This window comes from Rhinoderma darwinii, chromosome 3 (assembly GCF_050947455.1).
Source record: "Rhinoderma darwinii isolate aRhiDar2 chromosome 3, aRhiDar2.hap1, whole genome shotgun sequence".
Classification (NCBI taxonomy): Eukaryota; Metazoa; Chordata; class Amphibia; order Anura; family Rhinodermatidae; genus Rhinoderma; species Rhinoderma darwinii.
In genome coordinates this window covers 116715342-116836414 of record NC_134689.1, presented here as the reverse complement: position 1 = coordinate 116836414, position 121073 = coordinate 116715342, and the positions used below count along the sequence as shown (strand labels likewise).

The window sequence follows — 121073 nt, the reverse complement described above, 5'->3', positions numbered from 1 at the left end:
GTGTGCAACTCCACTTACTCCTGGGATAAAATAAGAAATCGACTATTGCTAGGGCATACACCGTTTTTGCATGTTATGGTTACCTCTGTCCTTTGTCCCTTTCTGGGACAACATACCCATGCTGCTGGCAGCAAGTACTGGATTGTAATGCAGCACCCTCTTTATTATTATTTGACATGTAATTCCTTATAAATGGAACAGTTTAAAATGGAATGATGCATCCCCCAGAAATGGCAAATGCTCTGCAGCTGCTCCAATTTGTGAACTACAAAGCACCAAGTACTTTATATGTTATTAAATTGAATGATTGCAGCTAAATAGGACTTATTAAATATGTAAAAGATATACATGGTAGATGCAGTAGTACAACGAAAGGAAAAAGGAATCTATCATGTCACATAAAGGTACATAGGAGCATAGAGCAGCTTTAAAGAGCATCTCTCATGCTGGAGGACCAGGCATGTCCATAGATTATATGGACAGCCCATTCATTTCAATTGGCACTGTGTAATGCTTAATTTCTCCTGTGGTGGCACTGCTACACTTGCTTACATGTTCCTATAGATCTTACAGATATTCGCAAGGAGTCCCAGAAGCAGGACTCTTTGTGATGAGTTCATCGTAGGGGAACTTTCTGACCAAAGTATTGTCTACAATGTACTTTTATCTCCAAATCATATTACCTTTGGCTGTTCAGAGGAATAACCTCCATATTGTTTTGGAATTTTCACCTAGATAAAACGCTCTTTACATGAGATTATTTTATACTATATATATTAACATCTCTATAATTGTGGGATTTCTAAAATACTGCCAGTTTAGGACAATATAAGTGTGGATTATTCTTATACTGGAAATGTGCACACTATTCTGTAGTTTCCTGTATATAACTTTACCTGTAAAGTTACTTGAAATATTGTATTATTTCAACAGACCTTGTAATCTGGGAAATTGTTTTAAAAAAGAATAAATGTCGATCGACAAAAAAAGACAATGTGATTTGCTTCTATGTTATTATTAATTTAGTTTATTAGCTTGGAATTCCACAGACATTTTATGAACACATAGGTTGTATTCCCTGAATATGGCAGAAATGTCCACGATGGGGAAAACCCCTTTTAGGACCTGCAGGTCCTGGATCCTGCTGCCCCAAGACAAAGCTTCATTTAGCCATTAGAGAGATAATAAATCTTCTTTCTTCTCTAACCTTATATCAAGCACGGAGCACCATAATGGTATGTGCACACAACCTATTTTCAGACGTAATTCAGGCGTTTTACGCCTCAAATTACGCCTGAAAAGACGGCTCCATTACGTCTGCAAACATCTGCCCATCAATGGGTTTTACGATGTTCTGTTCAGACGAGGTGTAATTTTACGCGTCTCTGTCAAAAGACGGCGCGTAAAAATACGCCCGTGTCAAAGAAGTGCAGGAGACTTCTTGGGACGTTTTTGGAGCCGTTTTTCATTGACTCCATTGAAAACCAGGTTCAATTGCGTCCGTAATGGACACCGCGAAAAACGCAGGTACTTGCAAAAATGTCTGAAATTCAGGAGCTGTTTTCGCCTGAAAACAGCTCCGTAATTTCAGACGTATTTTGCGTTTGCGTGTGAACATACCCTAACAGTCTGTGAGCGATAAGATCCTATTTACATTACATTATAGCTTGTGCAGGGTTAAGGGGGTTTTACACTGGGCAAATGATCGTTCATCTGCTGATCGTATAGTTTTAAAAAAGTAAAATATTATCTTTGTCGGCGGCGCGACCCTCGGGCCGGCACAGGCACCGGACACAGATGGTGAATTTGACTGAGACACTAGACTACGTACTGGAAGTAAACACAATTACTGGATACAGGAAACAGGATATGGGAAAACAGGATACAGCTAAGGACCCATTTGCAGGACAGACACGGGTAGACACAACATTGCTCAGGCACTGAATGAATGGGCACGGTTCCTTACATAGTTCCTGGTATGCTGGGAACGGTTGGGGAGATTTTCCAGATGCACACGCTGGCCTTTTAAGAGAGGGAGCGAGCGAGCGCACGCACCCTATGGGCATCAGCAACAGAGGACGGCAATGCACCTCTGCGTCTTAGAGGGTTGAGATGCAAGGAGGAGTTCAGAGGTCACGGCCATTACAGATAGTCAATATATTTGTTTTTGACCAGGGGGAGGAACACTAACTTTTAGGCACTATGATATGAGACTTGAAGTCTAAGCAGGCCATGCTCAGGAAAGTCTGACAGTGCAGAGGGAATCCAACCCACCCCCACCTGCTTGTCCCTATTTTATAGGAGTGCACTCACCATAGCCACTGGGAGTGGTAAATTGGAGCATACACTCCAAGAGGACAAGCCTAGAACACTCTACAAACCCAACTAGAAAGTTGACACCATCGTTCAGTCAGAGAGACATGTGTAGAAAACACTTTAAGGGTATGTTCACACGTAGTCAACCAAAACGTCTGAAAATCCAGAGCTGTTTTCAAGGGAAAACAGACCCTGCTTTTCAGACGTTTTTTACCAACTCGCATTTTTACCAACTCATTTTTTTACCAACTCGTTTTTGGAGCTGTTTTCATTGGAGTCTATGAGAAAACAGCTCCAAAAACGTCTGAAAGAAGTGTCCTGCACTTCTTTTGACGAGGCTGTATTTTTACGAGTCGTCGTTTGACAGCTGTCAAACGACGACGCGTAAATAACAGGTCGTCTGCACAGTACGTCGGCAAACCCATTCAAATGAATGGGCAGATGTTTGCCGACGTATTGTAGCCATATTTTCAGACGTAAAACGAGGCATAATACGCCTCGTATACGTCTGAAATTTGGCCGTGTGAACATACCCTCACCTGAATAACCTCAACCACAAGAAAATGTTAGTTATCAACAGGTATATCGTTTATTCTCTCTTTTATAAAGCTACAACCACAGATTGCAAAGTTGTTTTATATACACGACTGTATTTTAGGTTGGGCAAAATATGTCTTCATTGTGTGAAGGGACTCAGTGTGTAAAGAGATATTCTCCCCTAGAAACATTTTTCTATGGGCAAATACCTTCGTACATAAAGTCTGATGGAGCATGGGACAATTTTCTCTGTATGCGCTCGTATGAAATTGGAGACATACAGAGATACAGCAGAAGGCTCATGCACCTCTATAGCCACCCTATTATGGCTCCATACAAGACCGAGCCATAATACGGTCGTGTGCATGAGTCCTAAGGGTATGTTCACACGTAGAGTCAAAAACGTCTCAAAATACGGAGCTGTTTTCAAGGGAAAACAGCCCCTGATTTTCAGACGTTTTTTGAGCAACTCGTGTTTTTCACGGACGTTTTTGGAGCTGTTTTCATTGGAGTCTATGAGAAAACGGCTTCAAAAACGTCCCAAGAAGTGTCCTGCACTTATATTGACGAGGCTGTAATTTTACGCAACGTCTTTTGACAGCGACGCGTAAAATGACAGGTCGTCGGCACAGTACATTGTAAAGCCCATTGAAAGCAATGGACAGATGTTTGCCGACGTATTGGAGCCGTTTTTTCAGACGTAATTCGAGGCGTAAAACGCCTCCATTACGTCTGAAAATAGATCGTGTGAACCCAGCCTTACATGTAAACATTCCCCCTTGCCTCGACCTTTTGCATAATACATGGTTTTTCTCTCCCTGCAATTTGACTATCTTGTTGTGTTAATTTTGTTTTCTATTTGGCTCCACTTCCATATAGGATTAAATAGACCGGATGATCTGTTAGCATTTATATCTCAATATCTAGATCAAGGATTACACAACCCGTGGCTAGCGCGGCCGTTGTATGAAGATTGCTGGGACGGCCTCACTTGCAATACTGCTATGAACATAGTCCCACCCACTGGTGACACTTCTTCCTGCCCTCAGCATGAGTGGGCATTACTCAATACTTGGAGCAAGGGGGTACTGGAGAAGCCAGTAGGTGCCGGAGAAGGTACAGCTGGAAGTCTTAACTGTGGGCCACATTACCACAGGTTCAGCCTGCAGCATCAGAACTGTTGTGCAGCGTTCTCTGCAGCAATGTCCACCTAATTAAGGGGGGATATGTTACGGATTTTATCCTCTTATTTATTAGTTGTACATGTCGGAGAAACATGGTAGAAATATTTACCACCACCAGACTCTCTTTGCAGCCAGCTGTAGTTAGGGAGTCTCAATGTGTTTCTATGGAGGCTTCAGACTTCAGGAATTCGTATTGACCACCATCTAAGGGTATGTTCACACGGCTTATTTTCAGCCGTTTTTCGGGCCGTAAACGCCTGAAAAATCGAAAGCGGAACGCCTCCAAACATCTGCCCATTGATTTCAATGGGAAAAACTGCATTCTGTTCAGACGGGCCGTTTTTTTACGCGGCTGTTTTGAAAAACGGCCGCGAAAAAGAAGTGCATGTCACTTCTTGAGACGTTTCTCATAGACTGTATAGAAAACGCGACTTTGAATAAAAAACTTTTAAAAACCGCTCTGTATTTTCAGACGCTTTTATTTTATGTGTGCACATACCCTAAGCCCCTCTGTCACTGTGGTCTGTTGTCCAGAAGTGCAGGCATTATCTATATGTTCCAGCGGCCTGCTACTGGCATTATAGGGGCCACATAGTTGGAGACTCTAGGTCCAGAAGCGTCTTTCAAGCGGGTCCAGATAAGTTTTATGGCATATGAAACAGATTTCAATTAGAACAATTAACCATTTACAGACAGACTCATTCATATTGGTCTAATTGGAAAGGAATTTAGTAAAATTTAATTAAAGCATATGTAATAAACGAATAGGTACTGCAATACCTGACGCAATCAAGAAAACTGAGTACAACGGCTGCAATCACAAGTACCAGTCACTGTATACACATACAAGTCGCCCAAAAAAAAAACAACACACTAAGAGCACCTGCAGCGGTTCGATAATACGAACATGGTACTCGCCGGAATGTGAATGGCACTGGTGGCGGAGGACCTGGGCTTGCACACACGTTTTGTAGCTAGCAGTCAACACCGTGTTACTGGTAACGTAAAAAATCCAGAGGGAAAGAAGAATAGAGGAGGCACTTGCAGTGAGGGATTGCTCCAGGCCAGTGGCATCTCACATGGTCACATAACAGCTTGTGACGTCACATACAATGTAAGGAGAGGGATTGGACAAGACTCTTATGCATTTTAAATTCTTAACGGCCTTCTACCGCAAGCCTGCTAGCTTTCACTTGCCACTCCTCCTGCCTCCGTTTTCACACTGCAAAGACTGATCACTTGGATCAGTGTCGATGCTGCAGCGATCACAGAACTTTAATATCTAGCTAGTTCTCTCTTTAGATACACAGTTTTGAGTTCCATTAGGGTAAGATTTTCTAATTATTTCAGCCATACAAGTACAGGTCTGATGTAATTCAAGTCACCACTAACTCGACCCCATATTGAGACGGTCAGCACTGATTGGATAGTATCAGTCTGGGTAGTGACACACCCCCAACTGGTAACACTTGTCAATTTATTCATAAATGTCTAGGAGGAATAACAGAGGACCGACACAAAGCAGGTTGTTTTTTTTTTTAAGAACAAATGCTTTATAATTGTTATTTAATGGGGAATATAATTATTTACTAAAACAGACATCAGTAGAGGTGACAGGTCCTCTAACGGTGGAGGCAGTAATGCATGGGCGACTTTGTAGAGGGGGCTTACCATGGATGTATTTGTGAGAAGATGGTTGAATTAAACCTTTGAGGTTGTGAATGCAGCCTTATACTGGTGTTGATACTTTGCTAGATGGTATTATTTTTGGTAGCTTTATTACTACGGTTTACTTAAACATATGCATTTTATATGCAAAGTATTTCCTTTAAACGTCCTTTTGTCTTTATTATTAAGCTCTTTCTTTTGATTGCACTAATATTTGATCCTCTTAAAGAGGCTGTCACCAGATTCTCAAATCCCTATCTCCTATTGCATGTGATCGGCGCTGCAATGTAGATAACAGTAACGTTTTGTTTTTTTTTTAAAACGTTCATTTTTGGCAATGTTATGAGCTATTTTATGTATATATATATATATATGCAAATGAGGTTTGAAATGGACAACTGGGCGTGTATTGTTTTTAACTGGGCGTGTTTACGTGTATGACGCTGACCAATAAGTGACCAGTCAGCATCATACACTCCTCTACATTGATTTACACAGTAGCGATGTGCAGCCACATACACAGAGATTAACGTTAATCAAGTGTCCTGATAATGAATACACATGAAATCCAGCCTGGACGTCATGTGTATTCAGAATCCTGACACTTCTGAATCTTTTCTTTGAGATTTCTAGCACGGGAAACGAAATCTCGCGAGATTTCGGAGATAAACGAGATTTCATTTCCCTTGCTGGAAATCTCACAGAAAAGATTCAGAAGTGTCAGGCTGGGTTCACACGACCTATTTTCAGACGTAAACGAGGCGTATTATGCCTCGTTTTACGTCTGAAAATAGGGCTACAATACGTTGGCAAACATCTGCCCATTCATTTGAATGGGTTTGCCGACGTACTGTGCAGACGACCTGTAATTTACGCGTTGTTGTTTGACAGCTGTCAAACGACGATGCGTAAATTGACTGCCTCGGCAAAGAAGTGCAGGGCACTTCTTTGCCACGTAATTTGAGCTATTCTTCATTGAACTCAATGAAGCACAGCTCAAGATTTACGAGCGTCTCAGACGGCTTGTAAATTACGAGGAGCATTTACGTGTGAAACGAGGCAGCTGTTAACAGTCTGTCTTTTCACACGTAAATGCCTCTCATCGTGTGAACATACCCTCAGGATTCTGAATACACATGACGTCCAGGCTGGATTTCATGTGTATTCATTATCAGGACACTTGATTAACGTTAATCTCTGTGTATGTGGCTGCTCATCGCTGCTGTGTAAATCAATGTAGAGGAGTGTATGATGCTGACTGGTCACTGATTGGTCAGCATCATCACGCAAACACGCCCAGTTAAAAACAATACACGCCCAGTTGTCCATTTTAAACCTAATTTGCATATATATATATATATATATATATATAAAAAATAGCTCATAACTTGGCCAAAAATTAACTTTTTAAAAAAACAAAACGTTACTGTTATCTACATTGCAGCGCCGATCACATGCAATAGGAGATAGGGATTTGAGAATCTGGTGACAGAGCCTCTTTAAAGAGCAGAATCACATATTACTTGTAGTGGACTGTGTCCTAGGTGTACAGCATTAAAACAGTGTTTGCAAGTTATGCAGTCTTGGCATGCACAAGGTTCTGTCTCCTGGTTGCTCTTTGATCAGCTCAAATCCTTTATATGTGCAGTGTTTGCCACAGCTACGTACTCCACGGACTTTCATAAGCTGCTTCTTCAAGTCTAGGCCAGGGCTCCGCTGTCTCTTGAGGCTTTATCCATTACGGCTTAAGATTTGCCTACTGAGAAAAAGCCACTTCTCCTGGGCGTGAGTGACCCTTTACTCCAGGAGTCCTCAAAAGGCAAGTGTTATGATGCATACTTTAGCAACTGCTTGTTGAATCAAAAGAAAACAAACCAAGATCCCACACCAGATGGTATCACTATCCATCCTCAAGCTCTCTGCTGGAGGTGCAAGGGTCAGGGCACCATGCTACATGTCTGGTGGGACTATGACCTCCTTTATCCCTTCTAGTTCATGGCTTATAGCATGTCGACTGGGTGATCAGCTGACCATATTCCTGCCTTTTTTTTTTTTTTTAACTCTGTTTTGGAATTTGAGTATTCATGACTTGATTCATCACAGGATTAGTATTAGGCTGGGTTCACACGACCTATTTTCAGACGTAATGGAGGCATTTTACGCCTCAAATTACGTCTGAAAAAACGGCTCCAATACGTCGGCAAACATCTGCCCATTACTTGCAATGGGTCTTACGATGTTCTGTGCCGACGACCTGTCATTTTACGCATCGCTGTCAAGACGGCTCGTAAAATTACAGCCTCGTCAAAAGAAGTGCAGGACACTTCTTGGGACGTTTTTGGAGGCGTTTTCTCATAGACTCCAATGAAAAACGCCACGAAAAACGCGAGTTGCTCAAAAAACGCCTGAAAATCAGGGGCTGTTTTCCCTTGAAAACCGCTCCGTATTTTCAGACGTTTTTTGATAAGCGTGTGAACATACTCTTAGTCTGCACTCACATCTGCGTCAGGGCTCCGTTCCAACAGAGCTTTCCATCGGGACGGAGCCCTGACTGACACAAACTGAAACCATAGGTTTCCATTCCCATCACCATTGATTTCAATGGTGACTGCTCCGGTGCCAATAGTTTGTTAGTCTCCGTTGTGCAAGGGTTCTGTCGGAATCAATTGCGTAGTCAACTACGGTATTGATTCAGTCAAGACGACGGAACCCATGCACAACGGAGACAAACGGAAACTATTGGCACCGGATCCATCACCATTGAAATCAATGGTGATGGAAACGGAAACCTATGGTTTCCGGTTGTGTCAGACAAGGCTCAGTTCAGACGGAACGGAGCCCTGAGACAGATGTGAACGCAGCCCGATACTGGTGTTGATAGTTTGCAAGATGGTATTATTTTTCGTAGTTTTATTACTACAGTGTACAGGACTTTGCTTTTTTGCATTTGAAAATGTTAATAAAAACAAGAAACATAAAGCACTCAAGACACAGATTTAGTGGTTAAACTTTTACCATCCACGGTTTAGTTTTATTCGTAGGCTGAACACAACTGCTATTTACAGTACATGAATGTAGAGATTCTACAGTTTATTTTGTAATGTAAACAAGAAACTCCTTATCCAGAGGAATACAATTTGAGTAAAAGAAGCCAGACCAGAAAGTATTTACACAATTAAAATATATCTTATACTCACTGGATAATAAACTGAGCAATTTTGGTTAAATTATTATCTACGAAACTATAGGATCTGACAATGTAAAAATACAATAAAACATTCTTTTCTTTATAAGGTAGACCGTTAAATCACACACACAAAAAAAAAAGGAAATGACAAAGCAATGTATACCATTCTGAGGGTAAATGTATGGTACATAAATAAAAAGATACAAACTAAATTTAAAAGTGAAATATAAAAAGAAAAAACCTCTACCATGAATTAAACAAACAAATCATTCATACAGATTAACCATTAACTCAATAATTAGCAGTGTTCTTTATAAAAAAAAATAGATTTATCCTTTAATTATAAATAACCCAGTTGATGTGGTGCGGCTAAAATCCATACACCTTCCTAGCGCAATGTGTTAAATTATATACAATATATCCATCATCCTCATGTTATTTTCTTAGTAGTAATGCCCCACGCACCATGATCTAGATTTTTGGTTTCTAGATTCCAAGCTTGGGAGCATATCTACCCAACATAATGCACCAAACCAAATTTTCCTAACATGGTCCAATAGACCGCGGTGATTGAAAAGCTAAACAAGGTGCCTCCAAAAAGAAAAAAAAAACGCAAGGTCATACCAACATCAAGGAGTTTAAAACGCAGCAAAAGTGGACGGATTGTTCCTCTATACTATTGCTTAGGATGAATAAGATACAAGATAAAAGGCAAGGTCTTATTGCACACTTGTGAGACAATAGGGCAAACAAAGCAAGAAACGGGAAATTACATATTCTGAAAAAAAAAAAACGTCTTAAAATAAACCGGCTTAGAAAAAAAAAAGGAAGAGAGGAACAAAAGATTAAACGGGAAGCAACGGTTCCGTTAGAATTACCATTGATTTCAATGGTAATTCTTTTGTTTCAGTGGCTTGGTTTGTCGTCGTTCGCTAGGTTTCGGTTTTTCTTTTACGGAAATAAAAGTGCAATCTGCAGAACCTTTGTTTCCATGATAAAAAACGGAAACCTAGCGAACGGAGACAAACAAAACTAAAACAAAAGAATTACCATTGAAATCAATGTAATTCTAATGGAACCGTTGCTTTCCGTTTAATCTGCAGATCCTCTCTTCCTCTGACGTATACTAACAGTAGTGTGAAAGAAGCCGAATACATCATGCTCTTGAAGATACAACAAAGCTAACTACATTCTATGTGCCCACATTGTTATGGCTTCTCCAGGTAACTTTTAATCCATCATACATGACTATATATTGACATGAAATAAGGGACCATTATTTATGATTATGTAGATAGACAACCTCTTCCAATCAAAACAATAGGTCTGTCTATATGTATATGAACATACAGTAGGCCTTATTTAATGAAGCCATGTTGTCTATACTCCAAGTATGATGGATATTTAGAACCGTCAGGGCTATCCTATAAGAATAAAGTTGTTTTTTCAATTCAACCAAAACGTTACCCATTGTGTTACCCTGGGATTTTTTTTTTATATGGAGGGCACTTTTAATTTCTGATGTTCAATCATGTTTCACCTTAAAGATCTCCAAAATTTGTAATACATTGAGGACTTATGGACAATTGATGAAATATCTAGTTTAAAACCATGAAATAGTGCCAAATCTGAACACTGGTAGTCAACAAATGAAACATGTCTAAGGTATTTAATGGGAGAGGGCAAGGCCTAAAGTGGGCAGCACGAATATCTAATGTTTAAGGTGCCGAGAACTAAACCGCTCTAATCATCAAAATATTTTCCAGTTTAGGTTTATGGCACAAAATGGGTCAACATGCCTGTTCTATTTTCTGTTAATTTCCAAAGCATACTATATGAACACTAGTATACTGTGGGTTGGTGGTTGATAGTGGTTGGGCAATTAGGCAGTGCCCAAGAATGCAGCACCTGAGGGGGCCCACCTTTCTTTCCTACAAAAAAGGGCTCAGCAATGGTTCACCATTGGATGCTGTTAGAGTATCACTTTTTAGTTCGGATGAAAGCTTTCGGAATTTAGCTAGTTGATCGGCTTAGGATGTCCCATTAAGTGATGTCACTATGAATGGTGCCGTGACATCACTAGTCCCAGGCCAGTCTAAGTTTGCCCATCATATTAATGTGCAGACATACCCTTTCAGAGTAAATACATCTGGGTTATACTCTATGAAAGACCAGAAAAGCAGGCTTTTATGTTCGTAATACTTAATTGAAGATAATTATGACCCATTAGGAGGGCACATTTTCATAAAGTATGGTCAAATATATTCTGCAAAATTTTTTAAACTTTTGAATTCATAGTTAAACAAAAATCCATGAATTACAACCCATCCCAATTCAATAAAAGAATGGCTATAAACTGTACAACCAAATTAAATAACTTTTAGTACATCCCATAAATGAATGAATTTTAAAAAATACATTTGTTACTACCGTATAAAATCCTTGCCACTGTTAATCACAGGCCACAATCTACCTTGAAGTACATTCATAGGTGTTAAGTGCACACCATGTAAATAAACAACGAAAATCCAACATGGTCTATTAACATAGATACTATTGGTGGACCCGCAATGAGACTACCTGTGCGTGTATGCTTTGCATAAGTGCTGGACAATAAGCTTGCTAAATAATATCTAAAGGCCTCATGGAAATAAATTCTTAAATTCCTCAGATTTAAAACACCAAGATACGACTAAATAGTCACGAAAGCTTCTGCCATCATGTCCTCGGTCAGGATGAGGGCCAGATGAAGCTGGTCAGTAAAAGGAAGCACTACCGGACTTTAGAAACAGGAGATTCACCAGCCATGTATAGGCTACAATGAGTCACCCACCTGCCACTGAAACAGCTGCTAGAAAGCGGAATTATTGATCTTTAATCCTCGCACAATTTTATCCCCAATGCAACATATGTGCTTTGTGTAAACTGTAGGCGTCTATTTAGAGAATATTCCACATACTGTTCTCAAAACTATCAGCACAGCACAGGACATAACTATTCACCCTAAGGGCAACATCATATTCGTATATATTTATATATATATTTATATTGTATTCTACAGTACACTATATAGCAATCACATGTAAACATCATTGTTGTATGGGAATACTATGACAGATAAAAGGCAGATCTACAATAAGGTGTTTGCCAAAGAGGTATGTTTCATCCTGGGGTTCGCGGGAGCTGCTGGAAACTTTGGCAAAACATAAAAAAATAAGACCGGAGGAACCTACCGGTAACTATTTAAAGAAGTAAGGCTATGTCTCCTAAACTACACATAATGGCTTAATCCTACATTCTATGCTACCCTGGTAAACATATACAAAACGGATTCAGCAGTCCCAGTTCTCAAGTGTAGATGGTGCTATTTCCAAAACTCCCGTCATTGGAAAAAATGGCTTTTCTACGAAGCTAAAATGTCAACCAAGATACATTTCGGTCTCAGTCAGGATATGGCGGGCATTATTCCAGCTGTGTATTGCTGTCAGTCACGTGATGATATCATGAATTCAATGCATAAGGTGAGAAGGGGGTTAACCTCCTTGGCAATCTTTGGAAACAAGTCATACTGTACTGACAGGAAACATTATCTATTGTACATACATCAGGATATAGGGAAATGACACAGAACCCTACATGGGAGATACTGGATTTATGGTTACATCTAGGACACCTGAACTGCAAAGTCAATTTCTGCATGCATGTCAGTCGTTCCAATTTGCCATCGTGCAAACTAGTACCATATGTGGAGGACAAGCGCTGACCACATATAGAAACGGCATTCTCTCTACAGGTTTGGCAGACGGATGCCAAGTGTTCTCTCTTCAAGACCAACTCTGATAAAGGAATGTAAACGTAACATCAACAAGTATTAGGTTCATTCCTTAATACGCTGCATCTTTTTGTGCGAGTTCAAAACTGGCTTTGAAATAATACAAAAGGGAGAAGGTTAAGTTTAGGGAAAGAAAAAAAAGTTAGAAATGCAGGAAGAAAAACCCAAGCAGGACAACGGTGTCTCAAACTGTGCCATCCAGTGCCCTTACTATACCATGACACTTATAGACTTGCTATCAGTTTCAAGATCATCTACATAGTTTTCAATGCCCCGATCTTCCAGATTTACAGTTCATGCCCAGTGATAATGATTCTTAATGTACAAGGATTAAATTGGATCTTTTGCAAACACCTCACTAGAGTGCATAGTTTAAAATGAAGCAAACAACAATATGAAATACAGTACATGTGAACCATAAATACATTATTTTTTCTTTAAGAATATACATCTTTCTATTAAAAGTAGTTTTGTAATCCAGACGCTATTCACAAAAGACTTTTTGTGGTGATTTGTTTTACACACTACAGACAAAAATGTTATGAAGTACACGACTGCAACCACAAGGGGGAGAGGAAAGGAAGTTATGTTTACAGACGCACCCGAAAAAAGCAAGGATACTCATGTGGCAGTGAGACAGCAACACCATGGGAAGATCACATACAGAAGCAGCTTTGTTCAATGTAAACATCAATTCAAAAGGATAAAGTCTTTTGTATCTGTATTCCACTTTGTTTCGAAAACGTAAACATATAGGAAGTGCCTTGACTGAGGTATTGAGGTACTCCTCTATAATAAGGCTGTCATCGATGCAGACTTCTCTGTGCCTCTTTCAGCAAGCTGTCAAAATCCATAGATTCGTACTTGCTCTTCATCCCGGCCAAAGACGGCTCCACTGCATTTGAATCTGATAAGAAAAAAAACAAGTTACATCCGCGCGTCAACTGTGTGAAATATTTTTTTTTAAAGGTCACTTTATTAAGACCTCATGGCAAAACAATGGTACAGATACAAAATCCTGAGCATTGCACATAGGAAGCAATACAATAGCCAGGGCCGGCCTTAGGGATGTGCGACCTGTGCCATTGCACATCACTCCAGCAGATGAAGGGGGAGCTGCGCTCGCGCCCCTCCCCTGCTTGTTTCAGAAGCACCCGGGTCTGACGACTTAGTAGCTGCCTTTCCGACGAGGCACTCCTCTCAGTGGCCTCACTGCCGCTTTAGCAGCCATAATGTCTGCTAGCTGTGACACCGGCCGCTGCTACAGCGGTAGCAACGCCACATTCAATAGTGTCTGCAGCTTAGGATGCAGATACTATTGAACACTATAGCAGAGCAGGGAGGTATCTCCCTGCTCTATCTACGAGCACAACTGTAGATCCCTGAATGGGGCAGCGCCACCCAAAAGGGGGCGGTGTGTCGGGCGCCACCCAAAAGGGGGCGGTGTGTCGGGCGCCACCCAAAAGGGGGCGGTGTGTCGGGCGCCACCCAAAAGGGGGCGGTGTGTCGGGCGCCACCCAAAAGGGGGCGGTGTGTCGGGCGCCACCCAAAAGGGGGCGGTGTGTCGGGCGCCACCCAAAAGGGGGCTGTGTGTCGGGCGCCACCCAAAAGGGGGCTGTGTGTCGGGCGCCACCCAAAAGGGGGCGGTGTGTCGGGCGCCACCCAAAAGGGGGCGGTGTGTCGGGCGCCACCCAAAAGGGGGCGGTGTGTCGGGCGCCACCCAAAAGGGGGCGGTGTGTCGGGCGCCACCCAAAAGGGGGCGGTGTGTCGGGCGCCACCCAAAAGGGGGCTGTGTGTCGGGCGCCACCCAAAAGGGGGCTGTGTGTCGGGCGCCACCCAAAAGGGGGCTGTGTGTCGGGCGCCACCCAAAAGGGGGCTGTGTGTCGGGCGCCACCCAAAAGGGGGCTGTGTGTCGGGCGCCACCCAAAAGGGGGCTGTGTGTCGGGCGCCACCCAAAAGGGGGCTGTGTGTCGGGCGCCACCCAAAAGGGGGCTGTGTGTCGGGCGCCACCCAAAAGGGGGCTGTGTGTCGGGCGCCACCCAAAAGGGGGCGGTGTGTCGGGCGCCACCCAAAAGGGGGCGGTGTGAAGGCGCCACCCAAAAGGGGGCTGTGTGGGGCGCCACCCAAAAGGGGGCTGTGTGGGGCGCCACCCAAAAGGGGGCTGTGTGGGGCGCCACCCAAAAGGGGGCTGTGTGGGGCGCCACCCAAAAGGGGGCTGTGTGGGGCGCCACCCAAAAGGGGGCTGTGTGGGGCGCCACCCAAAAGGGGGCTGTGTGGGGCGCCACCCAAAAGGGGGCTGTGTGGGGCACCACCCAAAAGGGGGCTGTGTGGGGCACCACCCAAAAGGGGGCTGTGTGGGGCACCACCCAAAAGGGGGCTGTGTGGGGCACCACCCAAAAGGGGGCTGTGTGGGGCACTACCCAAAAGGGGGCTGAGTGGGGCACTACCCAAAAGGGGGCTGAGTGGGGCACTACCCAAAAGGGGGCTGTGTGGGGCATTACCTAAAAGGGGGCTGTGTGGGGCACTACCTAAAAGGGGGCTCTGTGCAGCGCTCGTTTCGAGTGCTTTTTTGAATTAGCTTCAACGGCTTAAAAAAAAATCCGCAAAAAAGAAAAAAAGTCAAATAACGTCAATTAAACATCTTCAAGGAATTTTGAGGCAGAATTTTTTTCTGCCTTACGAAAAAATACTCTGTGTGACCATACCCAGAGAGTGTAGTGCTTGTTTTCAGCTGTTTTCTATCTTTCTCTAAACAACTTTGCTAGGGGTGCCCTGGGGAATTTTTTTTTTTTCCCAGGGGTGCCTCGAGTCTGAAAAGGTTGGGAAACTCTGTACTAGGCTACAGGATCACGCCAGCCTACGCAAGGATCCCGTCAGCTGCGTTGTGGAGCAACGTTGTAGATCTCTCATGATGTTACTACTATTTTAAGCTAAAAAATAAAAACAGACGATACTCCTGCATTGGAAACATCCAAAGGTTACTACCCTGTCAGCATGGATTACTATTGTAGCAAAGCCACATAATACTAGCTCAAAATATATAAACTATGTGGCTTTGCTACAATAGTTGAACTTTATGTGAATGTAACTTACTATTGATACCCTTATCTAGCTTTCACCTACCTGGTTAACCTGGAATCTTCAGGAATATATTGGCTGGTCTGGCCCACATTTTAAAAGATTTAATATTAAAATGGTCCTTTAAAGGGGTTGTCCGAGATACCAACATTTTTTCAAAAACTGTGTCATACATTACCCCTTATACAGACAACCTAAATAAAGCATTATTTTAAAAAAAAATTCTACTTAGCACATTTCTTCTTTGAATTCAGCACGGCTTGTTTACATGCAGTTCAGCTCTGGTTTGTTGATCTTTCCTTGTTATGAAACTTTTTTCCCGTGCACGCTCATTGCAGGCTGCAATGAGCGTGCACGTACCTTCCAAGAGTTCACGTGAGCTGTCCCTGCTCCTCCCACTGACCTCCTTCACTGCACTTGTCTCCTTGCTGACATTCTTGAAGGATGGTGACCGTTCTCCCCCCATTATGTTTTCACATTGATGTTTTCTTTCTCTTTTCAGGTCTATAAACCTCTTCGTGTCTCCCTCACCCTCGTCCACCCTCACCCTCGTCCACCCTCACCCTCGTCCACCCTCACCCTCGTCCACCCTCTTCTATCTCAGATTTACCTCTCCCTGCACGTTGATTTTTGCGTAGTTTTTCCCGCAGTTTTTTGTGCGCTGTTTGCGTTTTTGTTTGCCGCTTTGTTCGGGGCGTTTTTCGCTTCGTTTATCTTGGCGTTTTTTGCTTGTTTGTTTGCGTCTTTTTTTGCGATGTTTTTTGCTGTGTTTTCCATTGCGTTTATCGTAGCCTTTTTCACGTCGTTTATCATTTCTTTTTTTGCGTCGTTGTTTGCGCCTATTTTTGCTGCGTTTTTCGTTGCGTCTTTCGTGGCGTTTTCCCAGTTGATTTTCGCTGCGTTCTTTGCCTCTGTTTGCGGCTTTTTTCGCGGCTTTTTCCGCAATGTTTTTCGCAGCTTTTTCCGTTGCGTTTATCGTAGCCTTTTTTGCGTCGTTTTTCGCGTCTTTTTTTTGCGGTTTTTTTCTGCGTTTTTCATTGCGTCTTTCGTGTCGTTTTCCCTGTCGTTTTTCGTGGCGTTCTTTGCCTCTTTGTTTGGGGCTTTTTTCACAACTTTATTTGCGATGTTTTTCGCGGCATTTATCGTAGCCTTTTCTGCGTTTTTTTTTTGCCTCTGTTTATTGCGGCGTTGTTTGTGGCTTTTTTTGCTGCGTTTTTTGCATCGTTTTCCGTGGCGTTTTTCGCCCGCGGCAATTGAGCGCCGCGGGCATAAAACAACGTGAAATACGCTTTCTCTGCCTCCCATTGAAGTCAATGGGAGGTCAGAGGCGTAAACGCCCGAAGATGGAGCATGTCGCTTCATTTTCCCGCAAGGCAGTTTTAATGCTCGATTTTAATGCTTGTTACAACAAATTGCAGCATAAATCACGCACCAAACACGCTTGTACGCATGCATCTACTTGAGTGTAGGTGCATGATAACGCACCAATAGAGGACATGCAGTATGTTTCACGCAGCGGACTCTCGCTGCGTGAAAACGGCCCCATTGAAATAAATGGGTCGCGTGTGCTGTGCGTGGTTTCGACGTGGTGTGAATGGGGCCTTATGCGCGATTTACACTAGCGTGAATCAAGTCTGTGTGCTGTGCTTTGAAAAAACGCACAACACACGCGACCCATTTATTTCAATGGGGCCGTTGACACATGTGTGACTTTTCACGCAGCGAGAGTCCGCTGCGTGAAACATACTGCATGTCCTCTATTGGTGCGTTATCCTGCACCTACACTCACATTGAAGTCAATGCATGCGTGAAAACCACAAACAGCACACACGTGTTTGGTGCGTGATTTACACAGCAATTTGTTGTAAAAAAGAAGAAAAAAATGGGCTGGCTTTGTGAGTGCGTGAATAACACATGACAATCGAAAAGCACACTGATGCATAAGGGCGGATTTAAACGAGCGTGTGCGTTTTGCGCACACAAATACGGTGGCGTTTTGCGTGCGCAAAATGCACGTGTCATGTTCATACGGATGCGCGGCTGCGGTTTTCGCGCAGCCGCCATCATTATGACACTCTGGATGTTTGTAGCACGTGGTGCTTTTCTGTTTACATTCATTATTTTACTGCTGTTGCGCGAATCACGCTCGTCCCACGGAAGTGCTTCCATGGGATGCGCCTGATTTTCACGCACCTATTGACTTCAATGGGTGCGTGATGCTCGAAAAACACAGAAATATAGAACATGTCGCGAGTTTACGCAGCGGACTCACGCTGCGTAAAACTCACGGACTGTCTGCACTGCCCCATAGACTTGCATAGGTCTGTGCGACCCGCGTGAATACCACGCGGGTTGCACGGACGTATAGCACGTTCGTGTTAATCCGCCCTAACGCAAACACACGGATGGGATTGACGCAAGTTTTTCACGCGCGGAAAATACACACGCTAGTGTGCATGAAGCCTTACTAATGGACGCTGTTAGACAGTGGCCATTAATAATGAACTAATAATAAATTTTTAAATAAATGAGAAGGACATAGAAAAAATATTGTAATAAAATAACACACACAACACTGGTTAACGATTTTATTACAAATAAAAAAGGTGTCATTGAAGTAGTCCTTGAACTGTAAAAAACACATAACTAAGAAAAAAAAAAAAAGAGGGATGCTTAGATACACTGCTCATGTGTGATACTGTTAGACCATGTATCAAAGCCTACCGCAAGGTAGCCTTAGATACATTACCCAAGCAGACTGTGTCACACATGGGCCATGTATCTAAGAATGCCACATGTTAGGCTTAGATACAGGGCCCCAAAACACTAATCTTAGGGTATGTTCACACGGCAGCGTCCATAACGGCCGAAATTACGGGGCTGTTTTCAGGAGAAAACAGCCCTGTCATTTCAGCCGTAACGGCATGTGCAGGCGCTTGAACGCCGCGTCCATTATGGACGTAACTGTAGCTGGTTTTCCATGTAGTCCATGGAAAACGGCTCCATTTACGTCTGAAGAAGTGACATGGCACTTCTTTGGCGCGGTCGTCTATTTACGCGCTGTCTTTTGACAGCGACGCGTAAATATACGCCTCGTGTGAACAGACAAACGTCAGCCCATTGCTTTCAATGGGCAGATGTTTGCCAACGATTTCAAGCCGTAATTTCGGACGTAATTCGGGGGGTTAATACGCCCGAATTACGTCCGTAAATAGGCCGTGTGAACATACCCTTATACAGGAATAAAAAGAATGTCATCTGGGGTCCTGTATCTAAGCCTACATTGTGTTAGGCTTAGATACAGGCTCCATGTGTGACACTGTTTGTTAGACCCTGTATCTAAGCCTAACAATGTAGGCTTAGATACAGGACCCCAGAAGATCTTATCTAGTTCAGGACGGGGCACCGTTTAGCCATTTTTAGCACGTGTTAGTTAAATGGCTATAACTTTTTTATTTGTTGTGCTAACGACGTTATTTTTGCTGCGTTTTTTCCGTAGACAATGCAGGTTTCATTTTTTATCGTTTTTATCCACACCTTTTTTGCCATTTTAGAATTTTCATTCAAAAAGTTTGAAAATAATAGTAAAAAAATAAGCTTTTTTACATTTCAGCTATTTATTTTTTTTGGTAATAACATAGTTTTACCCTAAAATAGACCTTTTATTTGTGATCGTCATTGTCTACCGTAAATGTTTATATATTACATATCTATATTAGGGTAATTGGGTCAGCGCTAGCGTTACAACAATGATTGACAGGGGGAACGGTATTTTTTGGGGTGGGTATTTTATTTGTATTTATTATTTTTTTTTTTTTTGCACTTTACTTTATTATTTTTTTATTACTATGGTCTGTCCCTCAAAGGTCAAAGAAGACCTTTGGGGAACTTTATATATTTTTTTTCTTTTTTTTTACACCATCTTTTCCCCTGTAACTGGAGCTGCACAGCAGACCCAGTTACAGGGGAAATCAGCCCTCTCATAGTGACGATTGTCACTAATAGGGCTGTGCTGGGTCTGATTAGACCCAGCAGCAGTCTGCCACTAACGGTACCCGGTGATCATGTGACCAGTCACATGATCACCGGGAGGAATAGAGACAGCGCCGCTGCTGCTGTCTCTATTCCTATACACAGCGTTCATTGAACGCTGTGTAAAAAGACATCGGAGAAGACAGAAGCAGCGAAAGCTGCTTCTATCTTCTTCTCCGGGTCCCCGGCAGTCACTGACAGCCGGAGACCCGACATTCCCGCAGGTGCCGTCCCTCTTCACTTTTTTCACTGTGAACACGCATAGGCGCGCTCACAGTGAAAAAAAGCTGCATAGGCTGGGCGGGCACCCGCAGAAACGACACGTCTCCAGTGACGTGTCGTGTCCCATCCGAGGTCTCGCTGGGGCGAGACCATGTGATCGGGACACGACACGACGGTGGAGGAGGAAGAAAACGTGACGTCAGAAGACAGGTGATCGGAAGAAAAGAGCTGCCAGAACGGAGAACAGAAGCAAGATTGCACAGGTAAGTATATTAGGGAATAGTTAATGTGTGTATTGTGTGTTTAACTTTTAAATAAAAATATATCTCGGACAACCCCTTTAAGCATTCTTTTACAGGCAGATTTTTCAATTGCTCAGATTCACTCTGGTCTTGACTACTATAACCCATTACTAATCTGTCTTCCACTCACTCAAGTCTCCCCTCTCCAATCTATCCTCAATTCAGCAGCCAGGCTTATCTTTCTGACCAACCCCTACACCAACGCATCTACCCTCTGCTGGTCACTGCACTGGTTGCCCACACCCTTCAGAATCAAATCCAAACTTAACTCTCACCCTCAAAGCACACACAGTGCTGCACCTCCTTACATCTCCTCCCTTATTTCTGTTCACCCCTCTACTAGCACTCTACGTTCTGCTAACGACTTTAGAACATCCGCCATAATCCGAACCGCCCACTCCCGTCTCCAAGATTTTTCACGTGCTGCACCAGTCCTCTGGAATGCGCTACCCTGTACAATCCAATAATTTCCCAACATCCACAGGTTTGATTGTGCCCTGAAAACACATTTTTAGTGAGGCTTCTAACATTCCCTAATCTAACTTTTCCCGGGACCCCCCTTTTACATTAATCATGAGAACTTGACCCCCTCACTCAGTAGTATCCCCCACACTCCCTGCACTGTGCTGATGCTAGGAGCCCGGCTGCCTGCACTGTGTTTGGTCCGGGAAATACTGCCGACATACAGTCCGTATATCACAGACCGAACATGCTCATGTGAATCCGGCCTTACCGTGCCTATAAAAAGATCCTATAGAGATCTTAACTTAGTAGAATTCACCGGGAGTCCGGGCATTGCTGCGGCAGTACCGATGCTAAAATGCAGCTGTATCACAGGGACTGGAAAGGTGGATAGTATCATGCAGATAGAAAACCCAATCCAAAAAGTTTTACCCCCAAACATGATTATTACCTAGATCAGTGTATTTGGTCCAAAAATAATGCCGGAGACCTCCGTAGCTCACGCGAAATGAGGGCTCGTTCCTTTTTCTCAGGGCAGGGCCCTTCTTTAATGACAATGCAGCATCCTCATGATACCGATAAGAGATCAAGCCATATTTATCTCCCCTGGAAAACGAGACCGGAAAGAATAAACCTCAAGAATGTTGCAAATGATGATCACCTTGAAGTATGTATATTTGATGGGGTGAGGACTGCTCTTCCACAGTCATTATAAAAAGCTTGTACCTGTTTCTACTGAGAATGAGACATTCAGTGATCTCTCCAAAAATGTCAAACCGCCTCTTCAGCTCATTAGCGCTAATGCTGTTGGAAAGGTTTCTAATGCAGATGAGACGCCCTTCATCCTGTACATAGAAGACAACACAAGTCACGATGGAAGTTCGTATGAATTAAGAATGTGAAGCTTCAGTGTTACAAGGTGCTACTTTAAAAACATATGCGGGATAAGATGTTCAGTGCAGAAATCGAATTTCCTTTGACCGCCCTCCTGGTGGCATCAGCAGAACACCGGCACCATTGATAATGTAAACATACCCTGTATTTTGGTGATGGTGCCTGTAGCGGTCTGCAATCGTGGAAGCGCCCATAGACCTCTAGGGCATGTTCTATATTGTGCGGATCATTTTTACATTTACACATGTGTGAACATAGAGAAAGGTGTCCGTGGCCAAGAGAAATTAACGGGTCCACAATTTCTTCCGTAATCACGGATGAAAACTACTGTCGTGCGCATGAGGCCGTACATTCTCGGAAGACATTTATAAAACCATTCCTCTGAATGTGCAAATATTTCCTGTATTACTACAAGCAAGCGTCAGATATTTTCCATCCGTTTAGAAGAAGCTCTTATCTGAGCACACCAGATTCTAGGTACTTAATATGATCAGCATCCCAAAATGACAAATCCTATATAAATCTGCTGAATTATAAAACATTCATTAAGAATGTGAAGAGGCTGCTCCACTCACCCTTTATTGAATTTCCAATATACTTAGCTAGTAGCTGTGTCATTTTAAAAGGACATCATGGTCCATTTTATTCTCAGCAGTAGTGCAGCTATGGGCGTGATGTAAGAAGTTAGTGTTTTATTCCTCTATGGCGGATTAATCTCAAATTCTGCAACCTAAAAGATATTTAACTACAGTTCATGAAGTAGGGGGTAGGGGGGGTTAATCTAAGTGAAAAATAAGAATCAGTATCATAATATTACATTCAAAACCTACTGTTATGTAGAAACAAAAAAGACCGCAGTCTCATTTTAGGCATGTTTTCAATACACTTCTGTTTCTTGACTACACCACTCCCCCCCCCCCATTTACTCGTTCAAATCTTACAGCAGGGAAGCAATGTTCCCTCTGAGGCAGCAAAAATAGGAAGTGGGGAGGAATCCTCCAGCTCACCTGACACAATGGGACGTGTCACTGGTAGCGCCCGGTATCCTCGTGTCGGTACACGGTAGGAAGCAGCGAAAAAAAGGAGTGGTAGGATCCAGCGCTAGGTAGAGTAAAAAGGAAGCAATTTCCAAGTTTAATGGTCAAAGTTCGATAAAATCCAATGCTGTGAAGTCCTGGTGTGAAGAAAGCAAGAGGGAGATGTCCTCAGAGCCTACGCGTTTCGGACGGCTTCGGCGTCCTTAGACTTGGCTGTGATGCCAAGTCTAAGGACGCCGAAGCCGTCCGAAACGCGTAGGCTCTGAGGACATCTCCCTCTTGCTTTCTTCACACCAGGACTTCACAGCATTGGATTTTATCGAACTTTGACCATTAAACTTGGAAATTGCTTCCTTTTTACTCTACCTAGCGCTGGATCCTACCACTCCTTTTTTTTCGCTGCTTCCCTCTGAGGCCCCATGCACACAAAAACGTATTTTTGCAGCCGAAATTGACCCGCAAATTACGGCGCCATTCATTTCAATGGGCCCATGCACACAACCGTGGTTTCCACGGTCCGTGCATGGCCCTGGAGCCTGGACCGCAAAAAGAACTGGCATGTCTTATTACGGCTGTGTTTTGCGGTCCAGGCTCATAGACATTAATGCACGCGGCCATGTGTACGGCACACGATTTGCGGGCGGCCCGCGTGTGACACTTTGTGGCCGTCCGACCCGAAAATCACGGAGATGCACATGGCTACGGTCGTGCGCATGAGGCCTAAGTCTTGGCAGCTCTTGAGTGGGGTAGTTAGGGAGAAGGGCAAGTCTCCATCAATGGTGGGTGATCTGATGACCAAAAGTAATACCCCCAGTGAACGCTAATAAAGCGACTAAATAAGAGAAGAAAACTTATTTTAAATTACTTTTTTAAATACTATATTACAAGTCCAGCAGTAAAATAGACCGTTATAAACACCAATTATAGGCATCAACGAAAGAATCCTTCAATACACCAATGCCCCTATAGAAAGCGCCAAACAGACCCCCTGTAGATAGCGAGGCCCACACGCGCCCCCGTAGATAGTGACGCCCACACGTGGCCCCCGACGCAGAGTAGAGGCAGAGCCCAGTGGCGCCCCCTACATGCTGGGAGGGTGCAGCGCCCTGTGCGCTCGCACACCCCTAAAGCCGCCCCTGCCTGCAGCCTATAGTATTCCTGAGCACGCACATACAAGTGAAGGTGGCTGTCGCTAGCACCAGAGCCCCCTCCGGTGCTAGCGACGCCACTGCATCTGCCCACTGCCCGTGACAACTTTAAAGTTTAGTGAGCGGGCGGATCATGGAAGGTGCGCGGCCGCGTACCTTATAGGGAACACTGCAGGGAAGTTGATCCGTACATAGGAGTAGTGCTGCAAGCATAGAGACAGATTAAATCCCCCAGTGATGGAAGTGGATGGCCAATTATTAGATTTTAAGGGGATTGTGTAGAGGAATGGAGGACTGGTGCTCCTGGTAAAGAAAATGTACTGACAACTGATTGATTCTGAAATGGAGACTGATGCAGCAGATCTTATTTTGAAAGGTGTTTTTTTTTTTCCCCCTCAATAGATTTAATCTATTAGAAATGCAGGTTACCAGGAATTAGTGACACAAATAAGATAAGTGTAAAAGATAAAAATGGATTGATCTTTAAAGGACGACGTATAATAGTGCCTACATCACTCATAGGCGCTATTTATAGGAAAACATCAGAATGGATAAGGGGAAATACAAGGCATGTTACATTTTCCCCTCATTTCTGATGACAGTTGCCATTGGTTGACATCAATGTCATGAATGGCTTTCAGTTCACTGAGGACTTAATGGCGAAAAGGATGATATAGAAAAGTATGTGCGCACATGGCCTTGGAGGTGTGAATGACAGGGAAAATGCAACACAGAGGGGCTGCAGAGCAGACATACATTTGCCGGACGGGGAGGATTCGTCAATATAGGACCACTGCATCAACGTACTATAAAGACAGCTGAGATTTATGGTAAAGTTGCTTTTTAGTGGCCTAAAGCAAGGACAACCTCCTTTTCTAATATAGCCCCTTTCTCCCAGAGATAGGATAATTATAGGGGGTCCAGCCACTAAAAACACCAGCAATCCGCTATCATTGCCAGAGAACCTGCTCACGCCAGCACACTTCCTCTGCGAACTGCGGCATTGCACAGCGCTAATCCATATGAATGGGAGACCAAGAAGTCCACTACACTGAGAGCCGCTCTTTGCAGAAGCGCTCTTCTCTAGTTGGTCGGTAGGTTATCATGAGCACATCATCTAATAGGGCATATGGGGAGTCTAGGGGCAGACCATTTCTTTAAGGGTCAGACTGGAACTAAAGTTTGGGCATAAAAAAACATGCATTGATGACCAAGGGCTGTTTTTACACTGATCGGCCAACCGACTCACACGCAGAATAATGTGCCTAGCCCACCTGGAATCTGTCTGACTCAGAGTACCAGTCCAGGAAAGGCCATTGTAAGAGGATTTTATAGGACTTCTACTTATGGCAGAGTTTGAACAATTAACTACAGAGAGTTTTATGGGAAGGACCTCTGACATCGCATAATAAAGTAATCAGAGATTCCGTATATATTCTGTTAATGTTATGGCAATTAGCATCAATATTATAAAAAAAATAAGACATAAAACAGACAACTTCGCCGACATTGCATGTATAATAAAACCTTGACAGAATACCAAACTTAAAGAGGTTCTGTCACCAGATTATAAGTGCCCTATCTCCCACATAATCTGATTGGCGCTGTAATGTAGATAACAGCAGTGGTTTTTATTTTGAAAAACGATCATTTTTGAGCAAGTTATGAGCTAGTTTAGATTTATGCTAATGAGTTTCTCAATGGACAACAGGGCGTGTTTTTACTTTTTACCAACTGGGTATTGTACAGAGGAGTGTACGAGGCTGACCAATCAGTGACCAATCAGTGTCATACACTTCTCATTGTTCCAGCCCAGCATGATCCACAGCACAGTGAGATTGTGCAGTGAATGAAGTAAACACGCCCAGTTGCTAAAAACACAATACACGCCCAGTTGGAAATGAGAAAACACGCCCAGATGTCCATTAGAAAGGCTCATTTGCATAAATATAAAATTGCTCATAACTTAGCCAAAAATTATCGTTTTTCAAGAAAAAAAAAACACGTTACCGTTATCTACATTGCAACGCCGAGCACATGCAATAGGAGATAGGGATTTGATAATCTGGTGACACAGCCTCTTTAACCCCTACCCGCACCAGGACGTAACTGTCCGTCGTTGCGGGAGGTTACTTCCCGCACGAGGACGTATAGGTCGAGTTTTTCCCGGTGCACACTGTCGGCGACAGTGTGCACCGGGAACCGGGAGGTCAGCTGTCGCCGACAGCTGACACTCCCCTCTTGCCGGCCAGCGGTCCTTTGCCGCTGATTTTGGCGAATTAACCCCTTAAATTCGGCGATCGGGTGCAATCGCCGAATTTTACGGGTTTCTAGCATATCGGCAGACCCCCGTCCGAAATCACGGGGTCTGCCGATAGTTAGTATGGCAAACGGAAACCAAAGAATGGCTTCCGGGTCTCCCATGGACGGAAGCCCATCAGGACCAACCTTCGGCTGGTCCTGATAGGCTTCCTGTCAGAGTGACAGAAAGTCACTGTGCCGTTCCCGATGCACACTGTCGGCGACAGTGTGCATCGGGAACTTGGAGATCAGCTGTCCCCGACAGCTGACACTCTCCAGTGTTGCCGATCAGCGGCTCATCGCCGCTGATTTCGGCAATTAACCCGTTACATGCGGGGCTCGATTGCGATCTCCGCATGTAGCGGGTTTGTAGCGCATCAGCAGCCCCCATGCAATCGTGGGGGCTTCTGATGCTTGTGATGGCACCCGGGGGCCAGACAACGGCCCCCAGGTCTGCCATGTATGTCAGCCTATGAGGATCAGCCTCTGCTGATCCTCGTAGACCAACTGTCAGAGTGACTATGACGTCACACTGACAGTTGGAATACATTACACTACCTAGGTAGTGTAATGTATTCTAGCAGCGATCAGAGCTGCAGGTCAAAAATATAAAGTGTAAAAAGTAAAAAAAAGTTTATAAAAATGTTTTATAAAAGTGTAAAAATAAAAGGTTTTGTTTTCCTATAAGTCATTTATTATAGGGAAAAAATGAAAACGTTAAAAAAAAAGTACACATATTTGGTATCACCGCGTTCGTAACGGCCCAAACTATGAAACTATAATGTAAATTTTTCCGCACGGTGAACGCCGCAAACAAAATAAACGGAAAACTGTCAGCATCGCTATTTTTTGGTCACCACCCCTCCCAAGATATAGAATAAAAAGTGATCAAAAAGTCGCATTTACCCCAAAATGGTACCAATAAAAACTACAACCCGTCCCGCAAAAAACAAGACCTCCCACAGCTTTTTTTGACGAAAAAATAAAAAAGTTACGGCTCAGAATAGCGTGTCCCAGAAAATAAATTATTTTATAGAAACTTAATTTTATTGTGCAAACGCTGCAAAACGTAAAAAAAACTATACACATATGGTATCGGCGTAATCGTACCGACCGGCAGAATAAATTAAAACGTAATTTATTGCGCACGGTGAACGCTGTAATAAATAAAGAATTTAAAGCGTCAAAATCGCTGTTTTTTGGTCACCTTAGCTCTAAAAAAGATCCTGAGGGGCCAAAATGCTCACTATACCCCTAGAAAAATTCCTTGAGGGGTGTAGATTCCAAAATACGGTGACTTTTGGGGGGTTTCCCCTGTTTTGGTCCCTCCGGGGAATTGCAAACCCGACATGGCACTGAAAACCAATCCAGCAAAATCTGCGCTCCAAAATCCAAAAGGCGCTCCGTCCCTCCTGAGCCCTGCTGTGGGTCCAAACATCAGTTTACGACCACATATGGGGTATTGCCGTAATCGGGAGAAATTGCTTTACAAATGTTGGGGTGCTTTTTCTCCTTTATTCCTTGTAAAAATGAAAAAATTCTATGTTTCCACAGAAAAATAGGTGATTTTCTTCTTCACAGACTAATTCCACTAAATTCTGCAAAAAAACTGTGGGGTCAAAATGCTAACTATACCCCTAGAAAAATGCCTTGAGGGGTGTAGTTTCCAAAATGGGGTCACTTTTTGGGGGTTTCGACTGTTTAGGTACCACAAGACCTCTTAAAACCTGACATGGTGCCTAAAATATATTCTAAAAAAAGGAGGCCCCAAAATCCACCAGGTGCTCCTTTGCTTCGAAGGCCGGTGTTTCAGTCCATTAGGACACTAGGGCCACATGTTGGATATTTCTAAAATCTGCAGAAGCTGGGCAATAAATATTGAGTTGCGTTTCCCTGGTAAAACCTTCTGTTACAGTTTTTTTTTTTTTATTACAAATGAATTTCGGCAAAAAAAATGAAATTTGTAAATTTCACCTCTACTTTGCCTTAATTCCTGTGAAACGCCTAAAGGGTTAAAATATTTTCTGAATGTGGTTTTGAATACCTTGAGGAGTGCAGTTTTCAAAATGGGTTTATTTATGGGGACTTTCTAATATATAAGGCCCTCAAAGCCACTTCAGAACTGAACTGGTCCCTAAAAAAAATAGCCTTTTGAAATTTTATTGAAAATATGAGAAATTGCTGCTAAAGTTCTAAGCCTTGTAACATCCTAGAAAAATAAAAAGTACGTGAAAAAAAATGATGCAAATATAAAGTAGACATATTGTGGATGTTAACTAGTAACTATTTTGTGTGGTATCACAAGCAAATACATTTAAATTTAGAAAAATGCTAATTTTTCACAAGTAAATATTGAATTTATCGACCACATTTTTTCACTAACATAAAGTACAATATGTCACGAGAAAACAGTCTCAGAATCACTTGGATAGGTAAAAGCGTTCCGGAGTTATTACCACATAAAGTGACATGCCAGATTTGAAAAAATCGGCTGTGTCCTGAAGGCCAAAACAGGCTGTGTCCTAAAGGGGTTAAGATGTGAAAATGATTGCAAGTGGTCTTCCTGATGACAATGCAATTTTCTGTTTTAGTCAACGGCTACAAAAACCGTGTTTTCTCAGCAGATATCCTAGAGCTACAGCTCTTAATGCACTTGTGTAATTGAATCTAAAATTATTATATACACAGTAGACCTCCTAAATTAAAATTGTTCTGAGAAAAAAAATAAAAAAGTCCTCTCTCTAGCACCCAATTAAAATCCAGGTATCATTTTTCCAGTTCAGTGTGGAAAACTAAAGCAGAACTCTGGTGCTGGGAGAATTTAGATGCATATATGACTCAGTGGGGGAGATTTATTTATGCAATTACTTAAAGTAGATCTGTCAGATTTTTATGATGGCCTGTCTGAGGACAGTTTAAAAGTTGTGTCAGACACGCTGATTTCAGTGGTCTGTCACTTATATTTTAATGTCAGGAGTTTCAGAGAATTTACATTGCTTGAAATCTGGAGTCCAAGTACATTCACACTCCCCCTGCCCTTCAGCCGCTAATTAAACTGCATAGAGAGAAACGTGTCAACGAGTGGCTGGAGGGAGCATGATCATCATGAATATACTTGGACTCAAGCTTGCAGCGCTAGAAGTTCTCTGAAACTACTGAACATTAACATGTAGATGACAGACCGCTGAAATCAGAGCGTCTGTCACTACCTTCTACAGTCCTCAGACAGGGCCGATAAAAATCTGACCGATCCGCTTTAAGTTTTCTGGTAACTGCATTGAAGAAATGGCTCCTGGAACAAACAATTATCAGTGCTGGCAAAAGGGTGGCATCATTTTATCAACTTTTCACAATTTTTCTAAAGAGAAAATTGGTAGGGAACTAGAATAAATAAAAGCCTGGCATGTTCAGTAGCACAAGCCAGAAAAAATTCCTTCTCCACGATCTGTATATATTCCACGCACTCGGTACTTGCATACGGTTCTCCGTTTCCACAAAAATCCTTTCCACCTAGACAAGATAAGGAACTCTACTGTACTGATGTTACATAATCCTTAGCTATAGATATTGAATACTGTATGAAACTATCTTCATGAAATGTAAATGGTTTGCCTTCATAAATCCCTGCATGTCCTTCTTGGAGATTTTTATCTATATATATCTATCTATATCTCACACAAGAAAATGGTACAGTACACTGTGAACCCGAATGCCACCTAAGACGCTAAATATAAATAAATATGCATCACTGCTAAATCTACTTACAATTGGGAGGTTCTTAGCACATTTTGATCAAATTGTGTGAGCCCACCTGCCACAACAAGGCAACCTCTATCTATCTCTAGATATAGATACTATATATTTTTTTTCATTCGGAAAACAGATACAAAATCTATCTCTATAGAGAGATCTATATATCGCTCTCTAGTTTACCGTTGGCCCAATTGCTGCCATGTGACCAGATGTATGGAGAAGCTGCTGTGTCAGGACGGTTCACTGACCCCACAAGCATTTCTCTTGCTTACCTAGAAGATTATATTCCCAGGGCCTTTATTACAGCCTGCCTTGTACACACCACCTTTGGAACGTAAAAGCATTTGCAGCATACACGTTAGTCAGCAGGTTTGGTGTAACTCCGGGGAATCACATGCTTTCTATAGCAGATAGATAAGTATGAAAAGTGAGAGGCCACACATTCAATGCAGGTGTACTTCATTGGCTGCGCATTTGAGCTAGTAGAAGTGATCTATTTTAAGATCCTATACAATGTTTAAAGAGTGTGCATTTCGCCTTGCTTTGATGCATTAAAACGAAGGCAGATTGTTGTAAGAGAGTTCGATACGAATGTGTAAAATGCTTCACTACTCACAATTGCCTTCTGCCTCCTCCTTTGGATTTGCCTCTGGCTCAAGTTTCCAGTCTGTCTCTGTTCATTGCTTTCACACCTGCTTAAACACAGATACAAGAAACATGTGAATAAAAATCAGTAATGTTATATGTATATATTCATACATTCACTTCCTATTGTCAGCACCCATAGAGAAGCCATAAGGCATATTATGCAAAAAAATAAATGTCACAGAAATGAATAATTTAAAGGCATAACTCATGCTATTGCAGAAAACCCCTGGGCCATCTCATCTACTGTGACCAGGTACTAGGCATCAGTCCCAGCTGGAAAACCTTACAATATGGCAGACTAAAATATTATTGCAAGCCAAGCATTGTTCATTAAAAAAATAAAAAATTGTCTCTATGGTGAGCAGAAGTTAGAAAGCGGATGCCACCTGGCACGTATTGCATCTGCCACTTTCACCAAGAGGTTTCTCAATTCATCATTTTAAGAAAAAATAGGCGTATAAAATATTAAAAATAATCTAAAGCAGAAATGTAAATTTTCCCAAACACATTCTATACAGTGCTTCTTGGCTTAATTCAATTAAAAGTGGTTTTCCCCAATTTTCTCCTTTTGGAGAGTTGTATATAAAGAAGTAGCTGAACAAAACCTGTGTCCTGCTCAATACAATTGTATGGAAAACACAGAAAAGTAATAATGTTCAGCAATAATATAATAATGCTCAGCAAATTCCCCCCCAAAAAAAAAAAAAAAAAAAAAAAGTTACGTTTCTCATAGTAACCAAATTAGAGCAGTCCGTTTCTAAAAGGCAAAATAGCAGCAGCATTATTTGTCGTCTCCATGACTTTGCACCAGGTAACTACTTTCATTACATAGTTCACTAGGGTCTAAAAGACAAGTAAAGGAGTGTCGGGTGACCGCTATCGCTCCATTACACCCTACAAACATGCACGCTCACTGCAGTGTGCATGTTGGACCAATAGGGAAGAGAGATAAGCCGCTGCCAGACTTGACGGTCGCTTATCTCCTGGCAGAACAAAGGATGGAGTGACGTCTAACATCAGTGGAGAGTGAGAATGGTTCCATACACATTAGAGAAGTCTGTGTTTCTCTACTATTGTGAACAAGTGTACCTGTGTGTCCTCTTGCTGTCGGATGAGCTGATAATTCGAGCAGTGGTCGGACTTGAACGATAGCTCTGTAGCTTGGACTGGGGACTCCTTCTAGAACAGGACTTTGTTCTAACCGGTAGCAAGCAGGCCTCATCTGGAGAGCTGCAGTCACTGTCACTGTCCTCAAAAACAGAGTCATACTCAGGGTTAATACATCTACCATCATCCTCTTTAAGAGTATTATCTGGAAAACCAAAATGCTTAGTGAGACTCGCTCGAATCTCATGGTCTTTTAACACTTTGCTGTCTTGTGCCAAAGACCCTTCAGTGGTTTTCTCCCCTTTTCTCTGCCGTATTGAAGGTACCGGCTGCTTCTTTTTCTTTTCACCATAGTTTGGTAGGCCCAGAGGTTTCAGTATTTTTCTCTGGAATAGTGTGTCTGATTTATTAACCTGGCAATAATCATGGTCTCCGAAAGACCGGGAAAATGGCCTTTTAATTCCGAATGGTGGTGCGTTTGCTGGAACGGACTCCGTCCGACTCAAATGTGCATACAGTTCAGTCCTCTCTGGTTGCTTCTTTGACTGCTTCCTATTTGCAGACAGACGTACTTCAGCAGCCTCTTCTTTGAGAGACAAGGTAATGAGAGCACCTTTATTTACAGATTCTGGACTGATCTCTGGTTTGTACAGGTACTCCTCTGCAGGCTTGTATGGTGGAGTAGTGGGTGGGGTTAGCCCTTTAAAAAGAAAAGCTAACATTACTACGGTTACATTACAAACAGTGTATAGTTTATGGAATACATTCATTTGTTTTTATGCATTCAAAATACGGTCTAACACAAAATATGGTATTAAACTGTACTTTTCCCCTTTTGAGGTCCTTTCACATTTGTCTTTAGTCCATGTCCCATTTTGGGACTATAGACAGATAAATGGTGGTCTATAGCTTAAAGGGTATGTCTCATTAGGGATTATGGTTTCTATTTCTGCTCAAACCTCTTTGGCACTGCGTAGAGATTTCGCTTACTAAAAATCGGACAACATTTGGAATAAATCTTTGTGGTCCAAGATCAGACTTATTTGATATACAGTATCACACATTAATCTTTACTAATTTCTCTCTTTAAGGCTTCGTTCACATCTGCGCTAGGGCTCCGTTCTGACGTTCAGTCGGAGCTTTCCGTCGGAATGGAGCCCTGACAGACGCAAACAAAACAATCGTTTTGTCAAAATTAATACCGTAGTCGACTACGCTATTGATTCTGTCAAAACGACAGGACCCTTGCACAACGTAGACAAACGGAAACCATTGGCACCGGATCCGTCACCATTGAAATCAATGGTGATGGAAACTGAAACCTATGGTTTCCGTTTGTGTCTGTCAGGGCTCCATTCCGATGGAAAGCTCAGAAGGAACGTCGGAACGGAGCCCTAGCGCACATTTTTTTTAATTCAGCAGCGTAAAAATATGCCTCACATGAACTACTAAGTGTATTTTCTATTGAAATCGAAGGGTAACAGTTGCTAACATTCTGTGAAACAGCCTAAAAAGGTGGATGCACACACTAATAAATAATTCATAATAAAGGTATACATATATAACCAATACACTCAGTACCTGCAGTCCCACACAACTCAACAGTAAGTCCTTGCTCAAAAGTCCTCTTTTCAAATGCAGAGCTGCTGCAAAATAACATAGCAGAGGTAAACCATTTTCAGTACATTAAATATTCCGTTTTGCCCAACTGATTAGTTGAGGTAACTCTTAAAAGGTTTTACAACATGTACACATACCATTTTTTTTTTTTTTTTTTTAAGAGGAGTCATTTATCTATAAAGTAACACACGCATGTACGATGACAAACATTAAAAGCCCAGAAAACCACTAGTATCAAAATAAATCTGAATTAAAAGAAAGAAGTACAAAAGGCGGTGATCGTATTGAAAGTGTCTGATAAATACAACCTAATCTGTAACAGCGTAGTGAAGGGGAAGGGACTTCATTTAAAGAGGCTCTGTCACCAGATTTTGCAACCCCTATCTGCTATTGCAGCAGATCGGCGCTGCAATGTAGATTACAGTAACGTTTTTATTTCATTTTTTAAAAACGAGCATTTTTGGCCAAGTTATGACCATTTTTATATTTATGCAAATGAGGCTTTCTAAAGTCCAACTGGGCGTGTTTAAAGTAAAAGTCCAAGTGGGCGTGTATTGTGTGTGTACATCGGGGCGTTTTTACTACTATTACTAGCTGGGCGTTCTGATGAGAAGTATCATCCACTTCTCTTCAGAACGCCCAGCTTCTGGCAGTGCAGACACACAGCGTGTTCTCGAGAGATCACGCTGTGACGTCACTCACAGGTCCTGCATCGTGTCAGACGAGCGAGGACACATCGGCACCAGAGGCTACAGTTGATTCTGCAGCAGCATCAGCGTTTGCAGGTAAGTAGCTACATCGACTTACCTGCTAACGCCTATGCTGCTGCAGAATCATCTGTAGCCTCTGGTGTCGATGTGTCCTCGCTCGTCCGACACGATGCAGGACCTGGGGCAGGAAGTGAGTGACGACACAGCGTGATCTCTCGAGAACACGCTGTGTCTTTGCACTGCCAGAAGCTGGGCGTTCTGAAGAGAAGTGGCTGATACTTCTCGTCAGAACGCCCAGCTAGTAAAAGAAGTAAACACGCCCCGATGTAACGAACACAATACACGCCCAGTTGTACTTTAACTTTAAACACGCCCAGTTGTACTTTAGAAAGCCTCATTTACATAAATATAAAAATGGTCATAACTTGGCCAAAAATGCTCGTTTAAAAAAAAACAAAAAAAAACGTTACTCTTATCTACATTGCAGCGCCGATCTGCTGCAATAGGAGATAGGGGTTGCAAAATCTGGTGACAGAGCCTCTTTAAAGAGGCTCTGTCTCCACATTATAATGCCCACTTGGTCAAAAGCTAAAAAACGCCCAGTTGTCTATTAAGAAACTAATTAGCATAAATCTAAAATAGGTCATAACTTGCTAAAAAAAAAATGAGTTTTTCTAAATAAAAACCACTGCTGTTATCTACATTACAGCGCCAATCATATTATAAGGAGATAGGGCACTTACAATCTGGTGAAAGAGCCTCTGAGATTTGCAAGATCACTCCCTTTCCACAAGGTGGCAGTATGAAGCACAGTGCATGTACAATGTAGAATCATATATGGAATTCATACAGTTGCCTTGCTTCAGCAACAGACATCTGTGAATCGGCCGAGATAGATGTTCTGCATATTCATTTCTTATAGACTTCCTAACCAACTGCATGTCATTAAACCACGTGTTACCCACAAAAGGGAATGCAAAATGAGAAGGATACAATGGCATTTAGGCAGAGAACTGTTGATAATTCATATTCTAGGAGTATAAAAAAAAAGTTCTTACGTTTCAGTCAAAGACAATGGAGAGTATCCCGTATTTCCTGAAAGCATAAAAAGTAAAAATTCGATAAATATTAGAAAACAAAATACGATTAATATGTGCAATACTAATTCCCCCCCCTGGATGGCACTACAGCCTACAGAAAACCAGTTGTATAAGTCCTATAAAACACGTGGTCTGGCTAGAGGGGAGATTATGAAATGTGTATGCTGAAGAACACACTGCTCTTTGCTTCAAATGGCATTTTCACTGTAATATTTTTCTGAGCTCTACCAATAGATTGTAAGCTCTTACGAGCAGGGTCCTCACTCCTCTTGTTTCAATTGTAATTTCGTTTTGTCAATATGGAACGTCTGATTTTGTCTGTACAATGTACCCCCTGAACTGTAAAGTGCTGCGGAATACGTTGGCACTAGATAAATAATTACAATTATTACATGGTACTGGATATTATCCGCAAATACTTTCAATCCTACGCGTTTGATGCACGTTTTTCTTAAAGGGGTTGTCTGGTTTCAGCAGATTGTTTTTTTGTGTAAATTAGAAGTTGTATACAATTTTCCATTATAAATTTTCTGTATTAATTCCTCAGTTTAAGATCTCTGCTTGTTGTTATTCAGTAGGAACATTCATGGTTTACTTCCAGTGGATAATACTCTGTCCATGGACATGTGATGGACACACAGGTGAACGGCTCGTTACAGTTACAGTATGTGTATCAGAGCTTTGTCTTCTAATGATCCTAGCACTTGTGCGTCCATCACATGACCATGGACAGAATTGTATCCGCTGGAAGTAAACAATAAATGTTCTTACAAAACAACAAGCCAGTGATCTTGAAAACCGTGAGAAATGAATACAGAAAATATAATGGAAAAATTGTATAAAACTTTTCATTATACAAAAAATTACGTTAATTTGATGAAGCCAAACAACCCCTTTAAAGACGACTTGTTCTACTCATCTACTACTGATCAAATCACAATGTATATTTCATGCGGAGGACATGGATATAGGGACTTGCATGTAGCTGGAGGGGTTGAAGGCTTTCATTGTCAAGACCTGCATATAATTTGCTGTAAATACTTAGCATAGGAAGGTGGTTTAAAATGCTTTCTACAGGTAAAGTCCAGTCAAAGGGATCATCTAGTTTGTCATTAAAACATCTCAATGGTTTGATCACAGAACACCAATGTTTTGAAGATGGAGTACGCTACCACTATTGGCACTGCTGAGAGAAAATCGGACAGCATTCAAAGCACACTACCCCAAATTTAAACAGACTGCTTAGATGGTTGTGCCAGATTTTTAAATCACCAATCTCTGTACAGTGTCAAATGGATATACTGTACGTGATCTATAGAGAACTTCCATTCTGGAAATCGGTGGAGGTGTGAGATCACAAACTTATGTTTGGGCATAGATACATCGGAGACGATCATTTTAATTTCCCCTTTAAATGGCTGCGCATTGTAGTGCATGCAAAGCTTTTTTACACGCATTTGTTTAAAAAAAGAAGCGTCAGGTCAATTCTTTGGCGCCCAAAAAACACGCCCAGTACGCACACAAAATGTGTCAACAAAAAGTGACAAAAACACGCGTAATAAAAAAAAAAAAAAAATCGGCTGTATTTTAAAGAGCGCTTTACAAAAACGCTAGCATTTTTGGCACATTTACACATTGTTTTTTTGGAGCGCCATGTGAACACAGCCTTATGGCGTCAGGTTCTGCCACCCAAGACAGCCTGGAAGGCTCTATTATAACATCAGGTGTTTGCGGATGGGCTAACAGCGTAGTCAAGAGGAGTAAGCATTCCGTTATAACATCATGTGTCTGCTGATGGGCTGATAGGATAGTCGTGGGGAGTGCGCATTCCGTTATAACATCATGTGTCTGCTGATGGGCTGATAGGATAGTCGTGGGGAGTGCGCATTCCGTTATAACATCATGTGTCTGCTGATGGGCTAACAGCATAGTCAAGGAGAGTGAGCATTCTGTTATAACATCATGTGTCTGCTGATGGGCTAACAGCGTAGTCAAGGGGAGTTCGCATTCTGTTATAACATCCTGTGTCTGCTGATGGGCTGATAGGATAGGCCTGGGGAGTGAGCTTTCTGTTATAACATCCCGTGTCTGCTGATGGGCTGATAGGATAGTCGTGGGGAGTGAGCATTCAATTATATCATCCTGTGTCTTTTATAGTCAATACAAACTCTTGGTTTACAAAGCACATCTTGGTTTTAAAGTATATCTTACCTAGAGGATGATACTGTTGGCTGGCAATATCACGGTGTGCTTCTAGAGCATCATTCTCGAGGACGTTCACATCCTGTAGAGCTCTGTCCAGATCTGCTTGGCCTTTTGTTTCATTTGACTCTCCAACTTCTATTTCAGCAACCTGCTCTTCTTCAACAAAAGGTTCCACTGTCAAACAGATGTGTGCTGCTGGGAGCGGACCGTCAGTCTGTGCTATACATGTCAGCGGAGAGGTTTCATCATAAAACCAGAACTCGGGGTTTAGTCTGCTCGAACGTCTCACATAAACAGAGCATTCCTGTTTAGAAGCAGATTTATTGGTCACCTGCTCTTGAGTATGTGCTCCCATACATCTGTCCTCTTTCCTGAGAGCCAGATATGGCTTTTCAGTTTTCTCCAACACATGTATGTTCCCTTTCCCCAAGCCCACTTCTATTTTATCTTGTGGCAAATAGCTACAAGACGAATGAGAGAATGCTGCATATACTGGCTTTGCCAGCCGGTATGGCTTGCTCACGTCCCCACAAATGTCTCTTGCTAGGAGTTCTTTCAGGATTGAAGACCCAGACCGGGTTCTCTTTGTCCTTTGAAGTATGCCCATCGCAAGACAGTTCCCTTTGGCACTTGCCAAGTTCGCTTTTTTCCCTTGATTTGCACAAGTACGTAGGGGTTGTGTGGAATCACTTTTTGTTCTCTTTAAGAGACTGTTAGAGTGCTGGTGTTTCTCATCACTGGGATGCTTCTTGAGTGGAAGGCAGTAGGTGTGCATATACCGGATGAGGTCTACCACCGCTTGTTTTTCCCTCTCACAGGTAAACTGTGGATCCTGACCCTGTAAAGCATACAATGGGGGGGAGCTCCCAGATTCATCTTCGCTGTGCTCCTCTTCATTGGAGTTATTTTCTTCCTTATTGCTTTCATCCTTAGCAGCAGGTTGAGGGACACTTGTGGTGGATACCAAATGCCTGTGTAGTTCAATGCAGCTTCTGCCCTGTGCCTGAGGAACGCCAGTAGATCTTTCTATTGGACTCTCCACCTGCAAGACAAATTCCATCATGATCAGGAATGACTACCGTCTTTCCGCACAAGTGGCTCCAATCTCATGAAATGGTTAGACTGCCTGGATAATGTCATACAAGCTTACTGCACAAGTTGCTGTCAGTCCTCTAAGCAATGTGTACATATGCATATGACCAAGGCTGGCCATGGTTATATTAGGGCGCACACAGAGGGCCGACACGGATACAATGATGATCTTCATAGAATATGCCTTCTACCAATACTACATACAGGAAAAATGGAATAAAAGCGGACAGGCCGTCACATTGCCAATATTAACAAGAACGTACACAGGCTAAATTCACCTTCAAACACGGTCGCTGAAGACGGACTTTTGAGGTTACTTGATGTCGAGAGCTGCTCTCATTGTGTGCATCAGCGCCTGTGGGTGTCTGTGCTGGAGAAAGAAGCAATTTCTTAAGCTGTAAAAGATGAAGCGAAGACACATCAGAGACCATACATTGGAAATGAGAAAAGCTTAAGTGAATACGATAAACAGGCCAGCAATAAATACTAGCATGGCTTCAATGACATAAGTGTGCCTTAGATTCCTCTGTACACAGCACGTGGGGAGACATCGCCCACTTTCTAGGACTCGGATGTCAATATGGCAATGTGTTTTACTCCTATAGGTAGCAGCTGAAAATTGCAGTGACCACAGCACCTCTTGCTGACCCCAATGCCTGTATTAGGAGCGCACTGCACAAGGTATTAAGAAACGAGGACAGCGATCAAGGTCATTTTCTCCATTCTAATTATTCTAAGAACATATTGTAGATCAACCAGGATTTCTAACTTATGTAATGCACGCCTACAGCTGATATTTCAAGAGTGGGCCACAAACACACATCCACATCTATGTATATTCCTAGATTTATTTTTATATGGACATTGTCGGAGATTACTTTAAAGTAAGGCTCTCTTCACATCTGCGTTCGGGTTTCCAATGTTCTGCTCAGTCAGAGGAGCGGAACAATGAAAATGCTGGAAGCGCAGGCTCTGTTGAACAGCAGACGACCAGCACCCGACGGAACCTTTTCACTTTAATGGGTTTCATCTGTTCTCTGTCAGGGTGTTCATGTATTTACCGGAAACAATAGTGAGGCATGCTACGCTATCGTTTCCGGTGTTTTTGTTGGAATCTGCGACGGAGGCCCCTATATGAGCCTCCAACGGAGATGCAAACAGGCCCTAATGTATTTATTATTTTTAACGTGTATTTTTGCCCACACACAAACATACAGCCAAGTAACTATGCATCTTACATTCAGATGTGTTTTAACCCTTTAATTTGTTACAGAATCGCCCATTTAGGGCGTGTCCACACGTAACTGCGGATGGAAAATACGCAGCAGAATACAGTAGCAGCAAAGTGAGCGAGATTTAACAAATCACATCCACACGCTGCGTAAAATTTCTGAGCAGAAATTCACATGCGGTGCATATTTTTCATGTCCATTCCTGTTGCGGAAAGAGAAATGAATTGCTGCGTTTTTCAGGAGAGGTCACCATCTCCCAGCATTGGGAAAAATGCAGCAAAATCCGCACCATTTTCGGCAGTAAAAACCGCAGGAAATGGCGCTTTTTTTCTGTAGCGGAATATCTGCTAGTTTCTGCGGAATTGCTGCAGAAATTTTCTGCACCAATTCCGTTACGTATGGACAAGCCCTTATAAGTTCAAACAGTCTTCGATCTGGAACAGATGCTGTACAGATGGGCAGAACAGCATCCATCATACATGTCATTTGCAATTCTCCTTTTCACCAGCCTGCTCTTGTGTAAGAAGTATTATATCACTTGCATGCACCACCAACTGTTACCATTTTTCCTGGTGTTAAAAATTCTATATTTAATGTAGATTACTAATTAAAAATTATGAATGCCTCTTTTTGTGAATGTACAGAATTTTTTTAATACTGGATTTAAAATAAGATATAAACCTAGAAAGAAAAGTATTATGCCAATTTGATCCAAGAAATGTATCCAGTTCCCCTTCAAAAAGTAGAGTCAATTTAACATGATTGTTTATAATGTGTCCCTATAGGTATTAACTTAGACATGTCATAAGGAAAAGCCAGAAAATGGTGAAACTAAAATTGTTAAATTCACTCTATACTCAAATGAAATACACCAAGGACATGAATTTTAGAGTGAAAATGAGTATAAATATAGATTATATTAAATAGTTGCAGCCTTTCACCATTACCTAAAGAAACACGGCCACAATGATCACATAGTGGGGAAGTGGGGGGGGGGGGGGTGACAATGTAATAAAAGTTATGTAACCAATATGGCTCCCATATAGTTTGATGTAATAGGTTTATAGTAAATATTACATGTAACTGGACAATGGAAACTTCTGATATATAGATTTATAGATTATTATTTACACACACTCTAAAGTCTAGTTCTATTTCCAAGGAACAGCATCTACGGCAAGGAAATATGTCACACAGCTTCCAGCAGCCAGTTCTGCAATGCCTCTTGGGTATTTGAAACATGTCCAGTATTGGATACTAGTAAGTACATATTACACAAACAACATATGGATGAGTTTTGTATATTTTTAAAGCCTTAAATGAAAAAATTCAGACCTTTGGTGCCTATCATACCCATGCAGGCGGCTATTCAGGGCCTCATCCATTTCCACTTTAAACAGTAGGAAGTGGTTCTTACTATAGACAGCTCATCTTCAGTTTCTAGACTCTTAGGAAACTCAGCTAGGCGGCTGGATTTTGGTGAAAGGGCAGCTGCGGGGTAGATGTCCCCATCTACAGAGGATATGAAGGCTGATAAGTTGATATCATCTTCCTGAAAATCATCCAGTGTCTGTGTGAGGGCCGCCAGCAAGGCCTCATTTTCTCCATCAATCTGAAAACAGAAACGGTGAAATTGATATACTAAGCAATATGTATATACATCGATTTTTCACGGATTTAGTAAACGAGCACTGTTCTACAGGAAACCGTTACATAAGGGTGATCGCCAACTCAAAAGGGGTTTTACCGGGAAAGACATGTATGGCCTATCCACAAGATAGGACATTAATGTCTAATTTCTGAAAGTCCCACCTCTGGGAGAATGGGGGTCCCCAGAGGCTGCAAAAACCATCACTGCAAATACAGATTTAAGACAAAAAGTGCCTTTTTTTTATCACGACCATGAAGTATTACCGTTTAAGATACTGTGTTTATATGGAGGAGATTTTTTATATATATATATATATATATATATATATATATATATATATATAAATAAAACATGCACTTGTAATAAGAGTAAAACAGATAATAGTAACCAAATGTCAGTATAATTTACAGCTCAAGAGACATGTGTCTGCCACAGCCTCTAGTCAGTACATTCAATGATGGAAATTAAGGCACATCATAAATCATTTATATAAAAACAGGGTCAATGTGTTACTTACAGGAACAATAAAGCTAAAAAAACAAAAAACTGCCTAGCAACATTTACCAGGATATCCTCTATTTACTGGACATTAGTATTATTTTATTGTTGGTATTAGACAATCTGTCACACTGTATTAGGTCATGAAAACTGCCCTGAAACAAGAGGCGAACTTATTGTTTATGTTGACTTTCGGGCCGTTTCACGTATATGTCTCCTAGCACTCAAATGACAGCCATCTAAAGTGGACTCTGGGCTTAGCGAGAAATAGAGATGGCATTGATTAATAATTCCACCAGGAGGAAAAGGATTCTGCATCTTCCGCAGTTTCACTGCAAGATCTGAGCCATTTTCAGACTCTGGCACTTGTGTTTGCTTTAACCTGCTGGTAACCCAGCTACCAAATTCCCCTAAGGCTCCATGCACACGAACGTGCTTTTGCGGCCGCAATTCCCCCGAAAATCCACGGGAGAATTGTGGCCCCATTCATTCCTATGGGGCCAAGCACATGACCGTGGTTTCCACGGTCCGAACATAGCCCAGGAGCCCGGACAGCAGAAAGAACGGGCATGTCTTATTACGGCCATGTTCTGCGGCCCAGGATCATAGGAAATAATGGGCGCGACCACGTGCACAGCCTGCGATTTGCGGGCGGCTCGCGGGTGACACTCTGCTGCCGGCCGACCTGAAAATCACGGCCGTGCACATGGCTACGGTCATGTGCATGAGGCCTTAGTCCTCTCACAGACTTTGCAGCAGTCTCAGACATCAGAGGGGTTTAAACACAAGCTCCCAAACGTCCTGTACTCTGCATTTAACAGATCCCCAGAGAATCAAAATCATTTCTGACAAATGAGAGCCTTAAATCTAGATGCCACGAATTATACTCAAAAGTCCTAAGTGTAATACAAGCCTGACAAAGGAAAAAAAACATAATAAATGATGATATGCTCAGCAAATAACTAAAGTGACCAAGTAGGGAATCCAGGTGATCAGTGAAACACTGATAAGTCACTTCTTGGTGTTGCCCTAAACCAACCAGTCTGTCTATTTTCGCCAAAAGTAAAGGTCCTTTGACAAGCATTAGAATGTGTATGTGCCACAGAGCCTCGCCATGGTGTTTAGTCAATGAGCCATCAAACACAAATGGATAACGGAATAGTCACCTGAAACAGCTCAGAGTCATCGGTGCTATACTGGCTGGACTCATTCTCCGAATGATCATTACACCACTGTAACTCATCAAAGCAGCTGTTCGTGTCAAAATCACTGGCGTCCAACTGGGATAGATCGATCTCGGGAAAGTCCAGAGACAGAGACTCCTCACCAGGCTCCTGAAAGAGAAGCAAAAGATATATAATAAGCAAAATGACTTACACTACAGGGTATCAGGAAAATCCCATTACTGGCAGCACAAATTAATAGCTTTGTAGGCCACCGACATTTAGCGCATCAAAAGCAAGCTACGTGTTCCAAAAGTCAGATTTGCTCTTTGAAAGCCTAAAAACCCTGGTAAGCCAGAGCGCATATCACTCTGCAACCCCATGAGTAAGGGGTCTTGTTCCCACCATTCCCTCTCTAAGAAGTAGCCAGGTGACAGATTCTTGCTAGATGAATATGCATTCAACATCAAGATCCAACAGCCGAACAGTGGTGTGCAAGCCCTACTCCTAAGGGCTCGTTCAGACGAGAGTATATGTAGTCCGTGTAACGGCCGTTAAAACCACGGCCGTCACACGGACTCAAGTACTTCAATGGGGCCGTTCACACGACCGTTGTTACAATGGAGTGTGTTAAGGGTCCGTGAAAAAAATAGGACATGTCCTATTTTACTCGGCGTCACGCTAGGACTCTATGGAGGATCAGTTACAACGCGTTCCGCACGGGTGCACCTCGAATGTAAAAAACTGCAGTTTTTCACATCCGAGATTAGCAATGCTCGTCTAAAAGTAGCCTAACAAGAGCTGCACTAAATTCCGAGTCTTGAGACACGAGAAGCAATCCGGGTATGAAGGGCACACTATGCAGTGTAACACTCTCCAATGGAAAATCCTACTGCTGCATGGGCATGGAAGGCATCAAAACTATTTAAAGGAGCGTGGGTATCAGATTGTCGGACTGGGATTATTCTATGCAATCTATTTCAAACATTACAATAAGGGAGGATAACCATTAATTTTATGTGTGTCTGCATATCAAATTGCACACAGCCTGGCAGCATTTCACTAAGTGACTACTAAAGAAATATAATGCTGGCCCCAAACAAACACCGATAATCTGGCTGGCACAACAAAGCGCCATTATTTCAATAGTAGCAAAGCAACGTCTTTGCTATGGCTTCTTTCTGAAAACATTGTTCATGGATCACCCCGATGTTTGTCTTTGGACACACCAAACATCTTTATAAAAGCCTGCATCTCTTTTTAGGGCCCATTCACACGAACAACGTATGGAAATCACGTGCAGCACACGGACCCATTGATTTCAATGGGGCCGTTCACACATGCAGAAGTTTACACACAGCGAGAGTCCGTTGCGTGAAACTCACTGCATATCCTATATTGGTGCGTTATCACGCACCTACGGACCCATTGAAGTTAATGGGTGCGTGAAAACCACGCACCGCACACAGATGCACATCCGTGTGCGGTGCGTAATTTGCACATCAATTCAATTGAAAAGAAATTAAATTATGTGCTTTGCGAGTGCGTGTAGAACGCATGCCACTCGCAAAGCACACTGATGCATAACGCAATACGCACGGACCAGATTCACACATGTTTGTCACACGTGTGACTGATACGCTTGTGTGAATGTAGTCTTAGGCATATTTTCAGAAGAACTCTCCCAGAGATAACGTGTGATAGAATAATGGTCAGTGCTTGCTGCAAAGCTTATCTTTTCAGTAGGTTAATGTACAACATTTTACACCCAGAAAAACGATTTGTTTCATTTATTTTCCCACCTCTTGGTAAAAACGTACAGTGTGGCAAAACAAAAAAAAACAACTTGATTTAAACAAGGCTAAGAGGAAAAAATATGCCTTTGAAGATCAATTTTAATTAAGTTTGTCCCTTCACATTAGATCAGAAAATATAGGGCTTAGAAGACCCAGTATTAAAGATCAATTCACTTTAACATTCAGATGAACAATCCCAACATATGGTTTAAGAGCTCTGTCATTACTGTGATTAAAGATGTTCGCTTGTTCGTAATGAATAAGACCTTTCATGCCTACATTCGCAATATATGGAGCAAGAAGAACACCAAAAGCAATTCTAAATGTTCCCCATCTGTGAAATTAACTACAGTATTCAGAACATTACTAATTGTTGCCCAAGGGGAATTATGCAATCCTCAAGTGCCGACCTGACTTGGGTGAGTCTGGAACAGTTTTTACTTTTTTATTAAGCACAAGGGTGACCTAAGTCTTTAATACGGCCGGCCTTGTGTATATTAGAATTACGGCTACCGTTTTCTGAGAGACACAGATGAACAAAACGAAGACGTCTTCCCATCAACATAGAAACTGGTCCTCAGAGCTCCCCAAATAAAAGCAAGCCGGCGACATTCAATTAGGAGGACAAAGCAGCGATTAATAATCTGCTCCCATACAAAAAGGATAATCTTCTCTGAAGGCCTCATGCACACTTCCGTCGGCCGTTGTACGGCCGTTAATCACGGTCCCGTCACACACAGGCCGCACACGGATCGCTTCCGTGTGCGGCTCGTTGTTTCACGGACCAAATTCAATGCAAAGGCCGAGACTGTTCCGTCAAAAACGGGCAGGAGTAGGACCTGCACTACTTTTGACGGAACGGCCGCACGGTTCCGTTAAAACAACGGAAGTGTGAATGGCCCCATTGAAATGAATGGGTCCAGGCTGCTATCCATGACAAAAACGGATAGCACCCGGACGGAAAAACTGAAGTGGGCATGAGGCCTAACCTGGATTTCACAGGGGTGTAAGGCTTATACAATCGAAAAGTATTCCTAATAATTATTTTAACCCTAACTTTTCTTTGCACCATGTGCAATAGAGATTTGTGGATACTGTGAAGAGTGATTTAATCTCATGATGGAAATTACCAACAATTTGTGGATAGTGAATTTTTGTCTGAGAGCCGACACCCCACACACGGAAGCACAGCGTCATTGTAATGCTCATTAAGGACACCTGTAAAAAGGCGCATCAATGGACATTCAGGAGTTAATAGGGGGAGGGAGATGCAGTGACGGTCAATCAGGAATTAAGGCTAGGGCTACACAGACTTTGACCAAGCAACGTGTCGCAGCCAAAGATTGTTGTGCGATCGCAGTTTCGTGAGGATACATCTCCGTAATTAACTGAATGGGGTCACCTGCGGGTCGCAACGTGGTCACATTCATTTATAACGAAGATGCAGCCAGCGCCACACTGCCATCACACAACGATTTCTAACTGTGCGACCTGTGTCAAGGCCAAAGTCGCTGTAGCCCTAGCCTAATGAAAAGATAAGCTGTTGACAAAACCCTTCTGACAGAATCATCTCCAGGCGGTACAAAGCATTGGGCATGTTGAAATACAACATGCCTGATTCTCGTTTATCAGAGGTCAGGGGACAATATAAGGCTGAGTTTTTTTGCAGGCTGAAAATTCTGGAATTTTGAGGCAGATTTTTATCTGGGCGCTCTGGCATAAGTACCTTTAACGGCTGCCGTGAAAAGGTGTATTGGTGGTCGTTAAGGGGTTAAAGCTTAATGGTTTCATCCACAGCTTCTTATTTACATGGAGATCTTTGTTACATTGGGGACAGCTTTTACGAGATACATCTTCCCATAATGAGGTTTCCCTCCTAGCTACAGCTTAGCTTACATGCTATGATTGTATTGAGACATTTTTATGGATCTGAACATTTTACACTTCATGATCGGTGCTATGATATGAAATTATTATCTGTAGCGACCCAAAGTAAGTGTAAACCCAGCCTAAGCTAACAGTACTTTCAGATCAACTACCAATTTGGAGTATTCACAAAGTGATGTACATGCAATATTAATGTGGACACGGAACATGTGAAAAAATATGCATAAAACCTGCAAAAAAAAAAACAAACCATTATGGATATACATTCTATTTATAATGGCAGTTTGGTGGTGCAATGAAGTCATTTACAGGCTTGGTTTGTCATTCACGACCATCCTTCTCATTAAGATGCACTTGATGTTTACCAGAAAGGGCCACTTCATTATGGGTAATCCAATAAAGTGACAAGAGGCCTTTTCTTTATCGAACATAAAATCACAGCTTACTTCTGAAGATCGGATAACGCTCTTGTACAACTCCAGAAATGGTATACTTCGATTTCTTTTTAACCTCATGATTTCCACACGACTATGACAGTCAAGGACACCGGCAGCAGAGGTGTTAAAACAGGCTCCACTATTCACACAGCGCAAAGAGGAGGCCCAAGCTCCGTCTTGTGTATCACATCTCGCTTCCCTCCCTCCTTGTGATGTGCGTAGGACTTCGCTCTATACTCTGGGAACACAAGCTAAATATATCTCTCTAATTACAGAAAGCAGCTGGTACCTAGAGAGGCTGTTTCCTCCACACTCGCACTGTCTGTTTGTATTACGTAAAGCAGGAGGTAAATGATACAAGTTTTCAGGAGTAACATCCCATTCAAAATGTGTGTGTGTGTGTGTGTATATATATATATATATATATATATATATATATATATATTTTTTTTTTTTTTGAATGGGATGTTGGGAAGTTACACACACACAAAATAAATGTTAAAATATTTAACAAGTCTGATGAGAAGCTGAAAAAGGAAGTCAATGCACTTTTAATAATGGGATACTTTTAGTAGTATTGCCATGAAAGCATTTTCCGGGATTAGTGAGGTTTACTCCTATATGGGTATGTTCACACTGCTTATTTTCAGAGCATAAAACACTCGTATTACGCTCCACGATACACTGAAAATGCCTGCAAAACCGCCTTCTAGGATTCTCAAATGGTAAAAAGCTGTGTAGTTCATATAAAACGCATAATTTTCTACTGCAATTTGAAAAAAGCAGTGTAAAAATAGACCTAGAGGTATTTTTGAGACAGATTTAATAACAATGGCAAAAACTATTCTTAAATACACTTAAAAAAACGCTTTGAAATTCTGCTCCAAAAACGACTGGTTTTCCCGAGACAGATTTCTACACGCCTCAAACCCTGTATCTAAAGACCCAATCACTAATGGACTCCAGCCAAAACGTGATGAAAATTAAGGCGTGAAACACCCTGGGTTTCTGCTAGTTTCAGGAACTTGCAAAAGCCCCTGAAGAGTGACCGTTAGGATTTTGATTGCTTTGGTCTTTTTTTCCTCATTCATTTCATGGTGTGCTCAGTCACCCAATGGGAAGATATCATACCCCACGCAGTGCTCATTTTACCTGGGAATATAATCTGCTGGATTTTCTTCCACAAAGCAATGTGCTTGAACATGCCAAACACACTTCTACGCAGGTACTTCTATTCAATTGATTTAAGCTTTCACATAACATTAAAAATATAATTTAATTTGGTTGAATCAACCAGGCCACTTACTGGATAAACTGTATTAGAGCAAAGTGATTGCTTCTAGTACTCTCATTTGTTACTCTGATTGTAAGTCATCAGTTCATATAGTCCTCCATATGTCCCCATACCCCAAATGAGGGGACAAAAAAAATAGTAAACACACACACAGACACACACACACACACAGACACACACACTTCTCAATGAATTAGAATATCAAAAAATTTATTTCAGGAATTCAATTTAAAAAGTGAAACTCATATTATATAGATTCATTACACAGAGTGATCTATTACCAGCATTTTTTCTTTTAATGTTGAAGATTATGGTAACAGTTAATGAAAACCAAAATTTAGTCTTTTAGAAAATTTGAATATTATATAAGCCAAATTTCAAAAATGATTTTTAATACCAAAATGTTGGCCTAGTGAAAAAGTATGTACAGTATATGCCCTCAATACTTGGTCGGGGCTCCTTTTGCATGAATTACTGCATCAATGCGGCGTGGCATGTAGGCGATCAGCCTGTGGCACTGCTGAGGTGTATTGAAGCCCAGGTTGGTTTGATACCGGCCTTCAGCTCATCTGCATTGTTGTGTCTGGTGTCTCATCTTCCTCTTGACAATACCCTATACATTCTCTATGGGGTTTAGGTCAGGCGAGTTTGCTGGCCAATCAAGCACAGTGATACTGTGGTTATTAAACCAGGTATTGGCACTTTTAGCAGTGTGGGCAGGTGCCAAGTCCTGCTGGAAAATGAAATCAGCATCTACATAAAGCTTGTCAGCAGAGGGAAGCATGAAGTGCTCTAAACTTTCCTGGTAGACACTGCGTAGACTCTGGACTTTATATAACACAGTGGACCAACACCAGCAGATGACATGGCTCCCCAAACCATCACTGACTGTGGAAACGTCACACAGGACCGCAAGCAGCTTGGATTGATGCCTCTCCACTCTTCCTCCAGACTCTGGGACCGAGATTTCCAAATGAAATGCAAAATAGGCTGGGTTCACACGACCTATTTTCAGGCGTAAATGAGGCGTATTATGCCTCGATTTAAGCCTGAAAATACGGCTCCAATACGTCGGCAAACATCTGCCCATTCATTTGAATGGGTTTGTCGACGTACTGTGCCGACGACCTGTAATTTACGCGTCGTTGTTTGACAGCTGTCAAACGACGATGCGTAAAATTACTGCATCGTCAAAGAAGTGCAAGACACTTCTTTGGACGTTTTTGGAGCCGTTTTCTCATAGACTCCAATGAAAACAGCTCCAAAAACAGACGTAAAAAACGATGCGAAAACGCTTCGAAAAACGCTAATTGCTCAAAAAACGTCTGAAAATCAGGGGCTGTTTTCCCTTGAAAACAGCTCCGTATTTTCAGACGTAATTGCAGTTATCGTGTGCACATACCCGTATACTTTCATCTGAAAACAAGAGTTTGGACCACTGGGCAACAGTGTTGGTCCACTATGTTAAATCAAGTCCAGAGTCAGCGCAGGACATTTTAGAGCACTTCATGCTTCCCTCTGCTGACAAGCTTTATGGAGATGCGGATTTCATTTTCCAGCAGGACTTGGCACCTGCCCACACTGCCAAATGTACCAATACCTGGTTTAATAACCACAGTATCACTGTGCTTGATTGGCCAGCAAACTCACCTGACCTAAACCCCATAGAGAATCTATTGGGTATTGTCAAGAGGAAGATGAGACATCAGACCCAACAATGCAGACAGGGCTGAAGGCGGCTATCAAAGCAACCGGGGCCTCCATAACACCTAAGCAGTGCCACAGGCTGATCGCCTCCATGCCACGCCGCATTGATAACACCTCAGCAGTGCCACAGGCTGATCGCCTCCATGCCACGCCGCATTGATGCAGTAATTCATGCAAAAGGAGCCCCGACCAAGTATTGAGTGCATATACTGGACATACTTTTCAGTAGGCCAACAATTCGGTATTAAAAATAATTTCTGAAATTGGGCTTGTATAATATTCTAATTTTCTGAGAGACTAAATTTTGGGTTTTCATTAACGGTTACCATAATCATCAACATTAAAAGAAAAAATGCTGGAAATAGATCACTCTGTGTATAATGAATCTATAGAATACAGGCGTTTCACTTTTTAAATTGAACTACTGAAATAAATTAACTTTTTGTTGATATTCTAATTCATTGAGAAGGACTAGTATATGGAGTCCTGAAAGTGTCCAATAAGCAATGCCTCCCTTCTATTGCAGTTATGTGGTTCTATGTGGAGCTCTACATTAGGTAACCAGTGCTTTAAGAACATGCCCTAGGATTGAGATAAAATGTTCCTTGTATAACACATGTATTGTGCAAGTGTCATTGGTTACATATACTCCATTCCAGAGCTGTGCAACCTGCTTGTGCGGTTTATATTAAGGATCACATGGGGGTGTTATGTATATCTCCATCTAAATGGTCACCTAGAAGTAACTCATTAAAAGGATCATTTTATAACCACACAAAATTATAGACTGACAGATAGCATGCGTGTGGGGGTTAGACAAACCCCAGGAGCAAGGTAGAGATGTGCAAAAATGTTCTATTTTATTTATTTATTTTAGAGTCACGTGTTTAATTGTTGCCTTATTCATTGCATAAGGCCATGAGTAACAGATATATAACACATTTCTCAATGAACTTTAAATTGGACCAAAGCCAAACTAAATAAAACACCATAGTATTTTTAGGTGGGCGCTGATAGTATTCGAATAAGGAGTTTTCAATTTTGGACAACCCTGTTGCAGACTGCTGCTCCCTCTGCCAGAAACTAAGCTGGGGGTGGCGATCTGGGTCATGGTGCTGGTATCCCCAGATCAGTTGTCTGACTGGGGAACTGCAGCATTTAGTCGGACGTTGACGTCCCTGAGGTCCTCTCACGCCAACAGTACATATATGTGTAAAGGAGTTAGTGGTTTATTGGGCTAAATTCACACTTGCGTTGTATAATCAGTTACTCTGATCCGTTTTTAAAACAGAAGGATAAAAACGGATCAGTTAAAAATCCCATTGAAATTAAAACAGATGCAAATAGACTACAATCCGTTTGCATCAACACCAATGATTAAAAACAACCCATCCGTTAGGCCAAGTTCACACTGCCGTTCAACTCAGATTAGCTCTCTTCCGTTGGAGAAAGAGATGAACGAGAGTCCAAACGGAAAGCATCGGCTCCTTTAGAATAACCATTGGACTTCAATGGTAAATATTTGTGTTTCAGATGCTTTGTTTGCCTCCGTTTGCTAGGTTTCCGTTTTTCTGACAGAAGCAAAAAACGCAGTCTGCAGCACTTTTGCTTCTGTGGAAAAAAAAAAAGGAAACCTAGCGAACGGAGGCAAACTGAAGGCATCTGAAACACAATAAATACCATTGAAATCAAATTTTTATTTTAGCGAAAAAGCAGAAGAAAAAAAAAAAAAAAAGCAGTTCTGCTGCAGTTTTAATATTTTTATTTTTTTTTACACCATACATGGATCATAAATAATGTCATACATTTGTTGTACAGGTTTTTACGGTTGTGGCGATACCAAATATGTCTATATTATTTCATGTTTTGGAACTTGTATTTTAAAAAGTTTATTTATTATAAAAAAAAGTGTATTTGTGTATTTTTTTTACTATTTATTTAATCATAAATTTATTTTTTTACATTCATTTAACTTTTTTTTTTTAATCCCATAAAGGGATTTTTCATTTTGATTGCCAGTACATCAGCCTGGGTACTAATTGTACACAGGCAGTTGTTTGGGCATACCTCAGTATGCCCTAACAGGAAATATGTTCAGACAGCCCTGGGGTCCGTCAATGGACCCTGGGCTGTTTGGCCATACAAGTTATGGGCTTTGATTGCGTCAGTTATTTTCTGTGACACGATCAAAGTGCAGTCCCCCTCCTCCTTGAACGCCGCGATCAGCATTTATTCCGGCAGTCAAGGGGTTAACTGCGGAGAGAGGAGGTTTCTCTTCTCTCCGCCGTTAGAGCGGGGCCGTAGCTGTGTAGCCGTTGCCCCGCTTTCGATCAAGCGCAGGGATGGCTGTCACACAGGACGAGAATGCTCGTCCTAATGCGCGAAGTACCCGTCACTCAGGACGAGCATTCTCGTCCTGTGTCGGCAACCAGTTAACCAAACGGAGAACAAAAAAAAAAGTGTCCTTTTGGCCTCTGTCGGGCTGGTATACTTTTTGTTTTGAAGGATGGAGTATAGCGCAGTATACGACGCTATTCCATCCTGAGGGATCCCACAGAAAAAACAAATAAAACACAGTATACGTTTTTTAACACTGGAGCTTACGAGTGACGGCTGCCACTCTGTGCCATCCGCCACAGGTATGTGTTAAACGTGTACCTCTGGGAGCTCCAGACATCACTGTCCATATAGGGATAGTGAAGTCAGAAGCTTACAGTGTTGGAATCCATGGGCGGAGCGCTATTAGATGGCTCTGTCCTGGGAGTCCGACCCCCTGAAAACTCATGAAGTCACCGTCCATATATGGACAGGGACGTCAGGAAGAGTGCTGGTGTCCCCGAGTAGAGTATCAGCTGATGCTCTGCTCGTCGAATCCAGCGATAGGGAAGTCCTGAAGTCACGGTCCATAAATTAACAGTTACTTGAGTAGTTTTGCCAGGGCCGGTCCCCAAGCAACATATCCCACTGTATGCCATACAGTGGGATGTTTGTCGGAGGTCTTCCCGACATATACTTCCGACTGAAGCCCCATAACGTGATGTGAATATGGCCCGTGTCAAAAAAACAGATGACTAACATAACGGATGCAAATGGATGTTAACTGACGCAATTAAATCTCCCACAAATCAACTGGACTTTTAACGGATCTGTTTTTATCCTTATTTTAATCTAAAGATTAAAGTGTGTGTGCGTGTGCGCTCACAGTTTTAACACAACTTAGTAAGTTATATTTAGAGGTCTATTTCTAGATCCTAATTGAGCCGAGTGGGAGAGTCTTGTAAAGATTGTCACAGAGCAAAATCAAAGTGAGCTTTTGCCGTGATTTTCAATGAATATATTTATATAGTATGTACATGCAGAAAATGATAAAGCCTCTTACTGCAGGGGGGTGTATTATGTGTAGATGTGGATTTGTTGCTAGGCACTTTACATTGCCTTCATTTTTTTTCTTTAGAATCTGTTACCATATGTAGGAGGCCCATTGTAAACAAACGGTAATCAGAAACCAAAAGGATAACAAAAATTACATTTCGCGAAGGGTATAATAGTATTTGTTTAGTATTTCTTGCAGACACAAAGTCCACTTGTGGAAGTGAAGCATCTACAAGCTATCAAGGGAATGGTCATTTGGAAGATATTTTTCTTCCAGAACAAGATGGTAAAATAATGGTATCCTGATCACACGCGCAAACCCACAAGTATGATGAGCATAAGAGGTCCCACTTGTTCTGAATTAAACAAAAAAAAGATATATTTTTTTTTATATCTTGTATAAACTATTAGAATTCAAAACCCTCCCAAATACAAGAAAAAAAAATTATGCAAAAGCTTTTTTTCTTTTGAAAACCTGAAAGTAATTTCCATTGAAAGCCTTGGATTTTATCATCATAGCGGAGCTCTCCTATAACGGCTTTCTCTTGCCACGGCAGCCAATATGAAAGACGTTCCCGTGATTGACTTTCTGATACCGCCAGCTGCAATCATAGACCGCACATTGTACAGTCAGAACTTTAGGGTAAATTGGAATTATTATATCAAATAATTAATACAACAAAGGTTACACAGACAGCCACAATTTACTTCAGTTTCTGAACAGAAGAAAATTATAGTGTCCCCATTCAAAATAATGGTAATAAACCAGTTACATTTTTGCTAAAAATAAAACCTGAAAAAAAAGTGAATTTTTTTTATTTGTAGTGACCTGTGCTTTTCTTTATATGCCAGCCAGTTATACTCCAGATCTTTCCTTCTTTAGCAATGGAGCTAGAATTATGTCACAGATTGATAGAGCATGTTCACATTGCTTATTTTCAGGCATAAAAATAGGGTGAGCCTTCCATTATCTTCTAGTCAGTCACAAAAGCAGCCTAAGCCACGGCCCTACACCAAACCTATTGTTCACAGAGGCAGCTAAGGAGGGAGACAGGGAGACAGAGATATATATATATATATATATATATATATACATACATACACACACACATATATATATATATATATATATATACACATATATACACACACATTATATATTTCCTCACGTGGCATTTCCTCATCACCCAGTTGAACTTTGACCCAGTTTTCTCAGACAGCAGCTGGAGGGCCTAGCACAATTACAAGACAGCTCTGCCAGAGAAGCAGTGATAAAGAGGTCTGAAATAGTGAAGAAACTTCCAGTGATTGATAGTGCAGACACCATTAGCTGACCTTTCCTTCCCTTCCTTCGGTCACACACTCGACTGGAGTTACACTCTAAAAATGGTGGATGCAATCAGAATTTTCAAAAATGGTGTGTCAGGCATTTGGCAACTTCCTTTTTACATGAAGTATAGACTGTTTAGCCATTGTATTAAAGGAGTTTTCCAGTCCCTAAAAACCGATGGATAGGCCACCGATAGCTGATGGTCAGGGTCCGACTCCCAGGGACCCCTGCCGATCAACGGTTTTGAAGGGGGTGCAGTGCTCGTACGAATGTTACGGCGATTCACAGGCATTGAAGCCTTCTTCTCCCATTGAAGTGAGTGGGAGAATAAGGCTGCAATACTGTGAATAGCTGCTACATGCGTGTCGACGATTTACAGTGAGCAAATAGAAACGAAGAGTAAGCAGCGCTGCGGCCCCTACAAAACAGCTGATCCGTGGGGGCCACAGGAGTCGGACTCAGACACCAGCTATTGATGGCCTATCCTGAGGATAGGCCATCAATTTTTAGGGACTGGACAACCCCTTTAAAGCGACTGATAGTTGAAGTAAATTACTACAATGGCACCTATCAAGGGCTGGGTTATATTATGCAGCAGTAAACAGTCCGCTCAGGAAGCTGATGTGTTAAAAGAAGGAAAAATGGGCAAGAGCAACTTTAACAAGGGCCAAATTGTGATGGCTAGACGAGTGGGCCAGAACATCTCCAAAACTGCAGATCATGGTATACAGTGGTTAGTACCTACCAAAAGTGCATGAAATAAGGACAACCGCTGAACCGGCGACAGGGTTTTGGGTGACCAAGTCTCATTAATGCACATGAGGAGCGAAGGTTAGCCTGTCTTGTCCAATCACACAGGAAAGATACTGTAGAACAAATTGCTGAAAAAGTTAAATGCTGGCTATGATAGAAAGGTGTCAGAATACACAGCGCATCGCAGCTTGCTGTGCTTGGGGTTGCGTAACCCATGTCCACCACCAAAAGTGCTTACAATGGGCACGTGAGCATCAGAACTCGACCACGGAGCAATTGAAGAAGGTGGCCTGGTCTGATAAACCACGTTTTCTTTTACATAAGAGCAGATGGACATGTGCATGTGCATGTGCGTCGCTTACCTGGGGAAGAGATGACACCAGAATGCACTATGGGAAATAGGTAAGCAAGCAGAAGCAGTGTGACGCTTCAAAACCTTGGGTCATGTGGATATTACAGTATCACCTACCTAAATATTGTTGTAGACCAAGTAAGCCCCTTTATGGCAGCAGTATTCCCTAATGGCAATGGCCTCTTTCAGCAGGATAATGCACCCTGCCACACTCCAACAATTGATCAGAAATGCTTTGGGGAACATTACAGTTCCAGGTGATAACTTGGCCTTAAAATCCCTAAGATCTTAATCTGATCGAGCATCTGCTGGACGTGCTGGAAAAAGTCAGAACCATGGAGGCCCCACCTCGCAAATTACCGGACGAAAAACTAAAAAAAAAAAATCTGCTAATGTCTTGGAGCCAGATACCACAGGACACCTTCAGGAAGTCTTGTGGACTCCATGCCTTGATGGGTCAGAGCTGTTTTGGCGGCACAAGAGGGACCTACACAATATTAGGCAGGTGATTTTAGTGTCATGGCTAAACGGTGTACAAGTGTATTATTTCATTTGCATATGGCATTTCCAATTCTAATAGCACATAAAAGATGGTCTTGAGAGTAGGGATGCACGATGCATTGAAATTTCAATCTCATTTCGCTGCTGTGCGGGGGCAAACGGTTCAACCCCGTCAATTTATGTATTTCTATACTAAGCCGTGTGGCCGCACAGCTTAGTATTGAAATAAATGGAGAACATGGCGCCCGCGATGTTCTCTTCTTACAGTGACCCTTTCCCTGCCCCTTTCTCACATTCTCAGATCATTGGTGGCAGTAGAGAAAGGAAGGAGGATCGTTCCTCCCTCCTACAGCGACGCCCCGCTCATCATTAGTGCCAGCCGCGTCCCTGTAGGAGGGAGGAACGCTCTTCCTTCCTTTCTCTACTGCCACCAATGATAATCTGAGAATGCGAGAAAGGGGCAGGGAGGGGACGGTCACGAGCAGCACACGTTTCCTGATGACGTGCCTGTGTCACTTGAGAAGCAGTGTAGTGAGAGAACGGCCCCAGGCAGGTATTACAGCAGAGAACAAGCTTGAAATAAAGGCAGACAGCATTGAGGAACATTGGGGATAATGTGAGCCACATTAACCCCAATATGTGAGGGAAATGATGAAGTCACTTATTAATGTGAGGCACATGGCGTTATGAATTTAGTACCTCCTTGTGCCTCACATTAATAGTAATTAACCCCATCATGTGCCTCACATTAACCCAATGTTGCCCATTACAACTGTGAGCGAGGTACTTAATGGGATCACTAACTATAATAATTATAATGGGCACCATTGGGTTAATGTGTGAGGGAAATGATGTGGTTAATTCACATGGCTGTGTTCGGCGCGTGAGATACAGACCGTATGTCGCCCGCTCTTCCTGGATCCAACATAGTTCAGAAACCCTATAGATCTAAACGAGCCCCAAAAACTTATATACAATATAAATTCAGAATGTCATAGTAAAAAATGAGTTGTCAAAAAGTGAAGCTGCATACTGCATCCAATCAGATCGTTGCTTGCATCTTAGAATCTATCAAAGAAATGAGAGCATAAATCTGATTGGCTGGCTCACTAACATGCTTTTAGGAATTTCATTCAATAAAGTTGGAAGAATCTACTTTAAGAATATATAACAATCAAGACCCATGTCCTCATAGCTAAGGGCACAGAGCGCGTATGCCAAGTGAGCTAATTTTTTTTTCCTGCTCTAGGCCAAATGTCTCTTCGGGCAAAGGAATTTATGGCCTCCGTTTCTGTAAAAGAAGCAGTGGTAAAATCTTTTACATTTGCACATGGCAGTTTGGTTTTTCTAAGGAAATTTCTTGGCAGTAAAAAAGGTTTTCAAGTTCTTCTGCCAGACATGACCGCTGTAATGTCAGTGGAGGTCCACCACGTTAATCTGTGTAAATACACATCGATAGATTAACAAATATTCATAGAAGGATGCTACCCTAAGAAAAACGTTGATACCTTTAAGACCGGGTGTGACCATCACGTAATCAACTTAATACAATCTTATTTTAGTTGCTTATCAATCATATCACTATAAATTGTTGCAGAAAGGAATTCTTTGTTTTATAAAAAATATAAAAATAAAAAAAAAGCAGTAAACTACATCGGGTCATACGCGATTTTGAACAGACACTATATAAAAAATTAAAAAACCCAGTTGCTAATTTACACATGTAAACATTACTGGAGAAATGTCAGTTAGTAATATTTATGGTGCAGACTTTTGGACTTTGTCAGTAGTTCCATTTAAGATTGCTACATGCGGATGATAACAGGGAACAATAGATTTACCATAATATTAAACGTAGAGGGGAAAAACTTAAAAACGACTAAACTTAAAGTCGCAGAATGATTAGAATTCTAAGCTTAAACCTGATATAATGGATTACAGAGTAGAGAATGATTATACACTGCGCACAGCTCCGCTAGCAACGCATCTGGGTAAAGTATAGTAAGCGAACGCATTGCTGGGGTTTAGGCTTTAGGACATTCTATTGCGTCTGACATCGCTCAGACATGGCCACACCTTAACTCAGGAACAAAGAAGTGAGTGTTCACCTTGGATACGTAAAAGCTTGTCTAACGAAATTTTATATAACCGAAATATGGAATAGTCCCATGAGCCATAAATTATTTTAAGCCTGTACAGAACATGGTATGAAGATACAGGGAACACAATCATCTGATAATATCACCTTCGAGACAGAAGCTAGGCTGGGTTCACACGTTTTTTGCAGGCACAAAATCTGCCTCAAAATTCCGTTTGGAAGTTTGAGGCAGATTTCCCTCTGCTTGCATGCCGATTTTCGCCTGCAGCCATTGAGCAACGCGGGCATAAAACGCTGCGAAATACACTTTCTCTGCCTTCCATTGATGTCAATGGGAGGTCAGAGGAATAACCGCACGAAGATAAGGCATGTCCCTTCTTTCTCCCGCGAGCCGGTTTTACAGCTAGCGGGAGAAAACCACCTCCGCCTCCCATTGAAATCAATGGGAGGCATTTTCGGCCGTTTTTTGGAGAGTTTTGCTGCGCGGTTTCCGCGTCAAGAAACTCGCCCAAAAACTGTGTGAACCCAGCCTAAGGCTATGTTCACACGGGGTATATTGCAGAGTTTTTTGACGCGGGAACCGTGTCGCAAAACTCGGCAAAAACGGCCCGAGAACGCCTCCCATTGATTTCAATGGGAGGCGTCGGCGTCTTTTTCCCGCGAGCAGTAAAACTGCCTCGCGGGAAAAAGAAGCGACATGCCCTATCTTCGGGCGCTTCCGCCTCTGACCTCCCATTGACTTCAATGGGAGGCAGGAGAAAGCGTATTTCTCGCTGTTTTATGCCTGCGGCGCTCAATGGCCGCGGGCGAAAAACGGCGCGAAAATCGGCGTGCAGGGAGAGGAATATCTTCCTCAAAGTTCCAAACGGAATTTTGAGGCAGATATTCCTCCCCCAAAATACTCCGTGTGAACATAGCCTTAAAATGGAAAGTATCACTATTTGATGTACTACCATCAGGAAATGGCTATATTTATGATCATGTGTCCACTAAAAAAAAACAAAAAAAAACACACAACTGGGCAAAGCTGTACCCGCTAAAGGGCCTTCTGTAGGACCACAGAAAAAAAAAGATTTTATCACATCCATCAGTAAATCTTCTTAAGGAAATCAACTAGTAAAGAATATAGGGTGGTGGGGTCCCTTGGACAGCCATTAAAAGGATTCATTAGTCCAGCTTTAATAGGGTTACTAATGAAGACCAGTTGCTTTTATATAAACTATTTGGTTTTCTTCAGTGTCCTATCCATTTATTTATTTTTTGCAGATAGCATACTGAACCTTTTTTTTCTATGGGGCCATGCACACCGTTTGTTTTTTTTGGCTGATCCGTATGTCCGTTCTGGAAAACTATAGAACATGTCCTATTGTTGTCAGTGTTCGCGGTCCACAAAAAAAAAAAAAGGACAGCACACGGAAGCCACTCGGATCCGTGTTCTGCAGTCTGAAACACGGAAACAGTGGTGTAGATGATGGTTAGAAAGGAACCTTTCTGAATGATTTAAGTTACAGGTTATCAACACTAAGATACACAAATCATAAAACAAAACAAAACCTTATTCCCGACACCCATACACACCCTGTTAAAAAGTACTTTGATGCAATAACTCACCATCTAGAACTGGAATAAAGCAAGTTAGACCATCGATATCAATATGATGTTGAGCTGTGCAGAGTGTCCAGGACAGCTTTTTCTGAAAGCCTTGATAATGCAGCCTACAAACCATCTGCTTGGTTTTAAAGCTTACAAAATGCCCACATTACCCAGCAAGCTCTCTCATTAGACGGATGAAGGATGGGAAAGACATTATGGTGATTTGTAATGTAACCATTTGGTGTATGTACCACTGTAAATGCAGTATCCTAGCGCCGACAGTCATCAACCCTCTCCAAAACATAGGCTGCATCCTCTTATATCGGACATGGACAATGCCGGGAGCACTAAGGGGGGCGGGGGGGGGGGGGTTAAAGACTGTACTCTTGTATCAGCACATTAATATTTTCTTCAATTTTCTTGCCAAATGTTAATGCTGGGTAAGAAAGTAAATCCTCAACAAGGACACTAAACTGTAAATGCCTCAATGGTTTCACTGCTCGCTAGAGCAGCACACTAGCTGCAATAAAGCATAAAAATAGTACAACTATGAACCCTGAACGCAATAAGTTTCTCCATAGAGGACAAGTTATCCTTATATTCTTCGTCATCAGCTATTTGTGTTTCGTTTCTCAAAGACAGTGTGTACATCCGTCACCTAAGGAAGGGTTATCAATAATTTAGTCATAGTTAATGGTTTAGTAATAAACCTTAATTTGTGTTCATGAATATTGTATCTAAAAAAGTAAAAAAATATATATATATATATGATTGACCAAGATATTACCATGATTCCTAAAGTCATTAAATCAAGAATTTACTACCTGCAAATACTGACTTATCATTTTGTTATCCCATTGATAACCTGACACTAGTTACAGTAGTAGACTTGGCAGTCTCATTTTCTTGAGAAATTCATCCAGGTTGGACTCTGCACTAAGGAGAGGCAATGTTACTATGCACTCAAATCAACAAAACATTAACAGTAGGTAGAACCAAGACTAGCTCAAATTAGGGAATCTTACAGATGCCATAAACCCACTTAAAGAGGATCTCTAACCTCTCCTGACATGTCTGTTTCAGTAAATATTTGTATCCCCCATGAAATAATAATTCTGAAGCATCTTTACTTCAAACTCTACGTAGTGCCGTTCCGCTGTTATTCTTCTTCCTCGCTAAATCTGGCCAGAGTCAATAGGTTTCTTCGACTTGCTTATCGAGTAAAGACAAGTGGCTGTCAGACACCTCTGAAGCTCATCTTGTAGAAAACAAAAAATTGGGACAACCTGCCCATTCATTCCTCCAACGGGGAGACTTTTGGGCTATTCCCACAAATATGAGATTTCAGTAGACCCTCTTGGTAGTGGTTGAGCAGATGTTGTATGGTGTACTTGATGGGGCTTGTGATATGGATAAAATATGATGAGCATCATGCGGAGAAAATGCCCATCATTATGAATATTAGAAGACTCCAGACAAGTAATATCTTTAGGTGATCACTAAAGAGGTTTCTCCTTTTGTCATATTGATTTTGCTATAAGAAAGTTGGAAGAGACTGAATTATATCTCCAACACCTACTCTTCATCAAATACAGTGGATACCTGTGACCGGGCCAGATAGTTAGTGTGACTTCTAGTTATTTTCAGCTTTACCTGTTCCACCCACAAGGTTGATAAAAATATGCAACCGTGGAGATGAAGAATGGCATTTGTCGGCTTTTTAATGTCACATGCAAACACTGACTAAATGCACCGGGACCTCCTGCTATGGTATTGGATAAAATGTCAGAGTGAATAGGAATTGCTAGGTCCTTTGTCTGAATGCCACCAACCATTGAATTATAATTATAAACAGAGACTATGTCTCTCGCTGGGGAAAAAGCTCTCCCATGTATAAATATTTAATGTTTAGAAGGAAGCAGTAAGCCCTTCTCCCACAGAGATCAGGAAAACAGGTGCAAAAAGGTCCACGGCACAAACATTTCCATTAACCAACAACTTAAAATAAGATATTACTGGGGGCTTCAAAGTGTGAACAGTTATCTAGGATTTACACATTACTTTTTTTTTGCGGACAATTTGCTTCTTCGTAAAGATTTCTACTATATAAATATAAAACAGCTAGTGGACATATATAATCCCTAGTGGGAATTGGGTCAATTCAGGCCAAGTATAACATATTAGTGCTTTATACTATAGTTCCAATAAAAAGGAGCGAACTGTTTTAAACCTTTAGATTCTGGGCATTGCAAGGAATTCCACAGACCCCACATGGAAGGGCGTCTGCAATCTGGGACCCCCAGAGATTCCATAGCCAAGAGGCATTGGTTGCTCAGTAAAGCATTTGAACTTTTCTAATGCTGGTCAGAGATTTCCATAATCTAGATCAGGGGTCTCAAACTCGGCCGGGTAAGTGGGCCGCATATAGAAAAAATGGGAAGTTGACGGGCCGCATTACTTTCAAATTTGATACAATACAAAATTATTGTTAATCAATTAGTTATTTGAACTACTATAACACTATATTACTAGAATAATAATACTACATTACTATAATAATAGCGCTAGGTTTAAAATTTGAGATATTTCTCCACGTGCTTATTTCAACAATCCAGCTTTCCAGTTTAAGTGTCGCTAAATGAAGTCCGGCGGCTCAGTTAGCACACATGTCAAGATTGGGCAGCCCCTTTTTAGATGCGGCCACAGTGCCCTCTGTGGATAATGCAACACACCCCTAGATGCGGCCACAGTGCCCTCTGTGGATAATGCAACACACCCCTAGATGCGGCCACAGTGCCCTCTGTGGATAATGCAACACACCCCTAGATAAGGCCACAGTGCCCTCTGTAGATAAGGCCACAGTGCCCTCTGTAGATAAGGCCACAGTGCCCTCTGTAGATAAGGCCACAGTGCCCTCTGTAGATAAGGCCACAGTGCCCTCTGTAGATAAGGCCACAGTGCCCTCTGTAGATAAGGCCACAGTGCCCTCTGTAGATAAGGCCACAGTGCCCTCTGTAGATAAGGCCACAGTGCCCTCTGTAGATAAGGCCACAGTGCCCTCTGTAGATAAGGCCACAGTGCCCTCTGTAGATAAGGCCACAGTGCCCTCTGTAGATAAGGCCACAGTGCCCTCTGTAGATAAGGCCACAGTGCCCTCTGTAGATAAGGCCACAGTGCCCTCTGTAGATAAGGCCACAGTGCCCTCTGTAGATAAGGCCACAGTGCCCTCTGTAGATAAGGCCACAGTGCCCTCTGTAGATAAGGCCACAGTGCCCTCTGTAGATAAGGCCACAGTGCCCTCTGTAGATAAGGCCACAGTGCCCTCTGTAGATAAGGCCACAGTGCCCTCTGTAGATAAGGCCACAGTGCCCTCTGTAGATAAGGCCACAGTGCCCTCTGTAGATAAGGCCACAGTGCCCTCTGTAGATAAGGCCACAGTGCCCTCTGTAGATAATACAACACACCCCTAGATAATGCCAGTGTCCTCTTCAGATACTGTCACACACCCACTTGTAGAGGCCGCCCCAGTGCCCTCGGTAGAGGCCGCCCCAGTGCCCTCGGTAGAGGCCGCCCCAGTGCCCTCGGTAGAGGCCGCCCCAGTGCCCTCGGTAGAGGCCGCCCCAGTGCCCTCGGTAGAGGCCGCCCCAGTGCCCTCGGTAGAGGCCGCCCCAGTGCCCTCGGTAGAGGCCGCCCCAGTGCCCTCTGTAGAGGCCGCCCCAGTGCCCTCTGTAGAGGCCGCCCCAGTGCCCTCTGTAGAGGCCGCCCCAGTGATGTCAGGGGCTTGCCCAGAGCTGGAGTCCCAGGCAGAGCGCTAGTAGGCTCTTCCTGGGACTCCAGCTGTGCTCCTGACATCACTGGGACTCCTGCTCTGGGGAAGCCCCTGACATCATTGTCGATGTATGGACAGCGATGTCAGAGGCTTCCCCAGAGTCCCGGAGCAGAGCCGATAATAGCGCTCTGCCCGGGACTCCGCTCTGGGGAAGACCCTGACACACTGTCCATATATGGGCAGCGATGTCAGGGAATTCCACAGAGTCCCGGAGCAGAGCCTATACTAGCGCTCTGCCCGGGACTCCGCTATGGGGAAGACCCTGACACACTGTCCACATATGGGCAGCGATGTCAGGGAATTCCACAGAGTCCCAGAGCAGAGCCTTTACTAGCGCTCTGCCCGGGACTCCGGCTCTGGGGAAGCCCCAGACATTGCTGTTCATATGTGGACAGCGATGTCAGGGAATTCCAGAGTCTCGGAGCAGAGCCGATACTAGCGGCTCTGTGTCCCGCGGGCCGCAGATGACAGCCCCAGGGGCCGCATGCGGCCCGCGGGCTTGAGACCCCTGATCTAGATTCTAGAATAACTAGGATAAACAAGCTCTTTATAGTGTTTTGGGTTCAGTAAGGCCGGATTCACAAGAGCGTGTGCGTTTTGCGCGCGCAAAAAACACGGTCCATAACAGCTCCATGTGTCAGCAGCATATGATGCGTGGCTGTGTGATTTTCGCGCAGCCACCATCATTATAACACTCTGTTTTTATGTTTGAAAACAGGAAAGCACTCGGTGCTTTTCTGTTTTCATTCATAGTTTTTACTGCTGTTGCGCGAATCACGCGCGTCACACGGAAGTGACTTCAATGGGTGCCTGATGCGCGAAAAATGCACAAATATAGGACATGACGTGAGTTTTACGCAGGGGCACACGCTGCGTGAAAATCACGGACTGAACGGCCCCATTGACTAACATAGGTCCGTGTGAGGCGCGTGAAAATCCCGCACGTTGCACAGACGTATTATACGTTCGTCTGAATAAGCACTAAATCTGTGGGGATCCCACATTTCCATTTTCTGATATCTCAAAAGGAGGAGGACTAAAGGCCCTTTTACACTGACCAATTGGGCAAACGAGCGTTCACAGAACACTTGTTCCCGTTAATTGCCATGTGTAAACGGGGAAACAATTAGCCAATGAACTAGCAAACCCTTGTTCATCTGCGGATCGTATCGTTTTAATTGCATAAACTTTTATCATTGTCGGCAGCACATCCTCCTGTGTAAACAGAAAGATGTGCCACTGACAGGACATAAATGTATGGGGACAAGCGATCAGAGTAACAAGCGCTCGTCCCCATACTAGCTCCTTGTGAAAGGCGCAAACGAGCACCAATCAACGAGCTTTCTCGTTGTTAGTTTCCACGGCCCACGTGATTTTCGGGTCGGCCGGCCGCGGAGTGTCATCTGCAAATCACGGCCGTTCACATGGCCGCGTCCATTATTTTCTAAGAGCCTGGACCGCAGAACACGGCCGTAATAAGACATGTCCTCTCTTTCTGCAGTCCAGGCTCCTGGGCCATGCAGACTGTGGAAATCACGGTCGTGTGCATGGGCCCATAGAAATGAATGGGGCCGCAATTCTCCCGTGGATTTTCGGGGGAATTGCGGCTACAAAAGCATGTTTATGTGCATGGGGCCTAAAGCCTATATTTATATGTAGACTATTTTCTAGAAAGATACACAATAGACATGAGCTGCAGTAATTGTTGCTATTTGCCTTTGCAGTGCTACTTTTGTTTGCTACAGAGAAGATGTGGCAACCAGTCATATGTCTCAGATTCCAGATGAGCAAGCACACAGATAGGTATATGGACTGTAGGTCCACATCTGAAGACAATTACAAGTGGTTGAAGCGGTCACATATATCGACCTGACATCAATGTAGTTCAGTAAACAGACCGACAGGGAGCAGAGGGACGTGATTGGATGGCAGGGAATTAAAAGGGCAAGTAACGACTTATTATTTTATGCCATAACCTCCACTCCCCCCACCTTGGCCTTTTCTTTCTTGATCCTGGAAAATTCCTTGAAGAGGTAATCGTCCCAGTACGGATTTGTGGGTTACTCCACTTATAACATTAGTCCAGTTTAAATGTGACCCGTTAACTACTACTTATTGAATACGGTCTAGTAATACGTGAACCAATGGATCTTAACTTGTGCAACAGCCGCACGGTATGAAACGCTTTACAAAAAGGGGAGGCAGATCAGGCTCATTTAAAAAGAGGCACCTATAATGCCAACTCACCAGCAGTGTGAGGACAGGAGTTCTATGTCACTGATCTATCACTTTCACCACTTAGATAGGACTCCGAAGAGCAAGTGCAGTGTGATGAGACTCCACCCCCTCTACAAAGCCAGAAGCATGATGGGAAATGTAGGCTGCATTAGGGGATCCATATCAGCGGGGAAAAAGGAACCAAGATGGCAGACAACCAATAAATGACAACTAAAACAGGTATACAAAAGGAGGCTCAACAATTGCTGGAGTGCTTCTTTAATTCTGGTTTAGAAAGGGGGTAAACGGTGAGCAATAACCATTTTTCATTGCCAACCCTCAATTCCAAACTGGTCCGGCATCAGAGCGTGTCTTGGTGATACCATGCAGAGATCAATATCTGAATACTACTAAAAACAATAACCTGAATAATAATGGACAATTACACGCTAAGAAAGGTCTCACATCTGGAAAACTGGCATTCGGTCATAGGTTTACTTCCTGCTAGAGGGAAACCAGTCAATATCACGTCTGCCCTTGAGGAGATAACATCAATATCCTCTTAAAAATAAATCCTGAAAGGAGTTCTGCTGTAAAAGAATTGGGTCTGAATCCCATTTGTAACATTTAACCTTCAGCGTATCAAGGAGTGCTTATATATCTATTCTGTGATGGTGGGGAAACACTAGAGTTCATGGCTTTAACCTGTGTCGATAAAAAATGCAATTTCAGAATTTGCACTTGTACAAAACCATGCAATTTTATCATTTACTTAGGTCATACAGTTGTTCAAATCCCTACCAAACGTTAACGGTCATAATAAATGCATATTTATGCAACGGTCAATGAATTTATGACTATTAACCCAACCCTTATTTTGTTTGCAAATTTGGCAGTGTGATGTGCCACAATCCATATATTCCAAGTCATACCCATTAAACAAACCTCACAAATACAGAGTTATGATAAAGGAAATTCTAATTCTGCAGAGCCTGGAAACCAGCCATTTGATATGAACTTCCTTGTGTTTCCCAGCATTAGAGGGTGTGCTGTATATGAACACTCCACTTGCAGAGATTCAGAGGAGTCTGGCACATGCAGCTGTCCTCCCTTCCGATTCCCAGGAACGGCAAGAGTTAAACGGTCCAACGTAGCAGCGGCCAAAGCCTGGCTCGCTTGAAATTGCCGCTGGCCACATGATTTTGAAGAGTATCACCGGCACAATCATGCAGCCATTGGCTACCGCATGCAGGCATGGTTTCCGATACATGATGTTACCGCTTCGTGGGACCGTACCTTAAACTGTGCTTTTGTAACACATCCTCTTCACAAACACTCATTTACAAGAGCTGGTGCTACTGCCGGTCTATCTGGCTTTTTAACAATATTGTAATCGTAATTCTTGAAATACAAAATTAGAGAAAGTATTTAGTTACAGATACAGCCGAGAGGCTGCTCTATAGAGGACATATCAATCAGTAAAGCGATAAATAGCCCATCTGCATTCCCAAGCTTAGGCGCTATATACGTTACTGTGCTGTAATAACCTTGACATCTCACTCAGTAAAACAAGCTGAGCATGTTACTCCTTGAAGTGACCTCTGAGGCCTAGCCAGTCAGTTCTGGTTTCTCCTTGTTAAACCAACATCATTCTTCAATTTAATAAACCAACAAAAACTGGGATAAACCAGCTGACAAGTATTTTACTGGCAGGCTCAGTCTTCATTAAAATTTATAATTCCGGTCCTCATACAGCTATTATGCTCAAGACCGCAGTTCTGCACTGACCCGGAGCCATCATGGGGCTCGGAGGGTAAAGCCAGGTATTCGCGGCTCTTTGGTTTAGGCATTAATCACCATCGTACTGTTTAGAATAATTTCAGTGTCACATTTTTGTCATATACCTAAACATTTGGTCAGAGACTGCTGTAAATAAACGTATTTACAACATAGCAAAAGTAGTATGTATGCATTCAGGATAATATACCGCATAAAGCCAGATTGTCCTGATGAAGACTTGACCATAGTAAAAATAAAGTCTCTACATCATAGACTGCAATGCAAACCGGTGTCTCACACTGCAGACGGGATAGCCGTGTGTAACATACATTGTGTAACAAGGTCATATTCTGTTTATGCTGCATCTGTATAAGGCCTCATGCACACGACCGTAGGGGTGTGCACGGGCCGTGATTTGCGGCTCTGCTGCGGAGTGTCTCCCGCAAATCACAGGCCGTGCACATTGCCGTGTGCATTCAATTCAACGAGCCTGGACCGCAAAATGTGGCCGTAAAAAGACATATCCCATCTTTTTGCGGTCCAGGCTTCAGGGCAATGCATGGACCGGGGAAACGGTCGTGTGGATGGGCCCATTGAAATGAATGGGGCCGCAATTCACCCGCAGATCTTTGGGTGAATTGCGGCCGCAAAAATACGTGTGTGTGCATGGGGCCTAAGGCTATGTTCACACAGTTTGACGCGGAAGCCGCGCCGCAAAGCTCGTTTTGCGGAAAAAGCTGAACGGAGCGGCTGAGAACTCACACGAGCACTTCAGGTGCTTTGTTTTAGGGATTGGTGGGGGTCTCCGTGCTCGGACCCCCACCAATCCAAACTTACGACACGTCAGAAGTTTGTTAAACGTTTAGTTACCCTTTAAATTGGAATTGCCATCAGATTCACTTTGAGATTGGGAACGGTTTGAATGAAGCTAAAGTTCAGCGGATGATGTTTATTTATCTTCCGAAAATAGATATACATCTTTAGGGTCAGTTCATACAGGTTTTTTTTTGTGTGCCGATTTTGACTCTGAAACTGCGTCTGAATCAGCGCCAAAAAACGTCCGAACCGCCTCCAATGGATTTCAAAGGGAGGCGGAGGCGGTTTTTTTCTTCCTGGAACGGCTTTTAGCCGCTCGCGAGAATAAGAAGTGACATGCTCTTTCTTGCTGCGGTTACACCTCCTATTGAAATTAACGGGAGGCAGAGAGACAGTTTTTTTTTTCCTCAGCACCCAATGGTCGCGGCCGGAATACGCCGCAAAACTGTGAACAGGGACTTCTGCTTTTTCTTGTGATATTATTGCCACTACCTAGCAGTTACCTAGGTGGAATTCGGCTCAGAGGAAAAACTTTTAGAAATGGAGGCAGCAATTCCCAACCTAATGCAATTATTAACTATCTACCAGTGGTTCCCAAGCATGTATTGAACGGGATGCCACATGACAACTGAAATGTGGCAATGAACCGCATTGAGCATAGAAGACTGGCGGGCTGGGAATGTGATAGTCACTTTGGAATCACGTCAAGCTGTTCTTCAGTGTCCTAGCAAGCAGAAAATCCTGATCCTATGAAAACAAAACCTGGACTGTGCTGATCACGTCAAAAACAAAGATGCAGCAATGCGGGCGCAAACTTAAAAGCAAACCTATTTTTGTCCACTTTGACTAACCTTGTCCTTTGCAATGTAATTTTGGAGGTGCTGACAGCCACCATCTTGGTCGTGCCTCCTCCCATCTGCCTAGGGCAGATTTTACTTAGAGCATAAGGGTATGTTCACACACTAAACTAAAAACAGCTGTAGAATACGGGGCTGAGCGGTTTTTATGCGTTTGAGCTGTTTTTCTATTGACCCAATGAGAAACTGCTCCAAAAACCATTCAAAAAGGGACACATACCTTTTTTACAGGGCGTTTTTGTACGCGCCGTTTTCAAAAACTGCAGCGTAAAAAACGCCCTGTGGGAACGGAACGCCGTTTTTCCTATTGAAATCAGTGGACAGATATTTTGAGTCGTTAAGCCCCCGTAGTTTCAGCCGTTTTTCGGGGCATTTACGGCCCGAAAAACGACTGAAACTAGGCCGTGTGAACATACCCTAAGCAAGCTGGTTCCGATCTATCCAAAATTTATTTTATAGGCCTGGGCCCAAAAGAGAGATTGCTCTCCTATTGCACAGGCACTATGTTTTAGTGTAGTGACCCATCTGTCTGAGGTCGCCTCGCACAATTTGATCAAGATGAGCGCTAAGAGCCTCCCATTTATAAGTATAGTAAAAATAACAGTAATGTAATTTTAAATAAAAAGAATAAAAATCCTTGCATATATCTCAGCGCCAGCAGAGTGCTGCTGCATCTTTGTGTTCGTTCGGGTCGCAGCAGATCTGCACTTCCCTATTTATTTTGCTTTGTTAGGAGGTGCAGACTAACTTTTTGCAGACCACATGAAAAAAAAAAATCATTGAATATTAAAAACTAATTACTCTTAAAAGTTCATCCATGTCCAGAGATTGTCTGGGTGGAATTGATCAGATTATCTAGTAGACTTGTATGTAATATGTTTGAATGTAATGTACTTAGACACTAACCGCAGATGGAATCCACTGAACAGAAATAGAACACAATATTAAAGGGGACTTTAATTGGAGGGGGTTGAAGATTGCTGGAAACGTCACCCAAAGCGATGATCTCCCTCCCTCTTGGCAGCTGCCAGAACCATTCTCCGTCTTATGTTTACAAGGATAGCTCTGGATACTGTCAGGAGTGGAGTAAATCTTGCCACTCAAGTTTCAAAGGAAACGCCACACATTAAGCTTATGTTCTCCTTTAAGATTACTTTCCATTTAAGCAATTAACTTTTTATAAAGGGGAATAAAGAAATATATCCACAACATAACAATGTGGTATTATTGCAATCTTCAAAAAGTTAATTTCCAAGATGGACTGATACTATTAAGGGTAGGAACACACACAGCGTGTTCAGGGCGTATACGCTGCGTCAAGCTGCACAGCGTCTCCACCCTGAACATCGCAGGGAATGCTGGAATATCTGCTGCGGAAAGCAGCTCCGGGAAAAGAAAAACTACAAAAAAAAAAAAAAAAAAAAAAAACAAAAAAAAAAACATACCTAGCCCCTCCCTCTCTCCTGTTCATGGTCCGGCCTCCTGGGATGACGTTGCAGGCCATGTGACCTTTGCAATAGGTGATTGGCTACAGCGGTCCCATGGGATGAAACGTCAACCCAGGAGGCTGGACTGGAGAAGACGCATGGAACTCTGGGTAAGTAGAATTTATTGTGTGGGTTTTTTTTTAACTTACTTGTGATTTGTGTGCTGGATTTGCTGCGATTCCGCCACAAATGTCGCAACACACAGTTTGTTGTGGGTTTAAGCACCCTATTGCATTCAATGGGGAAAACCCGCAACACAAGAGCAGCTGCGGCTGAAGAAACAGCACTGTAGGTCAATTTGTGCGTGTTTTTTTCAGCAGATTTTTTCCGCTGGGGGGGGGGGGGGGCTGAGATTTGTTGAAATCTCACCCAAACTGCTGCTACTGTATTACGAAATAGTTGTTGAAAATCCACAGGTCTTTATGCCTAGTGTGTTCCTACCCTAAGGGCGGATTTACACGAGTGTGTGAGTTTTGCGCACGCAAAAAACGCGGCATTTTGCGTGCGCAAAAGGAACGTGACAGCTCCGTGTGTCATGTTCATATGGATTCGCGGCTGCGTGCTTTTCGCGCAGCCGCCATCATTATGACACTCCGTTTGGATGTTTGTAAACAGAAAAGCACGTGGTGCTTTTCTGTTTACATTCATTCTTTTACTGCTGTTGCGCGAATAACGCGCGTCCCACGGAAGTGCTTCCATGGGGAGCACGTGATTTTCACGCACCCATTGATGTCAATGGGTGCGTGATGCGCGAAAAACGCCAAAATATAGAACGTCGCGAGTTTTATGCAGCGGACTCGCGCTGCGCAAAACTCACGGACAGTCTGCACTGCCCCATAGACTTGCATAGGTCCGTGCGACCCGCGTGAAAACCACGCGGGTTACACGGACGTATAGAACGTTCGTGTAAATCCGCCCTAAGAGCTTACCATCTGTAGTGGTTCTAGATACATACAGTTGAAGTCATTAGTTTATATACACCTTAGCTATATTCATTAAAACGCAGTTTCACAATTACTGACATTTCCCTTCTACATTCACTTTCAGGTTAGTTAGTATCACTACTATATACCAAGATTTTCTCTAATATGACATTTCACAATGATTTATTTCAGCTTTCATTTCTTTCATTACATTCCCAGTGGCTCAGAAGTTTACATACACCACGTTGACTGGGCCTTTAAATAGCTTGAGAAATTCGAGAAAACGAGGTCATGGCTTTAGCAGCTTCTGATTGGCTAATTCACATCATTTGAGTTATTGGAAGTTTACCCGTGACAGGATTTTAAGGCCTACTTGCCTCTTAGCTTGACATCATGGGAGAAATCCTAAGAAATCAGCCAAGACATCATAAATTATTTTTTATAGACCTCCACAACACTGGTACATCCTTTGGAGCAATTTCCAAATGCCTGAACCACGGTACCACATTTGTTCAAATGATAATATGCACATTTAAACACCATGGGACCGCGCAGATATTATACCGTTCAGGAAGTAGACGCTGTCTTCTAGAGAAGAACGTATTTTGGTACGAAAAATACAAATCAATCCAGGAAACAGCAAACTACCTTGTGAAGATGGAGGAAAAGAAAGGTATAAAATTATCTATATCATGACCTGAAAAGCCACTAAGCAAGGAAGAAAACAACGCTACAAAACCACCAGGTTACAGTTTGCAACTGCACATGGGGCCAATAAGCTTACTTTTTGGAGAAAGGTCCTCTACTCTGATGAAGCAAAGCTTGAACGGTTTAGCCATAATGACCATATTTATGTGGAGGAAAAAGGGGGAATCTTGCAAGCCAAAGAGCACCATACCAAACGTGAAGGGCAGGAGTGGCATGTTGTGGGGTGCTTTGCTGCAGGAGGGACTGGTTCACTTCACAAAGTTGATGGAATTATGAGAAAGGAAAACTGTACGGCGATATCAAAGCAACATCTCAAGACATGAGCCAGGGAGTTCAAGCTTGGGCGCAAGTGGATCTTTAAAACAGACAATCTCAAACGTACTTCCAAAAGTTGTGACAAAATTGCTTAAAAGGAAAACAAAGTGAAGGTAATGGAGAGGCCATCACAATGCCCTGACTTCTGCCCATACATTTTCTATGGGATTGAACTGAAAAAGTGTGTGCGGACAAGGCCTACAAATCTGACTCACACCAGTTCTGTCAGGAGGAATGAGCCAAAATTCCTGCAACTTATTTTAAGATTATGGAAGTCCACCCAAACGTAGAGAACTTAAAAGGGTAATGCTACCAAATGCTAACCACGTGTATGTGAACATTCCGAGCCAATTGGGAATGTGATTTGTTTCAGCTTTTATGTCTTTCTTCATTGTCTAGTATTATTCTGACATTTCACATTCTGGAAATATAGTAATGCTCCTAACTGACCCAAAAGAGGGAAAGTATACTAGGATTAAATGTCAGAAATTGTGAAATAGTGAGTTTTAATGAATGTGGCTAAGGTGTATGTAAGCTTACGACTTCCATTGTATATATCCTCAATATCTACATAGAAGAGGGGACTGGATGCCTTTCTTGTGTGTAATAGTGTGACAATTTATGGGCACTAGATTCCTGGATCAATGGGCCATCTCCAGTAATTTATTCTGTTTGCTATGTTTGGAGTCGGAAGGAATTTGTTCCCTAAAATGGGGAAAATGGGCTGAGGCCCCATGAGGGTTTTTTGCCCTCCACTGGAACACAGCAGGAGAATAAGTTGAGCTAGATGGATGGATTTTTCTCTCACTCTTATAATATATAGAGATACATAGTAAGGCTCTGTTCACACCTGCGTTGGGGTCCCGTTCTGACGTTCCGTAGGTTTCCGTCAGAACGGGGCCCTAAGCAGACACAAACAGACACGGACTACGCTATTGCATCCAGCAAAACAACGGATCCGGTGCACAAAAGAGAAACGGAAACCACGGGCGTCGGCTCAGTCACCATTGAAATCAATGGTGATGGAAACGGAAACCAGAGGTTTCTGTCGGTGACCATTTGCGTCTGCTCAGGGTTCCGTTCTGACTGAAAGCTCCAACGGAACATTAGAACGGGACCCCAACGCAGATGTGAACAGAGCCTAACAGTTTATTATTTATTCACATGGAGTTGAAAACAAAATCCCTAGTAAAATATATTCAAAGAGATGGCTCAAAATGAAAATTTGAGAATAAAAATTTAAAAAAAGCATTCCTCAGAGCTGCCTTCCAGTTATACAACGTGCATGCTATCTGTCCAGCTTAAATGAGAGGAAAAGTAGTAATTTACCCGAAGAGCGGCTTAGGAAAAAAATTAAACTATATAGGTCATAAGTGAATGTCTTACATCTATTGCTACAGATTCTTCAAACCAAATGTCCTTATTGTCCCTTTTCTTGGAGAGACTGTCAGACGAGCACTCTACAAAGACTACGCACATCATCACTAAGGCCTTGATGTTTCGATCTAAGTTCCACTTCCATTTTGATCCCTTTTGGTTTCATAAAGCGTCTGACAGACTCAAAAAAAATACCGCCAGATAATTGAACTATTACTTTGCTTATTAAAAGCTTCTTAGATGTGACCAGCAGCTTCACCTCCTGGAGTTTTATGTTCTTGTCTGGTAAACAATATTGCATGTCCCCTGTCACCTCGGAGTAGTCAGTAGTGCCGGCTTTAATTAGCAGATAATGGAAATTCAGCACAAGCTTTAGCGAGCCAGAGGATCAAGAAGAATAATAATCTTTATTTATATAGCGCCAACATATTCCGCAGCACTTTACAACTCAGAGGGAACATGTACAGACAAAATCAGGCATTACATAGTGACTGAACAATTCAAACAATAGGAACACAAGAGATTACAATTTATAAGGAAAAAAAGGGGAGACCATGTAAAAAGTGCTTGTTCAATGGTCCAGCCATCTTTTATAAACATAGGGTGGTACACAGAGCTGCATGAGCCGGTCACCAGCCAGTACCCGTATATGAAAGACATGAAGTGCATTAGGGTGCAAGGAGTGTGGGGGATACTGCTGAATGAGGGGGGCAAGTTCTCATGACTAATGTAATAGTGGGGCCAAGGAAAGGAGCCAGATAAGGGAATGTTATAGGCCTGCCTAAGATGATGTGTTTTCAGGACATGCTTAAAAACCGTGGCCGTTGGGAATAATCGGATTGTCCGGGGTAGCTCTTTCCAGAGGACTTGTGCAGCACGAGAAAAATCTTGCAGATGGGAGTGGGAGGTTCGGATCATGTAGGATGTTAGTCTTAGATCGTTGGCAGAACGTAGAGTGCGAGTAGGGTGGACAAGAAAAAAAACACACTGCATAAGATACTCAATCACCGGTCGGTACTGGAAATCTGTGTGACAGATCCCGAATATGGCACCCGTAGACCCCTATAGGCTCATACAGTACCAATTTCTCATTAGAAAAATAAAATTGGAATGCTGCGGTACATATAAAATGAGCATTATTGGGGTTTTAGAGGCACCAGTGCCTATAGGTCCATATTATGAACCTTAAATTGTACATAAGATGTGTAGTCACCCCAATCTCATATACAATCACAATTACATAAGAAAACCTCTTGACTAAAAAGACTTATTTTGCTCTAAGATATTAAGAAAACAATATGCGTAAAACCTAAAGTATCACATATTTGCATTAGCCATATACACTGTAAAGAAGACTCATCTGTGGTTAACAGAGAACCCTAGGGAAAGACAGTGGTATGAGCAGACCTTGCGTTGTCCTTCAGATAGGGTTACCAGCATCATTTATGTACGAAGAGAATGCTTACAGCAGTACAAAACTAATAAGGGATCACAATACGCCTTATTCATTCCACGTGTCCCCATTTGGAAATACCAGAACTTGCTAAACCACTCTGTTAATAGCTTTCGGCTTTCAAATTGCACAACAAACCATGTTTGCAGTAGGAACAGTGACAAATTTTGTAGGTAAATGAGAACATGTTCTTAGCAAGTATGAACTGCAGAAAACCAGACGGATAAATAATACAATGTGCGTGACCAAAAACGACAAGTATTTCTATCAACTTATTCTGCAGCACGGTACACCGATTGTAATCACTCATCAGTCCTCAGTTGGGATCAGCCTATTTCTAGGATAGGAAAATGAAACCCGCTAGAGCCAATTTCATAGGATGCCTACCATTGATTCGTTCGTTTATGGACACTCTCCATTAGTGAAGAGCGGATATCTTTCTATATGCAATCTTTGAAACCTAGCAACTGGATTTAGAAAAAGAAAAAAAGCTAAGATAAATGTGCATATAGAAGACAATTACTGTATTAGTATAGATTCCTATCTAGTGGTTGGAAATCTCAATCACAATTCATTGCACTTAACCACGGACAGTACAAATAACGGAGCCGGTTTAATCTATTCAACCATAAAGGCCTCTTTCACATGGCAGTATTTTGGTCAGTATTATTGCTTTATTATTTTAAGCCAAAACTAAAAAATAAATATAGAATAGAAATGTTTGCATGTTTGGACCGTAAATACTACAGCAAAATACTGACTAAATTGCTGACTTGATACTACAAAACTCAACGATGTGCACTTGTCCCGTGGTTATCGGCCCCTCTATCATAATATCCTTGTTCTGTCATTGTCCCAGCTATCTTTGTTGAGATAGAACAGCAAGTCATGAAGGGCCAGGTCTCACATGAAATGGGACCCTCCGACTAAGGCATCATGGTTTCAGATTACTGCTGATATTTTGATATGTGATCTAGTCTTCAATAAATGATAACGATACTCTATAGATGGAACAGCTTACATTCTCATACTGCCGGGTGGAAAAAAACAAAAACATCTATAGCTCAGGACATCTCTGCCATGTTAAATTCGATCTTTGTGTTCCCCATTGTCAACATACAAATACTAATATAGATATATTAGTATATAGCCGGATTCTACAAAGCAAAAGAAAATGTTGGTTGGTTTGCTTCACTAGGGAATCGTCATGAGCAGCTGCGGCATCTTATACACAAATACTGCAGGCCGACAGCATGATTGATCGGGAATAATTCATTCTTGTTAACCCAAAGTTTGCAATAAAAGGAGACGCTGCGAAAGTGATGGTGCTCAATTACAACCGTGCGTTTACAAAAATAACTAAGCATATGTTAACGGCTGGCACCGGCAACATTTTGTGTTGTCACAAGACAATCAGCTGCCTCCAAAAAAAAGTACTACCACAATAACGTGTGCTGAAAACCAATTATGTCTTTGCGTGTTTGCTTTAAAATGAAGCGGTAGAACGCCATGACAATCCTAGCCTGCAGAAAAGAGCAAGTTGCTCAACTGGAACGTCATTCATTCGCTTCTTGGTAGACCTCTGCATCCTTCACATTACTTTCCACTGACACAATAGTAAATGTCTTTCAGAAGATGCATGGAGGAGGCTAGAACAGTGGACAGAGGTGAGAATGTATACACTGTATGGTAAAATGTGCTGACAGCCACGTGATCATACTACACACTGCGTGTCTAAATATAGCCAACTCATTTATTATAGCTGCCCAATGGAGCGCATGGGGAGGACAGCTCCGTCACCTCCCTTAAGAAAACCTGCATTGCCGCAGGCTGCTTCTGCTCAAGGCCTGGGATAAAAACACTATTAAAACTCTAAATGAGATATATATATATATATATATATATATATATATATATTATTTTTTTTTTTTTTTTTTTCCAATATATGCATTTACATAGGCTTTCACCAGAAAATTCTACATTGACATCTAAAGGATCTATGGCAGCATTGATTTGTATGAAATAAAGGAGCCTATAAGTGTAGAGCCTTGCTGTTTTGCATCACAGTGCATATGCAATGTCTGTCTCCATTTACCCAGGTTACAGAAATATTTAGTAAATTATAAAAAAAAGTAAGAGAGTTACCAATAATAAAGTATATCAATAGTTTTATAGTAAGTCATTCCTTTTATTTTATGTAAATTTCCCCCGAAAAGCAAACCCACATGAGAAAAAAAAAAACAACTCACCTTTATTAGAACTTGATGACATCATCAGAACATTTAATTGTGAGAAGGACACACAGCCATGAAGTCATGAAAGTGGAGAACAAAATTTAAAGGGGTTCCTTATCTTCTGAAATGTTACTTAGATATGTTGAGCATTGTGGACATGATGTACATGAGCGAAGGTCAAATAAAAGCTAAAAAGGTCTGGCCATCAACCCAGGCCCACGTCCCTTCTGATCAGGGCATTATTGAGAGTCCCACGTTCCAGACACACACCAATGTTATTTCCGGACATGGCCAAATAACATTACACCGAACGTAACATATGACACCGTTTACCTTTGGCCATAGTGGGGAGTCCGAAAGCTGCATCACTAATACATGCAATGATGTTAACACAGTTAAATATATGTATGTGTATATAATGCGTCTTTTTCTTCTATATGGATGTCTATTTATAGGACCTGTGTATGGCTGCATTAACCTTCAAGAAGATTTGGCACCTAGTCCCATAACATCTATATGATCAACATGTCTAGATTTGCGGTGTTGTAATTGTTCGTGCATGTATTAGGTTTTGTACATAGACTGTAAATATTTGTAGGACAAAATTATTTTCTTCTTTTCTTTTCTGCCCACTATATACTAAATGGTATCGGTGTAAAGGAACAGCCTGAGCGTTGATCATGTATAGATTGGGGGATATTGTTTACACCAAACTGACAGGACTGCTGGCTCAAACAGGTAAATGTCTACACTGTATACAAAGTAGCAAAAACACATCACACTCAAATGAGTGTTTACGGTGTACACACGCTACTGTTTACACACTACATCCATCCAGACATATTCAGTTGGGACTGGTGGGCCAGTCGGGAAAAACTTCTATATCCTAAACAGCTGAAGACAAGCAAGTTTATGTTTGCTTTATTCTCGGTTTTGTTTGTCAAGCAACCATTTCTTGGCTTGACTTTTATGATTTGATCCTTCTGTACATCACACTGTCTAGGCTACATATTGAGAGATTACACAATTGGAAACTGACATGAAACCCACATTGTTTGGATTACCCTGCACTGATAATTCAGCGGCTACAAATAATAGCAAGCGTTCATGGGTCTACAAGACATCCTGGCATTCAGACATTTTAGGGCAGGGAAAAGAAGCAGCTGAAAGGCCCCTTTAAAGGCCTATTTACAGAGGCCAATAATCAAGAATGAGAATTCCTAAGTTTATTGGTTCCCGATCATTGGCTGGTGAAAACGGGGCAGCGATCAGCCGACAAATTAGCAAGTCATCGCTGTCAGCAGCACATGTAAAACAGGGGATGTGCTGCCGACAATGAGGCAAAACTGATGGGGACCGAAGGATCGTATTATCGTACATCGTCCCCATATGGCAGAGCATCAGCCCGTGTGAAAGGGCCTGTTAACAAGATCATGCCCATGTGTACCAACCTTAAGGATATATATTCAAAAGGTGTGGTCAAATCGTGGTTTAATCCTGCAATTAACGCAAAACCGTGGCAAAAAGGTTGGGTTTTTGTTTTGATTTTTTTTAAATCAAGACTGTGGCATTTTGCGATGAATGCAGTAATAAGCCCTGATTTGACAGCACCGTGTGAACAGACCTGAAAGAGCCCGTTTGGTGCCGTTCCTCTGCAAGATCCATAGAATACCTCCATCACTTTTTTCCCCTCATTGATTCATACAAAAAAAACCCTAAAAAGTACATATATACACACACACACACACACATATATATATATATACACCGTGTGTGTGTGTGTGTGTGTGTGTGTGTGTGTGTGTGTGTGTGTCTACTCATAAAATTGAAGATCCAGTACGATTAGACCCACTTGTTCACTAGAAGGAGCTTAATGGCAATAATATAAAGCCTCATTCTCCATCAAGCCTGTATTACACTATTTTCCATCCTAAACATCACAGAGGACCCAATTCTCCGTTTGACCTACTGAGCCGTTGTTGATTTATGAGACTCCAGTGTATAAATCATTTTCATATTGATCCATAACATGCATACCGCCAATGCAAACTAGCCCAGCATTCCATCTAGTACTCCATAGCCTCCAATATAGTATACAATGGACACCACAAAACAGTCTGCACAAAAAAATAGGCAATAGCACACACAAAAAAAACAAACAAAAAAAAAACGCATTAGAAAACATGTAAATACGTTGCAACACCTTGGGTTGTAAATACGTGTGCAACACTACAACGTTTTCACACATAAAAAGTGAACATCTCCACAGTGTCAATGTATCGAGGTGAAGCTGGGCCTAGAAGAGAAAGCAGGCAGGAGAACAAGGAGGACCAAACAAGGCAAGGAGCAGGAACGCAGAGATCCCGTGTGCTCGCCAGCAGCCACCAAGCTATACTGTAAAAGGAAATCACAAAGAAGTGCTGCTTTGCATTATTCTTAGAGGTAGCACTGCAAGCAGGGCAGAGAGCACAGATTCAACATCTAAGAACAGCTCTTCATACTCTTATCCGCACGTTGTACCCTACAATACTGCTAATTTTTATTATACTTGAAGACATCGGTTACATTCATAAAGGGGCATTGATAATAAGCACTTAATGGCATTTGGTAAACCCTTTGCTCCGTGCACTCTTCCTATAAGAGGCTAGTCCCTAGAAAAGTCTGTTTCATTCTTGATCCTTCATTTCTCATACACAATAGACAACCAGGACCCAGGTAGATCAGACTTCATTGCCACACAATCTGGAGGTGGCCATATTAACATCTACATAGCTCATTATCTTAGGATGAAATAGATAGGCTTACTCATAAATTAACTTCTAATTCTTCTTTCTGTTACCACTACAAGAGATCCAATGACGGACTGCATAATCGATTGAGAATCTTGGCCATTGCTCGAGGCAGACTTGTACGTTAACCCTAGAAGACACACTACAGGACACACAAGCACATATCTAAACTCTTCCACTCCATTTTTCCTCAATGAAAAATTAAGAGCAACAAAAAAAACCTCTACAACATTTAAAAGGCGTTATCCGGGTGTTTAAAGTTCACCTGAATGGGACAGTGGTGCAATACCTTGCACGGCCACTACAAATGTAATGACACGTGCAAGTACGAACTAGGAGAAGAACCATGTAGATAATGAAGAGGCTGCCGCACTCGCCGTGGCCCCCTTAAAACAGATGATTGACAGAACCGATCTTATATTAATGGCCTATCTTAAAGAAAGGCAAATCAATTCTAAAAACCCTGATAACCCATTTGATTTGTAACCATGCAAATTTCTACCACATTCCAATGGTTTTCTTTTGGATTGAGAGTGAAGAATAGTAAATGCAAATCGGTACCTAAAGGTCAGGTATTCAGTTTGTTTTAGTTAAAGGTCTGCTTACCTGAGTCTGCTGCGGTCAAGCAAAGATCTGAGCTGAACACCAGCAGTAAAGAGGTTCTTAACGTTTCGCAAACTTTTTAGTAGGGCTGGCTGGGCAATTATGATCTAAATCAAAATCACGATTAATTGTAATCTCGATTCTGATTATTGACCAATTACTTAGGCCATATCCCTTTTGAATGCCACACCCCCTATTTGCATGCTACGCCATTCAATATTTATCCCAAGCCTGCTGTATATAATATACCCCACAGAAAAAAAATAGACATTGCCCCATAGTGCTCCCCACACAGTATAATGCCCCCCATAACTGACTTCAATTCAGTATAATGCCCCTATAAGCTGCCCTCACAGTGTAAGTCCCCCATAGCTGCCCCCATGCTGTATAATGCCCCCACAGCTGTCCCCAATAGTGCCTGGTAAAAATAATATACGTACTCACCTAACCCTGTTCCAACGATGACTGGAGGAGATCCCTTTGCTACTCTGGTCTATGCGGCACGGAACAGACGATGTCACTGCCTTGCGTTCTGGCGATACATAGGCGAATGGTAGAGAAGGTTTCCTGTTCTACAATTGGACCCAATTGTATCTGCGTCCTGAGGATGCAGATACTGTTTAAACCAGGAAAAAATAATTGATAAAACCGAAATTCTCAAGATGACATCAGTTAATTGCGCTGAGTTTCAATTGCCAGGCCCTACTTTTTAGAACAATTTACATTAAGACTTCTTAATATTTGTAAGTGGGAAAACCAAACCACTAAATTCATTCAGTAAATTAAATGTATACCCTAGACCAGACCCCTAAACTAATTCCGACCCCAGACCAGATAAAATAATGGCATCCCCCGTCCGGATGCTGCTGTTTATTTTCCTCAGTTCTTGCTGTTTGGCTGCTTTATAGAATGGTGACCTATAACTACAGTTTATCTACAGTGCCTACAGGGAGTCTAAGGAAGTCTAAACCCCACCTCATGTCTCATCATTGGCTTAGGCTGCTGCTCCGTCCCTCCCCACTGCAGCTCTGCCTCTTCAGATTAGCTGCTGTGTATAAACACAAGCCCAGCGCAGGTTCACCTGGAAGTTAGTGCATGGAGAGCGGACTTCCAGTGCAGTAAGAACCAAAGATTATAAAAGTGCAGGTTACTAAGCTACCAGTATAAAAAGATGAACAAACGAGCCTTAGTAAGGGGGAGCCTAGAGTGTTGTTTCAAACAATGCTCGGTTGGTATAAAGGCAACTAATTGTGATCACGAACATTGGTTCTTCACCCCATTTTATCACCAATAGTCTGTACTGTTGACAAGGTAGGATGGATATAGGAGTCTTACACAAAATTCTGACCCTACAAACTTTAGTACCCCATAAAGTATCCCAGCTACAGTTAGTATTAGGATTATATATTCATATACAAACCTCAAGTTCCAGTTTCTTTTTCACTCATCCCTCCCTTAAAGAGGTGGTAATCTTCTCGGATACGGCATTAATATGTACCGAAAGCTTGTACCGTCCAAAGATGCCGCAAACGCCTTTTTCTAAGAAAGTCAAGTAAGTTTATTTGAATGAAGAACCTTATACTTCTGCTTGTTTACAGTCAGTTCCCTGCACGACAATTATATAGGAGCACCACTGTTCAGCAAAAATGCTGGAGACCTCTGTCCTTTTATTTTCCAGATCGGAGGCCGTGCTATCCCCACCAATGTCATGGCATACCCTAGTGATATGCAATAACAGTATATGATGGGAATACCCGTTTAACAATGGTCTCAAATCTCTAATCCAACTGCACAAATTATTTCTTCAAGGGACGAAGCCAGAATGTTAGAGACACACACACACACAAACAGGCAACTAGACTGGTCTTTGATTTCTTAGGCTTTGTTCACATCTGCGTTGGGGTCCTGTTCTGACGTTCCGTCGGAGGTTTCCGTCAGATCGGGAACCTGAGCAGACACAAACGGACACTGACGGAAACAAAGATTTCCGTTTCCATCACCATTGATTTCAATGGTGATGGATCCGGTGCCCATGGTTTCCGTTTGTGTCTGATGTGCACCGGACCAGTCGGTTTGCCGGAAGCAATAGCGTAGTCGACAGACACAAACGGAAGGTGGACCCCTTTAGGATTTTACTCTCCAAGTGCTCTGAAATTACACACAAAGAAATATACATTCATATTGTGTAGAACCTGTGAGGAAACAAATATGAATGAGTCTTGACATGCTTTAAGAACTTGTGATGTAATATTAACTGCCTCCTTCAACTCCTGCCTAGCGTTCCTTTGTACATTCAGAATGAAAGACCAACGGAAAGGAGGGAATATCACACTGTACAATTGTTCCCTTTCTTCCTGTTGAACCTGTTATTTGTGTTACTATAACACTTGGCTATGGTACAATGTCCCCCTGAAATCAGATATAGAAACGTACAAGTTTCACCTATCAGCAGAGGGAAGCATGAAGTGCTGGAAAATTTTCTGGTAGGCGTCTGCGTTGACTCTGGACTTGATATAACACAGTGGACCAACACTGTTGCTCAGTTGTAATGTCGGGGTAAGGAGACAGACAGGTGAGCCCTAATCTACCCGCCACTCAGTCCCTGCCTACTTGCAACGACCCGCCCTAGTCGACGGGGTACAACTGGGCGACGGTCCCTACACTCAATAGGTGCACGACAGACAAACAGACAAGGGTACAAAGAAGACAGGGAAATGGGGAAGTTGCCCACGGGGACACCGTGAGCAACAAGTGAAGTGAACGAGCCGAGTCAAACCAGGAGATGAGCGAGGTACAAAAACGCAGAGCAGAAGAGTGGTCAGTAAAGCCAAGGTCAATCACAAGCAGAGGATCAGTAGTTCAAGAAGCTGCAGCAGGGCCAGAAAACCAGCAGAGAAGAATCACAAGCAAAGGAGGAACAGGAAAGGCAGGTATAAATAGACAGAGGGCGGGAGCTAGCTCCGTCTGGCCAGGCTGTGATAGGCTCTCCCACTCCTAAGCCTGCCATCCTGAGTGGTGGAAGATGGAATCAGTCTCACAGACATAGAAGCAGGTGCAGACTGATTACCTATGGGCGTCGACACAGAAGTTGTGTCTGGCAGATCCTTTACATCAGTGGTCCAAAGTCCTGTTTTCAGATGTAAGTAAATTTTGCATTTCATTTGGAAATCTCGGTCCCAGAGTCTGGAGGAAGAGTGGAGAGGCGCTCAATCCAAGCTGCTTGCGGTGCAGTGCGAAGTTTCCACAGTCAGTGATGGTTTGGGGAGCCATGTCATCTGCTGGTGTTGGTCCACTGTGTTATATCAAGTCCAGAGTCAACGCAGTGTCTACCAGGACATTTTCGAGCACTTCATGCTTCCCTCTGCTGACAAGCTTTATGTAGATGCTGATTTCATTTTCCAGCAGGACTTGGCACCTGCCCACACTGCCACAAGTACCAATACCTGGTTTAATAACCACATTATCACTGTGCTTGATTGGCCAGCAAACTCACCTGACCTAAACCCCATAGAGAATCTATAGGGTATTGTCACGAGGAAGAGGAGACACCAGACCCAACAATGCAGACGAGCTGAAGGCCGCTATGAAAGTAACCTGGGCTTCCATAACACCTCAGCAGTGCCACAGGCTGATCGCCTCCATGCCACGCCGTATTGATAACACCTCAGCAGTGCCACAGGCTGATCACCTCCATGCCACGCCGCATTGATAACACCTCAGCAGTGCCACAGGCTGATCGCCTCCATGCCACGCCGCATTGATGCAGTAATTCATGCTAAAGGAGCCCCGACCAAGTATTAAGGGCATATACTGTACATACTTTTCACTAGGCCAACATTTCGGTATTAAAAATAATTTAAATTGGGCTTGTTTATTATAATTTTCTGAGACACAAAATTTTGGGTTCTCATTAACTGTTAGCCATAATCATCAACATTAAAAGAAAAAAATGCTGGAAATAGATCACTGTAATGAATCTATATAATATATGAGTTTCACTTTTTAAATTGAATTACTGAAATAAATTAACATGTTGATGATATTCTAATTCATTGAGTGGTATATTTGTGCCTCCTTGCTTAAGAAAAAAAAACAAAACAAAAAAAACACCCCACACGTCCACTCAAGACCCTAGAGTATAGGATTCTGAGATGTAGAACAAGGACTAATCAAAAATGACCAAGTTATACTAGAACAGAAGTATAAAGTACAGACCTTGTAAATACACCCACAAGGGGGCAGTGTAAAACAGCTTCAGCCCACTCTACCTTCTGTAGTAGCATAGATAAGGCTGCCCAAACTGAATGTCACTTGTCCTGCAAACATCTTTGGTGCCATTTGAAAGAGACCAGACCAGAAGAAAGGAGCCAGGAGATGTAGCGTATCCTTATGTCACTGCTTGTTACATACCAGAACAGCTGCTCTCATAACAATTGGCTTACATTCGCAAAGCACCAATAACCAGCCCAGCGCGATATGGAATTTGAGAGTCATTTTGTCCTAACGCTGCCAAGACTGAATCTTCCCACAGAGATTTAAACATTCAGTTTGTCTCTAGCTTGAAACAAATACCGACAATGAATGGGAAAGAAAAATGTAAAATGCTATTCCCAGTGAAAACCATTTCACATGATTGTGTACTAGACAATGACAGTCAATTGATGTCCTTGCATTAAAAGCATTTCTTTCTATGGTACATATGACTACAGGCAAAGCATCAATAATATTTCATACAATACACCAGTGCTTGAAGATTGTAGAATATAAAAACACCATAGAAAACTTATATATATCAAAATGGATTTTCAGAGATCATATAAAGAAAAAAAGAAAAAAAGCTCCCTGGATGGGAGCAGATCTTTTTCTAGTCTCCAACAACCTTTCACTATCCACAAACGAGAAGGTAAAAATTCTCGGGAGTTACCAAAGTTTATTTATATTGAACCTATGATCGATCAAGTCAACAGGTCCACTTTACCTTATATTATGAAGAGAATACTATTTCAGGTTTTAAAAAGAATCCGGTCTTGTACAATTCAACATAAAGACAGACAATAGAACATTTTCTGTCAGAGCAATCCCACCTAAAAGTGGCCATATACATCTGGCGGCTGAAAGCACAGATTGTGGCAGGCTCAGCAGATTATGTGTATGGGGGTCTCCGGACCCTCCTCAGACACAAGAGGTCAGTGAGAAAGCATGATCAGCATGTTAGACAGCGGCTTATTCCCCTCTCTTACCATTGCTTGACATGTTCATGGTGGATTTGGGAAGAATAGTTGTCGACCAAAAAAGCATTTGGCTCAGCAATCTTTGTATGGCCACCCTAAATGATGTTTCCAACATAAGGTCACCTAATAAGTGTCAGAAAAAAACAAAACATAAAACCAAGAAAGTGGAAAGGCTCCTTTTAAAAAAAGAAAAAGCTAAAATCTTAAAAGAACTAGCAGAATTAACAATCTGGGGTTTGTATTGCCATGTCAGCAAAATCATAAGATGGAACAAAATTGGGTTTGTCATGGCATCTTCTAAGCACATACGCCATGAAAAAGGCACAACAGATCTGGCTATGACCGGGCCATTTTGCACGTTAATGACCAAGGATTATTTTTTGTTTTTCCACGGTCGCATTCCAAGAGTCGTAACTCTTTTTTTTATTCCGTCGACATAGCTGTATAAGGGCTTGTTTTTTCCGGGACGAGTTGTATTTTGTAATTGTACAATTTTTAGATGCTTATAACATATTGATTAACTTTTATTAACTTTATTTTAGGAGAGAATTGAAAATAAGCAGCTATTCCAGCATTAATTTTCACGTTATAAATTTACGCCGTTTACTATGCAGCGTAAATAACATGTTCACTTTATTCTATGGGTCGGCACGATTACAGGGATACCAAATGTGTAAAGGTTTTATATGTTTTTTCTACGTTTGCACAATAAAAACCCTTTTAGAAAAAAATTACTTGTTTTTGCATCGCCGCATTCCAAGAGGCGTAATTTTTTTATTTTTCCGTCGATGTGGCCGTACGTGGGATTGATTTTTGCGGGACAATGTGTAGTTTTCATTAGTACTATTTTGGGGTACATAGGACTTATAGATGAACTTTTATTTTATTTTTTATGGGGGGAATGGGAGAAAAGAGAGAATTTTGCCGTTGTTTTTTGCGTTTTCTTTGGACGCCGTTCATCCGGCGGTTTAATTAATGTGTTCATTTTATTGGTCAAGTTGTTACGATCGCGGGGATACCATATATGTGTATGTGTTATTTGTTTTGACCGTTTTATTAAATAAAACCACTTTTTGGGGCAAAAAAGTAGTTTTATTTGACTTTGACTGTAATTTTTATTTATTTTTTTTTCACAAACTTTATTTAACGGTTTTACTTTTTTTTTTTTAGTCCCACCAGGGGACTTCACTATGCGATGTGCCGATCGCATATATAATGCTTTGGTATACTTCGTATACCAAAGCATTATTGCCTGTCAGTGTAAAACTGACAGGCAACCTGTTAGGTCATGCCTCCAGCATCGCCTAACAGGCAGATGCTGAAGACAGACCTGGGGGTCTTTGTTAGACCCCCGGCTGTCATGGAAACCCGACGGCGACCCGCGATTTGTTTGCGGGGGCGCCGATCGGGAGACAGAGGGAGTTCCCCCCTCTGTCAAACACATTAAATGCCGCTGTCACTATTGACAGCGGCATTTAATGGGTTAAACTGCCGGAATCGGCGCGCGCTTCGATTCCGGCAGTTGCAGCAGGAGCCAGGCTGTGTATAACAGCCGTGCTCCTGCCGCTGATCGCGTGGGTAAACTGTCAGTACCCGCGCGATCACAGGACGGATATATCCGTCCTCCTGCGCGAACTAGCAGCTGCTGAGGACGGATATATCCGTCCTTCGGCGTTAAGGGGTTAAAGTACAAAAATGTAGCAGGTAGAGGAGTAAAGATCGGAGGATCAATCCATAAAACTTACAAGACAGTTATTAAAATAAGTGGATTTATTGGATGCACAGGACGTCTTCTGCTGCTCCATTCGGGATCTGGGATATGTTAACAACCTTACTTAATAGCTTTGCGATGCACATAGATGCCGGTCCCTGGGCTGAAAACAAACAACGGACACCAGTTAAAACGCAAAATGCTTTTGTAACAGACTGGCTACTGTTTTAAGTCAATAGGACCGACGAGAGCAATGGTTTCTCGGATACGATCAAGTAAAATTGTACTGCAGAACTGGGGAAGTTTCCAAATAAGCACAGGGCGCCACCGTACGCTGGTAACTACGGAAATATCCGAATACTAAAAGAAATTATTTACTGGCAGCTCCCCAAGAATGTTGCTCTTCTCAACTAACACGCAGGTTTCCCCGAGTTTCGTAAATGCAGATGCTGCTTAGTCACGGTCACTTTCATAAAACACGTACAATGGATGTGTTCTAGCACGTAAACTCCACCTTATTGCAAAACCTGTATCATCTGACAAGAACAGCTATTTTCCATAATATAAAGAGGACATGTCACCAGGTACATCATTGTACAGTTATATAGTAAAAGACAGATACATACTACCAGTGCAGTAACCACTAACACATTGCCAGCTGATAAATACATGGCGATCACCTTAAATCCGATGACTCCCTTTAGAACAATAGCTCAACATAATCTCCTAAACAGACAGATTCATTCTCCCCACTACTGGACAAGTCACCCAGAATATCCTCCTTATCGGAGAACGCCAAACTCTTCATTCTGATGTTCCTGGTTCAGGATTAAAATGGCAGCACTACAGTTTAGACGGAAGGAAGTTGAGGAAAAACCCCTATAACAAGGAAATTAAGATTTACGGGCTGTTCAGCCCTATGGGAAGATGGGCGACATTTCCATCGTCGTCATCAGTAGTGGTCAGCCAGCTTGTGTAGGAGACCAAGAAAATTCTAAAATCGTTGAATTGAATATTAAATGATTTTACACAGGGAAATAACGTGGACACAGATTTCAAGGTACTCCACATGCTCTACAGTAGCTGCTCCTTTAAATCAGTATGATGCAGAACGAAAATACATAAAAGTTAACCCCCTCCCCCCTCTTAGTAAAAATAACATAGTTCAAAGCAGGTTCAGGGGATTCCTCATTCCTGCAAATTATTTGTTGGGTTCAGTGTGTAATGGAATAAAATGACCCATTTCACCTGCATGAATAAGCAGCTTTCCCTGGAGACAAAGGGTTCCAGAAATGGAATCCATTAAGAGCTGTAAGCATCCGGTTTCCAGCGAGCATAGCCAACTGACTAGATCAAACACTTGGAGGTTGAACGCTGAACGTATATGAAGTGCTATAGCTAGTGTGTACAGGACACAGCTAGCATGGGATACTGGATTATAGCACCTGTAAAATGTACTCACCTGTCCCAGCAATGGGGGGGGGGGGGAGGAGACCCCCCCCCCCCATCCTTCCCTTTATAGATTTAGAATACTATAATGAAGGGAAAACAGTCATTTAAACCTCACGTATTGCATCACTAACAGAAATACATATAAGCAGGACGACCTCAGATATGGGACTGGGTGCAGTGATCGTGCAATGTGGGACAGATCAACCGATTATACAATAAAATGCAAAGGTTATAACAGCTACAGGTGACAGTCCTATTCTGGATGCTATTGGCTGCCAGCTCTGTGCCACTGACCAATTGCCGAACCCGCCTAGTTAGTCCCTACAATCAGGGGCGTAGCTAGGGGTGGGGTCAGGGGGCATGTGCCCTGGGCGCAACTAGGTAGGGTGGTGCGCCGGGTGCAGATACAATTAAATATTCCAGGACAACCTATTGTTTTTGTTCGTACAATTAAATATTCCTCCTGGAGCGAAACCCCCCCCGACGTCACTATCCATATATGGACAGTGACTTCAGAGGCTCCTCCTCCAGGAGAGGAATCATACCTCCCAAATGTCCCGGGCGGAGTCCCTCTGGAGCATAGGCCGGGGTTTATAACTATATATATATATATTAGTTATAGTGAGATCAGTGATGTCACTGTCCATATATGAACAGTAGCATCTAGGAGCGGAATCCCCGGCCTATGCTCTAGCTGAGGATTCTGCTCCTAGAGGGAGCCCCAATAGCACTATCTAAAGGGGGGGGTAGCGCTATATACATGGACTGTGGCACGATCTTCAAGGTTGGTGTGGCACTATGTGGGCACTGGTGGCAGCTATGGGGGCATTACACTGCATGGTGGCAGCTATGGGGGCATTACACTGCATGGTGGCAGCTATGGGGGCATTACACTGCATGGTGGCAGCTATGGGGGCATTACACTGCATGGTGGCAGCTATGGGGGCATTACACTGCATGGTGGCAGCTATGGGGGCATTACACTGCATGGTGGCAGCTATGGGGGCATTATACGGTGTTGCTATGCGCACCGCTTCGGTTGTCCCTCTTTGTGATACTTGAAAGTTGGGAGGTATGGGGGAATCCCCGGCCAAAGCGTTGCCGACGCTCTTCACGGGTATTTTGCTCCTGTAGAAGCCCCTGACATCACTATCCATATATGGACAGTGACGTCAGGGGCTTTTCCAGGGCCACTATCTATAAGGGGAGGGTGTGTGTGACACTATCTACAAGGAGGAGGCTGTTCATTAAGTCACCATATAGTCACATTAGCCTTAGTTATACAAACTGTTAGTCAGGCACACTAACCTCTAGTTTCTTTTAATTCATTGTTATGTTAACGCCCTTATATAAATCTATTGCTTGTAAACTGTACAAATGGTTTTATGCTCAATTTACATTAAAAAAAAAAAAAGTAAAAAACATTACATCTCATTGATTGGTAGAGAAAACAAGCATGGCGACGGGGGAGGAAGTGTCTGGAAAGAAGTTTGGGGGGGGGGGGGGGGGGGGGAGACAATCTTTGCCCCGGGTGCTGGAGAACCTAGCTATGCCACGGACTACAATAAAAAGTATAGTTATGGGCTGTGACCATCAGATCGCGAACACTAAGGAGTTTATCCACACTGATCTGTATTAGAATATGGAACATAAAATTCTAAAAATGGTAGGGACCTCAGGACTTTAGATATAGGTGTATATTCAGGACCAGGCACCGTTTAGCCATTTTAATCACTCGTCAGTTAAAGGGCTATTATGTTTTTATTTGTAGAGCTAGTGACATGGTTATTGCAATGTTTTTTTCGGAATCAATGCAGGTTTTTTTCTCCTATCATTTCTATAAATACATTTAATGTTTGCTTTTTTAGGCTTCTAGTTTCAAAAAATAAAATTAAATATATATATTAAATAAAATATGCTTTTTGACTTTTTAGCTAATATTTTCTGCTAATATAGCGTTCACCGAAAATAAGCTTTATTTGTGATCGTCATGGTGTACCATAAATTTTGCTATATTACAAGTCTATTTTCGGGGAATTGGGTCAGAGAGCATTACGAAAATAATTGGCGAGGGGAGAAGAGTTTTTTTGGGGTGGCAAAAAATGCAATCATACTTAAATTTACTTTTTATTATTAATATGGCCTGTCCCTCAAAATGCCAGAAAAGACCGTTGGGGGCTTTTTTGTTGCATTTTTTTTTTTTATATACTATACTTTTCCACTGTAACTTACTGACTATTGTCACCGTTAGGGCTGTGCCAAATCTAGTTAGACGCAGCAGCAGCCTCTTACTACAAGTATCCCGGCGATCAAGTGACCAGTCATATGACCACTCGGACCAATAGAGGCAGCGGCCTCAATTCTATACACAGCACTCGTTGAGCGCGGTGTATGTGAATACAAAAAAAAAAAACAGAAGAGGTGAAAACCACTTAAGTCTTCCCTTTACGGTCCCTTGCAGTGGCTGACCACCGCTGGGCACCAGACATTCAGCTGCTCAATTGCTCAGGCAACCAGCTCAAACACACACCCTATATATACGGTTGGCGGTCCTCAAGCGGTTAAATCGATCACAGCAGGAAAGAGTTGTGTAGGCTAAATAATTGCCTAGAGATGACCTGCAAAATCCTCCTAGTGATCATTTGGGTCTTTTTAGTAGCAGTCCTCGTGTACCCCCAAGTACAAGAGGTTTAAAGGTTATCCCCTCATTAGACCAGATGTCCCTGCCATCAGCTAAACATAAATCTGTCACACTGACTGAGCTTGAGATTTATTCACCTGGGCAACCAAATAGCAGAGCTTTTAGGGATAGATAAGAGATCGCAGCCTATATCCTCATCTTCATTCACATCATGCACCTGACAGGAGCACAGCAGTCACATGATGACGGAAAGTAAAGGGAATAAAGCTGTATGCAAGAGACGCACATCCTCCGGGAATAGGATTCACTATCCATTACTTACCAGTGAAGCAGAGGCTGTGATATCACACAAGCTTTCAGCATTCCAGGCATGAACTAGGTTTAGAGATAAAGGAGGCTACAATGACGTCGGATGATTCCGTACCAGCAGCCAATGCAGCTTCTCACTTTGTAGGCCATTTTAATGCTCTGCAGATACGAACGTGTATATGGATTGTAATGTGCAAGTGAAACGAACATATTAATCCTCCATTTGTCGCTGGTATCAGTCGTATCAGGAGTTGAAATGGACAGCAAATATTACTTATAAAAAGGTTATGCTGAGAGCTTGACTCCATTTTCTGCCATTCGCTCACACCACCAAGGTTTATATTGCATGGGCACTTAACCCACATCCAATAATTTGGACTGAAGAGGGAACCATAAGATTACAACGAAGATTAAAAAGTGGGAAAAATGGTCTATGGCCTCTTTATTAAACAATTAAAAATATTTATATCAAAATATTTTATTAACACTAGAAAAAACAAACTAACTCAGCCATAAGCTCATGCCCAAAATTACCCCCCATTCGAATAAGGGGCGAGACAACAGCAATTTTTTTTTTTTCAATCAATATAAATTTAACACAAACAATACTATCCTAAACCGAATATAGATAGGGCGGGCATGGTAGTTCTTCAAAAACTTTATGAAATTGTGCTGCGGTCCCGGTCAGAACGACAGCAACCACCACATACAAAAGGTAAACATAGTCACCTTCCCATCACGTTTAACCCCTAGAACGCTACGGTAAATAGCGGCATTATAATGGTTCGACATAGGTTGGGGGCCTAACAAAGGCAATGGGTGCCGATTGGCAAGTATAGCTTCACAAGCCAGAGCAAACGAAAGCTGTCTGTATGAAAAAACTGAAGTACTAGCATGTGCGCTACCAGCCTGGTCATGCACACTTCTACCTTGCCCTTGGGACTATTTTTGGTACATTATTAAGAATTACCATGACAGTCCATTTGGGAAGTGGACATCTAGGTATCACTGAAGCAACTCATGCTATTTCACAAGCTTTCTATAATAAGGACATGACAAAGGTGTACAAGTCACTATATTAGACTTGGTATGGAATAGACTGTACATAAAGTGCATAGTATCCACGCTGCCCATTCCTTTCTATACCAAGCACTGCTGCAAATCACGGTCTGCTGGTGACGTCCATGCAGCTCCGCACTGCTTGCATATAGTGTCTCTGCCGTGGAACGGAATACGTTAAAAGACACACGCTAGAGAGAAGAGTAGAGAACAATTAGGCCTCATGCCCACTTGTGTTTATCTTCAGGGTGCGATCAGTTTCTTCAACGGATAGCACCCTGACCATTAATTTTAATGGGGCCATGCACACTTCTGTTTTAACGGAACTGTGCGGCCGTTCTGTCAAAAATAGGACAGGTCCTTCTCCTGTCCGTTTCTGATCGAACCGTCTTGGCCTTTTCATTCATTTGGTCCGTGAAACAACAGACTGCATACGGAAGCCATCTGTGTGCGGTCCGTTTCATGAATCCGTCATTAGCAGCTGTACGGATGTGTGCATGAGGCCTTATGCAAATTCCCACTTCCAGCAAATGAGGTTAAATTGCAAATCTGCTATAAAAGAAGACAGCAGAAGGATGCGAGTGGTCGCCCTCCCCAAGAACATCAGGAGGGTTTCAGTTGGAATCATGCCTTTAAAAGGAGATCGCAAAAAACCCTCTCCCAGCTGAACAGAGCAGCAAAGAGAAGACAACTCCTCTCATGCATTCCAGTCTGATACAGAGTCACAAGACTTGTCACACAGCACTTCAGCCAGCAATGGAACGCAATCTAAATCTGGAAATCCTGGCCTAGCGCTCTCAGAAACCACATACAAGGAAGCAGTCACTCGCACCCTCCTTATGTCCCGAGTTCTCTGCACTGGGGGTTTTGTAGGGGAAATTCTGCATTGAGCTTTGTTCTGCTTTAACAGTAATTCAACGTGTATCTGCATAAAGGAGAAAAAATACAAAGCAATGGAACTGAATATTTGACACGCCATCCATATAGTCACGGGAGAAAAAAAAACTCGTGCTTTGTGACAGATGGGTTTGCAATGTTCCATAATTTAATGACAATTAAAATAGCAGCCCACCCATTAGGGTATGTTCACATGATAAACAAAAAACGGATGTAAAATACGGGGCGGTTTTCAAGGGAAAACCGCCACTGATTTACAGACGTTTATGCATCAGGCGTTTTAGACGTCCATTTTTGGAGCTGTTTTTCTATTGAGACAGTGAAACACTTCTCCAAAAACGGCTCAACAAGGGACACGCACTTTTTACGGGGCGTTTTTTTAATGGAACACCATTTTTTCCATTAGAATCAATGTTTGGAGGCATTCAGCCTCCGTAATTCCAGTCATTTTTCGGGGCGTTTACAGCCCGAAAAACGGCTGAAAATAAGCCGTGTGAAAAAACCCTTACACTCAACAATCCGGTTCTAAGATCTGTAGGATCAATGGAATACACTTATGTGGTTGACCTCAAGGGGAGTAGCTATGTTCAGGACATTAAAACAAGAGTTTCAGAGGCACCCGAGTTTATCTTAAAACATCGTTTTTAGTTCTCACCAAGCATAAAAACAGTAGACAACTTTTTCGCATATGTATGTCTGGATATCTGGATATTGGTGGAATACCATTCCAAGTTGCAGAGTGGAGCCGTGGACTCCACTGGCCCCATATTCCATGTGACTTGTAAACTTCAAGTTGTGAAGCATAGGAACAGTTTTGATGGTTGAAGTGGATTTAGAGGTCATAGTAACTTTCCTGATTAGTGAGGAAAAACTAATTTTAATTATGGCAATAATCACAAGGACCAAACAAAGGTACTTCTGACTAATACTGGAATACCACGTGTAAACGTCCAACACATTCCTTCACAGGTACGGGTTATGTCCGCAGCAACTGAATATTGCTGGGTTGTATTCACGTTAAGGCTGTGTTCACATCTGTGGAGGCTCCGTTAGGGGCCTTATTTGTAGATTCAGTTTTTGCCAGACAAAGCAGCGCAACATGCATCGCTAATTTGTCTGGCAGGATGATGGACACCATGACTGAAACCCGACAGAACACTTTAAAGTCAATGTATTCCGGTGGGTGACATTGGTGTCAGTCACGTGACAAATCCACCACTTCCGGTATTTTCTTTCTGCTCCTATGACCGAGCAGAATAGAAACACAGAACGCTGATGTAAATAGTCTCACTTAATGTACCTCGAAAGCCACATTCCTTTTTCTCGCCTTTTTTTTTTAACTATCCTAGAAAACTGCCAATATTGCATTGATAAATCTTTTCCTCTAACTAGATAGACTATGGTCCTGGTATCGATAGGTGCTGAATAAGACCAGTTTATTATACCACAAGGGCTGTAGGTTTTGACAGAACACCTGCTCTGTTCATGTCTGTGTAGCTGCACCTGAGGTAACCTAGACATTGCCCTTATCGAGAATGCCTAAAGGCGCATCAAAAACCATTTAAAAAAAAAACACTCATCCCCTTAATAGAATTCTTTATTCTGGCAAATTATGTCAAATGTAAAAATATGCAACGGTCAAATTCCCGCCAGGAATGTTGATGGAAGAGTAGGCACATCTCTCCCGTTTGGAGCTGCAGCTTTTAAAATGTGTGTGCGCGTAGGATGGGGACTCATGTGAGCGAGAAGGCGTAGGATAGAATTAGAACAGCAGTGAAGGGTTAGACTTGCTTTTTTCAGCGTACAGTATAATAATCCAGAGTTCAGTATGGTTTGTCTGCTGCGGTTTGGTGAAAATACACAGCGTACGTGCAGCACTACTTCCTCATATGAACGCCACTAGTGACATTAGAAGACAGACAGTCAGGAAGCTTGGTTTGCATACACAGCACATCCACCCTACAGGTATATGAGGCTGTTCAGCTCCAGCCAGCACCTGTGCTCTCGCCTGTGACACCCTCTCAAGTCTTCATTAATGATCTACAGGAAATGAAAAAGCACCAAAGGGTCTCCAGGGGGGATACTGGGAACCAATCTTGTTAAATGCTTGGCTGCCCTTGTGCTTTCAATGAATAACCTACATTTTATTTCACCAAGGTCGTTCCCAGTGCCTATAGCCTTTAGGGGCCAAAAAGTTAAACATAGCGCATGATAGATTATTAGCTTTCATTAGCCTGTGGCCTTGCGTAGATCATATAGAAGGAAGCAATAAGGCTTACATGGCAGGGAAACAGGCTTGTCTCGGGGTTCTATGAGATAGATTACCAGATAACTAGTGAATAACTTGCTGGCTTCCTCCTAAACCAACATCAAGGTCTCGCTTCTCTGAACTTCATTCAGCACATGAATAGTTACCAGGAATGAAAGGGGTATCGCTGCAATCGCTTGTCATCAAAACTTCATTTATTACATTAGGAAGAAATTGGTACACCGTGTACATCCACACCCATGCTGCCATTTACAATTACTAGTACCCATATGATTTATTTAATGCAATAGCGGCATTGTATGGCACTAATCATGCGGAATCATCACACTTAAAACATATCTAGGTTGTTTGAATAGCACGGTTACTGCTTTTAGACAAGTTGCCACAGAAAAATCTGATAAGGGTTGTATTTGTCCTAAACTAGAGACCATTAGAGAACATATATCCATTAAAGGGGCTGTCCGCTACCGGACAACTGATGACCTATCCATCGGATAGGTCATCAGTACATGAACTGTGGGGGTCCGACAGGTCATCAGTTGTCCGGTAGTGGACAACCCCTTTAAGGAGACATGTCTGAAGGACACCAGAGGCTGCGCTAGGTCATACTAAAAATAAACTTTAAATTTAAAAAGAATAATTCTCAGAGTACTTTAGCATTGTTCATCATGAGCTCCGCGCTTCATAAAGATGTCAGAATCACCATAGCATAGGCAAGGCAGTAAGAGAAAGAACAGGAGGGAGGAGGTTACGGTGTATAACAAGGTTTATATGCAGTTTTTTCATCTGTGGAAAACTGGGTAGCAATCCCTATAGACCCTGTTAGGCCTGCCATCAGGGGTGGTCACCTTTGAAACTAGCGTTTGTGAGGCCCCATGCACACGACCATGCCCATAATTTCGGCCCACGATACCGGGCACGGCCGTCCACATTTTTGGGCTGTGCTCCCATACAAAAGTATGGGAGCAGGGCCCGTAAAACACGAAAAAGCGGACATGCTCCATAATCCCCAGCACGGTTCTACGGCACGGACACCCATCCGTAGCGATACAGAAAAGGTGTCCTCGGGCAATAGAACCGAATGGATCTGTAAAACTGCGGACCGTGTTACGGTCCGCAGTTTTACGGTCGTGCATGGGGCCCTAAGACAACGTTATTCACATACTACACTGCCCAGCAGGATGCTAGACATGTTACAACTGCGGCACTCTCCTGCATAGTCTCCATTTTGCAGTGTTTATAGTAACAATATACATAGTTCCAGATAAACACGGATTATGGAGCTGAAAGACTGCTACACTGAGTTATCTCAAACATGTAAGCAGGACAAAGCCTCAAATACTTCAATGCTCGGTGGGTGGGTGGGTGTGGCTAATTGTAGTTGTATTTTAATACACGAGGGGCTGCACCTTACACCCTTAGGCCTCCTTCACATACATTTTTCAGAGTCTTTATGGCATTTTTGACATGCAATTTTGGAAACTTTTTATCAAGTGATATTTTGTACATGCATTTTTTTTTTTTTTTTTGTGTGTGGTGTTTTTGTAGTCCTATAGGTAATGCAGTGGAAAACAAAAACAAAAAACACTACAACCAGAACATGCTGCTTTTTGGGAGAGAAAAGAAATGCCACTAACCCAAAAAATGACAAAAAAAAAAACCAAACTCTGTATGTAGGCTCTCGTGTTTTCCTATAGACTTTAAATTAACATCAGGCCGAAACTTGTTTGGGAAAAAAAAAAAAAAAAAAAAAAAAAAAACAAAAACGTGAGTAAATATAGTGTCTGAATTGAGCCTAAGGGGGCGTTTAGATCATTTAGTAGGAATATTGTGGGCGTTTTATACCATGTTGGGAGTTGTATCTGAATTAATCTGGCTAGAACCACATACGATACAAAAAAATAATCTGAAAACAGTGTCCAAAACGTACCAAAAAATAATAAGGGTATGTTCACACGCGAAACAAAAAACAGCTGTAAAATACAGAGCCGTTTTCAAGGGAAAACAGCCTGCGATTGTCAGCCGTTTTTTGATCTGTGTTTTGTGGCCGTTTTTGAAGGTGTTTTTCTATTGACACAATGAAAAACTGCTCCAAAAACAGCTAAAGAAGTGACACACACTTCTTTTTTTACGGGGCGTTTCGACGGGATTGTGAAAAAAAAAACCCCATCGGAACGAAACGCCGTTTTCCCCATTGAAATCAATGGGCAGATGTTTGGAGGCGTTCAGGGTGAAAACTGGCTGAAAATAAGCCCTGTGAACATACCCTATGAGTGAACAGATCACAATAGCTGCTTCTGTATTTATTCTGAGCAACCCACCCCGGATCTCCAGGGGTACATCCTATGGAATCATACAATCTTAAGCTGGCCATACAGTAGTGATTTTGAACGGCCAACCGAATGCAGACTCATCATGCGTAGTTGGTCAATGTCAATTGGCAACGATTTCTGGACGTAAAGATGGAAACCTGCGGAAATCGACATAAAATCTTTCAGAGGAAGGAAAATGTATACAAACTAACTGATGTCAGCTTGGCCATACCCAGCAAATGAACGCGTGTTTGCGGCCGTTTTGCGGGGAGAAATTTGTCTCAGACTACACTTTTGTCCGGTTGTGAACAAATTAAATGTCGTAATTTTTTGCTCATGCTTTTTACAGATTAGTTGTATGAAAGTACGGTTTCTGTGGTGTTTCAACAACAAACGACTGTAAAAACTAAAACGCATCATATAGAGATCAAGGCAGATTTCATGAGTTGCTCGTTGTTGAACATGATCGTCTGATGCACGAAAAAAAATAGATGATCAAAAGGACCACAATTCTCTAAACTTGTTCTGCCGATTAAAATCATTAGTGTATGGCCCCTTTAACCTAAAAATTGCTTAAGGGCCCCCATCACATCTGCGTCCAGGTTTCTGTTCTGCTCGGTCAGAGGAGCAGAACGATTAAATAACCGGAAGCTCAGATTTAGTTGAATGACTGACAGCATAGTCGAAAACGGAACCCATTAGCTTTAATGGGCTCCGTCGGGTTTCCATCATGGTGCCCGTGGTTTCTGGTAATTTTGGCCGGATCTGTGAGGGAGGCCCCTAACGGAGATGCTATCAGGCCCGAATACATACATTAAAAAAAAATTATAATATTCTCAAACGCATGTATATATTTTAGGATAAAAGGAAAAATGTTGACACTCTGGGGTACATCAAAATTCAATAGGGAAACTTAGTAAATTATTACACTCCTATTGGAGCTCGATAGAAGAATTACAGCACTATATTTACTCCGGCCAGTATACTCTTATGCTACATTCACACGAGCATGGACAACCTCGCATGTGAAAAACTACTTTTTTTCCACGTCCAAAGTTTACCCGTGCTGTTTCGCGTCATCACGGATCCCCCATAGACTAGTCTATGGAGGGATGCGTGAAAACGCAGGAAGATAGGACGTGTCCTATTTTTTCCACGGACCCTTCATACACACTGTTGGAACAACGGTCGTGTCGACGGACCCATTGAAATACACGCGTCTGTGTGACCGTAGTTGTTTTAATGGCCGTCACACGGACGACTTACATGCCCATCTGAATGAACCCTTACAACTGAGACTTCTGAAAAACATCTCCTGTCAGTTATAAAATACTCATCCTAATTGTTGCAAAACGCATTTCTGGTGGAGATGATTAATGACAAGTTATATTTAACGGATTCTCCCAGAATTGGACAGAAACAGAGTACACACTATTACGTTAGTACTAATTATATAAAACAGTTTGGATGATGATCTGTTATATTGTCGTATTGAATCTCCAACGGGCATCGGCAAAATAGCACCACCCAGAAGCCAAGAACTGTGACCATCGTAAAGAGACAAAGTAACAAAGGCTGTTACATTACAGTAAGCAAATAGAAACGAATATGTTACCAAATAGAACTTTCATAAAATGCCTTGAAAACATGTTTTATAGTTACAGGTGGCAAAGTTCAAGAATTGCAGCAAATGTTAGAAATCTTTTCCTACACTGTGCCAATTCCAATTATGTTACCAAAGGTTGTTTAAGAGGATTCTGAAAGTCTTCGCAAAGTTCAAAATCATTCGGCGTTCTCCAAGTACACTCTCCACTTTCAAGCCTTAAAAAGAACACATTTGCTGAAATGTCAAGCAGTTCATTGTGAAAGCATCAGCTCGTAGTTTACCGGTCGCAGGTCTTCCGAGAAATATTCAACATTTCCAGGGACGCTGATTAAAATGTGCAGACATCAGGACGAAAGCTGCAGTTAGTAATCTAGTGTCAATAGCATATCTAGACTTGCATACACCAGTTCTACCCTTTGTCTGAGAGCAGTTGGCACTGGGCTTCAAGAAAGAAACGTGCCATGCAAGGTTCAGTCACTGGTTGATAAAATGGTCATGGTCTTATAAACAGGTCACGTGTAGGCTGGGTTCACAAGTAGCGATTATGCTGCAGCCACACTTGGGAGGGACAGGTTGTCCATTGGACAGCCCTATAGACGTCGGCGGGGGGTGGAGGACAGATCCAAACATGCCTGCTCCTATGTTCCCACATGAGATCCTTGTGCCTAAGGCTGGATTCACACGAGCATGTTCAGTCCTATGTACTACGCTAGGAGTCCCTGCCTCGCTGCGGGATAACTGTCCCGTACTGTAATCATGTTTTCAGTACGGGACAGTAGTTCCACGGAGAGGCAGGGACTCCTAGCATCGTACATAACTATGATGCTAGGAGCCAGCCTCCCTGCAGTGTGGTCGGTCCGGGACTTGCGGACGAAATACGTTCCGTCCATTACGGACGGAACATGCTGGTGTGAATCCAGCCTTAGGCCTCGTGCACACTTCCCACACCGTTTTCACGGCCGTTTTTGACGGATCCGTGTGCCCGTTTTAGCGGCCGTGTACACTCCCGTGTGCACTCCGTGTTTCCGTTTCCGAGCGCCGAGAATGGTACTGTCCAGCGTGCTGAAAGAGTTAATGGGCTGCACTGATCGGCGGTAACTTTTTCAGCGCCCTGGACAGTACCATACTCGGCGCTGGGAAAATACAATTTTAATGAAATTAAAAAAATTAGTTCATACTTACTTTCCTGCTATCCGGCCTCCAGGGATTACGTTACATCAATGTCACCGTTGCAGCCAATCACAGGCTGTAGTGGCGGTCACGCACGTCAGGATGACGTCAGAAGGCCGGCCTCCAGGGATGACGCTTCATGCCACGTGACGGCCTCTGCAGCCAATCACAGGCTGCCGCGTCATACAGGAAGGTCGGACTGGAGGAAGAAGAGGGACTCGTCACCAAGACAACCGACCGGGGTACGTATGAATGGCTTTTTATTTTATATCAGCAGCCTCTTTTCTCTATCAGTGATTGATAGAGACAAGTGGCTGCCGATTATTGTAATATATCTAATGTATTTCTACCCGCCCGGACGTTGCTAGGCAACGGCTCCGTCACACACAGATGCCTTCCGTGTGCCTTTAGTTTTTTTTGATGGCCCCATTGACTTGCATGGGCCTCACGGTCAAGGAATCTCGGACCAAAGTAGGACATGCTCTACTTTGGATCGGAATGGAGCAACGGGACCGTCAAAAAAACTGAAGTGTGCATGGCCCCATTGAAATGAATGGGTCAGGGTGCTAGCCGTCAGAAAAACAGCTAGCACCCTGAAGAAAAACACTGAAGTGGGCATGAGGCCTTAGTTCCCTCTCTCCAATGAGCCATCTAATGGTTAGATGAAGGCTGTCAAGGACACTAATTATTGGTCATAAGTTCTCTCAAATTGCACCCAATGTCAACCATTTTGGGGGGAGAGAATTGGGCGGGTTGGATTGTTTTTCTCTCAATATAAGAAGCACCAGAGATGTCTGGCTAATCTCATCTCCCCAAGCCTCCAAAACATTAACATTGAAAAGTGAAGTTGCCTCTCATTATAGGAGGTCTATGACTAAGATTGGCTGTAGGAATAAATCCCCAGTCCTACATGTATATACACAGACCATTCACTACAAGAAGCGTTAAGGAATGAAAAATTGTAAGGCCTTATTCACACAAGCATGTCCGATTTGCATCCGCAAATAACGGGCTGTTTTTCATGCACGTGACTGTTTGTGTTGCGTCAGGATGGTTTCCGTGCATCATCCGTTTTTCACGTTCAGGTTTCTCCTCTGCAAGCACTCGAGTATTACTTTTATTTTTTTTTCTCTGCATTTCTTTAGCAACTTTAGCACATGGATGCCGTCCATGTGCTGTCCGTTTTTTTCACGCAAGTCTCACCTGCAAACACGGACCAGAATAAGACATGCAGCGAGTTTCACGCAACGGACAAGCTCAGTGAAAAACACAGAGTTGAAGATAGCCCCATTGAATTGCATTGGTCAGTGTGTGGTCAGTTATTAGATGTGAAATACGTTTGTGTGAATAAGGCCTTACAGGACGGTATTGGTTGCTAGTGTGCATGTGGCTCGGTTCACATCTGCGTTGGGGTCTCGTTCGGACATTCCGTCTGAGCTTTCCATCACACACAAACTGACATGCCGTTTCAATCACCATTGATTTCAATGGTGACGGATCCGATGCCCACGGTTTCAGTTTGTCTCTGTTGTGCACCGGACCTGTAGTTTTTGCCGGAAGCAATAGCATAGTTGACTACACTATTGCTTCCGGCAAAACGATGGGTCCGGTGCACAACAGACAAAACGGAAACCGTGGGCACCGGATCCGTCACCATTGAAATCAATGATGATGGAAACCTCTGGTTTCTGTTTGTCAGTTTGTGTCTGTTTAGGGTCCCGTTCTGACGGAAAGCTCAGACGGAATGTCAGAACGGGACCCCAACGCAGATGTGAACAGAGACTTAGGCTACATTCAGCATTTTTCACGCACATAAATCTCATCCGTTATTCACGCACTCGCAAAGCACATAATTTTTTTTTCTCATTTTCGATTGAATTGATGAGTAAATCACACACGGATGTGCATCTGTGTGCGGTGCGTGACTGTCACGCACCCATTGACTTCAATGGGCGATAGGTGCGTGAAAAACGCTCCAATATAGGACATGCAGTGAGTTTTACGCAACGGACTCACGCTGCGTGAAAACTCCTGCATGTGTAAACGGCCCCATTGAAATCAATGGGTCCGTGTGCTGCGTGTGATTTCCCTGCGCAGCCCACGGACGTTATTCACGATTGTCTGAATGAGCCCTTATTGTGATATCTCTCTAAATAAATACTCTGCTCCCGTACGGTTACATCAGTGATATATTATGTGCCTTTGTGGAGCATTTTATTTATAGACGACGATTTGTTTCTCATGTGGTTCCTGCTTGTGACATTTTAACCAACGCTTTAATAATAAACAAGAGAGAGACTGACTGGACGACTCCAACATAAGTGACATGTGCAGAGCTCACAGCCCCCGCCGGATATGCAGCACTCTGTCACAGCCAACCGTGCATAGACGGGACGCAATGGTACGATCAGGAACCCCTTTATCCAATTACATCACCTATTACCATTATGTATTAAGCCATCAGATGCCTTCCACAGTCAGGGCACTGAAGCAAAATAAGAAAGAATTACTCAGGTAGACGGTAGCCCTGACCCAGCACTAGGTTTTCGAACACATAAACCGGGGGGGTTCGGTTCATGGTCGAGAGGGAGTCATTATATTTGCTTTTGGCATGTGTTCCAAGATATTTTCAGTCAACCCAAGATACGGTTTACAGGGTACATTGCCAGGCACGGGTTTTTGGTTGTTTTTTTTTTTTTTTTTAAAAAAACATGCTCACAGGAGCTATAAATTGAATTAGAAATAGTAATCATGTCATAAGCAACGCAGAAAAATGTGGCAATTTCCATCCGTTCAGGAGTCTAATAAATCTCTGCAGTTTTGTCACATTCTGTGAAGCAAGCAGCAGGAGGCTGGTGGTGCTGCCAATTACATGGAGATGGTGAAAATTACTTACCGTATTTTCCGGACTATAAGGCGCACATAAAATGTTGAGAATTTCTCAGAAATAGAAAGTGCGCCTTATAATCCGGTGCGCCTTATATATGAACCCGACAGTAAAGAGAGGGGTTCATACAGGATCCTTTACCTCTATCGTGGGCGGCAGGGGTCGGCGGCGGCATACCACAGCACACACCATGCTCCTCCCCCCCGTGCGCCTATGAATTTATTCTTCACTTGGGTTTTTACAGTATCCATAAATGGATTGAGCATTACGGCCACCGTAATCAGGAGCCACACTGAGTGATACTTACAGCTCTGTAGGATCCTTGCAATATATCTTTGCTTTAGCGTTAACTATACCCACTACCCCAAAAAATGCCTCCTGTTAAGAGACATGCTTATGATGCAGGTTTCAAGCTTAAAGCTATAAGTTATGCAGTAGAGCATGGAAATAGGGCAGCTGCAAGAGAATTCAACATTAATGAATCCATGGTGCGTAAGTGGAGAAAACAAGAAGATGACCTCCGCCAAGTAAAGAAGACCAAACTGAGTTTCCGAGGAAACAAAGCAAGGTGGCCACAGTTGGAGGACAAAATAGAACAGTGGGTTATGGAACAGAGAAACGCATGTAGAAGCGTCTCCACTGTCTCTATTAGACTCAAAGCCACTGCTTTAGCACGTGACATGGAGATCAAGGACTTTCGAGGAGGTCCTTCATGGTGCTTTCGTTTCATGCAAAGGCGTCATCTCTCCATTCGCACCAGAACTACTGTGTGCCAGCAATTACCAAAGGATTATGAAGAGAAGCTGGCCATTTTCCGCACCTACTGCATAACCAAGATAAATGAAAAGAATATCCAGCCAGAACACATTATTAACATGGATGAGGTTCCCCTCACTTTCGATATCCCCGTAAACCGTACTGTTGAGAAAACAGGGACCAGTACGATATCTATACGTACCACAGGAAATGAGAAGTCATCTTTCACTGTAGTTCTCGCTTGTCAGGCTAATGGCCAGAAACTACCACCCATGGTAATTTTCAAGAGGAAGACTTTGCCTAAAGAAAATTTTCCTGCTGGTGTCATCATTAAGGCTAACCCAAAGGGCTGGATGGATGAGGAGAAGATGAGTGAGTGGCTGAGGGAGGTCTACGTCAAGAGACCGGGTGGCTTTTTTCACAAATCCCCATCCCTATTGGTCTGTGACTCGATGCGCGCCCACTTGACCGATACTGTCAAAGCCCAAGTGAAGAAAACTAATTCGGAGCTTGCTGTCATCCCTGGTGGATTAACCAAAGAGCTCCAGCCGCTAGATATCAGCATCAACAGGTCATTTAAAGTTAAATTGCGAGCTGCATGGGAGCATTGGATGACAGAAGGTGACCACACATTCACCAAAACAGGGAGGCAACGCCGTGCGAGTTATGCCACTATGTGCCAGTGGATCGTGGATGCCTGGAAGAATGTATCAGTCTCCAGTGTCATCCGAGCTTTCAGGAAGGCTGGAATCACCACTGAAGAGCCTAGCAGCAGCAACGAAACCGACTCGGATAATGAAGAGGAGGACCCCATGCTTGATGCCGAAATCGCCCAACTGTTCAACTCCGACACTGAAGATGACGGATTTGATGGATTTCTGGTGGAGGAATGAACTGAAAAAGTACGGTAAGGGTATGTGCACACACACTAATTACGTCCGTAATTGACGGACGTATTTCGGCCGCAAGTCCCGGACCGAACACAGTGCAAGGAGCCGGGCTCCTAGCATCATACTTATGTACGACGCTAGGAGTCCCTGCCTTGCTGCAGGACAACTGTCCCGTAGTATAATCATGTTTACAGTACGGGACAGTTGTCCTGCAGCGAGGCAGGGACTCCTAGCGTCGTACATAAGTATGATGCTAGGAGCCCGGCTCCTTGCACTGTTCGGTCCGGGACTTGCGGCCGAAATACGTCCGTCAATTACGGACGTAATTAGTGTGTGTGCACATACCCTTAACGTTTTGATTTGCAATTACAGCTGAACCAGTTGCAAGTTATTGTTAAAAAGTGTAATAAATTTTGACTTGCAGTCTGAGCAATGGTTTATTTAACGGTAATGTGCTGCGCCTTATAATCCAGTGCGCCTTATATATGAAACATGATTGCTTACAAGGCGCTCATAGAAAGTGCGCCTTATAATCCGGTGCGCCTTATAGTCCGGAAAATACGGTAGTCTTTCTGCATGTTGATCTATTCTACGTGCATCTACTCAACAGGAAATAAATGAAAAAGGCATTGTGGCAGGACTGGGCATATCCCACAAGCTGCCGGGTACTAGTGCTTACATTGCAGCAGTTGCCCAACCTTTAGAAACAATTTTAATTCAAGTCACTATATATTGCTTATACCTAGTACACATCAGATATTTTCTTCAATGTGTTATCAGTTGTTGGTTTTTTTTTCTCTCCGAATAGCACACTGTTCCTTTCATTTCTATGGGGCCACACACAAGTATTTTTTCGCGGATCAGTATGCCCGATACACAAAAACTCAGAGAATGTCCTATTCCTTTCAGTTTTTATGGATCAGTCTCGCCCATTCTATTCAATGGTCTGTTAAAAAAAACGGACTGCACACAAAAGTCATCCGGGGAGCAGAGCGTGTTTTTCAGCCGTATAAAAGGGTCACCGATGTGTGCACGAGGCCTAAATTAGGTATCCATCATAACCACCATATAGAATTTGGAAGTACATGCCCTTCATTCCAAGTAAACAAATTCAGGTATCACAGACTCGCACGATCCTATAGAAGCCCTCGATATGCAAAGCACGGCAACGTCAACCATAACCAGCTTTCCATGATATATGCAGAAACCACTTACGGAATACAAGGCAACATCTATGTGGTGAACTATTTAATAACAAGCTGAATAATAATCCCTGAATTCCCAGCCCCCCACTAATAAACTCCACGGAGATTTATAAAACACAATGTAAATCCCTTCAGCAGACGTATAAGGCTTATACTCCAATTCAGTTATAGGTTAACCAGCGCCCGCAGGTCTGCATTATCTCTACCCTACTTGTAAAGTAATTAAAAGGGTTGATACTATGTCCAAATGACTAGCACGGTGGTATCTAACTCCTGATAAATGTGCGCTCCTGCCCTCTGGAATATGTACGGTTTTATCAGTTCTCAATGAACTCTACGCCACCGAGGTAAATTACGAGTACTGAAGGTTAGCAGAGTCAATTTCTAGTCTGAAAACATGAGCACTTATTCGAGGCGAAGAATACAGATTGTAGTGTAATGGCATCTGGGCAACTACAGTGAATTGCAGGTGTAAACACGCCTAATAACCTGCAAGATAGTGCCATATATGTTCACAAGGTGGATTTATGCGCCTGTAAGAAAACTCAAAGTCATCGCGACTCTTGTAAACCAGAAGTTGTAAAACCGTTTCATACAAATTCTTCTAGAACAGCTCAGTTTGTCTTCAATAAAGTCTACTAAGAATTTTGAGGGGGGGGGGGGGGTGTTGTTTTTATCAGGTTCCAAAAACAAACTAAAATTGTTCAGCGCCAGCTAAAAAGTCTACAATTTAAAAAATTGTCTCACATATTTGCCAGTTAAAAAAATTTGAGGCCTAGAAAAGCCTTACTAAAATTACTCGTTCTGCACTACAGAGCACATGTGAGAAAGGAAGAGACAGTCAGGAGGAAACACTGCTCATGTCCTTCATGTCACTGAGAGAAACATGCGTCAAGCAGACTTTGCTCTAGCAGCCTCCATTCACATATCAGAGAGTAGTAAGGAGGAGGCCGGTGGGAGGCGGGTGTAGAGGGGGCTGGTGAGGTAGTAATGTGGGACGTCAGCAGCAGTCAGGGCATACGCCTTCCATTTATAATTTACAACAGCAAGGCATGTGACTGCTCTAGGAAGCCTTACACACAGTTGCATCAGAGACTACATAGACTTTCACCGCAAGCAGCAGCACACACCACTCCTGCCTCATGACACTTGCACCTAGGCAGTACCAACCAACTGCTGGCCACACTTATATGCTGGCTGGATAATATTTTACCAGGTGGCTTAGACTATTTAATCACTTTTGCAACATCCATTGAGCCAGACCAGTGAAGGGATTAACATACCGGGTTAGATTTCCACTCGATTTCTAATCTTATTTCACGTAACTATAGCCTGTGGGGCTGAGAAGCAATAAACGACATGCTTGGGGCCTACACAAAATGCGCCACATATAGAAATGAAATAAACATTGTATAGAAATTGCTGGATTCACAACGCTTACATATTCTAACACATGTGGCGGAAATGACCGCACTTTAACCCCATAGATGCCATACTATCAAATAAGGATGCCTTCAAGCGAACCGGTAGTAGATTCTACTGGCAATGCCCGGCTAATCCCCATTTCAGCGTGCAGTAATCGAATCCAGTTCTTAAGGTTTTATAGTACTACTGAAGTTTATGAGATTTATCACTTCACAATATACTCCATAACCTTTGCTCACCATAATCTTTGAATGGAGGGAGTGGTCCATTATTGGAAAGGCAGACACACAATATTGCCCAATTTGTGTTACATTGTGACATTTCTTCTTTGTCGGACAGATTTCAGTGATGAAATGTTATTTGTTTCCCCATACCCACAAAACCTCATGAAGGGTGATTAAATGTGATTTATTCTGCATATACAATCTTTTACAACAAACTGTCCTTGGGGTCAGAATTGTTACTGGTGTCCCAAATTTAGACAGGATAAAACATGACCAGATAGAAATTGTGGCAAATTTATCACAATTTTCAACCAGATTTTCGGTGTGGAAATTTTGCAGCGTTTTCGCAAGAGAACCTGACACGCAGATTGAGAATCCACACCGCAAGTGAATTTCCGCATATTTGTTCCGCAGCGTATGCATTAGATTTGTTGAATTATCCTCCATTCTGCTACTGTAATACGCTGTGGATTTCTGCAATAAAATCCATTGAGGAAAATCTGCACAAACCCTTTAAAGGCTGGGTTCACACGACCATGTTATGTCCCTAATGGACGGAACGTATTTGGGCCGCAAGACCCGGACCGAACACACTGCAGGGAGCCGGGCTCCTAGCATCATAGTTATGTACGACGCTAGGAGTCCCTGCCTCGCTGCAGGAAAACTGTCCCGTACTGAAAACATGATTAAAGTACGGGACAGTAGTTCCACGGAGAGGCAGGGACTCCTAGCGCCGTACATAACTATGATGCTAGGCGCCCGGCTCCCTGCAGTGTGTTCCGTCCGGGACTTGCGGCCGAAATACGTTCCGTCCATTACGGACGTAACATGGTCGTGTGAACCCAGCCTAATTGTTCGGCCAGCAGCTATTACCCGTTATTCTCACAGCTTTAGGGTGCATGCTAATGGAGGAACTTATTCCTGGTAATGAAGGACCAATGGCCTATCTATTTGGGCCATCATTAGCCAACGGTATATTTGTCAGCCAGTCATTTGACTAATTTCGGCAATGAATGAAAGCCAAGAAACCAATCTAATACTAGGAGCCAGGTAGCCAGTCAACATGCATAGAAAACTGCTACCGGCTCCGAACTTTTAGAGGAGTCTGCTACTGATGTCTATGGAAGTTCTTCTAGGTCTTACTCTTCCAAGTACTAAAAAAAATCATCAGACTGGCTCCTAGAGTAAAGTGGAATACTAGAGTATATAGAATACCATTTTAATAGCCGTGGTAGACATAAAGGATGTACACGTTAGTCTTTGTTCATGGGTTCCGTCAGACCTTTCCATCAAGGGAACCCATGAATGGAAACCAAATGGAAACCATAGCACTCTGTTTGCATTACTATTGAGTTAAATGGTAAGGCTTCCGTTGATAATGGTTTCCGTTTGTCTCAATTCCATAAGGTTTCCGTTTTTTCGGCACAATCAATAGCGCAGTCGACAGCTATTGATTCCACAAAAAAAAAAAAAACGGAAACCTTATGGAACGGAGACAAACTGAAACCATTAGCAACGGAAGCCTTACCATTGAAATCAATAGTAATGCAAACGGAGTGCTATGGTTTCCGTTCATGGGTCCCTCTGACGGAAAGGTCTGACGGAACCCATGAACAAAGACTAACGTGGGCATCCTTGATTTATATTTCAACCACGGCTATTAAAATAGTAGTCCATACATTAAACACACTGATAAATAGAACAGGCACTATATGGACTGCAATATAAAAGGTAAACTATAGGGAACATTTGTGTACATATCTGCATAAAAACGGCTTTACGGACAGTAGATCCGTAGAAATAAAACATACAAAATGTGTCCTTATAGCAACCTATACAGATGGGGGCATAAATAACATACACCCACCACCAACGCGCAGTCCCCAGGGTTTATGTTGATGTTTGCGCACATCCAGAACTACTTCATGCTAAAAGCAACATCCTACGAATTGGTCCAAACGTTACGCATATGTGGTCTGAGCGTTACACATCATCAAGCATTAACTTGAGGGCCTGATCAATCCAGATGGGTTACAATTGTACCTGGACCATGCTGCTGCAGTCAAGTCCCCATCCATTATAGAGGTCAATAAAGCAGGATGTCACTGCTTAGAATAGCCTGGAGCAGGCTGCACCACACACATGCCCAGTACAGCTCGGTTTTGTAACCACTACTCTGAGGTGCAGTTATGAAACTGACAGTAGAACGACACAACATGCACGGAATACGGCAAAGCCAGGGACATCGTCACCAAGTCAATACAGAGTCCCACTATGGATAACCTCACATCAGACTGGACCTGCATGTAGAGATGTAGCAGAGCTGAGTTTGTCATTTTGAGAACTTATACTCAGCAGGTCAACTTGCCGTCCTATGAATACAAACGGATAACAAATAAACTGTTGCAAATTACAAACTCAGCTCCACTGCGACTTTTCTGCATAGTCGCAGGTGACATTAGCAGGATGGAAATTTAAGATTGTGTAACAACTTCTAGACTAAACTCATGATCATGTGTATCAAACCGCACGACGTGTCTTCAAGTACGTACAAGCAAACGATAGGAGCGATGTAGTGGTCATCATCTATAAAGGGTGTCAGAAGAACTTGAGGACTCCATATTTATTAACAAATTTCGACCTGCCAACATCACTGGCATTTTCTTTCGGTAGAAGGTGGCATGGGTATATAGTCACACGTAATACAATGCATTTATATACTATGTGGTGTTCACATAATGAGGGTGAAACATGATAGATGGCTTTAGATCATGCACCATAAACAGTAATGATTTGTGCCCTATTATCAGCACTTCCATAGACTGGCACTGTGCCCAACACTAAGAGAGGATGTAGGAGGAACAGATCACTTCTTATTACAAAGTAACAATAGCAGAGCAGACTACAACTGCACATCCTGCCACACACATAATATACTCCATGCGGCAGTCCCAATAATCATGTGATCAATGCCTGGCACCACACAGTCTGTATACCGCGGGACTGCTATGTGCACGCCACATGGACCCGGGATTACGAAAGTGAATCATATAATAGGCTCCCATAGGCAGACGCCGGCTACACGCCCCCTCCAGCACCGCATGCTACATCCTACTGGCACCGCATGGGTAACCGGGCACTGGGTGCCACATGATGCCGGTGCTAACCACTAGTGCATGCCCATGGCACTGTACAGTCCCGGGTCACACGACCGCTCTCTGTGTGCTCCACGTGTCAGGTGACGGGAATGAATGAAGTTGACAGCTTGTGCGGGCACTGCAGGTGCGAGGGCAGCACGGTGCCAGGGGTGAACACATAGTGGGACAAGGCACTCAAACAATGGGGCGCAGGCTGCACTACATACGTTGCGAGTGATGTGGGGGGCACTTACGGTGGAACACGTGAGGAAAGGAGATTAGGGGTATATACTGAATAAGAGGGAAGGGGGCACTGGAGGAGCGGGTTGAATCCCTGGCATGTGGGGGCACTAGAGGAATATAGTGCATCACCGGCATGTGGGGAGCAGTGAAGTGCATACCACGCATTTGGGGGGGGAATAGAGTGCAGTGCAAGAGTGGGGTGCACGTCCGGCATGTGGCGGGGTGATGAGGGGTCTGCACCAGCTATAAAGGATTAAAAGTACCAGCATAGAAAGTATACACATGAAGCAACAGAATAAAATGGGGCTGACTGGGGGGACTCCACCTGTTACTATAAATGCAACCACTACCCATCGTTGCCCCACATCAAGTGTGCAAATCTCTGCCCCAAGGAGGGCTGCTCTTACCGGGCTGTCAGTCAGGTAACTAAATACGAATGACTCCAGCGCTTCATCCAGCAGTGTGCTGCAGTCCGCCATCTTCAGCGAGTGCAGATCCCAGCCTGAGAGGAGAGAGCTCAGTGAGGGGAAGGAGGAGGAGGAGAGGGAGGGGGAACACCGGCAAAGGGGAGGGCACAATAGCCGGGCCAGAAGAAGCGGGCATAGTGACAGCACCGCTCCAGGGGATAGCAGTGCATACTACTGCCGCTGCCTCACCTTTGTCCCACATTACCCGAGACTCCTGCTACCTCACTGCCATTGCAGCAGAATGAGCCACGAACATCCTAACTGTTGCAGAACCTCTTCCAAATGATAAGCATCGACCCAGCAGCTATATAATACATGGCGCAATACATTATAGGGGTTTCTATATAGTCTTCAGCACCTCACATACATCATCTATATGACAGATGAGTATACTGGCAGCAGCCTAGCAGTTGTATAATACACTGCACAGTCCATTATAAAGGTTCTCTATATACCACTTACACTTCAGCTGCTAGGGAACCTCTTATATATGACAGACAGGAGCCTAGTTGTTATATAATACATTGCATAATACATTATAGAGGTTCTCTATATACCACTTACACTTCAGCTGCTACGGAACCTCTTATATATGACAGACAGGAGCCTAGTTGTTATATAATACATTGCATAATACATTATAGAGGTTCTCTATATACCACTTACACTTCAGCTGCTACGGAACTTCTTATATATGACAGACAGGAGCCTAGTAGTTATATAATACATTGCATAACACATTATAGAGGTTCTCTATATACCACTTACACTTCAGCTGCTACGGAACTTCTTATATATGACAGACAGGACCCTAGTTGTTATATAATACATTGCATAACACATTATAGAGGTTCTCTATATACCACTTACACTTCAGCTGCTACAGAACCTCTTATATATGACAGACAGGACCCTAGTTGTTATATGATACCTTGCATAATACATTATAGAGGTTCTCTATATACCACTTACACTTCAGCTGCTACGGAACCTCTTATATATGACAGGAGCCTAGTTGTTATATGATACATTGCATAACACATTATAGAGGTTCTCTATATACCACTTACACTTCAGCTGCTACAGAACCTCTTATATATGACAGACAGGAGCCTAGTTGTTATATGATACATTGCATAATACATTATAGAGGTTCTCTATATACCACTTACACTTCAGCTGCTAGGGAACCTCTTATATATGACAGACAGGAGCCTAGTTGTTATATAATACATTGCATAATACATTATAGAGGTTCTCTATATACCACTTACACTTCAGCTGCTACGGAACCTCTTATATATGACAGACAGGAGCCTAGTTGTTATATAATACATTGCATAATACATTATAGAGGTTCTCTATATACCACTTACACTTCAGCTGCTACGGAACTTCTTATATATGACAGACAGGAGCCTAGTAGTTATATAATACATTGCATAACACATTATAGAGGTTCTCTATATACCACTTACACTTCAGCTGCTACGGAACTTCTTATATATGACAGACAGGACCCTAGTTGTTATATAATACATTGCATAACACATTATAGAGGTTCTCTATATACCACTTACACTTCAGCTGCTACAGAACCTCTTATATATGACAGACAGGAGCCTAGTTGTTATATGATACCTTGCATAATACATTATAGAGGTTCTCTATATACCACTTACACTTCAGCTGCTACGGAACCTCTTATATATGACAGACAGGAGCCTAGTTGTTATATGATACATTGCATAACACATTATAGAGGTTCTCTATATACCACTTACACTTCAGCTGCTACAGAACCTCTTATATATGACAGACAGGAGCCTAGTTGTTATATGATACATTGCATAATACATTATAGAGGTTCTCTATATACCACTTACACTTCAGCTGCTACGGAACTTCTTATATATGACAGACAGGAGCCTAGTAGTTATATAATACATTGCATAATACATTATAGAGGTTCTCTATATACCACTTACACTTCATCTGCTACAGAACCTCTTATATATGACAGACAGGAGCCTAGTAGTTATATGATACATTGCATAATACATTATAGATGTTCTCTATATACCACTTACACTTCAGCTGCTACGGAACCTCTTATATATGACAGACAGGAGCCTAGTTGTTATATGATACATTTCATAATACATTATAGAGGTTCTCTATATACCACTTACACTTCAGCTGCTACGGAACCTCTTATATATGACAGACAGGAGCCTAGTTGTTATATAATACAATGCATAACACATTATAGAGGTTCTCTATATACCACTTACACTTCAGCTGCTACAGAACTTCTTATATATGACAGTCAGGACCCTAGTTGTTATATGATACCTTGCATAATACATTATAGAGGTTCTCTATATACCACTTACACTTCAGCTGCTACGGAACCTCTTATATATGACAGACAGGAGCCTAGTTGTTATATGATACATTGCATAACACATAGAGGTTCTCTATATACCACTTACACTTCAGCTGCTACGGAACTTCTTATATATGACAGACAGGACCCTAGTTGTTATATGATACATTGCATAATACATTATAGAGGTTCTCTTTATACCACTTACACTTCAGCTGCTACGGAACCTCTTATATATGACAGACAGGAGCCTAGTTCTTATATAATACATTGCATAATATATTATAGAGGTTCTCTATATACCACTTACACTTCAGCTGCTACGGAACTTCTTATATATGACAGGAGCCTAGTTGTTATATAATACATTGCATAACACATTATAGAGGTTCTCTATATACCACTTACACTTCAGCTGCTACGGAACTTCTTATATATGACAGGAGCCTAGTTGTTATATAATACATTGCATAACACATTATAGAGGTTCTCTATATATCAATTACACTTCAGCTGCTACGGAACTTCTTATATATGACAGACAGGAGCCTAGTTGTTATATAATACATTGCATAACACATTATAGAGGTTCTCTATATACCACTTACACTTCAGCTGCTACGGAACCTCTTATATATGACAGACAGGACCCTAGTTGTTATATAATACATTGCATAACACATTATAGAGGTTCTCTATATACCACTTACACTTCAGCTGCTACGGAACCTCTTATATATGACAGACAGGAGCCTAGTTGTTATATAATACATTGCATAATACATTATAGAGGTTCTCTATATACCACTTACACTTCAGCTGCTACAGAACCTCTTATATATGACAGACAGGAGCCTAGTTGTTATATAATACATTGCATAACACATTATAGAGGTTCTCTATATACCACTTACACTTCAGCTGCTACGGAACCTCTTATATATGACGGACAGGAGCCTAGTTGTTATATAATACATTGCATAATATATTATAGAGGTTCTCTATATACCACTTACACTTCAGCTGCTACGGAACTTCTTATATATGACAGGAGCCTAGTTATATAATACATTGCATAACACATTATAGAGGTTCTCTATATACCACTTACACTTCAGCTGCTGCGGAACCTCTTATATATGACAGACAGGACCCTAGTTGTTATATGATACATTGCATAACACATTATAGAGGTTCTCTATATATCACTTACACTTCAGCTGCTACGGAACCTCTTATATATGACAGACAGGAGCCTAGTTATTATATAATACATTGCATAACACATTATAGAGGTTCTCTATATATCACTTACACTTCAGCTGCTACGGAACTTCTTATATATGACAGACAGGAGCCTAGTTATTATATAATACATTGCATAACACATTATAGAGGTTCTCTATATACCACTTACACTTCAGCTGCTACGGAACCTCTTATATATGACAGACAGGAGCCTAGTTGTTATATAATACATTGCATAATACATTATAGAGGTTCTCTATATACCACTTACACTTCAGCTGCTACAGAACCTCTTATATATGACAGACAGGACCCTAGTTGTTATATGATACATTGCATAACACATTATAGAGGTTCTCTATATACCACTTACACTTCAGCTGCTACGGAACTTCTTATATATGACAGACAGGAGCCTAGTAGTTATATGATACATTGCATAACACATTATAGAGCTTCTCTATATACCACTTACACTTCAGCTGCTACGGAACTTCTTATATATGCCAGACAGGAGCCTAGTAGTTATATAATACACTGCATAATACTTTATAGAGGTTCTCTATATACCACTTACACTTCAGCTGCTACAGAACCTCTTATATATGACAGACAGGAGCCTAGTTGTTATACAATACATTGCATAACACATTATAGAGGTTCTCTATATACCACTTACACTTCAGCTGCTAGGGAACCTCTTATATATGACAGACAGGAGCCTAGTTGTTATATGATACATTGCATAATACATTATAGAGGTTCTCTATATACCACTTACACTTCAGCTGCTACGGAACCTCTTATATATGACAGACAGGAGCCTAGTTGTTATATAATACATTGCATAACACATTATAGAGGTTCTCTATATACCACTTACACTTCAGCTGCTACAGAACTTCTTATATATGACAGACAGGACCCTAGTTGTTATATGATACCTTGCATAATACATTATAGAGGTTCTCTATATACCACTTACACTTCAGCTGCTACGGAACCTCTTATATATGACAGACAGGAGCCTAGTTGTTATATAATACATTGCATAACACATTATAGAGGTTCTCTATATACCACTTACACTTCAGCTGCTACGGAACCTCTTATATATGACGGACAGGAGCCTAGTTGTTATATAATACATTGCATAATATATTATAGAGGTTCTCTATATACCACTTACACTTCAGCTGCTACGGAACTTCTTATATATGACAGGAGCCTAGTTGTTATATAATACATTGCATAACACATTATAGAGGTTCTCTATATACCACTTACACTTCAGCTGCTGCGGAACCTCTTATATATGACAGACAGGACCCTAGTTGTTATATGATACATTGCATAACACATTATAGAGGTTCTCTATATATCACTTACACTTCAGCTGCTACGGAACTTCTTATATATGACAGACAGAAGCCTAGTTATTATATAATACATTGCATAACACATTATAGAGGTTCTCTATATACCACTTACACTTCAGCTGCTACGGAACCTCTTATATATGACAGACAGGAGCCTAGTTGTTATATAATACATTGCATAACACATTATAGGGGTTCTCTATATACCACTTACACTTCAGCTGCTAGGGAACCTCATATATGACAGACAGGAGCCTAGTTGTTATATAATACATTGCATAACACATTATAGAGGTTCTCTATATACCACTTACACTTCACCTGCTACGGAACCTCTTATATATGACAGACAGGACCCTAGTTGTTATATAATACATTGCATAACACATTATAGAGGTTCTCTATATACCACTTACACTTCAGCTGCTACGGAACCTCTTATATATGACAGACAGGAGCCTAGTTGTTATATAATACATTGCATAATACATTATAGAGGTTCTCTATATACCACTTACACTTCAGCTGCTACGGAACTTCTTATATATGACAGACAGGAGCCTAGTAGTTATATAATACATTTCATAACACATTATAGAGGTTCTCTATATACCACTTACACTTCAGCTGCTACGGAACTTCTTATATATGACAGACAGGACCCTAGTTGTTATATAATACATTGCATAACACATTATAGAGATTCTCTATATACCACTTACACTTCAGCTGCTACGGAACCTCTTATATATGACAGACAGGACCCTAGTTGTTATATGATACCTTGCATAATACATTAGAGAGGTTCTCTATATACCACTTACACTTCAGCTGCTACGGAACCTCTTATATATGACAGACAGGAGCCTAGTAGTTATATGATACATTGCATAATACATTATAGAGGTTCTCTATATACCACTTACACTTCAGCTGCTACGGAACCTCTTATATATGACAGACAGGAGCCTAGTTGTTATATAATACATTGCATAACACATTATAGAGGTTCTCTATATACCACTTACGCTTCAGCTGCTAGGGAACCTCTTATATATGACAGACAGGAGCCTAGTTGTTATATGATACATTGCATAATACATTATAGAGGTTCTCTATATACCACTTACACTTCAGCTGCTACGGAACCTCTTATATATGACAGACAGGAGCCTAGTTGTTATATAATACATTGCATAACACATTATAGAGGTTCTCTATATACCACTTACACTTCAGCTGCTACGGAACCTCTTATATATGACAGACAGGACCCTAGTTGTTATATAATACATTGCATAACACATTATAGAGGTTCTCTATATACCACTTACACTTCAGCTGCTACAGAACTTCTTATATATGACAGACAGGACCCTAGTTGTTATATGATACCTTGCATAATACATTATAGAGGTTCTCTATATACCACTTACACTTCAGCTGCTACGGAACCTCTTATATATGACAGGCAGGAGCCTAGTTGTTATATGATACATTGCATAACACATTATAGAGGTTCTCTATATACCACTTACACTTCAGCTGCTACGGAACTTCTTATATATGACAGACAGGAGCCTAGTTATTATATAATACATTGCATAACACATTATAGAGGTTCTCTATATACCACTTACACTTCAGCTGCTAGGGAACCTCTTATATATGACAGACAGGAGCCTAGTTGTTATATAATACATTGCATAATACATTATAGAGGTTCTCTATATACCACTTACACTTCAGCTGCTACGGAACCTCTTATATATGACAGGAGCCTAGTTGTTATATAATACATTGCATAACATATTATAGAGGTTCTCTATATACCACTTACACTTCAGCTGCTACGGAACCTCTTATATATGACAGACAGGACCCTAGTTGTTATATAATACATTGCATAACACATTATAGAGGTTCTCTATATACCACTTACACTTCAGCTGCTACGGAATTTCTTATATATGACAGACAGGACCCTAGTTTTTATATAATACATTGCATAACAAATTATAGAGGTTCTCTATATACCACTAACACTTCAGCTGCTACGGAACCTCTTATATATGACCGACAGGAGCCTAGTTGTTATATAATACATTGCATAACACATTATAGAGGTTCTCTATATACCACTTACACTTCAGCTGCTACGGAACCTCTTATATATGATGGACAGGAGCCTAGTTGTTATATAATACATTGCATAATATATTATAGAGGTTCTCTATATACCACTTACACTTCAGCTGCTACGGAACCTCTTATATATGACAGACAGGAGCCTAGTAGTTATATAATACACTGCATAATACTTTATAGAGGTTCTCTATATACCACTTACACTTCAGCTGCTACGGAACCTCTTATATATGACAGACAGGAGCCTAGTTGTTATATGATACATTGCATAACACATTATAGAGGTTCTCTATATACCACTTACACTTCAGCTGCTACGGAACTTCTTATATATGACAGACAGGACCCTAGTTGTTATATAATACATTGCATAACACATTATAGAGGTTCTCTATATACCACTTACACTTCAGCTGCTACGGAACCTCTTATATATGACCGACAGGAGCCTAGTAGTTATATAATACATTGCATAACACATTATAGAGGTTCTCTATATACCACTTACACTTCAGCTGCTACGGAACCTCTT

At 42.3% G+C, this 121073-nt stretch overlaps 1 protein-coding gene and 1 long non-coding RNA gene across 6 annotated transcripts; both read right to left on the bottom strand.

Annotated features, from left to right (window-relative positions):
* Window positions 1–8700: 8700 nt before the first annotated feature.
* PPARGC1B (PPARG coactivator 1 beta) lies at window positions 8701–113464 on the bottom strand. Of its 5 annotated transcripts, none has more exons than XM_075856608.1 (12): window positions 113318–113464; window positions 42983–43150; window positions 41085–41279; window positions 38699–38830; window positions 37350–38385; window positions 35097–35133; window positions 33290–33351; window positions 31691–32408; window positions 30570–30648; window positions 21547–21665; window positions 21272–21426; window positions 8701–13631 (listed from the first exon to the last, which is right to left on the bottom strand). In XM_075856608.1, exons 1-12 carry the CDS (start codon window positions 113387–113389, stop codon window positions 13528–13530), a joined length of 2877 nt encoding a protein of 958 aa, XP_075712723.1. In that variant the 5' UTR covers window positions 113390–113464; the 3' UTR covers window positions 8701–13527. The 5 variants fall into 5 exon arrangements, with proteins under 5 accessions (XP_075712723.1, XP_075712720.1, XP_075712721.1 ...); XM_075856605.1 differs by having other exon boundaries at window positions 33290–33354; window positions 113318–113462; XM_075856606.1 differs by having other exon boundaries at window positions 30570–30645; window positions 33290–33354; window positions 113318–113460.
* On the bottom strand, window positions 82946–88597 carry LOC142751073 (uncharacterized). Its single transcript, XR_012882700.1, has 3 exons — window positions 88463–88597; window positions 86727–86840; window positions 82946–83025 (listed from the first exon to the last, which is right to left on the bottom strand). It is a non-coding gene; the product is annotated as an uncharacterized LOC142751073 (long non-coding RNA).
* Window positions 113465–121073: the final 7609 nt, after the last annotated feature.

What these genes read in the sequence shown, in the direction of transcription:
- PPARGC1B (XM_075856605.1), bottom strand. Translation starts at nt 113,389, where the DNA reads ATGGCGGACTGCAGCACACTGCTGGATGAAGCGCTGGAGTCATTCGTA. An exon ending in GTTACCTGACTGACAGCCCG is followed by an intron (nt 43,151 to 113,317) that starts GTAAGAGCAGCC and finishes CTTCTCTTTCAG; the next exon opens with GAGCCTGGTGAGGAGTCTCT. An exon ending in ATGACTCTGAGCTGTTTCAG is followed by an intron (nt 41,280 to 42,982) that starts GTGACTATTCCG and finishes TTCTGTTTTCAG; the next exon opens with ATTGATGGAGAAAATGAGGC.